General features: G+C 38.2%; 2 protein-coding genes and 1 pseudogene across 3 annotated transcripts; 2 read left to right on the forward strand and 1 right to left on the reverse strand.

Annotated features, from left to right (window-relative positions):
- The first annotated feature begins 17,248 nt into the window (after positions 1–17,248).
- Positions 17,249–17,365, forward strand: LOC129410754 (5S ribosomal RNA; annotated as a pseudogene).
- An 8,483-nt stretch (positions 17,366–25,848) lies between these two features.
- Positions 25,849–75,740, forward strand: aga (aspartylglucosaminidase). 2 transcript variants are annotated; one of them, XM_020917650.2, is made up of 9 exons: positions 25,849–26,140; positions 38,722–38,875; positions 46,564–46,676; positions 48,885–48,997; positions 64,921–65,029; positions 67,169–67,244; positions 69,920–70,027; positions 73,901–74,034; positions 75,547–75,740. In XM_020917650.2, the coding sequence occupies exons 1-9, from the start codon at positions 26,008–26,010 to the stop codon at positions 75,645–75,647; spliced, it is 1,041 nt and encodes a 346-aa protein (XP_020773309.2). In that variant the 5' UTR covers positions 25,849–26,007; the 3' UTR covers positions 75,648–75,740. The 2 variants fall into 2 exon arrangements, with proteins under 2 accessions (XP_020773309.2, XP_055015136.1); XM_055159161.1 differs by lacking the exon at positions 38,722–38,875.
- On the reverse strand, positions 75,624–121,455 carry neil3 (nei-like DNA glycosylase 3). Its single transcript, XM_055159160.1, has 10 exons — positions 121,251–121,455; positions 120,322–120,428; positions 119,117–119,257; positions 112,305–112,518; positions 105,950–106,024; positions 101,609–101,775; positions 91,810–91,973; positions 84,034–84,415; positions 81,787–81,973; positions 75,624–77,070 (listed from the first exon to the last, which is right to left on the reverse strand). Exons 1-10 carry the CDS (start codon positions 121,353–121,355, stop codon positions 76,906–76,908), a joined length of 1,707 nt encoding a protein of 568 aa, XP_055015135.1. The 5' UTR covers positions 121,356–121,455; the 3' UTR covers positions 75,624–76,905.
- Positions 121,456–121,896: the final 441 nt, after the last annotated feature.

The raw sequence follows: 121,896 nt of genomic DNA on the forward strand, positions 1-121,896 counted from the left end.
AAGAAAACTGGGACATTTTCTAATTTTTCTCAGAACAGAGTCTGCCAGAAGTTGTAATCACATCTTTTCAAATGTCTTCCTAGTAGAGCCTATTAACTTTACACTGAAAAACTCTCACCCCTCTCTCTGTAACTGCTGCGGTGAGCTTCATCATTTTGGCCTAAACATGTTCATATTAAGCTCCATCCACACTAGTATGTATTTGAGTTGTTTTTGTTGCAGATGCAGTGTTTGTCCACACTAATCTGATGGAAAACGGCTCCAGAGATGGAATGATCTGGTGCCACCGGCTCCCACAAATTCATCTGGATGTCTGAAAATGCTGAAGTAATTCGCCGCCAAAACGCGAAGAGGCTAGAATATATGTCCATTCATATATACGGTCTATGCGTACGACCTGCAGACATATAATCTCTGAAAAGTTTAATATGAACCATCTCCAACGCGATAGAAGCACAGAACAGACTCACCATCAGCAGAACACCCCTCTGTCACAGAAAGAACACTCATATTCCACTGAGTCGTGTCCTTTAGTCCGACAGAAGCTGAACCGCATTAGCGCACAATAGCGAACTGTTTATTTTGAGGCTCAGTTTATATAAATTAGCTATGTCGTTTTAAGTTTTATGTCTGTAAAACGTAAACAAATATGCGCAAAGCTGTGTGTATAGGGAAGGCTTGCGGACACAGAAACGACGTGTCTGGAATCAAATTGTTTTTGATACGGTGATTCGTTTCAGTGTAAACGTAACCTTAGTCCACTTCTTTATCATCTGTGGCATCAACAGTACCTTAAAAGTTCCATAGATGCCCTTTAACGCTAACTGTAAGTAGCAACAACAGATTTGCAATGGAAATAACATCTCAACAAGCTGCTAACCGTCTGTTTTGCTAAGCTCCTCTGACATGTGGTGCTGGGCTCGTAGTTTCCAGTGAAGCTTGTCAGGACTCTTGACAAATTGCTTCATAACTGTGCAGTCAAAAGCAGCTGTTGTCATGGCACCAGAGAACACCTTTCGCTCCATTCAACGCCAAACCATGCCCACGGCGCTCCTGCGGAATTATCATCACATCTTCTGTCATTCACCACTCCGGATATCAAAACTCAATGAAGACCTTTGTCAACTTTGCAAGATTTATGCTCAGGAATTTTGGAGAGTTTGAGGGTGTTTTTTACGGGAGTAGAACGAAGAACTGACAGCACTAAATGGGTAAATGTGTGTGCCTCAGTAGGATTTTTGGTTGAGTTGTCAGAAGAAGTTAAACCTATTACGCAAAATTGACTTTTCAGAGCTTTTAAGCATATTATAGTTGTGTTCCCTTCTCATTTACACTCAGAGTTGTATTTGGAGTGTATGTTTGAGCAATTTTTAAAGATTGGCCATGCTGGCACACGGCATATGCCCACTGCTCTGTACTTCCCTCTGCAATTTTAATTTCTTAATTGATGATACACGTTGGGTTGTGTAGTTATTTTGGTACAAATGAAGAAATTAAATTCTGCTACTAGCTAGTGTGATCTGTAGTTTTATAACACAGACATCAGTGGATTTTTTTCTTTTATTAAGTTGTGTAATTAATTATATAGCAGGTTCAAGTACAATATGTGTTTTTTAAGCATGAGCATTTAAGCCTAAGATTTTCTATAGTGCAACAACCTGCCCGACAGAGTTACATGCCCACATATTTAACAGAAAGAAGTAGACCCAAAATCATATTAGGTCAGGCACAGTCTCATTTAGCATGCATATTCTAAAATGATTCATACAGGACTTTCTACATTACATTTTTGACATGGAAATGAGCAGTTTGGTCGAAAACTGAGGTTTGAGCTTGGGACTTTCAGGCGTGAGGCAAAAGTAGATCTGCACTCAGAGAGACATGAATTAAGCAAATTTGAGAACGTTTGTGGTTAGTCTTTATATGCACTTTTAAACATGGGTATTATGCAAAATCTATTTATTTGGGCTCCCTACCATGTTATAACCACTGTTGGGCAAGTTACTTTAAAACTGTAATGCGTTATTTATTACTTATTACTGTCATTTCAAAGTAATTCGTTACATTACAATATTACTGCATTTAAAATGTAAGGCATTACATTACAATTGCATTACTTTAAGTTACTCTCACCAAAATAACTGCGAAAAAGCTGAACTTTTGAGCCGTATATGGACTGAACCAGGACTAAACAAGGTCTAAACCAGGACTAAACCAGAGCTGAACCAGGACTAAACCAGGACTATAACAGGACTAACCTCAGACTGATTCCAGGACTGAAGAGGAGGACTAAACCAGAACTGAACTAGGACTAAAACAGGACTCACTGTCAGGATGGGCTCGAAGGTGACCGCAGGAGAAAGGACCGGCTTTGCTCCGCACCTCACGGAGGTAAGAGCGGCTGTCGCCCGATCGCGCTTTATGGACCCTGCTGCGGGGGCTCACAGTCCTGATTTCAGCAACTATTTGCGGGTACAAGACCCGGTGCAAAACTCTGCTACAGCGTGTAACTTCTACCTTCCTTCAGCGTGTCCAGAAGTCCAACTTTTTGTGCGATGGTTTGCATCGTCCTCTGTCTTTTGGGTGTGAGCGCAGGAGCGAGACCGCGAAAAGTGAATCGCGTTAGAGCGAGGGACGACTGTAAGCCAGGTCTAAACCAGAAGTGACTCAGGTCTAAACCAGGTCTAAACAGCGTAGAGTTCTGGGTTGGTCCTTTTGCCCGCGGTTAACTGAAGGTCTATCCGGCCGCGTCTCCGGCGTTTCACCGCTGCTGATTTCACGGTGATTTTAGCGAATTTCAATGAAGAAAAACCCACCACTTCAATCCAGGTTAAAAAAGCATTGTAACGCGCGTTACTCACATTTGTACTGAGTAAAATATTACAATTTTTCCCCCTGTAATGCCTTACATTACTGCGTTACAGCAAAAATCAACGCATTACTGTAATACATTACTTTTATAATACATTACTCCCAACAATCGATAACATGCCTGAAGAGGTTTCACTGTAGATGGCATCCATGCATGTTTCAGTAATTTAAAGATATTTCCCGGGCTCTTTTCGAACCCTTCTTATGGTTAACTGTAAGATTCCATCCAATGTTCCGCTCACAAGCCAAGACATGACAATTCTCCATAAATATACAAAAGCCATCCATCCATCCATTTTCTTCCGCTTATCCAGGGCCATGTCGAGGGGGCAGCAGTCTAAGCAGGGACTTCCAGACTTCCCTCACCCCAGACACTTCCTCCAGCTCCTCCGGGGGTACCTCAGGGTGTTCCCAGGAGAGATGAGAGACATAGTCCCTCCAGCGTGTTCTGGGTTTTCCCGGGGCCTACTTCTAGTGGGACATGCCCATGAAGGAGCCAGAGGAGGTGGCTCCTAGTCCCGGGCATGTCTCGACACGGAGGAGCAACGGCTCTACTCCAAGCTCCTCCCATGTGGTCGAGCTCCTCACCCTATCTCTAAGGGAGCGCCCAGCCAATATACAAAAGCATGATACAAAACTGTACACAGTAACTTAACAAATTTGATGATGTGCAGTAGTTTCATTAGTGGTTTGTGATAGCGCTCACTTAGTACAGGGAGGGAGAAGAGACTCAAAAACTTAAAAAACTTATGAAACCTGTTAATACTGTAATACTGTTTTTGGCGAATATAGGACCAGGGATTCTCAAACATTTTTAGTTCAAAGGCCTCTTATTGCAGTTACTATCTACAGCGATGGTACATTAGGCTCGTTCATTGGATCTGAATCTTTTGGATCTGTTTCTTACACAGTTTATTTCTATGACAGAAGCCAATGTGAGAACTCATTTGATCTACAAACTAATCACAGAGAGAAATTACCAAGGCTCAGATTTGTTTAAAATGGTTTGAAATGAGAGTGTTTACCCTTTGCAATTATGAAAATCTAAATAAAATGTTGCACTACAACAATAATCATTTCCAAACTAACTGTTATTATGATGCCAAATATGTTTTTTTGTGCACAAAGCTCTCACTCGTGTAGTAGACTGTTGGTGATTCTTCTTTTGGCTAAGCTTTATCAGTCTAAACACGCATATACCTTTGAAAGAAAAAGCTGTTTAAAAAAAAAGATGCTATTCTAAGCACTCACGTTAAGAAACCGTTCCAACGACCCAAATCAGACACGAACATAAAATCAATAATTATCTACGAGCTTACATTTCCAACAACATCTCCCTCTTTTTCCGCAATTTAAGATGACCCTGCATGTACACCTGTTTTGATTTCTGATCTGTGACTGTAAACACACACAAGGAATCCGATCTCATTATTGAATTATCTCATTATCTAATTTTGTACCCACTGTTACCCCAGGATTGGTAAATGCGCTTAGAAACACCTACAACGCAAACCTTTTTACAAAAACTTAAGAATTATGTTAATAATAGGCATGAGAAACTGACTTGTTTATCTTCAAAGCTCGGTTGAAGAATGCAAATGTAACCTCTCATGAAAAACAGATCTCCGTCAAGTCTTTTCTGTTAAAAACTATTTGTTCTTTTGACCTTTTTTCAACATTTTTACATTTTTTGTTTTGATGTTGTTTTAGACAAACAAAGAAGTTTTCAGGTTCAGGTTTATGATATGTTGACAAGCCTGATTTTTAGTGAAAAGTAAAAAAAAAAAATAATGTAAAATTAAAATAATAGAATAGAAAAATGATAATAATGTATTGTTTTATTGGTATAATAGAAAATACATTTGTAAAGAGGGTGTACCTAAAGAAAAATGTCTCTAGCTCAAGTACATAAGTAAGAGCAGCTCTTTTTGTTTTGTGTGCTGTCTGAATGTAATGTGTATAAGCATTTTTTTTTTAAAAATTGTCTACAGACCAGGAAGTGCATTGTTAGCATGCCAGTTGATGTTGCAAAACTCCAATCTGCCTTCTGAAAATGATTGCGTTGGGGAAGTAACTTTGGACCACCGCATAGACTGGTTTTGTTTAAGTACAACATCTTTAAAGGTCCATTGTGTAACTTTTCTGGTGGAGGGTCCGTCAAATGCTTTTCTCCATGGATGTTATTTGTCTGGAATGTTTCAGTGTATCGCATTAAAAATGTCCATCATCATGGAGACCAAACCAGGCCAAGTTACAGGTCAGATCTGTGGAGAGATGACCCAGATTACAGTCAGAATGCCTGATTTTAGGTATTATGGTGCAATAACAACACCTGTAATTGAATACATATCAGGTAGACATGTTTAATGCCATGATGTGGAACATTCAAAGCAGAGCAATGACCTATCCAAAGAAACAAGACGAACAGTGACAGACCTCCCAACCAAAAAGTTACACAGAGCGCCTTTAAAGGTCCTATAGTACACAAAATTGACTCTTTAAGCCATGTCAGAATGTTGTTTCCTCATTAAAAACATGGCTGGAGTTGTGTTTTGTTTCATTCACACTTTAATAATAGTTTATCTACATCTCCCAAGCTCAAAATGCTCTGTTCCACCTTGTGATGTCATGAAGCAGTAGTTTTCACACTAACAGATCCTTTTATCTTTTGTGTAGTTGAGATTGGAAATTCTAGGCTGGAAATTAACCATATGATTCTAGTGAAGGGGTATGGAGTTTAAAAACACAGTGGATATCACAAGGTGGAAGTGAGTAATATTTATCTGAGAGAAGAACTCAGTCTAAATATGCTGGATTTATGTGTTAAACATGAGTGAAGAAACAAAACCCAACTCCTGCTATGTTTTTGATGAGGCAACGACAGCTTTTATGATCATATGCGCACTAAACAATACAGAACTTTTTCAAGTATGCACACTGCAGTCAGTTTGCACTTCGAACCAACGTCTTTGAGGTAAGTTTCAATACAAGGTCAGCACAGAGCAAAGTACTTTTTCAAAAGAGCTTAAATTGTATGAATAATTCTATGGAGCGAAGGTCGATACTTTGACTGTTGCTCTCATACTAAGACCTGGTTTGATCAAAGATTGATTTTTATAATGGCTCATGGTCACTTGAAAATGTATACTTTGCTAATGTAAAATGTATTAAGAATGATGACAGTGACAAGTCAGATCTGTGGAGAGGTGACACTGTAAGAATGCATGCTTCTTTTTCTTCAATAAAAACACTTGTAATTGATTAAATACAAGATGGATAAGTTTAATTTAATGGGAAAATTCCAGACAAAACAATAACATCTCCAATGGGAAAAACAGTAGGGATGTAACGATATCCCAAATCTCTCAGCACGATATTTTCTTGATATACACCTCACGGTACGATATTTATTGTGAATTTTTGTAGAGGCAAACAAAGTTGTGAATATGCTACTTTTTTCTCTTAAAATGCCTTGACAAGACTTATTTAAAAAAAAACAACAACTAAGATTTAAAAGTGCTCAGAATAGTTATTTCTTCATGTAGTTTGCAATGAAATGGAGCAAAGGATTATGGTCTACGTAGTTCCCGCTGTTCTTTGCTGCTATTGTTGCACCATAACAATGAATTTAAGCAAAGAAACTTGTAATTCGATATATTATGATGGTCCACGATATTATTAAGAGACTTTTGACGATACGATATCACAATATTTCGGTTATTGTTACATCTCTAAAAAGCAGGTGACTGATCCTCATTTTTTAATTAGTGATGGAAGTTTTGGCTCTTTTATGGGATCCGAATCTTTTGGATGTGTTCGAGTCAGAGGACCTTTCAAAACACTGGCTCTTTTACTGTTTATTCATGACAGAAGCCAGTGTAGAACTCATTTTAACAACAAGCTACTGACAAAGAGAAATGATCAAGGCTGAGACGTGCTTATAATAGTTGAAACTCAGAGTGGGAGTGTGTTTACCCATTAATTATGCATAATCTAAATAAAAGGTTGCCCTACAATAATAATAATAAAAAAACTGTCATTACAATGTCAAAAGTTTATTGTGCACACAGCTCTCACTCATGTTGCCTGTTTTGCTCCTGATTCTTCTGTTAATCACTGTAAAAATGCATCAAAACTGGAAAGAAAAAGTGTTTAGTTTAATTACTTAGAAAAAACGAGATCCGGTTCCAGCTGTACATGTTAAACAGTTCAAAAGAGCTGACTCGTTCACAAACATCACATTCACCAATTTGTCTCAAAAAAATAAGGTTAAATAAAAAACAGTGACCAATATGAAAGGAAAATGTTACTGATGAAATGTCCAATATTACACAGAATTGTTATAATGTTGTTACCTCATCAAAAACATATCTGGAGTTGTGTTTTGTTTCGTTCACACATGTTTAAGTAACCCTTTATTGTTAGTCTATCTACATCTCCAAAGCTCAAAATGCTTTGTTCCACCTTGTGATGTCGAGAAGCAGTCATTTTTACATCTCCTTTTACCTTTAGTTCAGTAGAAATGGTCAATTCCAGGGCTGAAATTATCTAAATTATTCTAGTGAAGGTGAATGGAGTTTAAAAACCCAGTGGAGCACTTTCTGTATTACCTGTAGCACTGTTTCCCAAAGACTTGAAGACTGCGTCGCAAGAGATTTTTTTGGGGTCGCCTTGTCATGATTTGCATGTACGTCTGCAATATACATACATCTCCTCACTTTTTCTCCGTGCACTGAATCTCTGCGCATCCTCCGCTTCTCACTTTTTCAGCAGCACTGCCTTGCCTGATCAATTTTCTATAGGAAACACTGATTTTGATACAGTTTTTCCTTTTTTAAAACTTGTGTACCACATTTTTTGGACCATAAGACGCATTTAAATTCCCTTAATTTTCTGAAAAATTGACAGTGCGCCTTATAATCCGGTGCACCTTGTATTAATTCAGGTTGTGTTTACTGACCTCGAACTGACTTCCACATACTGTATATTCCACTGAGTCGTGTTCTTTAGTCTAACAGAAGCTGACCGCATCAGCGCAAAAGGAACGAGCATTTTTAAAATTAATTAATACATTTTTTATTTTTACCGCTTATAGTTTATGTAAATGAGCCATGTGGTTTTAAGTTTCATTTCTGTAAAACGTAAACAAATGTGCGCAAAGCTGCATTAAACACATTCTTACTCAATGTATATTTGAGTCATCCTCGGAGGAAATAAAAAAGTCTCAAGTGTTATCCCATTGTTTCGCTTAATATGCCTTATAGTCCGAAAAATATAGTAATATTAATTGATCAGAGAGACACGATCTCTCAGTCAACAATTAAATAACGTCATTAATGTTCAATAATGGTCACACATTTATTTTGTGATTTACGAATACTGTCTTGGGTCGCGAAAATTTGTGACTTTTAAAATATGGGTCCCTCCCCAGAAAAAAAGTTTGGGGAACACTGTTAATGCTCTCAGCCTAACTATGCAGGGTTTGTTTTAAACATGTGTGAATGAGGAAACAGCATTATAACATAGATCAGAAAATAGTGTAATATGGGCCCTTTAAAATGACCGCACATGTGGTTTTGTGCTTTAAGTTTCATGCTCTTCAAAAATGATTTCATTGTTGTTCATTGAATACCAGTACTACAAGTGAATCATTTCTACAAAAGCACACCTAAGAATAACGAAACAAAAGTAGGACTGAAACTGAGCATTTGTCTGACGGCCAAAGTTCCAGGAAGATTTTTAATTTGGACGTACTTTTCCAATTATTTGATAACCATCCCTTGTCATGAAGCCCTCTGACAATTCAACTGATCCTTAAGGAATCCAGCTGGAGTTTATCTTATTTTGGAATTCATCCTTACAGATTTGTAGCTCCTGGACAGATCTTTGGGCCAAATTCCGTCTGCTCCAAATTTTCCTTGGCACTGGGAGGGTTCAAGAGTAATTTTGAGATAACTTGCCATATTAATAAAAGACACGGTGACATAAGACCTGCGAAGCAATTATTTACTCATTAAATGGGTTAGCAGGTTGGCCTAAAGCTGCTCAGGCTAATTAATACGAGGAGGTGCGCTGTAACCCGGGGGGACCCAGGGCTCTTTTAACACAAAAACACTGGTGCAAAGTCAACCTCTACAGGCCCTTGACCCCGAATGCAGCCACACAGCGCAGAGGAAAACACAGAGCTGGGTCAACGGAACAAAAATAACTGGAGTGTTTAGCGTTGGACTTTGTTCTTCTCTGGCCTCCGCTGGTTCTTGAGGGCAAATGTGTCCTCTGCGTTTGACCCACGCTTTAATGCCACTGGGGCAGTCTGTCAGGTGAAGTGGGTGAGCTTAGTGTAGATCTTACAGACACACAGATAATGCTCCCTACAACTGTACAACAACTCATCTTTATATATCAAATAAAACTCCCTACAAGTGTACAACAACTCACCCTTATGTAGCAGATAATACTCCCTACAACTGTACAACAGCTCGCCCTTATGTAACAGATAATACTCCCTACAACTGTACAACAACTCACCCCTATGTAACAGATAATACTCCCTACAAAATACAAAAACATTTATTTTATTTTTACTGCAATACTAATATTTTTTTGTCCTCCTACTGTTTGACTGTATGTCTGTAAGAAAAATAATTTCCTCTTAGGGATGAATAAAAGTTTGATTTGAAAATAATAAATATGTATCTACATTGTTCCTGTCAACGTTGGGGAGCAGTGGCTCTAGTCCGGTGACAGTTTCTAAATTTCTTCCTTTACCAGTTACTTGCAATAATATTCTTTCTGCTTTGTAAAACTTTAATAGCTAATCCAATTTATCTTGAGATTACCTTGAGAAGACCAAAACATGTCTGTGCTTCAAACCAAAATGTCTCTGAGCAACCCCCTGGAGTCCTAAAAACACTAAAAACAAGACAATGAACCTCAGACAATGAGAGCAGTTCACCTCACTTAGCCTTCCTCAGATACTTGTGCACCCCATGGGAAGCTCTCAGGAACCGAAGAAGAGACTGAAAATAAAATGACAATGCTTTAAAAGTGTTTCGGCTTCCCTGCATCTTAAAGAGGGTTACTACACTTCGATGTGGCATTCACTGCTACCACAACATATTTGGATTACCATGTTTGATATTTTTGTTATTGAAAACGCTATATTATCCAAATATATTTCACTTTGTTTTTAGGTTCTTTTTTCAGACCAAGAGTTTGCTTTCATACCAGACACTTTCGACTGCTCACTAGTGGTCTTCCTCAGAGTGATCACGTGATGTTGCTGTGATGTGTCAGGTCAGCTGATTTATACAGGTTTTGGCGCTGTCTTCCTACCGGTGGCGGCAGGACGTCAGCGCCATCTGCAGTCCGACTTCCTCAGGACAGTATCCCAGGTGTGTGAGAGTGAAAAAGCCAACACGTCCCGGTTTATCATCCCGTGGGCACGTTTCTGTATTTCGATTGCCTTTTTAATCCAGCGATGATGTTTGTTTTCCTCTGTCCCAGTTTCACTTTTTGAGTTTGAGCACTTTTACGGTGCTCAGAAATGGACGATTTGAGTTGTTCCTGTTCTGCTTTGTGTTTTGTTGCTCGTGTTTCGTCAAGCTATGTTCCTTTTGTCGTATACTGAACTCACTCCCTGTTTCCCTGATGTATGTTTTATTCCAGGACATGCAGGGTATTTCGTATATGACATTACATTTATGCTCTGGTTCAGTTTTATCTTTTGAGTGGACGAGAATTGCCAATGTTTTCTGTAAGGTTTCACTGGTGTGTTAATATCGTGTTTTCTCATTGCCCGATGCACTTTTTCTCTTATGCCCCTGATGTACGGAAATGTCACCATGCCTGTGCTTTTTTCCATAAAATTTTTGTTTTTCTGGTTCTGTTTTTCTTTCTCTCTGACCTGTTGTTTTCTTTTGTCGATTTTGTGTATTGATGTTGCTTCTGAGCCTTGTGAATGTGTCTATCTTCTTCCTGTTTGTCATGTTCTTCTGTTATAATGTTGGTTCTGTCAAATAATGTTCTTACAACTGAGAGTTTGTGGACTGTGGGAGGTTCTGATGTCTGTAAGAGATACTGGTCAGTGTGAGTTGTTTTTTTTTTTTGTGTGTATTTTTATTTTAATACTGCCATCTTCCCTGTGTGTTGATATTTCACTTTGCTTTTGTCGTTCTCCCCTTCCTTTCCTCCCACTCGCCCTTCAGAGTGCTGTCACAGTGCAATCAGCCTGCGTCCTGTTAATGAAACTACTGCACATCGCGTCAGGTTTGTGAAGTTGTAGACGATTGTGTTGTGCTCTTGTATATTTCTGGAAATGTTATGGAAAGTTACACAGGCTTGTGGTTAGAAAATCATGAATACAAGAGGCGTGGGATCATATTATTAACTCTAAGGAGGGTTCAAATCGTGCCTAGGACATAAAACCACTTGAAGCATGCTTTTGATAAGGGAACAATGTTATAACATACCGTAAATTCCGGACTATAAACCGCAACTTTTTTCCTCACACTTTGAACCCTGCGGCTAATATATGGACGGATTCTTTGTTTGGCACATTGTCCATTCGTAAATACGGTCTATGGTTTGGCAACACAGCGGATACGCACATCCTGAGTGCAGAAAACAGCAGCTATCTGTGCAGTTAACTCATGGATCTAGGGTTCACATGAAGTTGTTACACTAACTAGCGATATTGTCAGCGCACTCAAATAGTTTATTGCTGTGTGATAAAAGTAAGTTATGATGCTAAATGAACATTACTGAGGGGAATACGTCTTACCTGTATGTGTAAATGATGAGAAGAAACGTCTCAAGCTTCAGTAACCAGACATCCACTCAGACCTGATTGATAGAACTAGCCCCGTCCCCGAGTGAGTCTGAAATCTGCTGAAATCCTCCAAGACACTGACATGATACAGACAGGACAGCGGCTCTTGCAGGAGACATGCGCAGTAGAGCCCGGGGAGAGACGGGGGTGATGCGCCGAGGAAGATGCTTGTTTGATGGTGTTTTGAACATTTTGCGCTTCATACACACACCCTCCTCATGGAAAACACACAAAGAAATACAGATGATGCAGCGTTTAAGTTAAAGGCAATTGATCTGGCTGTTGAAGAAGGAAATCGAGCCTCTGCACTTGAGCTCGGCATCAGTGAGTCGATGGTGAGATTTTGGCGATGGCAGCGTGATGAACTGACTTAATGCAGAAAGACGACAAAAGCTTTCAGAGGCGATAAAATAAACGGTCCAAACTTGAAAACATTCTTGAAAGACGTGGACACCTGCAGCTTATATTCAGATGCGGCCTATATATGTACAATTTTAAAATTGTGTTAACATTTAGTTGATGAAGCTTATATTCAAGTGCGCTCAACAGTTCGGAATTTACGGTAAAGATCTCCAAAAGTTCATTTGGCATATACCCCTCTTTAAAGAAAAGCACTATGTAACTTGTAGTACCACTTGTCTTCTTGGAGATGTTATGGCTTTGCTTGTACCTTTTAAATTATTATGCATTTATTAAATTATTTAATTACTTAGAAAGCAAACAAACAAACAAAAACATTGTCTAAGTAACTGCAGTTTTTGTGACTTGCTAATTAATAAAAATCTGGGACGGTCTTTGTGACGACAGACCTCTACTCTAACAATGCTGAAATCCAGTTCATTTTATTGTGATTAATCATGTTTTTATTTGTATTTTGATTTTAAGGGCGCAGCACCTGATTTTTACCATCTTAAAAATGTGAAAATCAGAATTAGTAATTTTAAATGGTTTGCAGTGGTAAATTCCTCGCTTACCTTATGCATTCCTCGCATCCTAATTATCTACCGTGCTGAGTATATAAGCGCTTCTCTCAACTTTCACAAAGCAGATCAGAGATTTGCTATCACAGTAAAGCTAATAACAACTTGCATGCTAACACACACATCCTGAATATCGGACAATAATTAAAATACTTTATCATTAGATGCAGACAGAACACAGCTGACTTATTTTGACCTAGAGAGTTTCTTATACAATATACAGTGTCTATATTGGGGGCAAGACAAATTTTGCTCAAATAAATAGGGAAAAAAATCAGGTACAGGACCTTCAGTGTCTTATTCTGTAAATATTAAATTACTTACTTTGTCTATAGATTGTGTTCTACAAATAAACTTGCTTTGCCTTACTAAACTAAATTTTATTTGATTTCAGTTATGGATGCACCAATCCATCTTTTTCAGTTCTGATACATTTAAGTATCTGCACAAACCCTGATATCAGCCAATACCGGTATAGAGACCAAAAACTTTATTTAAAAACAAAAATAACGTATGACAAAAAGTGCTATGTAGCTTATTTATCTCTCATGTAACTACAGAACAACTTTGTATAAAAAAGCTCACACATTATGAGACTACGTCAAAGGAGAAAAATCAGTTTGTCGACATTTCCTTATATCTGTCTGCAGCTCCTCCCTGCAGACAGATATAAGGAAGTGTCCACCAGCATTCTGACCAGAACTGAAGAAGCAGCTTGGATGAGCTGCGAAACATATTTGACCAAACAAACTTTAGTCCAGTCAACAAACTGATTTTTCTCCTTTGCCATGGATTCTACCTGGACAACTGAGGAATTTTTCACATATTATGAGACTATCTACATCAGGGGTCTCCAACCTTTTTTCTCCCCGGTGAGCTACCTTTACAAAACAAAAATGCCAGAGAGCCACCAGTTTTAATGGTCGCAAGAAATTGAGGTGATGTAAGAAAGAGCCTTAAATGGGGTGCCGTTAGAAGCATGTAAAATATAAACCATTATCTCTTTATTAGTATAAATTACAAAATTACACATTTACAATAGTAACAGTCATTTAAGTGATCAAATTGTTTTCATTAGCGCAATATGTAAAATTCAGAAATCCCTTGGCGAGCTACTTGGAAGGGGGTGGAGAGCTATTGGGAGATCCGGAGCTACAGGTTGGAGACTCCTGATCTACATCTATGACCAGTAAATAGTCTTATTACATCAGTTTATAGGACCAACCAGGATATTGGCAGAACAGAGCAAAGCAGTTACCTGATCCAGCACATTTTCATGGATCAGCACCGATATTCTATACCAGTATCGTATTGGTGCTTCATTCAGCAGCTCTAATAAAGAATTGCAAAGTCCAGACTAATACCAATACACCCTGTCCCCTTTTTAGCACATATCTTTTGGAGGAGTTGTACGTGTGACCGAGGCAGATACCGGGGGGGGACTTGATGGTATTTTTAGACTTTTTAGCCGTGCCGTGTGTCTCTTCTGGGATTGGCTGTTCGATTACAGTGTCAATCAGCACAGATGAGGGACCTGTCATCTACAGGACCCCACTCACTCTGAGCTGGATTCAAAGGAGGAAGTCTGGCGGATTTCTGCATCGATGTGTTGCTATTAGCTTTCATTCTGTGGCATGGTAAGATAAAGTTAAATTAAATGCATGCAAACAACTGTATTTAAGTTTATAGACAAGTGTAGTGGCTAACTAACTTGTGCAATCATTAAACATATAGCTTCTAGCAGATAAAGAGACATTTTAATTTCTTTGTGGATCAGTAAAGTTTTGCTGCAGCAACATTTCCACTGCACTTCTCAAATCACTCAGTGCAGTATAACAGGAGGAGGTGTGCTGTCCTCACCGAGACGTTGGCAGTTCCAGCTTAACAGCGAGCTAAACTAATTCAATGATGAGACAGTTGTTGTACTTTTCAGATTTAATGCTCGTCTCATGAATGCAGAGTGAAACTACGAGAAAATACAATCAGCGATCTCTTCATAATTTCACATTCCAGTAAAACAGTTACAACAAATTGCCCATAAAAGTTGGCTTATTTGAACATGAAAATAAATACATACATTTATCACAGATCCATTTATCATTAGCAGATTATCTGAAGATGCCTGATACAAAGAAAATAACAGTTGACATTTTTTTAACTTACAATTTTCTTGTATGTAAACATACAGGCATTGCTTCTGCAGGCGTTGCACTAAGTTTGATTTTTTGCGATATGACTGCATGTTGTTGCCTCTTGTTGCCACCTTACATTCTCAGGTCTCTCTCAGATCTCGTATTTTCAAACTGCCGATTTTTAACAAACTGGTGTGGAATACCAAATTAAAAGCACGGATTTCAAAATAAAACTATGCATTAAATTAGAGTCTCCTTAGCTAGCCTTTTACATTTTCATGGATACAGGAAAAATAGTTAATTTCAAACAATCCAACTGTTCCTTGTGTTCATTCCCTCGAAGTATTTCTTCTGGAAGGTCTTTTGCCACATTTGCTATCATATATGGTGTAAAAGACATGTGGTGTAAAAGACATGTGAGACCATGTCCATAGATAGCTCCTCAGTTAGTTCCTTAGGTAGCCTAAAAAAAAAGCTCATTTTATACAGTCCAACAGTCCCTCACTTGTGCCTTTGAACTCCACATGCTGCACTTAGTTGCTTAAAACCCCATGATATGCTGTTAAAAACTGAGCTCAAAAAAAAAAAGACCCAAAAAGTTTCAAAATCTGCTCAGTGTGAAAGCTGTAACCATAAAATCAGCCAACCACTCTGTTGCCATGGGTCACGATGACTTTCGAAGCAATGGGTGATCGCTGTACAGTGCTCATGCACTAATTTACACATGTGGAGCTTGACTTCTCAGGAGTAGCTGGAGGATTTTTGCCAATTGTAGATTTAAAGGGTAAACTGGAAGAAACCTACAGACAGATTATTTGTTTATCAAGACAGCGGATCACCTGAAATCCTACAAGACAATGACAAGATACAAGACAGGACAGTGGCTCTTTCTGCAGGAGACATGAGCAGTAGAGCTCAAAGTGACATATTTGCTCTAGTCTGTATCAAACTCCCTATAGAAAGCGTTCAGTCCCCATGGAGTCTTCTTGCTACTATAGTATAGTATAGTATAGTATCAGCTTTTAATCGCTGGGCAACAATGAACACATTTTGCTCTGTCACGTGTTTCTCTCGCGTTTTGGAATGACAAATTAAAAAACCTTGAACCTTGAGTACTATCTACTCAGCCACCATGCTGCCTTCTTTTTCCAGGGGATAACTTGTCTCCATTGGGGGCATTAATATCCTGTATTTGATCCATCAACCAACAACTGATTTAGTGCTGCTTTGCCTGTAATGTCCCACAGTATGATATACACTTTCATTTATTAAAGTTCATGCCTCTAAATTGTAATGGCATCTTCTTGTCTCCATGGATATTAAGTTTTATGCCATTTTGCAGAACATTACAAAATAAAGTACATCTCTGCAGAGAATAGCAGGTCTTAGACTCCTCCACCTTAAACCTTACATAATGCCCTTTAAACAGGGAAACGATAAAAACAAACAATTGCTTGTAATTACTCTCTTTCTGTTTTCCTCTCTCTCTTCCTCCCCCCTCTCTCTCCCCCTTTCTTTCCCAACTCAATTCCCAGCTCATGTGGAGTTTATTGATGCGCTGGGGGCCTATTTGTTCAAACTCATTTCAAGTGATTGGAGGAAAAACAACACTTTTAAGTAAAATAAAATACAGCCGACGCATCCTTTGTCTGTTTAACAAGATTACCCTCAGGTCAAAAGTTCAGGTGGACTCAGCTGTCTCCGGACTAAATGTTCTCCATATAACTTTGTGCACCCGCTGACTTGGAATTACAACATACAGGTTCACTATAAGGAGGTTTATTTAAATGGGACTACTGAGCAAAATCTGACTTTTAAGAGTTTAATTATTATTTTGACTTGTGATTGAGCCACTCAGTTCTAATAAGAGTGATTCCAGCAAGTCTGAGTAATCAAGAAATTGCTCAGAAACATTTTTTTTGGTTTGTCTTTTGTTTTTGTTCATTTTAGTTCAAGGTCAAATACATTTTTGTCTACATTATTTAAACATTTTAAATAATCCCCATTGTACTGTAAAATGTTATTGCAGGAAAAAAATGTGTAAAGCCCCTTTAGACATGTGTCCAATGGAGGGTCCACCACCGTGTAGATATTACTGCTTTTTCGGGAATGTTCCCCAATGTTTCTATCTCCATATAAACAAGTGAAGCCACCAGACCAAGTTACAGGCCAGATCTGTGGAGAGGCAAACCCTTTATAGACTAACACTGTGGAACATTCCAGACAAAGTTAAAGTTCCAGTTAGAATTATTCTGGCCTTTCTGAATCCTGACAGGATGGTTTCAGTTGTCTTTATGAAAATCTTAATCTATAAGTTGCACCAAAGTGTAAGTCGCAGGACCAGCCAAGCCATGAAAAAAAGTGACTTATGGTCCAAAAAAGTCCGTATTTGAGTAAAATGTGTCTTGTCCCAGTTTATATTATATAAGCAGCTCTTGAGCGGCCATACCGGCTTGTCAAAGCCTGATCCCATCAGATCTCAGAAGTTAAGCAAGGCCGGGCCTGGTTAGTACTTGGATGGGAGACACTGGGAAAATCAGGTGCCACAGTGGGTGTCAGTCACAAAAACTGCTGTTGTGTCCTTAAGCAAGACACTTCACCCTCACCTTTCACCCTTTCATGCCTAGCATGAAAGTGGAGTGTGCGTGAGGGTTGGTGGTGGTCGGAGGGGCCGATGGCGCAGATTGGCAGCCTCGCTTCTGTCAGTCTGTCCCAGGGCAGCTGTGGCTACAGTAGTAGCTTACCACCACTGGGTATGGAGTGAATGAATAATGTTCTGTAAAGCATCTTTGAGTATCCACAAAAGCGCTATATAAAACTGATGCATTATTCATTATTATTGAGGTCAAAATAAGGTGGCTGCACATTGTATCTAATTAGAAAGTGTTTTTGATGATCAGGAAGTGTGTGGTTAGCATGATAGTTGCCGTTAGCTTTACTGTGATGACAAAACTCCACTCCGGCCTCAGAGTTGTGAAAAGCGCTTTTAAACTCATTGTGGTGAATAATTAGGATGCTCTTAGAATGTATGAGGTACATGAAGAATAACGTTGGTCTCTGTTTGCAGAATGTTCTCCACTGTGTTTGTTTTTAAACTCCACACACCTTCATTAGAATCATTTGGATAATTTCAGCCCTGAATTACCAACATCTGCTCAACAAAAGGTAAAAGGTTGACGCCAACTTGAAAACTACCACTGCATGACATCACAATGTGGAACAGAGCCGTTTGAACCTTGAGGATATAGACAGGATTAAGTAATTCAGGATTACTCAAACATGTGTTAATAAAACAAAACAACTCCAGGTTTGTTTTTGATGAGGTTACAACATTATAACATGGCTGAAAGCTCACAACAGTCAATTTTGCAAGACTTTAAAACAAACTAATTATGTTTTTTTTCCACTTTGTAAAGATACATAATAATCAGGTACAGCTGCTTTAAGCACATTTTTCGGCTACTCGTCTTTCTGTAACAATATGCAAATGTGTGTAACAGCTGTATGATTTTCCTGGTCACATTCGGAGTCTGAGGCTAAGGCAGTGCGAGCCACAGTGACCTGGCAGATTTATGGAGGAGAGCAGAGCTAATATTTCCCTGAGGAGTTGGAGGGTGAAGGATTTGGTGCAGGCGAGGTGCAGCTAGTTCCCATGTGAGCCCAGTGCATACAGGGGTTTAAACTAACATCAGAAATATGCACAATAGCATATATCTAAAGTTATACAGAATTTGCAACATGGATGGGAGGAGTAAGCAAATCAATAATTGGTGAGGTTCAGTATGTTTTAGAAACTACAGATCAAATGTTTTTCTATGTCATTTTGCATGGCCACCAGGATTGCTTATTATTGCAGCTGAATTTAAAGTCCATATTATACTATTTTTTGTTCTATGTTAGCAGTGACAGCCTGCTCGGGTTCTGGAAGTAAGTTTCAGTCATTCATGTTTTCCATAGACTTTTCAAAAATTCTAATATCAGGAGTTCAAAGGCATCGCGCTGAGACTTGGTGGTTTATAAAGTTTCAGAAACAGATTTTGAATAAAATTATAGGTCTTGTGGTCATTAGTTATCATGTAGCAGATTATTCTCGAGCAAATTTTCAAACTTTTAATATAACTTGATGAATTTTGATATAACTTGATGAACTGGAAATTTAGTTATGGAACTGTAGGGTGGGCGATCAGTGTTGAGCAGAGGTGGGACCAAGTCGTTGTTTTGCAAGTCTCAAGTAAGTCTCAAGCATTTGACCTCAAGTCCGAGTCAAGTCCCAAGTCAAAGACAGAAAAGTCCAGGTCGAGTCTCGAGTCACTGGCCCATAAGTGCACGTCAAGTCCAAGTTTTCTGCTTTGAGCTTCAAGTCATTTCAAGTCTTTAACCCAAAGTACCAAATATAGCTTAGATTTTTGCAATTTATGACTTTTAAACTAACTTGTACGTAAAATCATAGTATATTTATATGTGAGTATTTATATAAGAGTTGTAGAAATGTAAATTTTTCCTTTTTAATGTCTTGACAAGATTTTTAGTGTGAATCATTACAGTCAGAATAGAAAGAATTCAGATTTAAAAGTGCTTCAAGTCTTCTCAAGTCACAGGCCTCAAGTTCGAGTCAAGTCCCAAGTCATTGACACCGGGGCACGCTATGCTTTGACTTCAGTAGCATCGGAGAAACATGGGCAGGTTTTGTTGTGTATTTGGTTGTTCTAGACGCTCTGAACAGGAGAAAATGAATCATTTCTTCACTATTCCTTTGGAAATTACTCATCAGGAGCTCAAACAAGGGAATTATCGAAAAAAGACACGGATTATGGCTAGCAAAAATAAACTGCGAAGAAATTTCCTATGGTACCATCAAGACACCTGAAGTTTCATCAAGGTATTTGCTATTTAAATGGTTTCATAGCTTATTTAATGAAAGAAGCACATTTACTGAAGTAAAATTTCATTAATTTATCCAGGAAAACCCTCACTAGTTTACGATTCAACGAACCCACATTGGTCTCCTATGATCAACATGGCGCACGAGTCGAAGAGTCTGTGAGCCGAACCTGGAAAGAATCGGCCATGAAAAGATCCTCGCAGAGGAACAGTGAAGAAACGAATCGTTTTATCCCTTTCAGAGCGTCTAGAACAACCAAATACACAACAAAACCTGCCCGTGTTTCTTCGATGCTCCCGAAGTCAAGGGCATAGCGTGCCCGGTGTCATGGCGGCGTAGGTACCGTTGCTATAGGGGTCACGTGACGGTGCAAAGCCTCTATAGTCAAATTTGTGTAATATAGGACCTTTAAAGCACATAGCCTATTTTAGAGTTTTTCAGGGTTTTTTCAGTGGTGAAAAGAAATTAATTTAAATGTAAATTTCTTAGATACTGGTTTTGTGAAAAGATATTTGCGATTTCTTTTTAAGTTGAACCAGCAGATATAGTGAAAAGGAAACAAGGACTAAGCAATTAAAGGTACAGTATGCAACTTTATGGAGGTGGCACATCACCTGTACGATTCCATGGAAATGTTGGAGAATGTTACTTCAAAAAATTCTCGATGGAGATAGATGATTTTTAGGCCATACTATGGAATAGGAGAAGGCCCAAACAAGAGTCAAGTGTTGTGAAGAGGCAACCCAACTTTTTAAATGCAATAAAAACAAACAAAAGGAAACAAATATGCTTTATTTTAGTTTTGTGTTTTGGCTCAGAAGTGATGTGGGTTTAAAAGTGTGTTTGAAAATTGTATTCTACAGTCTTATGTTCTAATAATAATAATATATTTGTTTTAATCATTCAACTAACCAAAAAGTATTTGTCATAAACTACCAAAAGTGTAATATAGTAGATCTGTACATGCTTAACATTTGATTTGAAGTTGGGTTCACGTAGCCGTTTCTTATGATTCTTAGAAATGTGTAAGTAGAACAGTACAGTATCGTCCAAAGTCCCTCTCAGTTTGACAATACTTTTGGACAGCTGGTGTTTTTGCTGACTCAGCAGGTCTCACCTTAAAGTGTACTTCTCTTTGAACCCAGATGAGGAGCTGCTCTGAGGCCTGGTGCAGAGACAGTCACATGGTCCAGACAGAACACAGCCATCTGTTTACAGAGAGTGAAGACGGCCCAATGGACTTGGCTGGACACCACTGAAGGATTAGACGAAGAAGATCTATTCTGGGTGGGTAAATTAAGAAATAAAGAAATAAAGGTAATGTGTGGAACTTCTTCAAATGATTTTCAAAGTTTTTTTTTTTTTTTTTTTTCCAAAACTAGAACTAAAAACTAGAAAAACTGTCTTTCCAAAGCCACACATAGAGCTCTATTTTCTGAGTTTGTAAATGATAACATAACATGACTCATATGGCTCCCAGGAAATTATAGTCCGGGTTTATAATGAAAGAAATGAAAGTTGTATAAATAAAATGTACTGGATTGTGTAACAATATTTATGCTAATAATTCAAACTCATGACATGAATAATGGAGCATATGAGCGTTGAAAATCATTTCTTAAGGTAATAACTGCACACAAGTACATATCTTATATAAAGAACATCTTTTGCAGACTGGAGGTGTATTCATGTGATATTTTCTATGGTTTGCACTTTAGATTTTGTGTTGTGTGAATGTATATAAGTTAGTTAAACCTGATGTACCCAGCTTTTTCTATTAACTGAGTAAATTCTGTGTTTTTCAGCAGAAAGTATCGTAAAAGCAGAACTTTGTGACAGAATTAGACCTCTGTACACTGTCTTCATCTTATAGAAAACACTGTATTCACTGTAAACTTGAGCCATGTGAGTCACTACAGTATATGACACTTTTCTGTCTGGAAAAGCTGTTCTAAAACTGTGCAAGTGTCTAAAACCCATGTGAATACTGGTGATATACTGGTACCAAGAGTTTTGTGAGAGGTAGGGTTTAGTTAGATGTATACTCACTTTCATTTCATTTCATTTCATTTCACATCTGTTAATTCATCAATAAGCAACTAAACTTATTATTAATCTGTTTATTTTGAGGTCTTCTAAGGTTTCAAATGGAGTGATTTTAGACAGAGTGTGTTGACTTTAGTTCACCAGAAACAACTGAATGGATCATTTTTTCCTAGTTGTTTTTATTTGTATATTTTGTATATTTAGCTCAAACTACAAATCATATGTCAAATGTCAAAATAAACCCAGCAGCTTTTTCAGCAGGTCTCAATAATCAAGAAATATTTTTAGTTTTTAGTCCAGTTAAACTTGCTCTCAAATGTAGTAGCAAAAGAAAAAATATATATATATCCACTTACAAATGTATCTAATTAACATATAGATACCTTAAATTTATACTTAAGTTTAGTACGTCACTACTTTTACTTTGTTAAGTTACACCACTGATGCTAAATGCAATGTCCATTTAGAATTTTAGGGATTTTGTGTACTTTTGTGGACTAGTTTCTGGACTTATTACTCAAAGTTGGAACCTGGAAGCATCAACCCAACTTTTTATTTCATGTTTTTCCAAACAGAAATCAACCAAAATAACTATCATAGACAATTTCAGTATAAAGTGCAAGGTCTAAAAGGATATTGTATGAGAAAAAGTTGTGATAAGTTACACACAATCTATATTTTACACCAGGAGGGCAGCACGGTTCAATAAGGTCATATGCTGTGGGCAATATATACCCACCACTGTACCATATTAATATTTATAGCAGTATTCACATGATTTCACAAACAGGGAACAATATTTTCCAGAGGTGAAAAATGCACTTGCACCCGTTGGCTACAGCTTGTTTTTAAGATTGGTCCACACATACGTCATTTAAAGTGCACTGTGTAATGTTCAAATTCACATTAAAAAAAGTTTATTGTCATTTCTTGGTAGGGAACATATAAAAATTTTTAATTGTGGCTGTGTTCACTATGCGCTGCAGAGCTCTCCTGTCGTGGTCAGCGCAGCTTCCGCCCCACACAGTGATGCAGCTGGAAAGGATGCTCCAAATGGTTCCTCTGTACAATGCGGTCATCATGGGTGGTGAGGCACTTGTTTGAGATTCACAACTCCGCACAGCTCGTTCCAAATGACCCCTGAAAGGTCCTACAATAAATCTGTTTTGGTTCTTTCCACGTTTTGTTTCATCCCAGTTAAGACCTTATTTTATTCAGTTTGTTGTAGATAAATAAATAGATCTTAAATTGGAATCTATAGTGTCGCTTGAAAAGTTTTAAAAAAGTGTGGTGACTGAGACATGTGTACGTTTTTCTTGAGAGATGCAAATGGTTTTATAATGTCATTTTACTGTGTTGGCTGCTACCTTGACCAGGTGTCTCCTGAAAAACAGATTGTCAGTCTCTCAATCTCAATGGGAGCTGCTTAAATAAAGGTAAAATAAAAAAACAAACAAACAGATAGATAAAAGCCTGATTCATCTCGCAGCATTAGGATTCGTCTCCTCAATAGTAGGCGGGTATTTTTTTTTATTTAACCAATTGCTGCTATTTGGTTGATAAAATTCACCAAACATTCTCTTTGTTCTGGCTTTAAATCCTTGATCTTTGGAATCGTTGCCAACACAGAATGTATGGCTCTTTGCTGATTGGCTGGTGCCCGAACTCACACTTCCGGGGTTCTTGTAAACCGTCTAGTGTATTCTGATTCCTGACCTAGTCGCTGGACAGGAATGAAATTGAGTGGAGGACAAGATGTGCTAGCCTGGCTACTTTACTCATCTCATAAAGAGGGAAAATCCAGGAGTCCATTAGCATACTGGGAATAACATTACATGGCCAGTCACATAAAAAACATAAACAAACAATAATAGTAGTAATAGTACTAGTAGGATCTGTGACACAGCTGGGATAAAAGTGGATTCTCTACATTTGACCCATCCTTTAATGCCTCTGGAGCAACCTGTCAGGAGCAGTAATAAGGACTATAGCTTAGCTGGAAGATGTTATACTGTGCACCAAGACATGGAGAGAAACATGCAAACTCCACACAGAAAGACTCGAGAAACAAAACTCTAACCTCCGTGCTGTGAAGAGAGAGTCCTAGCTACGCAGCCGCTGAAAAGAACCAAGCAGAGAATGACTGACATAATGACTGATCAAGTTCAAACTGCCACCGTTGTATTTATCTAGTTATATTTGATCACCACTCAGGTAGAAACAGCACTGTCCCTCCTCCACCTCATTCCTCCCTGTCTGATATCTCTGTCAAAACCGCACCAGCTCCTCCCATTGTTTAAGGAAAAAGCAATGAATAAAATATAAGGCAAAATTGTATTTTTCATATGAATAATGTAAAAGAGGCCGTGCTGAGGGAGTCCACGTCTCAAGGTTAGACTGTAGTAACACTGTCAGTGTGTCTGCACTGGTACAGGACACGACAATTCTGCTCAGAATTGTCAGGATACTTTCCATCACTGCTTGCCCCTCCATAGGCCTCAGCTGTCAGTGAAATTGGTACCATATTAGTATGTAGATTAAATATTAATATGCAGACTAAAAATATTGTTCTATGAATATATAAATACAATAATACAAATAAATACAATTATTTTAAAATATAATTATATATTTTACAAAATAAAAAATTAACAAAAATGGTTAAAGGCTTTTTTACTTTTTAGGCTCTTCTAAATAAATTAAGTGAGCAAGTGAATGACTTTCTTAAAATATTTTTTTAAATTATATTTTTAAATTTAAATCACCTTAATAATACCTGACTGTTGCACCAAGATGTGACCAAACAAGCAGGATTAGCTTAATCGTTCGGGGAGTATTGTAAATGTGTTGCAGAGACAAAACATGCTTTATTAGATCAGCACTGTTATTATATGCTATTTATTCCCACTGGGCCTCATTCATGAAAAAAAAACAAAAAAAACATAATTGTACTAAAGGCCTTGTCACCAGTGAACACTATGAACATTTGTGGCATTCACAAAACTTTTTCTTAACTAAAAATGTTCTTCTAGAAGAGCAAATCCAACTGTTTTAGAATATTATTACTCTGATAATGCAACTAAAAATTCTAAATCCTCTGTGACTGTTAGTTATAGTTTTCTTAATTTATTTCCTATAAATATATTACTATGCGATCCAATAACATTTATGAGTCATTTTATATAACATTGTTTCCCAAAGACTGGGTTGCAACCCTCAGGTGGGTCACAAGAGATTTTTTTTGGGGTTGCCTTACCACGGTCTGCATTTAGGTCTGCAGAATACACTTCTGACACTGATATGTGTGTTGCGCTCTCTTCCTGCACCCTGGACTGGAACACTCTACAAAAACACAGACAGGCCCACCTATCTCAATAGAAATGTTGAAATATTAAAACATGTTTTGTATAATTTCTAATATTTTTGTAATTGTTTTATTGACTATTTTGTTCCAGTATTGCTGGTTCAGTTGAATGTTGAAGGCAAGGCAAGTTTATTTGTATAGCACAATTCGTACACAAAGTAATTCAAAGTGCTTTACAGAATAAGAAATACATTAAAATCATAATAAAAACAAATCAAAACATAAATAATCGTGAAGATTAAAATAAAAAAAGAGAGACATAAATTGGAGAGAAGAGTGCGGAATGAAAAACCTTTCAGTTATATGCACAGTTAAACAGAAATGTTTTGAGCCTGGATTTAAACAGCATCACAGAAGAGTCTGTCTCACATGTTCAGGAAGACTGTTCCAGGTTTTAGCTGCATGAACCTGAAACGCTGACTCCCCTTGTTTAGTCCTGACTTTTAAAATATAAATCCCCAGAAAAAAAAAAAAAAAAAAAAAAAAAAAACTTTGAGAAACACTGTTATAGAGTGTTTCTCTTGGGTCTAACAGACTTTATAAAGGCTGCAGTGAGCTTCAGTCTGTCTCAACCCCAGTGCTCTACATATGGGCCACTGTCACAGCCCTGCGCCTGGACTCAACATTATCCCAATACTTGTATTTATATTTTGGCAAATTTATTCTTGGAAGAAAAAAAAAAAAAAAAAAACACACTGTGTCTTTAATTGAGGCCCCGCCCACTCATCTGCTCCCACGTGACATAACAAGGAAGTCCCCCAAGCAGCGTTTCAATCACATTTGTCAAATTATTGCATTTTTCCGCAGAGACAGCGCTTGTTAAAGACTCAAGGTTCGTGCGGTGAACTGTAAGGACGTTTTTCACGCTAATGCAGTGTGATCACGTGTAATTTCCCGGAATCATGACAGGAGAAGTCAGTTCAGCTGTGGTGTTTCTACTCTTTGCCGTAAACTTTTTAATTTCCCCTGCGCTCGGACAGGTATCTCTGCCGCTCATTATCAACACATGGCCGTTCAAGATCGCCACGGAAGAAGGTAAGAAGTATTCATTTTATTTAATACAAAAACTGCAGAAATATCTTTAAGTCAAGATTCTGTCATGTGAGAAGGAAGGAATTCCAATCTGAAACTGGTTTGTTCACCTAAAAGCAGTGTTGGGAAGGTGACTTTTAAAATGTATTCCCCTACAGATTACATACCCCAAAATGTAGTTTGTAACGTAATCCATTTAGTTACTTTAGGTGAGTAACGTAATCTGAATACTTTGGATTACTTGATTTGCTGTAGAGAAGCAAAGACGAGGATATTGTAACATAAGATGTTTTGTCTGCTAAAAAAAAATAAAAAGCCCAGACTTTACTGAACAGTATTAAAAATATTATTGATAGAAGAGGAGACACGGTCCACGCAGCATGGTTTAGTCCTATTTAATCCTGGTTTAGTCTGGGTTTGGTCCCCGTTTAGTCCTGGTTTAGACCTAATTTTAGTCTTGTTTAGTCTTGGTTTAGACCTAGTTTAGACCTGGTTCAGACCTGGTTTTAGACCTGGTTTAGACTTGGTTTTAGACCTGGTTTAGACCTGGTTTAAACCTGGTTTTAGTCCTGGTTTTAGTCCTGGTTTTAGTCCTGGTTTTAGTCCTGGTTTAGTCCTGGTTTAGTCCCGGTTTAGACATGATTTAGACCTGATTGGTTTGGTCCTCATTTAGTTCTGGTTTAGACCTGATTTAGACCTGGTTTTAGTTCTGGTTTAGTCTTGGTTTGGAACTGTTTTTAGTCCTGGTTTAGTCCTGGTTTAGTCCTGGTTTAGTGTCAGGAAATGAGTGGAATTACCGAAAAAAAAAAAAAAAAAAAAGCCCAAAATGTGAAAACAGGAAAATACCGCCATGTTATCCATTTATTTCAACAAAGTAACTGTAATCCAATTACCACTCATTAAAACAGTAACTCTAACTGAATACAGTTACTCATAATTTATACTCTGATTACGTAACTCCGGTACATGCCTAAAAGTACTAAATCTGTCACACGCATACATGCCTTCCATAGACACCATAAACGGTAGATCTCGCTTTGACTACCGCTGTCTATCGGAACGAATGCGTCAACGAAACCGCCATCTTGGTACAGGATAACACTGCTTTAAATTAATCAACATCAGTCTCTTTCTCTCTCTTTCAAGGCCAGGATTAGCCCAGGATTAGTCCAAGATTAGTCCTGGTTCAGTCTAGCAGTGTGCAAAAATATCAAAATATCGATATATCGTATTGTTTAATGTGATGATACAGTATCGATATCGTGGGCTGCTGTATCGATATATATTGCCTGGTGTATTTTTAAGTATATTTTACTAAATTAATTTGTGTAAGAGTTACAGTTGCGTTGACATTTTCACTGTCTTGACTAAAATAGATGTTTTTTTTCCATCTTCACTTTGCACAAACTGTCAGGTGGGCTGCAGGGTCTTAAAAGTGTCTTAAATTTCATGTTCCTAAATTAAGGCCTTAAAAAGTCTTAAATTATGTTGTCCAAGTCTTATTTTTTTCACAAAGGTCTGAAATTTCATTAGCCTATTTTTTTGTTTACTCAACCGGGCTGCAGTGCAAAACAAACCCAACAAACAAACAAAAAAACAATGTGAACTCATGTAACATGAATGAACATCTAATTTGGAGTATGTACAAACATTTCTTTGGTTTTTCTGGCTCTTCTGACGTTGGATGGATCATGGGGAAGTGTAAGTTTAATCCACAGAGGCTCTTAGATTCTAGATATAGTACCGGTAGTTGGATGATCATTATTAGAATTGGATTTGGTGTTTTTCGTCCACATAATGGGTGCAGTGTCAGTCTTAATTTACATTTAAGTGGTCTTAAAAAGGTCTTAAAAAATCTTAAATTTGAGGTAGTCACACCTGGGCATACGCTGTTAGTGGATTTTTAGTATCACAACTGTGATTCAGCCTTTGTTTTTCACTGAACTTTATCAAGTCAATGTAAAATATACCGTATCGAATTGAAAGCTCACTATATTGAGAAACATATCGTATCGTGGCCTATGTATCAAGGTATTCAACTTTTTAATGATGCCCTAGTTAAGTCCTGGTTCAGTCCTGGGTTCAGTCAGTCTTGGTTCAAAACACAATACTTAGTATCATAGGCTTCCAAAATAATCTTACCTTTGAAATGTTTTGGCTTTTGCAAAAGTCCGGCTTGCTCGCTGATACTGTGAAAAACTTAATCGTAGACAATGGAAATGCTGTACCAAGATGGCGGCAGTATTAACGCATGCCAAGAGGTTAATAGAGGTTAATAGGTGAGATCTACCATTTATGTCTATGAACACTCACGGCTCACTGACCGCTGAATGGACCCTGATCTGTTTTGATGAAATCTGATGCCCTGTCTCTCATGAGCGTCCCTTTCTTCTTTTACTTCATTTTTATATCAACACAAATGCTTAAAATCAGGCAGAAAAGGTCCACAGACACATGAATAGTCTATGTGATCCTGATGAGCTAAAACAAATTTTCATCACTGATCCGGTCAAAGCGTGTAAACTTTTTTAGTAGCTCTCTGTTCTTTACTCTGGTGGTGTGGGGTCCGTCCGTGGTGTGTGGAGAAACAGAAGAATTCACAAAGTTCTCTGTAGTTTTATTCAGTGCAACATTTCAAATGAACACGAGATCTGTCCTGTCAGTGGGACTCTGCGTGATCTGAGACCGCCTGGCTGTTCTCGGGCTCGCGGAGTGTCCAAGATGATTTGAGCCTTTTCCTCCTCTCCTCGGCTGCAGCTGCTCTCACTGACGGGAATTTCGGCATCTTAAACGCACCTACAGTATTACCTGTTGTTATTTGCCTTTGGGTCTTATATCAGTGTAATCTCTCAGTGGTCCAGCCAGGTTTCATAGTGGTCCATGGGTGTGTACTAGTTTATGTGCTCTTATACTTGTTCTAATCCAGCTCAAGATCATTCTAAACCTGTTCAGGAAAGATTCATTTCTGTCTTGTGACTAGGCCTGTAATGATAACAGATTTTGCTGGACGAGTAATCGACCAAGAAATTATTGCGATAAACGATAATATTGACATTTTGAGACCATTTTCAACTAATATAATAATGACCATGGAATAAAAATGTAAATACACCCTTTCAAAAATCAATCAACTTTCTAAAGAATATTTAACACAGAAACTGAAAGTCAACCAAAAACAAGAGACCTAAATAAAACAGACTTGTTAACATAAGAACAGCCTCATGTGTCTGGCTCACAGCAACGACTTGTTAAAAAAATGCACTTGAATAAACCATTGCTGAAACAAACACGACCAAAACAATAAATAAAATGGATTATTAAGTCTCTGTAAGAAAATTACCCTTAAAAGTGATTTTAGTCATTGACTTAGACTGGAATATTGTGTCTCCTCTCTATGTGGCTGCTGCTGTGAGCCTCGTCAATTTGGTCTTGAAGTGTTCGTATTAACCTGTTCTACATGATCCTATTTCGCTATGAGGGAGCCACTGTCCTGTCTGGTGTCGTGTCAGTGTCTTGTGGGATTTCAGCAGATTTTGGGCTCTCCTGGGGGCGGGGCTAGTTGTTTCAGTCGGGTATGGGCGTATGAGCCATTTCTTCTCGTTGTTTGCGCGCTCGCTGCATTTGACGCATGTGGCCGTTGAGACGTGTCCCACTCACTCGTGTTGATTTGGTATCGTGGCTTGTTTTGTCACATGGCGGTGAACTGTTTTGGTGCTCTGATTTTGGTGCTAGTTTGTGTTGCTGCTTCATGTTCACCCACACAGACAACGGCGCTTTCTGCACTCAGGCTGCGCGCGCATCCGCTGTGTTGATGAACAAATAATCCGTCTATTGTCTACATTGACACGTTCGTTCAAGCGTCATTACGCCAAGGAAACGAGGAGTCAGTAGAGAGCGATAGAAGCCTTTTGACATTCAGTCTCTTTGGTAGAGAACGAGACAGATGAGGAAAACAAACAAGCATGCAAATAGAAATGATCACGACCAGAAAAGTTATCGGGCTTGTTAAAAGTTATCGTACGATTAATTTAAATTTATTGATTATTGTTACAGGCCTATTTGTGACTGTGACATTTTTATTCTTGATACCTCATCTGATTTTCAATACTTTTTACAACCCTAATTTGATCAACATAAGACATAGACAGACATTGGTAATAAACTAATCACATCTTCTTTGTGATTAGTTTGTGAACTTTGTTTCAAAATAGCCTGCACTAAAATCTGTCTTTTATGACTTCCATGTTGTCAAGTGTTGTCAACAGCCACCTAACATTTTTATTTGCAAATTTACAAAAACAATCAAGAAATGTAAGCTTGAACAAATGCACTTTAAAGCACTTTTTCAATAATTACTTTCAAGTCATTAAAAGTTCAGGCTTTTTAAATCGAATCAATACAATTAGGTCTATATTCTTCCTTTTCCTGTCACATTTTCAGCTTATAAAAACTGTAAACTACCCAGAAATTGATACAGTGTGTTGCTAACTACTTAAAATCTCACCGTGTGTTGAATAGCCTGTGCTTCCTGAGCTGCACATCAATAACTTATTCTTTTTCACACTAAATGATACAAATAACAAGTCTTCTTCCGGTGACATCTGATGGTCAGTGACAATAGGAGCTGATGCCTTCATTTTTCCCCATTCTTATAAAAATAATATTTGATGATGCCATTGTGAGACCAAATCAACTGACAGACACTGTGGTTCTATAGTTTTTAAAATCCACTTTATCTTGGATAGATATACTACACTTACTATACATGTTTTATAACTTAAAAATGTATAACTTAATCCCTATGACAATGGTCTTAGTTTTTCATCATTCTGAAACATATGGATAGTCAAAATAATGATTAAAGGTGCACTATGTAACTTTTCTAGTGGTATTTATTTCCATACTTACAAGAAAGTAACCATCAGGGAAAGTCACAGGTCAGATCTATGGAGATGTCGGCCTGCTTGTATGAATGCATGTTTTTTGTGGTACGTTTGCGCAATAAAAACACGCATAACTGTATAGACCCTTAAACATCTAAACTGCAGAATGGAGACGACTGAAGGCAAAAGTGAATTGGGACATAATGTGATTTCATTGGAAAAACTGGGATTCATTTCAGAATATCACAAAATTTGAAAAATAATGGGAAATTTGGCAAATGGAAACCACTCAGATACATGTTAGTGATATTGGAGCCCTGTTTAAAAACATTTACAATAGTGTTTTATGTTATTTGTTAGCATAAGAAGAGGTTATTAAAAGAAAAATCCAAGTTTTGATATTTGACTGGACAAAGGAGAAAAGTTTGTCACTTCATTTCCAGATATATTACACATTTCATCTTAGATTATACTTTTTGTGACACTCAAATACAACTTTCAGGTTAGAAATTTATATTTTAAATTTCTTCTTAACAGAGAAGCTAATAAACTAAAATGTGTACATTGGAAATTCAAAATAGTTTATTTTTTCTTACAGTATATACCCACCAGGCTGCCAGGAAGCGAGGAAGCTGCGCCTCCCCGAGAAAAGAACTCCCCAACGAACATTTTTACAGATTTAGACCCCCCGACCCCCTGAAAAAGACTTGCACTCCGTGCCTTTTTCACTATTTACCATTTGCACTAGACCCACATAAGAAACTGCTTTGTGCTCTGCACTTTACCATCTGCTGCTTTTATTACTGCTGCTAATACTTGATCTGACTTGAACTGCACTGCACTGTACTGTACACTAGTGTTTTTAGCTTATCGTATTTTCCGGACTATAAGTCGCTCTGGAGTATAAGTCGCACCAGCCAAAAAATGTGCAATGAGGAGGAAAAAAACATAGGTAAGTCGCACTTTTTGGGGAAAGGTATGTTGTAAAATCAGAGACCAGGAACCAACATTTCATCTTGAAAAGCAAGTTACAGTAAAAACAACAGAACAGAGAACATCCTGAATAGGCTTTAATATGTTAACGTAACATATTAACAGTTGTTCAGATAATTATAGCATAAATAATATAACATAAGTTTACCAAACTCACAGTCTCACTCTAAATCACTAAATCCATTGAATTCTTCATCCTCTGTGTCACTTCTGCGTGACCTCTGGAGATAAACCATAGATCCATGATGTAAACACCGCGCCGCTTCCTCTTCCGTGTAGCTGTCGTCAGACTCAGCATCAGTTACAGTTAGAATTATTCCGGCCTTTCTGAATCCTGACAGGATGGTTTCGATTGTGATTGAAGTGAAGGCTTTGTCGATTCATCCAGTGACTTCCAGGACAGTTGCATGGTGCACCCGCCTGGTTGCCGTGAAGCTGTGTTCTCCATCCCTGCTTTCTGCCAGTCCCTTGCAAGTTTCATGCTCACTCCAAACTTTCTTTTTCCACTGCTTGATTACCATTTTCGACTGAATATTTCACTATTTGCAGTGAGACAGCGGCTATTTCTACAGGAGGCATGCGCAGTAGAGTGTGAAGTGACAGCGGTACAGGAGTAATAGTTGTACTGGATACTGACACACAAGCCTAAAGCCCCCTATCACGGCTGTCAGTCTGAAAATTTTAATCTATAAATTGGAGGACCACCCAAACCATGAAAAAAAGTGCAACTTATAGTCCGAAAAATACGGTAATTTATTTATTTACACATGGGATAGAGGGAAACTTAAGTTTGATTCCTTGTATATGTCTAGTACGTGTGAAGAAATTGAGCTAACTGTGAACTATGAACTTTGATAAAGTTGTAAAACCATCAGCATTTAGATCTTATCATCAGTTAATCATTGGAAATATTTTATGTCACTTTGGCTCCAGTTGCCTCATTTTGAACAACAGGATTTTAAACAATCTATTATAAATGGAAGATAGCTGAAACATTCATCTCCATGTGGCAGACCCTCCACCAGAAAAGTTCACAATTATCAAAATAGTTGATTATCCTGATTATAAGATAAATGTATTTTAGAAGGGTGAAAAGTTCTTATTGTTGCCATAGCAATTGCTCATTCAAATCAAAATAGTCTATCATTTGAATGGTCAAAAGTCCTCAAAATGGCATCCAGAAAAGAAAAAAAGGTTTTGCTATAAAAACCTCTGTATGAATAGGCCCTTTTAAACGTAAATAAATAATATTCTTGACAAGTAAATCAAACAGCAAATAGACGGTGAAAGTAAGTGGTCTGGATAAAGCAGTTTGCGGTGGTTAACGAACATGCTGTAGTGGTCTGAGACTGCACTCGCGCGCCACTATCGGGAGGGCTTTGCTAGCAGTTGGCGTCTTGATCCGTCTGCTGCTTTGAGGGATCAGTGACCAAATGTTAGGCAGCTCCCTGTTTGTTTAGTATCCCTCCGAACGGTCATCTTATGTAACCGCAATATTAATTCTGCCCATATTACAATAATCCTGGGATTTGAAGTGCCGGGAGGATGGAGGCAAAAGTTTTGGGACAATAGAAATACAAGGGCTTGAATTGTTAATGATTTGCGCCCGGGGCTGAATCGGGAGACAGATTTCAATTCACAGCCAAGAGACTCAGAATCTAACATGCCACGTAAAAAATTAGCCAAGTAGAGCTGCACAGTTTAATGATTTTGATTCAGATTTTTCATTTATTTAATGTTTTCAGTTCATGATTTACTCACTTTACCTGCATTCTAAGCATACTAATTATTCACCGCTATGAGTTTTCACAACTTTCAGAGACCAGAGTGGAGTTTTCCAGTGCTAAAGCTAAAACAACAACAACTACCAGGCTACCGCACACTTCCTGATGCTCTGACAATATCATTTTGATCTTAAGAGCTGCTTATATAATGTATCTGGACTGGGGTAAGACATGTACAAATACAAATACATAGAAGAAAATCAGAAAATGTAACTATTACTTACTAAACGAAAACAAGAACTGCAGTGTTTAGGTTTTAACTCTGATTATACATAGTGATTAAATGTTAATCACATGTTAATTACAAATCAAGTCACAGGTCAGATCTATGGAGATGTCACCCTGCTTCACTGTATATAAATGCATGTTTTCTGCGGGACATCTGAGCAATAAAACACACGCAACTGTATAGACCATTTAAAACATTGTAAACAAACACATTTAAATTCCAGAATGGAGGCAACTGGAGGCAAAAGTGAATTGGGACATAATGTGATTTCAATGAGAAAACTGGGATTCATTTCAGAATATCACAAAATTTTAAAAAATAGGAAATTTGGCAAATGGAAACCACTCAGATACATGTTAGTGATATCAGAGCCATGTTTAAAAACATTTACAATAGCTTTTTATGTTATTTGTTAGCAAAAGAAAAGATTATTAAAGGAATTTTAATATTTTACTGGACAAATCTTTACACAAAAGTTGAGTCCACTGTTTGTTTGTCCACTGTTTTTAAATTATACTTTTTTGTGACAGTCAAATACAACTTTAATAATAATAATAATAATAATGCATCAGTTTTATATAGCACTTTTTTGGACACTTGAAGATGCTTTACAGAGCATTATTCATTCACTCCAGACCAGGTGATGGCAAGCTACTATTGTAGCCACAGTTGCCCTGGGGCAGACTGACAGAAGTGAGGCTGCCAATCTGCACCATTGGCCCCTCCAACCACCACCATCACTCACACACACACCACTTTCATAGTAGGCAATGAGGGTGAAGTGCCTTGCCTAAGGACACAACAACAGTTTTTTTTTTTTTTTTTTTTACGACTGGTGCCCCCTGAGGCACCTTATTTTCCCAGTGGTCTCCCATCCAAGTACCAACCAAGCCCGGCCCTGCTGAGCTTCTGAGATCTGACAGGATCAGGCTTTGACAAACCGGTATGGCCACGTTTAAGGTTAGAAATGTAGATTTTAAAATTCCTTCTCAGCAGAGAAGTTGATTAACTAAATATGTACATTGGAAATTCAAAATTGTTTATTTTTTGTTATAATATACAGTATATACTCACCAGGCTGTCAGGAAGTTAGAAATCTGCACCTCCCCAAGAACAGATCTCCTCAAACAACACTTGGACTCAGAGCCCCCCTGACACCCCAAAAAACACTGTCAAATACATAGAAAAAAAATCTGAAAATGTAACTATTAATTACTAAACGAAGACAAGAATGGCAGTCTTTAGGTTTTAACTGAGAAAGAAATGCTGTAGAGGACGTTATATTACCTAAATAATGCTGCCTCCCGTTGGGGTTGTCAAAAAATCAATACCCAGACACTAATTGATACTAAAAGAGTCTGGATCTAGATACTCATTTTTATTATTGATTGATTATGAAAAAAAATCACCTAAAGTTGGATCTATTACTTATTCCATTCAACATATTTTTTATAAAGATTGTAATTTGTGTCGTGCAATGAATCAAATGTATAGATTTGTGTTCAAAAAGATAGATTTGTGTCCAGAATAATGGCAGTTCTGGGCACAAAGCCACTGTTCCAATCTCCAGTGGTTTAAGAAAACAAGTATCAGAAAATATTACAAGGTACAGTTTGACAGTACACAAGTAATCATCTGAAATAATCGTGTTTTCAATTACACGTCTAATCGTGATATTGTTGCCATAGACAAGCAGCCCTAGTATTGTGATATTGAAATTTGTGTCGATCCTTTTGCTTAGTATCAAAATCAACTTTGACACTGACCATTCGTATTCTCTAACACAATTTTCACACAATCTCCATTTTTATACACTTTATACCTGTTTCATTTTCTTTTTATTTGTCAAAATGTGCTTTAGCTGTTCAAAGGCTCGGTACTTCTCGACTTCTTCCCACGTCTTTGAGTATAATTTGGCTTGACCTAGTGTAGTGGGCCAAACAGAAAGGCAAAGATGAAGTGTAAAAAGAAGTTTAAATTTAATAAAGTCAAAAAAAGAGGTAATTTAACAAAGGCTCAAATAAGGTAAATCATTAACGAACTACCAACAAAGGAGGACTAAGGCTACGTTTATATGATGATGATTTGAACAGAAGGTGCAAAAGTGCGCGTCTTCACTTTTTATTCCAAGATTAGACGAGCGTTTTTGGGAGGAAATCTGCGTGCATACAGAGACGCAAAAGTGTGTAGAATTTGATTGGGTATGCATGCCATCTGACATGTTTGTTTCTGTGTACTTTATGTATGTGACGTGAGCAGATCTGACCAGAGTTTTGCGTCTTGGGCAGTGTGGACGTAGAGACGCTACAGCGGAGCATATTCAACTTGTCCACTCTGGAGGGCGGTTTCAGAGTTTTGCGTTTTTAAGCCCCAAAACGCCATCTCCGTCTAAACGAAAGGCACTTCTGATCAAATATTTTGTAGTTTTTACCCGCAAGTGTTCTTGTGTAAACGGGCCCTAACTAAAACTGCACACAAGAGGGGAGAATTACACTAGATAATTAACTAAAACTACTAACTTAATCAAAGTAACAAGAAGACAAATAAGTGTAATACAGAAAATAATAAGTGATAAAGTGACCTTAAACAAACTAGACAAACTAACTTGGTAAAACTAACTAAATAGTGCTCCCCCCTTTTTGTTTGTCGTAGATGGTCTCTGCCAAGGGTCCTCCATATGGCCACTCAAACAAAAAGAACAAGTGTAAGTAAATAATTTAGACTTATATTAACTAAAACGTGTGCACTCAAATTAGAATACAAGTCTAAATAAAGGAATTAAATTAAACTATGTGCACTGTAATCAGAGGTGGGGACTTGCAAGTCGTGACTTGACATGAGTCACTATTTTTAGGGCTTGAGACTTGACTTGGTAAAACGGACTAAGACTTGTGACTCAGCTTGGAATTGAAGGTCAGTGACTTGGAATTTGACTCGGACTTGAGGCCTGTGACTTGAGAAGACTTGAGAAGCAATTTTAAATCAGACTTCTTTCTATTCTGACTATAATGATTCACACTAAGATCTTGTCAAGACATTTTAAAAAGAAAAAGAAAGATTTGCATTTCCACAACTCTTATATACTCTATAAATACTCATATATAAATATACTGAGACTTTATAAGTACGATTTTGTTTAAAATTCATATAAACTGCAATAATCTAAGATATATTTGGTAATTTGGTTTAAAGACTTGAAATTACTTGAAGCTCAAAACAGACGACTTGGACTTGACTTGGACTTATGGGCCAGTGACTCAAGACTCGACTTGGACTTGCCTGTATTTCACTTGGGACTTGACTCGGACTTGAGGTCAAAGACTTGAGACTTGGTTGACTTGGTTCCACTTCTGGCAGCTTTTGTAAATAAAATTAAATGAAATAATACTAACACTGTGGAGTGGTGGCAGAGGGATCCACCACACCCAGCACAGATATATTGTATAAGCAGCACCGGAAGTCAAAATAAGTTTGCGTGCATGCAGGAAGTGCGTGTTAGCATGCTAGCTGTTGTTCGCATTACCGTCACGGCAAAACTCTGCTCTCGTATCTTAGAGTTGTGAAAAGCGCTCATAAACTCGTCACTGTAAAAGATTAGGATGCTCTGAATACAAAACGAAAGTCAGTAATAACTTTGGACCACTGCAAACCGTTTAAAATGAACTACTTCTGTTTTTCAAGTTTTTTAATGTGAATTCCACCAGATGAGCTCAGACCACAGCTGTTGTCTTTTATTGTGGTTTGTGTTTTTTGGATGACTTATGATGAATGTGATACCTTGTCAAAAGAAAGAAAAATCTGTCAGCTGCTCAGAGAGACAATAAAGCTTATCTAAGACAGTGAAAATCAGGTACAGCATCTTAAAACTGCTTTGTGTAACTTTTCTGGTGGAGAGTGCATCATCTGCTTGTTTCTATTTAGATATCATTGCTCTGAATGTATCCAGTCCAATCCAATCCACTTTATTTATATAGCACAGTTCACAAACAAACCAAAGTGCTGCACAAATACATAATAATAACAACAATAATAATAATATAATGATAAAATAAACAGATTTAATCATACAGTCCTAAAACAATAAAACCAGTCAAATAAAATAAAAGCAAAACAATAACATACATTAAAAATAAATAAAAATAAATAAAAGACACAGAGGACCACTCAACTCACGCAGTGCTAATAGCCAGAGAATAAAAGTACGTTTTAAGACGAGACTTGAAACGTTCCACTGTGGGGGCTGTTTGGATGTGGAGAGTTTGTGAAAGTTTGGATCCGGTCACAGAGAAGGCCCTGTCCCCCCAGTTTAACATCTCGTTTTTGGCACCACGAGCTGGAGCTGGCCCTCGGACCTCAAAGCGCATGCGGGGGTGTAAATCTGGATGAGGTCCGAGACGTACTGTGGGGCAACTCTATTCAAAGCTTTAAAAACAAACAATAAAATCTTAAAATCAATTCTAAAATGTACTACTATAGGACAGATCTACCTTACTTTTATTTGACAAAAATACCAAGAAAAAATGGCGACTAGAAGAAAAAACATTCTGCATTCTGACTGAGCAGGGCTGCCTGACAAAACAGTAACATTTCCACAGAGAAAAACATCTGACGGACCCTCCACCGGAAAAGTTACACAATGCACCTTCAAGCTCGACAGTAAAATGACACATACTTGATCTTGTTTTGTCCTGGCAGCGTGGAGGAGTCTGCAGTCCGGAGGGTCTGTGCTGGATGCGGTGGAGAAGGGCTGCACTCGGTGTGAGGCAGCCCAGTGCGACGGCAGTGTGGGCTATGGGGGCAGTCCGGATGAGCGGGGAGAGACCACCCTGGACGCCATGATTATGAACGGGTATGTAATGAGGGCATGAACATATATGAAAATTTAAAGAGGGGGTATTTTACTACTCCCTTTCACAGTGCTATCACAACACAGTGTGCATGCCACTAAAAAAATACAGCACATTGCATCAAGTTACGTGAAGTTGCTGTGTACAGTTTTTATAATGTTTTCGTATACAGTATTTATGGAGAATTGTCACGTGGGAGCATGTATGGTGTAGGTTTGTGGGCTGAGCACTGGACAGAATCTTCGAACAGGACCCAGGAGAGAGTGCAAAGTTACTGAAACATGAATGGATGACATCTAAAACCAGACCTGTTTTTGATGAAGGAATGTTATAAGTAGCCAGGCTGGCACCACCTAGTTTCTCCGCTCAATTTAATTTCACACTAGATGGTTCGCAAAACCCCCGGAAGTGCAAGTTTGGGCACCAGCCAATCAGCGAAGAGCCATATATTCTGTGTTGTCAACGATTCCCGAGATCGAGGGTTTAAAGCCGGAATAAAGAGAATGTTTGGTGAATTTCATCAAGGAGAAAGACGTTATTGTCCTTCTTCCTTCCGGATTTGGGAAAAGCTTAATATACCAGTTAGCCCCGTTAGCGGTGCATTACATACGTCACGACCAAATAGCAGTGATTGGTTAAAGGTCAGACGGATTCCACAAAGTGAAACGACGTGAAACCGGCTGATGAATCAGGCTACGTTATAACATGGTAGAAAGCAAAAACCTGATTAAAAAAAAAAATTCTGATAAGGTTTTGTCACCAGCTCACATTTTAAACGCACATAGGAGAATAAAGATTTGATAGAAGATTGAAATACCACTAAACAAACCAAGAATTTCAGAACATTTATAGAAGTCTAAACCACAATACAAGCAGTTCGTTTGTTGTCTGCAGAGAAAAAGATATTACTTTAAATAATTGTTTTTTGTTTTATGATTTGCTAATTGCATTCGATAAAATGGTAATTTAGCTTCCACAATAGATCTTGCAGCCCTACTGTGCAAATGATAATGGATTCAATTTGGGAGCTCAGAATATCTTTTCAAATTTTTTTTTTCCCAAATTTTTTTTCAAAATGGTCTTGAAAGCTGAATTTTCCCAAACAAAATGTATTTACAGCATGTATTAATAAGACTATTATCAATATTTTTAAAACAAATGATACTGCTTTGAGCTCTTTCACTAACTTCAGACCATTTTTGCGAATTCGTTTACCTATGGATTTTTTTTACAGTGAATATTTTATTCCATGGAGATGTTACTTTTTGCATTCAGTGTTTCACAATAGGGTATTCAAAATATGTGTCTTGTATTTATTCAACTACCGTATTTTTCTGACTATAGGTCGCTCCAGAGTATAAGTCACACTTTTGGGGGGAAATTTATTTTATAAAATCAGAGACCAGGAACTGAGATTTCATCAAAGGCAAGTTATAGTAATAACAATAGAACAGAAAACAACAAGCTGAATAGGCGTCTGGTATGTTAACATAACATATTAAGAGTTATACAGAAAGATATAGCATAAACAACATGACATAACAAATTCTCGATTTCACTCTAAATCACTAAATCCATTGAATTCTTCATCCTCGGTGTCACTTCTGAGCAACTTCCATAGAACTATAATAAATTATTATAGATGCATAGCAATTCCATGACGTCCGGAGGTAAACGGAGCGCTGCTTCCTCTTCTACATAGCTGTCGTCAGACACGGCATCAGTTCCAGTTAGAATTATTCCGGCCTTTCTAAATCCCAACAGGATGGTTTCGGTTGTCACTGAAGTCCAGGCTTGGTCAGTTCGTCTAGTGTCTTCCAGGGAAGTTGCATGGTGCACCCGCCTGATTACCGTGAAGCTTTGTTCTCCATACCCTCTTTCTGCCAGTCCCTCACAAGTTTCTCGCTCACTCCAAACTTTCTTTCTGCTGCTTGATTACTGTTGTCTGCTGCATATTTCACTACTTGTAGCAGGACAACAGCTTTTTTCTGCAGGAGACATGCACAGTAAAAGACGGACTGATGGTGATACAGGAGTAATAAGAGTAACAGATACTGACACACAAGCCTAGAGCGCCCTCCCGTGACTGTCAGTGTGAACATTTTAATAAGTCGCAGGACCACCCAAACCATAAAAAAAAAAGTGTGACTTAAAGTCCGAAAATTACGGTACATACAACCTCAAAAACCAACCTTGAAAAACATGAATTCTTGCCATGTACAGGCCATTGTGAGAGCCATTTTGACCATTTTCATTACCCAGTTTATTTCCAGGTTGTGGAATAATCAAGGCGGTAATATCTCCATGGACGCATCCAGGTGGCAGACCTTCACCAGAAAAGTTACGCATTACACCTTTAAATACAATAAAAGTCATATTATATGGTATTGCTTAGAGATTTGAAAGGGAATACGGTTTCACTCAATTGCACTAGTGACTCCTTCAAGGTGAAAACCATCTTGACAACCAAAAATATGCAATGTTTCTTTTCACAATAACAGCCACACTATAATAAGACACAGTGACACGATGACATTCCTATATGGCTCTAGACCGTGTGAAAACTGTAGCAAAAACGATGATTAGTGAACAATATTATCGAATGACTTGGCAGACCCGCTCCCTTCTCAGTCTAATTAAGGCACCTACGCACACATTCTATAAGTCATGTATTTTTTACGCTGCTCTATACGACATCTTCTTTGAGTTTCCTAATTAGGCGTCACAGCGAAGAGACAGGCAGCGCGGAGAGGAGGAGGAACAGCTTTGGCTCCCCGTATTATGTGTTTAGTGTCTTTTAGTTGCATCATTTAACAGATAGACTTTTGCGCCATTGCAGTGATGAAATCCCAGGGTGCATTTCTGTAACACGCTGGTCACTTCAGTTGACGAGTTTTAGAAAAGTGGGGTGTTTGGGTTTGGTTTGTCATTACGGTGGCTTCAAGTGTACTTAATGCAAAGTTTATTAAGCGTTATTGCATTCTCTATTTGTAAAGGAATATATGTGAATGAAATAAGAGTACTAGCGGTTTTAGTTCAGAGAGAAAAAGCAGCAGAGATTAAAAATGTGCGAATTCTAACATTGTAACTGATACTTGAAAAGAACACCTTTTTATAAAGCTCAAAAAATGTGGTTTTGCATGATAACGCCTCCACTTGAAAGAGGAGGTATTATGCAAAATCAACTTTGGAGCTTTCTACCATGACGTTTGTTCCCTCTTCAAAAACATGCCTGAAGAGGTATGTTTGAGTAATCTTTCGATCTCTCCCCGGGCCCTGTTCAAGTTTCTTTACTGTTAGCACACAGACTGTATACATAAATGGGCATAGCTAACGCATTAGTCGCTGCATTCAAAATAGGAAGTTCACATGCGGCGTTGTTCGACTCCTTCTGGCCCTGGCTCCCATGGACTTACATTAGCATATGGTCATGATGTTTTATTAATTTTTTTTTGCTATTTTGTCAGTTAAAAAGAAAACTATTCATAATATAGCTTCATTTGAGTGGAGCCGAGCGCTGTAGATGACGTCACACTCGCTTAGTCCACTTTTTTATACATATATATGGGTTAGCAGAATGCTCCTATCCATAAATCAACCCTGTCTCACCCATGTTCCCACACAGCAAGAATCCATAAATATAAAAAAGTGTGATACAAAACCTTACACTACAACTTCACAAACCCAGTGTGATGTGCTGTAGCTTCATTAGTGGGATGCATACTGATTGTGTTGTGCTCTGAAGGGGGAATGACTTAAAAAAAGATAGAGAGGCCTCAAAAAAATAAAAAAAAATAAAAATAAATACATTATTTTAGTATGTTGTTTTGGCAGATATATTTGCATAGTTTGATATAGGACATGGAACTTTTCTGGACATTCTGATCTGTAGGTGTGGAGCTTAAGTAGTAAAAGTAATGCTGAAACAGACCTCTTCACATGTAGCCTAGAAGAAACGATAAAATCCGGGCTGACATGTTTGTAGTTTGACATTGCGCGAGAGACGAGGGAATGAAAAGAGAGAGACAGATGTGATGAAGGAGCGAACAGACAGAACCCACTGAAAACCAGATCATCCTCATCCTCCAAAAATGAAGAAATATAAACCAAAAAAACTAAAAAAAATTCTAATCAACCAAAGATTTTGCGACCTCCGTGCAGTACCTCCGCTAACAGGAAATCAGCCATATTGTATCAAAAATGTGTTACCATTTTGACTGCATGTTTCGTTCAAACATGCTCAGATTCAGCATGTCACCTCCAGACACATACTGTAGGCTCACTAAAGATATCCTTTTCTGTTTTAACTATAGTTCTGTACCATATAGTTCTGTACTGTAGTAACTATAGTTCTATGATTCATGTTAATTCAAAAATGACTGAAAATTGACACAGACATTATTTAGGCCACTCCACTCAAGTTAGGTACACTTCACTGTGGAAACAAGGTGAAAAGCAGATAGTGGCCTGGATGCCATTAATTATTACTTCTACTACTATGTACAGTTTAGAAGGACTAATACAACATATATATTTTTTGCTATGTTTTATTGTTCATATGCAGAACAGTGAGGGGGGTGAGAGAGGGTCTAGATCACAGGTGTCAAACATAAGGCCCGGGGGCCAGATCTGGCCCTCCAAGACCTTTAATCTGGCCCTCGGCTGATTTTCTACTAAAACATTTTAATTATATTTTCTATTAAAATATTGGTAATTTTCTGCGCCCCTTAGCATAGCAGCGTCTCCAGAGCCTCTGTGCATGGCCCCTCCCACCAGAGCAGCACAAATGAAGACTTGTCTCTTTCCAAATGCTCTTGAAGGACGATCGTTTTGACTGTTGACCGTGACACCCTCATCAGCAAAATGTCAAAAATGAGAAAAGTGGAGCCGAGTGCAGAATTTTCCATGAAAAACTGACTTATTCCTATTTGCATACAAGTTAATGTTAAAACATTGTGTTGAAATAGCATTTTTCTTAAAGTTTCAGGTTGTTCATAATATTATAATATTTTGTAAAAGAAAGAGTTCATAAATTTAAAAAAAAGATTTCTGCAATAGATTTGTTTCTCTGCACAAATATTTGAACTTAATTGCTATTTTTGGGGCCATATATGTTATGAGTTTTCTGATCCGGCCCCTTTGGGATCAAAGTAGGTTGGATATGGCCCCCGGACCAAAATGAGTTTGACACCGCTGGTCTAGATGCACAGTTTGTTTTAGTTTCTGGAGCATCTGGACCTTCTGCTCAGCCCCCTCTTGATTCAGTACCAGAGTAGACAGGTCTGTTTTAAGTTTGGCCATTTCACGCTCCAGGTGAGAGTTCTGCTCCCTCAGAGCTATATTCTCTGAAGATTTTTCCTGCAGTTGGGTGTTCAGATCAGCAGAGTCCTTCTGGAGTCTCTGCTTTTCTGTCTCCCACTCTTCAGATTTTCTGCAGTAATCTTCACGGTCCCTCTCTCTAACTTCCTTGAGGGCCTCCAACTCTTTGAGCAGATTCTCCTCTCCTGCCCTGGCCTCAGCAGCTTTAAAGGCTGTTTGGAGTTGAGACATGACTACGGCCATGCCCTTCTCCTCTTCCTCCTTAGACCTTTGTTGGTGTTGAGGTCCAAGCTGCTCTCTTTCCAACTCCTCCAGAGTTAGAAAGGAGTGGACCACCTGTTCCGATGGTCCAGAGGCCTACTGTGGGTTGGTGGGTGTTCTCACCAACTCCTCCATCAGGTTGAACTCCTGGCTGTAAAGGAGTTTGTTGTCTTCACTAGAATAATCACACCAGTCTTTGGACATGTTTGTCTGAGGTGGGTCTCTGTGTCTCGGTCGAAGAGTTGAACTGGGGTTATATAGGGGCGTGTGCCACAACCCACACAAGTTTCAGTAGATAATGTATAATGATCTTAATGATGTCAGAACGAAATAGAAGTACCTGAGAAATTATTTGGTCTTTTTAAGTACCATCAGATCTAAACCAGGTCTAAACCAGGTCTAAACCAGGACTAAACCAGGACCAAACCAGGACCATTCTAGGTCACAATTAGGGCTAAACCTTGTCTATAATTGAACTACACACTGTAGTAGTTCTACCGGACTAACACAAACTAAGAATTAAACTGACTTCAGAAAATATTTGCACTACAGATGATACTAATCCGCCTACCACAGTTTGAGAAACAATGACTTACATTATATTGTATTATAGAAACAAAGCAAGAACCTTGAAGACTCCAGGGATGATGAACACGTGGTCTCTGGTCATTGGGAGTTGAATCTCGTAGTGTTTAGTCCACTTTTCTATACAGTCTGTGGTCACTAAAGATATGATTTACTTCTTACATGGTGGGTGTTAGCCTTGCATACATTTGAGCTCGAATCCACTGGCGGATTGGACCAAAGACAATTTGATTCATCAGCCTGTCTCGTCCAATCGGCTTGAAGTATTCGCTTGAACGTTCCACCTCTCCCCGATGGCTTTCAGCGAGAGCGATCGCAGATTGATAAAGTGTAAAACTCCACTTGGAGAGCCACACTCAATCTGGCCTCTGTCATGTTATGTCAGTGTTCTCTCCCTTAGTTCCTCACACGTACAGGAGCATCGCAACAGCTTTAGCGGGACTGTGAGGTCAGAGGTCATCCTGTCAACTACAATACCAAATGTCTGTCCTTTCATTTGTACCTGGAATAATGCAAAGAAGGTTTTAGAGGTTGTCATCTGGACCATTTTCAATTTGATGTTACGGGTTTGACTCTAGGATTTATAATACACTGAGTTACATCAGTCCTGCCCCCTAGAGTCGTGTTTAAATGTAAAATGGCTGCTGGATGGGAGCCAGAACATCTTGATTGCAAAAACATTGTCCAGATGATTACCTCTGAGACCTTCTCTACATTGGACCACTCCAGGATGAATAGCTGATTACACCGATTTGTATCTGGGATAGATACTTAACACACGTAAAGTCTGTCTGGGTTTACTAATGTGTCAAATGGTCAAAAATGCAATATATGTGTAATTTATCATTGTAAACCAAATATGCCACTGTCTCATCCTGAGTAAAGTGTAGGGCAGTAGTACTTACAGTTTTGTCAATTAATTGGTTGATGATGACCAAACTTTGTATTAGTCAACTCATTTTTTTTTCTATTTTGAAGGATTTATTAGGAACAACAGCAGAAAATGGAAGTTGTGAGCATGTAAAGATTAAACTAAATTCATAAATTCAATCTGTGTTTATATAAATACATTGTTTCCTAGTACTTTTTGCATAAATTGTTGTTTTTGCATGAACTCCCATGCAGGTGTAGGCTTGTGAATACAGTTTGTTTCAGATACAAAGAGATATTTAATAGTTTTGAGAGGTTTTGGCACGCCCCCTTTTTGCAAAGTAATTAATTGGTGGGCAATTTCTTTGGTGTACCAAGAATTTCTTTTGTCAGCTACATACCTAAAAGTTTCTCTGGGCTGGTCAGAATGTAAAACATGTATAATTAATCATTGTAAACAAAATGCGCCATCCTATAACTCTGAGCAAAGTGAGTTTTGACCCTGTGCATTTCTGTCTGGGCTGCGTCATTCTGAGGTCACTGATGCCTGCACCATAATGTATGCTGTTAAGTATTGCTGTGTGAGTTCACAGGGCTGTATTGCCTGAGTGAGTCAGCCTCTGCATGCTAAACAGTCTGTATATTGCGTCTGTAGGGACACTATGGAGGTGGGCGCTGTGGCCAATCTGAGGAGAATCAAGAATGCGATCGGAGTGGCCCGAGCTGTGATGGAGCGCACCACCCACACTCTGCTGGTGGGGGAGTCAGGTACATGCACACAACACTAAGACAAAAGACATATGATGATTCATTGTTTCACTTATTGTAATATAAAATGCAAAGGAATTTTCACAGAACAATTTAGTTCGAGGAATTTGATGATTCATGATGAAATTTGAATAACAAATTCAAGTGAGAGTTAATGAACTGGTGCATTGTTCAGTTCAGTATGAAGTAGAGAGATGATATGGAGTGTCTGTCCAAAAAGACATCATCTAAACCAGTGGTTCCCAACCTCTTTTGTCTTGTGTTCCCCCAAAGTGTTGTCTCACACTCTTGCTCCCCCCAAACAATGTTTATACACTAAACATTGTTTAGTGTATAAAATATATTACTAAAACATTTTAGATAAAAATACTATTAATTTTCATCTTTCTGTAACCATTTCAAGTACTACCAGCCGTCCCTGTAAAACTGGTTGGGAAACACTGATCTAAAATAATCATTATAGTATGTAACTTTTTAACAAAAAAACAAACAAAAAACAAAACTAAAATTATAGCATGTTTTCTTATTTTGGTTGTGTTTATTGCACTGAAAAACCTATAAAAACATGTGTCCTTACTCTGAGCATATCCACAAACCTGACACGCATTTGTTTCCATGGAAATGTTGCTCCTTGGGCTATAATTTTCCACAGTATGGCATAAAACCTCTATCTCCATGGAGAATGTTCTGAAGTATGGTTTTAACTTTCTATTTCCATGGAATCAGGCAAGTGAGGTACCACATCCAGAAAGTTACATACTGTATCTTTAATCATGGGTCAGTAGAACAAAAAACACACTGTGGATATGTTTTATGAAGCTGGGATACCTGATTTTAAACTGTGAAAGGAGGAGATACGTAGTATTTCTACAATCACCAGTGACCCGAGCTTATTCGTGTCTCTCACCAACATCACTAGTGTTCAAATGTAGGGTTTGTTGGGGCGTGTGCACAGCTTTAGAACTCCTGTTTCAGATGGAAAAGCACATCACAGCCAACATGCTCTCGTCCCAAAATGTCACATTGCAACAAATATCAGGCTTACACAAGCGTATACTTACACAAACACTGCATCAAATTCAAGACTAAACCTGGAAATAAACCAGGACTAAACCAGGACTAACCAGACCAAATTAAGTCTACATTAGGACTAAACTGATGGGAAGCCAGGACCAAACATGGACAAGTGTGAACACAGTGATATTGCCAATTATTTCATGATACAATACATACCTTGATACAGGGTCCAATGTAGGGATGCATTGTATATCCCAATACTCTGACCACTGTACAAAGCCTATCCTAATATATGGAGATCCCATAAAAAAGGTGTTAAAAGTGGACAAAATCAATGTTTTAACTATGTAGAAGAACAATGCACAATGCCCTTGGTATCAGAATAAAATTGTCCTTTGAATAAGTCACCTTCCCAGCTCAGCAGCCTTAATGCAGTAGTGAGAAGTGTATAACTCTGCAAGTCATGATGAATTTATGCTGTTTAAAAATATCACAATACACAACCAGATACTAATAGATACTAAAGCTAGTATCGAAACTAGATAGTGATTTGAACAAGTATTGATACTAAGTACGATAAGCAGTACTTTTTTTTATATTACCATTATCATAAGGTCTTATATCTGTAATTTAATGATGAAAATCACATTCTATTGTTTAAATAAAGAGTGTTTTTAATTAGCATTGTGCTATCGGAGTTGGGTATTGAGTATCAAGTTTGTTCCTTAGTATTGAAATCTAGTTACACATATTGCCATGATAGTACAGTCCTACAGAGGACAGTGTGGTTTGTCTTAAAGTGCTGCTCTTTCCACATTTTGCATGGAGGAAAAACTATAAATGTAATCTCTTATAGGAAAATCGTTAGCTTTACCGTGCCTCTATAACCTACACTATCACAGTTCAAATGTTCAAAAAGGTTATATTGCATAGCATTTTCTCCTTAATGCCATATAAAAGAAGTTTTGTTACTGAAAAAAATACAACTCTGAGCAACCCGCATGTCAGTGAAAAAGGCCAAGGACTCCTTCAGTGAATTTTCTTTACCAGACTCCACAGATATTATATAGTAAGGCTTTCACCGCGCCGCCAATGTAAACTCTGCTTTTCCACCAGCAATAAACATGTCCAAGGTCAGAGTGGTCCGCGCTGAGTGACTTGACCTGAAATTGTTGTTCTTGTCTCTTCTAGCGTCTGTGTTTGCTGAAAATATGGGCTTTCTCGCAGAAGACCTGACCACCAACAAATCTCTGAATATCTTCACCGAGTGGCTGAAGGGCAACTGCCAGCCTAATTATCGAAAGGTGTGTGTTTTCGGCTCCCCCTGAAAGATTGATACAGGCGCGGGAGCTTGACAGGCAGAAGTGAGTACTGCAGAGAGGGGAGTTTGGCGTAGCACTGCACACAGATGGACTTCTGAGAGATACTGCGGATTTTAGGTCGATATTTAGTAGTGTAAATAAAAGAAAGATTTCATTTAACTAAATTTGTTTCAGGCTATACAAAATGATTTGAAATGGTGATTTGCATAATAATAATAAGTCAACAAAGGTGCAAAACTTTGGAGTAAGGTTGTCAAAAGTAAAAAAATAAATAAATAAAAAATAAAAAAATAGTATTGAAGTATCGAAAATCGGATACTAATCGAAAGTAAAACTGGTATGGAAACTAGATACTCATTTGAGCAAGTATCAATACTGAAAAAAAAAAAACACAAACTAGAACCACAAACTAAAACTGGACCTTTCTTGAACACTTTTATCATAAGATTTATCAAAACCAGAAAATCACATAACATTATTTAGTACTAAATTACAATAATATTTACAAAAGAGCTTTTAAAACTATCATCTGGGTGTCAAAATTTGGATTGAGTATTGAGTCTGCTCTTTAGTATCGAAATCTGAGCTGAAAGTTTAGAATTGTGACAACACTACTTTGGAGACCAGCAGGTGGCGTGTTACAGGTCAGAACTGTGGAGAGGTGACCCAGATCACAGCTGGTTTCAGGGTTTCCAAGGTCATGGAAATCCTGGAAAAGTCATTGAAAATGTAATTTCCAGGCCTGGAAAAGTCATGGAATTTTAGTATTTCTTTCATGTAACTACAGCATTCTGTTAAATTATCATTAGGCTATTATGATTATTTCCAAACGTATGCGCCTTTTGTTTGAAAGAGACGACAATAAATGCACTGACAGTATTTTGAATGTTTAAAAAACTATAATACCAAACCATAAGGTGAGTGAAAAGGGTTAACATTTCATATTTAGGCCTAAAAGTCTGATCAATTCTACACATGAAGGTGCCGTAAAGTCATGGAAAATTCACTTTAGGCCATAAAAAATTCATGGAAAAGTTTAGAGATTTTGTCACCGACAAAGAGAGAGAACCCTGTGGTTTATAAGATATTTGTTTTAGCAATACCTATAACACCTATAAATTAATAAAAAAAAAACAAAACTGTGGTAACAAACAGGTGACAGACCCTTCACCAGAAAAGTTATGTAATTGCACCTTTAAAACACAATATTTTACTCATTAAAGGTTGTGTAAGGGATTTTCTAAGGAAAGAGAAATACAGCGATCCACAAGTAGAAACTCCTCCTCCGGTCTCCTCCTTACGCTAGAAATCATGCTCGTTTACAGCCGGTGCACGTTAAGAATTGCTGAACAAGCTCCTGTTGAAGTTACCCGTCCAGAAGTAATTTAGCGACCAACGCGTCAGAATTTAGACTCTTTAGATTCAGTCTTTGTCTGCTTCAGAGCATGCCATCGCTAGAATTAATCTCGCCTTTGTTTTGCTTCACTCCGTTTCCCCTTTTCTTCTTCTTACGACTCAAAAACGGACTTTCTTTTGTGGCGAACTGGTAGTGGATTCTTGTCTGCCATCCCAACAAACTTAGTACTAACTGCAAGGAAGCTGCGGTTCGCAAAAGCCTCTAAGAACAGCAGCTTTGGTTGAGAAAACAGCATCTAAACCACGTAATCCCAGCGCACCGGCAAGTCAGAAACACTAGAAACGTAGGGAGTTTGATTGACAACCTAACAGCCAATAGATAACAAGGCTATATTTAGCTGGCCCCACCATGTCCACAGGTTTGATGGATCATAATTACAAGGCTGCTGCATGACTGTATAAAAAAGTGGAACCTTGACATCACCTGCTGCATTCGGCTCCAGTCAAATGAAGCTCATCGAGGCTTGCGGTTTAACAAATTAGGAATATTAATCAATATACAGACAAAATAGTGAAATAAAAACACTAGGATCACGTAGAGCAGGTTGATACAACCATTTTAAGATCAAAATGAGGAGCCTGATAGCAGCAGTTACAGAGAGAGAGAGAGAGGGGTCACAATTTTTTTCAATGTAAAGTCAATTGGAAACAGAATCGATGGAACTGAAAGCGCCCTCGTACTCACTTCCTGCTTGGAACACTGCGGCTAGTGGGTTAGGGTAGATACAGTCTATGGCCACCAAGCAAATGCACAGTTTGGATAATTACTTAATTGTCAACGTCCCCAGAGACAATCTAAATTACACACAGCCATTATTGGTTATTAGTAGAAATAGAGGTGGATTCTGCAGCTAATGTGGCCTTACAGAATAGCATTAGTTGAACATTTTGTAGAGTGGAGACCATTGACACAATATAATAAAGCAAAAATGATCAAATGGTATTGACATTTGGATAATATATTTTCAGCCAATCTGAAATGCGCTAAAACCAGCCTTGAAAATGTGAAAGGGCTGTACAAAACTCAACAAAAGTGCAGAAATATCACCTATGCACTTGTTTTTCAAAGGGCCTGTATTATGCTATTTTATGATCTATGTTATGTTTCCTCATCAAAAACACAGACCTGGAGCTGTGTTTTGTTTCTGTCACACACACAAATCCTGCATATTTAGGTTATGTTCTTCATTTAGATCAGGGGTCTTCCACGTTTTTCAGGCCAGGGACGCCAAACTAAAGGAAAGTGACGCTCTACTATATATATGGCATACGATTGTGTTTTATATTAAATTGGGCCTAGTGTCATGTATAAACAGCTCCTCTGTTATTGTACATTCAGTACTGGGGTATTCTGTTAGCCTGATTCATCAGCCGGTTTCACTTCATCGAAACCGTCTTACCTTGCAGCATTAGGATTTGTTCACTCACCGGTAGGGGGGTACTTTTTTTATTTAACCAATCGCTGCTATTTGGTCGTGACGTATGTAATGAGCCGCTAACGGGGCCAACTGGTATATTAAGCTTTTCCCAAATCCCGTAGGAAGAAGGGCAATAACGTCTTTCCCCGTGATAAAATTCACCAAACATTATTTTTGTTACAGCTTTAAATCCTTGATCTCGGGAATTGTTGCCAACACAGAATGTACCCGATCTCGCACCCGAACATCCGGGGTTTTTGTAGACGGTCTGGTGTATTCCAATTCCTGACCTAGTTGCTGGAGAGAAATAAAATTGAGCAGAGCCAATAGGTGGTGCCAGCCTGCCAAGTATTCCATCAAAGTCATTTAACAAATCCATCTCCAGTTTAAGCCTCAACTTGTTCCATGACAGTGACTCTGAGAAAGCCAGATCAATGAAGCAATGACATCACGGAAAATGGGCTCAAAGCGTGACTTTTTTAATGGTCTGATTACACGAGAGAGGAGCCACAGCGCACACCCGCAGAGTTTGATTTGGGACACAGAACTTTTCCGGTCATTCTGATCTGAGGAGCGAGAGGAAAGACATGACTCCCCCCTCCTCTTCCAGTCACTCCATGGACAGAGAGGAGGCGGGCTGCGTAATGCGGAGCCTGGTTAAAATGCCTGGGGAATGAAGTTGCCTGACTCCTTCATGATGCAAAATAGTATGTGCGGAGGTTAAGTTCCACTGTGCGCAAAAGTGAAGCTGTACCGGACCTTTTCACATGTAGCCTAGAAGAAACGATAAAATCCATGCCAACGTGTTTGCAGTTTGACAGGGAGCGAGAGACCAGGGAATGAAGAGAGAGAGGTGAACAGATGTGATGAAGGAGCAACCAGCCAGAACCTACTGAAAATCAGTTCATCCTCACCCGTGAGCCGCTTTGGGGTCACGACCTATTGACGACCTCTGTTTTAGATCATTTTGGCCCTAGAATCCAATCTTTACTAAACTAAAGGTAAAAGGCGCTGTTAACATGGAAACTACTGCTTCATAACATTACAAGATCGAAAAGAGCATATTGAAGTTTGGAGGTGTAGACTGATAATAAAGAGTTACTCAAATATGTGTGTATGAAACAAAACACAACTCCAGGTATGCTCTTAGCACCTGGAGCCTAAAGTAACAACATTTTGACAGGGCTTAAGGCTCACAAGAATCAGTTTTTTTGTAATATAAGACCTCATAAGTGTATTTTTTTGTAGCTTTTTGAAATGTTTTACTCAATAATCTTCTGTATTGCGTGTAGACAACAATGTATTACCTCTAATGTCAAATGAACTGTTTCTTTATAATGCTTTCAAGTTTCACTCACCGTTTTAGCTCCCACCTCTCCCCTCTAAACACCTCCATCTTACCTCTTCCTGTTTATCTGCCAAAAGTCCACATGGGCCGTCCTATTGATCATATTTACCATATTAGTTCTTAACAAGGACAGCCCCTAATAGTTATTGAGCTCAACTTCGACTGCTCTGTGTCAGTCAAGGACATCGCTCACTCCGCGTTCCAGTTTCCAAACTTTACAATCTCAACTCTGTAATAAATCATTCTATTTAGCGCTAATAGAAGTTGTACCTTGAACTGTTAGTCCTGACAGATGATTCATGACAAGAGCCGGTGCGGAGAAAATGCAGTATTGTTTTAATATTTATGTTCATTCAATACTGTCAAGGGTTTCACAAATCGATGAGAAGGTAAAAGAGGCGATGACAATAGTGACAAAAGCTGCCAAGGTTTCTGCAGCGCTCAATGGCTGATAGCGTTTCAGAGTGGATTTAGATGCTCAAAAATGTGTTTGAAGATTTGAAAAAGTTGTTGCTCAATAAAAGGATCACTGAATACTGTAAAGTCAAAAATATTTCAAATAAAACCTTGGTCAGGAAGGTTAGGTTTTGTGTTGGTGTTGGAAAATATGTTATTTTAAGAAAATACACGGACTAAACACAAGATATCTTTTGATTGGAACTTGTCATTGTGAGATAGGGTGAAAGAGCACCGTAGTGTGGTGTGGGGAATTTCAAATAGCGCAAGAATCGGCACAGAAAAAATGTAATTTGACTCCACAAAATAATTGGTGGTAGAATCAGAAGGCGAGAACCAAACTAGGAATGACTGAACAATTTTGAAAAGTTTTCTTTTCAGAAATCAACTTGTCCAAGTATATTAAAGAAGACATGTTGTGTTTGTTGTTGTGTTGTCATATAGTTATAATCTATGACACCCATGGAACATTATGTTATAATTTAAGATAAGATAAAGATAGAGTTATTGTCCCACCAGGGGAAATTTGTCTTTGGCACGAAGATGCCCACAGACATCAAATACAGTCCAGATAACAGAATAAAAACAGAAATGAATATAGTGCAGTCCACTTACTTCTGCGTAAAAAACAGTTGTGCCCAATGGGAACTGATGTTGCCAACAAAGATTCGTGTAGCTGCACCTCGTGTATAGCTGCAGATCACGCTAGCGAGCTGCAGATTTTTTTCATTTGTACCAAAATGACTACGCGACACTTCCGAATCCTGCGTATATCACACATTAAAAAAATACAATTGGAGAAGAAAGTAGCTACAGAGCAGTGGTACAAAGCAAGTTGACAAAAATAAACACAAACTAACTAAAGTAACTATTTGTCAACCCCTAGTGGTCCCCAGACCCCTGATTGGGAAGCACTGGTCAAAACTGGTTATCAGGTTTTTATGGATAGGATATTATGTTTCTATTACATATCATATAGTTGATCGGTTGATATATTGGTTGAACTGACAGTACATAACAAAATCCTATTTTTGTCAGAGGAGGGACACTTTTGGTAGCCAGGCTGGTGCCACCTAGTGCCTCTGCTCAGTTTAATTTCTCTCCAGCAACTAGGTCAGGCGGTTTGCAAGAACCCCGGAAGTGCAAGTCTGGGCACCAGCCAAGGAGCAAAGAGCCATACATTCTGTGTTGGCAGCGATTCCTGAAATCAAGGATTTAAAGCCAGAACAAAGAGAATGTTTGGTGAATTTTATCAAGGAAAAGATGTTATTGCCCTTTTTCCTATGGGATTTGGGAAAAGCTTAATATACCAGTTAGCCCAGTTAGTGGCGCATTACATACGTCACAACCAAACAGCAGCGATTGGTTAAATAAAAAAAGTACCCACCTACCGTTAAGCGAACAAATCCTAATGCTGCGAGGTCAGATGGTTTCTATGAAGTGAAACCGACTGATGAATCAGGTTATACTTTTGGCTCTTCCTCTCTCAAATTCTCCTGACACAGATCTGCTGACCCTACCTTTCCAGTCCTTCTGTTAAACTGCACTGAGACCTTTGACTGAGACAGAAAGCGACTATAAATGTTGCTGCAGCAAAACCTGAATTTCCCTCGTGATCAATAAATTATCTCTTCTTTGACTGAGATTAATCTTGTTAGTCTAGAACTTTTGTAAAAAACAAAACGAAAATAACTTTGTCATAACAACATGGACAAAAGAATTCAATTTGTAGAGGAAAAAAGCCAAGTCTACCAAAAAATCTTGAGTACCTCTGCCTCTATTTTTGTCTTTCTCTCTTTATCAAGCCTACTGATCCAGTGAGCACCTGCTTTTGTGCGTTTTTGTATCTTTGACTGCATCTGATCCAGTGCAGAGCTGTCCACTAACACTATCATAAAAATGAAACGTCTGCAAAACTACCACCGCTATTTGTTGCTCGATTTACCTTTTGTCAGGACATGTGTGAAGACTCCCTCAGTCGTCCAGGTAGAATCCATGAGGAGAAAAAATTCAGTTTGTCTTCAACATCTTCAAACGTCTTCAACCAAACTAACTTTTGTCCAGTCGACAAACTGAATTTTTTCTCCTTATGTCAGGACAACACATTAATATAAAGCGACTGTAGTGTAAAAATACCGGTATACCTGGTTAATTTTGAAGGGTTTGCCGTGGTCCTATGTTACTCCTCACACATCTTATGCACTCCAGGCATCCTAATTAATCTCCGTAATGAGTTTATAAGCACTTTTCACCACTTCAAGAGGCCAGAGCAGAGTAAACAACTAGCATCCTAACCACACACACTTCTGAAAAATTGTTGTAATTATTGACAGTGCACAGCAGTCATATTTTGACCTCAAGAGCTGCTTATACAATATATCTGTACTGAGGCGAGACAAAAATATAATAATCGTATAAAAAATGTAATATCCCACTTATTTTTCCACCTGTGTGCGCTGTTGAAACTCTCAAACTGAGCTCCTCATTCTCTGACCCAGCCTCACCTGTGTGTGCACCGGCTGGACACCGAATCACAACAACTACAGAAGCACTCTGCGGGTGAGCCAGTAACAGCACTGGTCTGGCCTCGGGTCCTCACTGCTTTTACACTTTATATGTAAACAACTCAAAGCATGAAATGATTTGTTAGTTACCTAAAACAGCACCTAAAACATTATATACCCTTTAATACCTTTTTAATAATGATTGCAAAAGTCAACTGTTACAACCCAGTGCTAGGGACAAAGGAAAGTAACACAAACCAGATATGATGTAAAGTAAACGGGTTTTATAAAGTGATGTAGGTAAGTAAAATGACAACATAAAACGTTTTACATGTGAAAAATCTGAATTCCCCAAAGTTAACTAAACCACTCCTAAACTAAGGTAGCTAAGAGCAACAACAAAAACAACTGCCCAAGAGCCAAGCCAGTAAAATAAACACACTTTACAATATCAAAGAGACACAACTAACGAACGTCTACAGTTGTGAGGGCGAACTGAAACTGCCATCCAGCCGCCAGGAGGGACAAGCGCACAGCACTTTTATTGGTCGAGGTGATTGTTGTGGAAGGATGTGGAAGGAAGGGATTGGAGGAACGGGACGTCAATCCTCCAACCACAGCACAAGGGGTGTCGGAGCCAGCCCACAGCATCGGAACCACGGCCCATCAGTCAGACAGCAGGCACCACACAGGACATGCAAACACGGAAGATATACGCGGCAATACAAACGGGGAGCGCCAGGCGATGCGGAGCCGGAGACAGGCCGCGAGCCGTAACACAACAAATGTAGGCTGTTGACTTTTTAGATCTTTTTACCATGTTATAATATTGTTCCCTTATCAGAAAGATGCATAGAGATTTTAGATGTCGTTCACACATGTTTCAGTAATTTAGCGATCTCTCCCAGGCCCTATTTGAACCCTCATTACATTTAGCTGTAAGATTCTGTGCAGTGCTCAGCCGACAAGTCTATGCAACTCACACAGTAATTCTCCATAAGTATACAAAAACATGATACAAAACAATACACTACTTCACACACGTGATGCGATGTGCTGTTGTTTTGTTAGTGGGATGCTTGCTAATCTGAAGTGGAGTGACTTAGCATGGAGAGCAAAGGGAGGGGCCACTTACAGACTCAAAAATTAAAGTGAAACTTACGTTGATTTTGGCTAATATAGAATTTTCAAAACAATACAACGTAACATCAGTATGTGATGTGGTGGCATGTTAATACTCCATAGAAGTAAAATATCCCCTCTACAAAAACTTGAAAAAGAGAAATTGCAAGATTATTTAAACACACATAGATGACCTATAAAACTTCTTCAGGCATGTTTTTGGCCAGGGAACAACATTATAACATGGTAAAAAGCTCCAAAAAAGCTTGCATAATACCCTCTCTTTAATGCCATACCATGGAACATTACAGGCAAGCAATAACTTCCCCACATAGACAAACATGTGGTGCCAGACCCCAGAAAAGTTACATAATGCTTTTTTACGGTATACCAAATAATACCGTATTTTTCAGACTATAAATTGCTCCAGAGTATAAGACACAACAGCCAAAAAAAGTGTAATGAAGAAGAAAAAAATATATATAAGTCACTCCTTTTGGGGGAAATTATTTCTTCAGATAACTAACTATAGCATAAACAACATAAGTTTACCAAACTCTCCATCTCACTCCAAATCACTAAATCCATTGAATTCTTCATCCCTGGTGTCACTTCTGCGCAACTCCGCTAGTTCCAGAGGTAAAAGGAGCACCGTTTCCTCTTCTGCGTAGCTTTCGTCAGACTCGGCATCAGTTCCAGGTAGAATTATCCTGACAGGATGGTTTCGGTTGTCACTGAAGTCCAGGCATCCAGTGACTTCCAGGAAAGATGCATGTTGCACCCTCCTGGTTGTCACAAGTTTCTCGTTCACTCTAAACTTTCTTTCTGCTGCTCGATTACTGTTTTTGGCTGTATATTTCGCTACTTGCAGCTTGTAATCAGCAAAATATGATTTTCTTTTTGGGGGCATTTGTGTTCAGTCTTCACAGTCGTCTTAATAAGTTTGTTTAAAATGTAAAATTTTCTGTGGTACAGAAGTAATGGTGCGATCAACTGACATGATACAGACCAGACAGTGGCTGTTTTTGCTGGAGACATGCACAGTAAATCATGAAGTGACAGTGGTACAGGAGTAATAGGAGCAGCAGATACTGGCACATAAGCCTAGAGCACCGTCTTGCAGCTGTCAGTGTGAACATTTTAATATATAAGTCGCACTGGAGTATAAGTCACAGAATCTCCCAAACCATGAAAAAAAAGTGTGACTTATAGTCCGAAAAATACAGTATATCAATTTCTTCCTACCCAGAACTGAAACTCAAATTTTACAGCAAGCTAGGCGGCCGCTCTTACACTTAGCATTATAGACAACGTCACCATTAAAACCTGACAGATTTCCCCTGCTGTTCCTTTTCTTTTCCACATCAATAGCCCGGCTCCACACGCCGCTTTCACACCTCACGCCTCCCTCAGTCAGTCTGTCTTTCATCGGAGCACCAGGCAGGTACCCCCCATCATGTGCTACTGACATTACTCACCGCACTCACAACCACCAGGTACAGGCCAATGTCTATATCACAATAAGAAGCACGTCTGACAGCAAAAGGATATAAGGCGGAAGGTAAGGAGCCAATGTTTTATTCATACGACCTCCGCTTGTGGATACACGGAGAGTTCAAACTGTACAAGGATTCCAGCCGTTGTCTGTTAGGTTACAAAGCTGTCATATCTGAGGGCATGGCAGGTGGAGTGGATATACTGTAGATAGAATAGATTTTTCTCAAATGTTAAAGGAACTACATGTTAGGGGTGTGTAAAAATATTGAAATATCAACATATGGTATCGTTTAATGTGCTGATACAGTATCAATATCGTGGCCTGCTGTATTGATATATAGTATTTTTTGGTATATTTTACTAAATTATTTTGTTACAACACTACAGTTTTGTTGCTTGTTTAGTGGAAGGAAACTTGACTATGCAACACTTTTGACATATCCACTGTTTTGATTATTAAAATGGCTGAATTTTGCACTAAATTGGTTTAACAAAGACTTTTACTATCACAGCCACAATTTAGCCTTTATTTTTTTATTGAATTGTATCGAAACAATTTGAAATATATTGTATCAAATCAAAAGCTCACTGTATCGAGGTATGTATTGTATCAGCAACGTCTTAATGATAGCCAGCCTTAATCACTAAATTTGGTGATACAGTATCAATATCGTGGGCTGCTGTGTCGATTTATTGCTAAGAGTATATTTTACTAAATTATTTTGTATCAGCGCTACAGTTTTATCGCTTGTTTACTGGAAGGAAACTTGTTTATGTAACACATTTGACATATTCACTGTTTTGATGTTTAAAATGGCTATGTTTCATAGGAATTTTGCAAACAAGATGTTGGTATCACAGCCATGATTTAGCCCTTATTACCTCCGCCAAGGAGGTTATGTTTTTGCCGGCATTTGTCTGTTTGTTTGTTTGTTTGTTTGTTTGTCTGTTAGCAACATAACTCAAAAAGTTATGGACCGATTTTGATGAAATTTTCAGGATTTGTTGGAAATGTGAAAAGGAAGAACTGATTTCATTTTGGGGGTGATCCGGAAGAAATCCTGGATTCTGGATCACTTTGAAATTTTAGTTAACATTGTGGTAAATGGGGCCAAAAATTTTGTTTCTCAATATCTCGGTTAATTATTGACCAAACCCCATGAAATTTGACTCAGGGATGGAAAATGGGATCCTCTTTCATATTCCAAATTGAAAGATACGAGACAAATATTTATGGAAAACACAATTAATATGAGGGGGACTGTAGTCCTTGGCGGAGGTCTGCGCTCTCTGAGTGCTTTTCTAGTTTTTTATTGAATTGTATCGAATTGTTTTTAAATATTTTGCATCGAATCAAAAGTGCACTGTATCGAGATATGTATCGTATCGTGGTCCATGTATCGAGGTATGTATCGTATCAGCAACTTCTTTATGATACCCTAACCCTTAATCATGATACTAAATTTGGTGATACAGTATTGATATTGTGGGCTGCTGTGTTGATATATCACCAAGAGTTTTTTTTTTTTAAAATTCTTTTAGCAATTTTTTGTGACTGTACGACATTTTTGTTGCTTGGAAAACGGTTTTGATTATTTAAATTTATGCATTTCATATTAACGTTGCACAAGTACTGGTTTAACAAATTAATATTGTTGCTTAAATGCATTCGGTTCTTTAAAGGTGCACTGAGTAACTTTTTAGTTGGGGGTCCGCCACCTTCTTTTTTCTATGGATACGTCATTGCTCTGCCTGGAATGTTCCACGGTATGACATTACACAGATCTGCCTTATATTTATTCAATTACAGGTGTATTTATTGCTCAAAAATACCTAGAAAAACAGGCGCTCTGACCTTGAGAGGGGTTGCATCTCCACACATCTGACTTGTAACTTGGTCTGGTTTGGTCTCCTGAAGACAGAAGGGTTTAATGCCATACTGTGAAACATTCCAGACAAAGCAATAGCATCTCCGTGGAAAAAAAGCACAAAACACCTTTAAAAAACAGCAGTATATATCAATTATCACGTGTATCACAATACCGTGATAATACTGTATCGTGAGACATGTATCGTGTATTGTATCAAATCATGAGGTGACCCTGAGATTCTGAGCCGTTCTGTATATCACCTGCAAATTACTGTTTTTAAAAAAAGTACTACAATTAAAACTGAACATGGGTTGCCATTACCTAAACTTGCATATAGAAGAGTTTTCCTCAGAGGCTGCACTAATACATGATGGCTGCAGGTGCTGAGGTTTAGGTAGTGACCATTCCGATCAGAGAGAGTCATTTTTGGTTCAAACCAACTGGATTTCAGCATCAGAACTGGCAGCCCATTTGAATTGAGTTACAAGAAAGGTTAAAGAGGTTAAATAAGGAAAGCAAAAGGCCAAGTTAGAATACAAAGCAGTGGATCAAAGCCTGAGACTGCATTAAAGGACACTTGTACAATTTGTACGAACATACTGGTGCTATATTTGCATGCAGAAAAACATAATAGAGAGCATAGAGGACCGCTTTGAAACTGTATTATTGCTGTCTTTTAATAGATTCTTTTTCAGATCAAGGTTTAGTTAAGGCCTAAACTAAACCTTGGTCTGAAAAACTAATATATTAAATGAAATTATCAGAAGACTAAATTAATCACTGGACTGTATTATTGCTGTATGTCCCTGGCAGCAGAGAGCAGTGGCTACAATTTAAAGTGGAACTAAACCAGGGGTGTCCAAACTTTTTTCATCAAGAACCACATGTCAGAACACAGAAGAAGCAGAAGGCTGATCGAGGGCCATAGACAGTAAATAATTGAAATATGTGCATTTTTAACATGTTAGAATGAGTCAGCAGACCTCTATTCAAGCTTGCCATCTCAAAGGTACACACTAAATATTAGGTATTGGCTTTATCAAGGTAGATTTTCACATAACTTGCAGTAAAAAGTACTTAAGGTAATTTAGACCAATTCACCTGGAAGCCTGAGGGCCAAGAATAATTGATATGAATGCCACATTCGGCCACAGTTTGGACATGCCTGAACTAAACACTAAATTATCTTTTCTTTGCTACTAAACTCTGTATAAGATTTTTAACTAACTGCATTGTGTGCTGCTCCTTTTCTGGCTATTTTTGTACAAACTGCTCGCCAGGCTGGCGCCACCTAGTGCCTTCGCTCCAATTCATTTCTCTCCAGCGACTAAGGCAGGAATCGGAATACACTAGGCGGTTTGCAAGAACCCCAGAAGTTGTAGACCGCGCACCGACCAATCAGCGAAGAGCTGTGAGGTCATGACGTCAAACTCAAGCGCCTGTCTGGGTCCCTTTTGTGGTAAAGCACAACAGTAAACAAAGCTGTCGAGGTGGACGTAGATGAAGCCATACATTTGTGTTGGCAACGATTCCTGAGATCGAGGATTTAAAGCCAGAACAAAGAGAATGTTTGGTGAATTTTATCAAGGGGAAAGACGTTATTGCCCTTCTTCCTACGGGATTTGACACATTACATACGTCATGACCATATAGCAGCAATTGGTTAAATTTCCACGATGTGAAACCGGCTGATGAATCAGGCAAGCAAACTGCAGCTTTCTCGTCAAAAACAGTCAAAACCTGAGTATATGCTGCTGCCACTGGTCACATAGCACTGTCAGGTACTATGTAACATCACGCAGGACTGCCCTGATTATAGCCATATGCTTCTGTTTACAAACACCTGTCTGCAGAGGTGGAGTTTGAAGTGTGGATACCTGACCAATTACTCTCTTTGTTATGTTTTCAGACCTCACTCCTTCTCCTCTTCCACTCTTTTCTTTTGTCCTTCAGATACTGCCCTGTTTAGTAGCTCTATTTGCAATGGGGTTGTAGGCAAAGCAGTGTTTAGTGCCACTTTAAAAACTTTTCGCACAAACTTTTTTCCTCCAGTAACCACTGTTTTGTACTTAGGGAATAGTCCCGATCTAGAACATATAATTATAGTTGCGAACAGATGCCAAAATTGTGCATTACCATAACAAAGCTGTGTGTGTGCTGTTGTGAAATCCTGAATCATATTATCATTAATGTGGCCTGCATTGGACAGTTTTAGTCTATAGACATACAAAGATTCCCTTCAACTAAAGTGTACTTATTTTACTGAGCAATTAGCATAGCTTCTTGTTTCTTTTCCTTAGCAGTGATTTATTTCTATCCTATACATACCCTAATTAGCATGCTCCCTGTTGACTCGAGTTGGACTTCCAGAGGGCAGAACAAATAAATACAGATTAAACTCTTTGGAATGCAATGCAACTCACAATTGGCAACTAAAACCAGAGGCGTACAGGCGGAATTAATCATTTCTCTTTTAAACGATTTTGGTCAATGCTTTTGTATCTAATGAGTTTGTTTGGACAGGTCAAGAGGGCAGATATTGCTAAATGCCTCAGAGGGAGGAGTTTTAGTTCAGTGCTGTAGAAGAGATATTGTACATTTATTACCCGATATGTTTTCTTTGCATGTTCAAAACCGTAATTAAACTGAACATTAGACATTTTAGTTAATATTTCGTTCCACATACTTTCTAAGGACTGGGGCTGGGTATCATTAAGAAGTTGCCGATGCAATACATACCTCGATACAGTGCACTTTTGGTTTGATACGATATATTTCAGATAGATTAGATCCGGTTCAATAAAAAATAATGTCTAAATCATGGCTGTGACAGTAAAAGTCTTTGTTAAACCAGGTTTTGTGTAAAGTGAATATGAAACACGCCCATTTTAATCATGAAAACGGTGAATGTGTCAAATGTGTAGCATAAACAAGTTTCCTTCCTCTAAACAAGCAACATAACTGTAGCGCTGTAACAAAAAAATTTTTTGTAAAATATACCAAAAAATACTCTTGGCGATATATCGGTACAGCAGCCCAGGATATCGATACTGTATCATCACATTAAATGATATGATATTTAGATATTTTTGTACACCCCTACTAAGGACTTATGCACTGTCTGTATACTCCACAAAAAGTACTAATACCTATTACAAATATATGATTTTTGAATATATTGTCTAATATAGTGGTTCCCAAGCTTTTTTTCCCAGCCACCTGTAATTTATCCGTGGATACATTGGTGACCCCTATATTATTTTCCTACCTGAAACTGCGGTATAATATCATACTCTCACATACTTTTTCTGGTTTAATAAACTGAAATTCCTATAAATACTTCATAGAAGCAATTAAGATGTCATGTCTTCATTAAAATTCTCATAGTTTGGACCTCTTTGGAATCTTTGGAGGGCCAAATTTGGGTCTGATAGAAAAGATTTGGTGTAACTGAAAAGAATATTCAAAAGCCTGCAAATAAAGATGATAAAAAATAAATTCAATTGTAATCTTGCAATAGGTTTGTAAACAAAAAAGCTCTAGTTCTTCAGTTGTTTTTTTTTTATATCACTCGCCTGATTCATCAGACAGTTTCACTTCGTAGAATCCGTCTGACCTTGCAGTGTTAGAATTTGTTTGCTTGATGGCAGGTACTTTTTAAAATTTAACCAATCGCTGCTATTTGGTCGTGACGTGTGTAATGCACCACTAATGGGGCTAACTGGTATATTAAGCTTTTCCCAAATCCTGTAGGAAGAAGGACAATAACGTCTTTCCCCTTGATAAAATTCACCATTCTCTGAATTTCGGCTTTGAATCCTCAATCTCGGGAATCGTTGCCAACACAGAATGTATGGCTCTTCGCTGACTGGCTGGTGTCCAAACTCGCACTTCGGGGGTTTTTGCCAACCGTCTAGTGTATTCCGATTCCTGATCTAGTCGCTGGAGAGAAATGAAATTGAGCATAGGCACTAGGTGGCGCCAGTCTGGCTACAAAAACACAGCAGCTGACTCAACAAAATTAAGCCAGCCGAAAGTTAGAAAATGTGGTTTGTTTTGTTTGTCTAGTCAGTATTTTTGGTGTTTCTGGTGGACTGTCATCTGAACGTTGTCATTGGTAGAACCCAAAGAATATCACCCATTCCTTGTGTTATGTACTGTATATAAAATAATGTCATGTTTAGACTGTACATAGCTCTTGATATTCAGCAGTCTTATCTAGCTACACGCTTTATGTCTCTTTAGTAACTGTAATGTCATTTTTCCACTATAGAACGTGTTTCCTGATCCTTCCAAGCACTGTGGACCGTACCAGCCCCGGGCCTCTGTGACAGATAAGCAGCTGAGAGGACATGCTAATGTGCACTCCCATGACACCATTGGTAAGGCTTATCGGAGCGCGAGCTAGTACTCCACGTGACCACTGCTTTCTCCATCTGAAGCTACAACAGTGCACAGGCTTTACACTGAACAGCCTCAGACCACAGACTCAAGATATAAATGGACATAAGTAACCTGCTGGCTGCCTCGTTCCAAATGGGAAGGGAGCGTGGGTGTGATTCCGCCTCCTTTGACTTTATAGAGCTTTTTCAAAACGGTCAGAAGTGCCGCGATGTAGGGTAAACGTCACTTCCGGTTAATGCTTCTCTATGGTAAAATATCTGTGGACCAAAGACCAAAACTTAAAGACGAACAGAGACTAGCATTAGTGAACTACTCCTGAGCAAAACCACCATTATTGTCATGAATAAAGTCTTGAGTTTTCATCTTTCTTACCTTGATAGTTGTGGATAAATTCTTCATGGACAGAATATGTCCTTTGTCGATCTTGTTGGTGGAAGATATGGTGATGGGGCAGATTTATGAAGCTGGTGGAAAATACGTGAGACATTTCCACAGTGGCACTTCCTGCTGTTGTAAAAAAGGTCTATTGAAAAACCGTCACACCTCTCTCTCTTAAGAGAAAAGTTACATAGTGCACCTTTTAAAAAATGTACAAATACAGTCCAAATCATGATGCCTTTCTTTGTACTGAGGGCATATCCTATCACAGAGAGCCCTTTAGTTTTCAGTACAGCCTGGTTTTAGTCTTTTATCAGCTAAACGTATTATTATGATGAATTGGAAGGAATGTAAACACAAGTGCTTTGATGTAGACAATTGGTGCAAAGACTTTTTGGATTGGACTGTAGCAAAACCCCATTTGGACAATAAAATGTAATGTTTAATATACTGTAATCTGAAAAGGAAAATGTCAAAATAACTCATGTGTGTAAAATCCTTCAGTTGTCCAGGTAGAGTCCATGGCAAAGGAGAAATTCAATTTGTCAACTGGACAAAAGTTTATTTGGTCAAAGAAACATTTCGCACACACACACTTGACTGGAGTGTGGTCGCATGTATGTATGTAACACATGTATGTATACCGTCCTACTAAGGCAGACTGTCATTTTGTTTGTATTTGAGACCTCCTTTATATTGTGAATAAATATCATGAAAAATATTGAGCGCATAATTGACCTTTGACCCTTATTTGGCAGTTCCTGTACTCTGCCTTTTTATCATGAGCCAAAAATAAGGAGTCGTGCAAAGGTCAAAGGTCAATTTTGAGCTCAGTATTTTTCGCATACAAACATTTCTTCATTATAGCAACTAGGTGTCAAATTTTGGGAGCCCTGCCCATTATACTTCTGGCTGGACAAAACAGAAACTTTGAAGTAATTTTTCTCAGTTTCACACTCTGGCCAGTTTAAGATCTTTTGTCTTTGTAGGACAGTACATGTAGATGCTTGGATAATGTGTGTAAGAGTGTGTTTGGGGTTGCCCACCAAAAAAACAAAAAACTAAATTTGAGGGAACAATGGAGCAGAAAAGCAGCTTTGAATTTTGTAAATATGATGTGGCACAATGTAAAAACACTCATGGAAACATTGTATTGAAAAACTTTTTTTTACTCAAGACCAGACATGTCAGACTCAGGCCGGGAGCCAAATTTGTCCCGTGATATAATTATATTTGGCCCACAAGATCATATCAAATATGTACTATAGCTGGTCTGGCGACTACAGATAGGCTATAGAGACATTATTTATTTAGAATTTTGTTATTATTTTATATTATGCTTGTTCTGGATTCAATGTTTAAGCAAAACTTTTATTAAACATTTATTTTAATTTTCTCCTGCTCAAGATGTTAAAAAAAACAAACAAACAACAACAACAAAAAATAAATAAATAAATAAAAATACAAACAAACTGGATTTAGTCGTAGTATCTGGCAACCCAAAGTGAGTATCTCATTCTGCTTTCTGACTGGATGATAATTGGTAAAGAAATATGTATAAATAATCCTACATATACTTTAACATGTTATTTATTTCAGTTTAGTTCATTTTTATCATTGGTTTACACAGATTTTTACCATATACTTAGGTAATTTTTCTGCCATACTGAATGCAGAGAAGATAGCAGCACTTGTATTATTTGGCCTCCTCTCACATGAAACTTTTATTTTGGCCGCAGGGATGATAGCTGTGGATCAAGACGGCCATGTTGCTGCTGGCACCTCCACCAATGGGTTGACACACAAAGTACCCGGGTCTGTACACCATCCTGAAATCTCTACCAGACATGTGAAATGCACCATGTGTGTGGACTAGTGTTTTGTGAAGTGATTTTATGAGCGACCTGTCCACACAGCTTAAAGTGCGTTTGACAGGTGTTTTTGTAATTATTACTTCAATTGCTGGGATAAGACTTGTGGTTAATATTTATTCAAATTTTACTTCAGTCAAGTTGCAGTTTGCGAAAAAAAAAAAAAGTTGAAAATTACAAGATGTTCAGGTTGTCAAAACTAATGAACCTGAGCTGGAGGATTTTACACAATTTTCTGACAGTTTAAGCATTCATTTAACTAAGTAAAGCTTGTTGGCCCTTGTTTACATTTTGGTCACTAGATAACACTTATGAAATTAAGGGAAATTATAAACTTCACTAAAACTGTCAACTATGGAAAACTAGGAAAGTGTTTTAGCCAAATATTATAACCATCATTTATCAGTTTTAGCTTCAGCACTAAAATATTATTGACTTAAATTGTGCTTCCACGTTGGCGCACTATTAAAACATTATAACCAAATACAGGCTTTTTTTTTTTTTTTTGCTGTGGGTCAACAGTAGCAATGTTGCCAAGAGCTTTCCTTCAGCATTCAAGATCTCCAGGTTTCTGATGTTCTCTTAAGACAAATATTTATTTTGTAGTGTGCTGATCATTTTTCCACTGATGTCTTGATTATCACTATTGTCAGAGCTGTCAAAACCATCTCAGTCTAACCTGGCTGACCTCCTCTGTCTAAATATACCTGTACTTGTTAGTGCAGCGGGTTAAAATGGCAAACTACACTCGTGGTTTTGTTATATTTTTAATAAGTCAGGAAAGGTCAGAGTCATTTTTATTTGTATTTTATCTATGGGTTTCAGAGTGATATAAAACCAGCTCTGTAGCCATAGAAGTGAACATATCAAAATAAAATATTATATGTTTGTCTTCTTGTTATGAAACTTTGCTTTCTTCTATTAAGACAAATTTGTAAAAAGCTAAATAATAACAATGATACATCTTTATTTACAATATATAATCTTTATTTATACATTTATAAAGCATAAAGTGCCGTACAAGCAGCAAAGAACAATCAAAACAGCATCCAGAAAGCATACAAAATCAGACAATGAAGCGAATCAGTTCAGTTAATTTTAATAAATAAGTTAATAAAATTGAATTAAAATAAATAAGGAATAAAATCTAGGTTAAACCAGTCAAAGGAAAGCCTACTGATAAAAATGAGTTTTACAAAGTGATTTAAAAGATGATACTGATGGTGTGAGCCTTATCTCCTCAGGCAGGTCGTTCCAAAACTGAGGCGCCCGGACCGAAAAGGCGCGATCAGCCTTCATCCGGAGCCTGGACTCTGGAACAGCGAACAAGGACCTGCCTGAAGATCTAAGGCTGTGGGAGGCTTGTACTGGGTTAAAAGTTCTGAAACGTAACTCTGTGCAAGACCTAAACGAGCTTTAAAAGTGATCAGTAAAATCAATTCTAAAACACACAGGCAGCCAGTGAAGGGAAGTAAAACAGTGATAATGTGTAGATGCCTGTTAAAATCAGTGAGGAGCCGAGCTGCTGCGTTCTGAACCAGATATCTTATTTACCTGATATGTTAGGTAAATAAGCTATTTACACCAAGTTTATACAAATTGTTATATCTTTTGAATCGGCAAAAGTGCTCAAAAATTATCACCCATTCATCAATTTTCTGTTTATAGGCTCCATTTTGAGCACTTAGACATATTTTGTGCTTCTGAACTCTTATTTGTCATGTCAAGTTTTCAACCCTCCATGAAACCATGAAAACCGAGTTACCAGTAAATGCAATGTAATTTGTGCAATATTCAGGGTTCCCACTCTTTTTCGCTGACAAAATTTCAAAACTTTTCCATTACTTTTTCATGACCTAAAGTGAATTTTCCATTACTTTACAGCACCTACGTGTGTAGAATTGATCAGACTTTTAGGGCTAAATATGAAATGTTAACCCTTTCCACTCACCTTCTGGTTTGGTATTATAGTTTTTTAACCTTCAAAATACTGTCAGCGCATTTATTGTCATCTCTTTTAAACAAAAGGCGATTATGTTTGGAAATAATCATAATAGCCTAATGAGAAAATTCTATGACTTTTCCGATATTTTCATTGAATTGACAAAATTCCATGACTTTTCCAGGCCTTGAAAATGGCATTTTCAATTTCCATGACTTTCCCAGGATTTCCATGACCGTGAGAACCCTCAATATTAAAGACTGAGTATATCTTGGAATATCTCTTGGGTCCTAATTGAACAGCGGTACGATCCTGTCCAATGCTGGGCCGTGAGCCTATTTCACCCTGTTCCCATACAGACATTTCCATAAATATACAAAAGCCTGATACAGACTTAACATTCCTAATGCAGTAGTAATGAGGCAATCTGAAGGGGGAGTGACTTAGCACAGAGCAGGAGGGAAGTCTTGAGTGTTAAAAACAATACTGAAACCTATTAAAGCATGTTAATACATTGTTTTCAGCAAATATTCAAAAAAGTAAAAGGTAACATGGTGGTCAAAATGTTATATGTTGACAATTAATACCCCATAGAATTGTTAATAACCCCTCACAAATACTACAAATAACTAACTTTGACTCATACTCAAAATACCTTGCATGTTTTCCACTTGCAGGCGCGTGGGAGACTCTCCTATCGCGGGGGCGGGGGCTTACGCAGACAGCCAGGTCGGAGCAGCTGCCGCCACTGGAGACGGAGACGTGATGATGCGCTTTCTTCCCAGGTACAAACACCCTGTAATCCCCACACCACTCCACGCTGACACGCATGACATTCGCTTGTTCAAAATACCTGTCAAGCCTACTTTTTAATCATACCTACCCAGACAAAACAATACCACTAAACGCAGTTAAAACGCAGGCGAACAGTCAGACAGTACTGATGTGAGGAGCGGGGGCGTGACTGCGATGCCCCAAAACTGTCATGTCAAGCGGGCTGCATTTGACTTAAGATGAATTTTGCATCTGCGCCAAGAGAATAGATTCTTAGAAGTGTTCCGTACTGTATGCATTTGGAGTTGTGTTGTTATTTATATTGGTCGGCACAGGAAAACCTCAGGAGAGAGCGTTGGAGCTATGGGGATACGAGTGGGTTTCGGAAAAAGGGGACAAATGTGGACAGAACGTTGTGTGGAGTTCTGCTTGGGCCTCTGCTCCGGAACAGTAAACATGTGGGATTCCAGAGAGAGACGGATGAAGTGTGTGTGTGTGTGTTGTTGTTTTTTCTTTCTTTCTTTTTTTTTTTTAGGACTATGCAGTGAAGAATAGTTGTTTTTTTGGCAATTTTCAAACTAAGCGAGCGTGCTGTTGAATCCTGAATCTCCTCAAGATGACAATGCAGATAATGTGACCCCATTAATAACCAAAAGGAGTGATTAAGCAGACCCAAGTAACTTTAGCGATAGAGCTCCCCCTGCAGCTCCACTGTGAGAATACACTGCCATACAATGTTTTTTTTTTTTTTTTTTAAATAAGGCAGTCTAATCACATAAAAAAACATAATGTGATGGGTATTATGCTTCTATAGAGTATTAACTGCTAATGAAACTACAGCACACAGCATCAGGTTTGTGAAGTTGTAGTGTAATGGTTTAGTTGGTGTCATGTTTGACCATTGGACTTACCACACTAACCATAAGGAGGGATTGAAAAGGTCCTGGGAGAGATCACGAAATTACTCAAACGAGTATGGATGATATCTAAAACCTCTTCAGGCATTCTTTTGATGTTGTAACATGGTAGAAAGCTCCAAAAAGTATATTTTGCATAATGAAATAAGATCGAGGGATTGCCAGGAGAATTTGAGTCAATTTTTCTTTTTTTTTTTTCAAAGTTCGTTCTCTGCCCAGAGACAGCAGGGGAGACACTTCAAATACCCTGATTAGAGGGACTTATATAGACGTTTAATAAGGTAAATATGTTGCTGTATTTTTCGGACTATAAGTCGTGGCGCACTTTTTGGGGGAAATTTATTTTATAAAATCAGAGACCAGGAACCAACATTTCACCTTGAAAGGCAAGTTATAATAATAACAATAGAAAAGAGAACAACAGGCTGTTAATGTCACATATGAACAGTTCTTCAGAAAACTATAGCATAAACAACAGAACAAAACAAGTTTACTCTCCATCAACTCTCCATCTCACTCCAAATCACTAAATCCATTTAATTCTTCATCCTCGGTGTCACTTCTGAGCAACCCCACGACCTCCGGAGGTAAACAGAGCGCCGCTTCCTCTTCTACGTAGCTGTCGTCAGACTCGGCATCAGTTCCAGTTAGAATTATTCTGACGTTTCTGAATCCCGACAGGATGGTTTCGTTTGTCTTTATGTTTGTTTAAATTTTCAGTGGTACAGAAGTAATGGTGTGATCGACTGACATGATACAGACAGGACAGAGGCTCTTTCTGCAGGAGACATGCACAGTAGAGCCAAGTGACAGTGGTACAGGAGTAATAGGAGCAGCGGATACTGACACACAAGCCTAGAGCCTCTCATGGCTGTCAGTGTGAAAATTTTAAGATACAAGTCGCACCAGAGTATAAGTCACAGGACCACCCAAAACATGAAAAACAGTGCGACTTATAGTTTGAAAAATACAGTACTTAGTTCTACTTTAATGGGCATTGCCTTTTTAATACATGAAATTTACAAGTACATGAAGAGGTCAGTTTGTTTGCTTGGGTGCACAGGCCCCCCTCAAAGCTTGAAACGGCCCTGATCCAGAATTACATGTGGCATATGCAGAGATGAGTTTTACTTTATCAGTTCGTGATCACTGAACAATGACCTTATGTTCAAATCATATGTAAAAATTGGCGTCCCTTTTTCAACTACTGGCTTATGGAAAAACAACTATATGTTAAAAGGATACTAGTGGGAAAGCCAGCGCCCCAAACCTAACACATTTCAGAGTTGTGGAGCCAAGCAGACCAGATGTTCAGATGTTTTTTCCAACTTGTAAAAATGTTTTCCCACTATGTTTGTTTACCAAAGTCATTTCACACCCATCTAGACTAATGGCGTAGCTTGGCACTTAGAAGTCTTTTACACTTGATCACCCCTGTACCCCACCAGACCCAACAGGACCTCTGCAACATTTAAACCGCATATGTCAGGTTAGACTTATCATTTTATTAAAACATAGTCAACATATTTATATTTCAGATTTTACTAAAACTCTTGCCTAGTTTTTATTTATAATTTTACTTCCTGGTTGGACACAGGAGGCAGATATGACACGCGTAGTGGTAATTTCATAACTATTACTTGGCAATAATGTTAACAAGGGCCAAAATGTGTCTAAATTGGACAGTAATTCTGATTAGACTCATTAAACGCTCAATGGTGACAGTGCAGTTGTTCTCTTGACAGTGCAACTTTGGTCTGATCCATGGATGATTATAGAGATTTAATAATTCTGGGAGTTCTGTTTAGGGTAGGTCAAATGCTTTTCTCCATGGAGATGTTATTGCTTTGAATGTTTCACAGTTTGGTATTAAACCTTTCCATCTTTATGGAGACCAAACCAGACCAAATTACAGGTCAGGTCTGTGGAGCAAGCTCACAGTCAGAGTGACATGTTTTTCTAGGTATTTTTGAGTCTGTAATTTAGTACTGTATTTTTCAGACTATAAGTCGCACTTCTTTTCATGGTTTGGTTGGTCCTGCAACTTATACTCAGGCGTGACTTGTATATTAAAATATATAATTTCACATATTAGTTATTTTCACACTGTGCACTTGTGTGCCAGTGTGTTGGGTGCTACTCCTATTATTCCTGTACCACTGTCACTTTGTGCGGTACTGCACATGTCTGCTGCAGAAAGAGCCGCTGTCCTACTGCAAATAGTGAAATATTCAGCCAAAAAATATAATCAAGCAGCAAAAAGAAAGTTTGGAGTGAGCAAGAAACTTGTGAGGGACTGGCAGAAAGCCGAGGATACTCTAACTGCAATGAACAAAACAAAAAAAGCTAATCACGGGCTAAAAGCTAGATTTAGCTAGAGTTGTCAGAGTTCCTCAGAAGTGACTCAGAGGATGAAGAATTCAAAGGATTTAGTGATTTGGAGAGAGATGGAGAGTTTAGTAAACTTGTTATTTATGCTATAGTTATCTGAATAACTGTTCATATGTTACGTTAACATACCAGACGCCAATTCAGCCTGTTGTTCTCTGTTCTATTGTTATTAGTATAACTTGCCTTTCAAGATAAAATGTCAGTTCCTGGTCTCTGATTTAATAAAATAAATTTCCCCCCAAAAATGCGACTACACTATACACTACGTTTTTTATTCTTCATTATGCATTTTTTGGCTGGTGCCAAACTCCGGAGCAACCTGTAGTCCGAAAAATATGGTACATGTAAGGTAGAGCTGTTTAATGTCACACTGTGGAACATTCCAGGCAGAGCAATGGCATATCCATAGAAACCAGCAGGTGACCCAAACCAAAAAGTTACATTGTGCACCTTTACCCACCACAGTTGAGCCTGTTTAGCCGTTTCTACATGCAGTTATTCACCATTAACATCTTGGTTTACTGGCCCTATCTGCGCTCAAATGTTTTCCTGTGCATCCCTTTGCCGTGCCAACAGTTACTTGGCGGTGGAGCAGATGAGATCCGGGGCCGATCCCTCCGCAGCCTGCAAGACGGCCATTTCCCGAATCAAGAGGCATTACGCGGACTTCTTCGGTGCCATCATCTGTGCCAACACAACGGGGCATTATGGTGAGTGTTTGGGCAGCGGACACACAGCCAAATGGAGAGAGAGGAAGAGGAGGAAGGGAGAGCGAGACCGCAGGGGGGAGCGGGGGCACACCTGACACACAGCCACATGTCAGGGTGATGGGCACGGATGCACATTACAAGGTTGGCCTTTAGACAGAGCGCTGGGAAAGAGAGGTTATTACCAAAACGTCAAAAACTGGAAAATGAGGTTTTTGCTAAATGGAATTCCAAGTTGATATTACCAGGATTTTTTGCATCACTAAAACATATGCTTTAATACGTTTTGTTGAAATGCTAATTTATAATTGCTATTACACATTTTTACTAAACTGATAACAATATAAACATAGACAAACTGTAGTCTTCCAAACATATTTTTATGCATTACCTTTCGCATGCCAAATATCCTGATCATTCTCCACGAGGGGTGTGCAAAAATATAAAAATATCAATATATATCGTATCGCTTAATGTGATGATACAGTATCAATATCGAGGACTGTATCGATATATCACCAAGAGTATTTGTGGTATATTTTACTAAATTATTTTGGTATAGCGCTACAGTTTTGTGGTTTGTTTAGTGGAAGGAAACATTGACATTTTCACTGTTTTGTTGAGTAAAATTGTGTGTTTTAAGACTTACGACTTTTAGTGTCACAACCATGGTTTATTTTTTATTTATTGAACCGTATCGAATCGAAAGTGCACTGTATCGAGATAAGTATCGTATCGTGGCCCATGTATCGAGGTATGTATCGTATTGGCGGCAACTAAATGATACCCAGCCCTGTTCTCCACGATGAGCTTATAAGCACCTTTTACAGCTTTCAGAGGCCAGAGCAGAGTTTGCCGTTAGGGTAATGCCAACGACTAGCATGCTAACAGTGCACTTCCTGGTTAGGGAACAGCAAAAACACTTTAAATTAGAAGAGACTACTCTGTGCTGTCTCTCTCTTTCTCTCTCTTAAATTTTATGATGATTATTTATGTTTTGATTAGTTTTTATTGTGGTTCTAATATATTTGTTATTCTGTAAAACACTTAGAATTACTTTGTGTACGAATTGTGCAATACAAAAAACTTGCCTTGCCTTATTTTAAGTCTAATAGCTGCTTTAACATAATGTAACTTTACACCTTTAACATAATGTAACTTTGTGGAAAGTGCAAAGCAAGCTTGGGTTAAGATTCTTTTTTGATAAATGTTCATTCATGGTATTTTATTTTTTACATGCAAAAATTTAAGAGGAAAAAAGCTAGAAGGTTAGTTGATTTGCAAAATGGCTGTCATAAAAAATAAATAAATAAATAAATATATATAATATATATATATGTAAAAATTCACAATTAAGCTACTTTTAAACACTAAAAAGATGAATTATACGTTTTGTGAACCTGTTGTATGGACCTCATGGGCAGAAAGTTCCTAGTTGCAACTTTTCTTCTGTGACCCAGCAAAGAAAAAAGGTTTTATTCTAATAATTTTCTGTTCTTCATTTCTTTTCCTTAGGGGCAGCTTGTAACAAAGTGGATGGATTCTCCCAGTTCTTTTACACAATCTCAAATTCAAAGACTGATGCACCACTCCTTTTGTCTGTTGACTGCTTTTGAAAAATGCACTTTAAAAACCAAGAATAAATGACCAATCTCTTATATCTTTTATATAATTTTAATCTGTAAATAATAAAGTTAATATTTTCGATGGCTCGCTTCATTCTTTATTGAACATAGCATAATTTATATAGCTCTGAGCACATGTATACAAGCGACATAAAAACATTAAAAGTTACAGAAATTATTTGGTGTTCACAGGCACAAAGTTACAAAAGTTAGATAAAAATACAATACATTTGTTGCATATTTAAAGAGGCGGTATTACTTGCTAATTCATAATATATTTAGATCACCATGTTACCTTTTATTGTTTTGAAAATGCTATATTTGCTTATAACAAAGTATTCATATATTTAATAAGCTTCAGTTTTGTTTTTGAAGCTCTTCTTCATGAAATTACTGCACATCACATCAGGTTTGTGAAGTTGTAGTATATTGTTTTGTATGAGTCCAGCACCAGGTCATGTAGCCGCGGGGACCTGACGGGTATGGGCAAATAGTTGCTGAAACGGGCGCGATTTAATGTTCTGGAATTTTACGGGCAGGTCTGGACTAAATTAAGACAAAACTAGGACTAAACCAGGACTAAACCAAGTCGAAAGCAGGACTAATCTTGGACTTGAGAGCGAAACCCGTGGAGCAGGGTATCCGCAAAGCCCAATGGGGCGACGGCTCCGCTTACCTCCATGGAGTGCAGACCTCTGTGCCGGTCCTTTCGCCTGTGGTCACCCGACAGTCTACGCGGGCACACCTCTGGGCCCCTCCTGACAGTGAGTTCTGGTTCAGTCCTGGTTTAGTCGTCCTGGTTTAGTCCTCCTGGTTTAGTCCTAGGTTAGGATAGTCCTAGGTTAGTCCTGGTTTAGTCCTGGTTCAGTCTGTGGCCTGTGCAAGTGCAAAAGTCCGGCATAATGCGTGTGAAGTGATGACAGTAAAGTCGCCTCTGTGAATTCATATTCTTACTGAAGAAAGCGTAACCGTTTCATTTCATTTTATGATTGTAATTCTTGAAGTCATAACTTTTCAATTCGTATTCTGATGGATGCTTTATTACATTATAACTTGGTATAAAGTTCCAAAAACTCCACAAAATGTAAAGAAGGGGTATAGTTGAGTTACAGATATGATTTGAGGCACAAAAGTTACACATTTTCAAAGTTTGACAAAACTATACATTTGTTGCGTCTATAGATTTAGCGAAAACACACACAGCAGCAGTTTTTTTTTTTCTTTACGCGTGCCCTACAGTACAAGCCCGCTAACAGCCTGGTGCGTTCGCTGCCCACTGGAAAAAGTCACATTGTTTACCCTTTATCAAACTGCAGGTATAGAAGTTCCTGCCGTTGTTGGGGCCTAGTTTGAGAACTGTCCTCATTAGGCAGCGTTTCCCATGGTGACAAAAGGGGAAGTGCGAGTCGGCCCACTGCAACACAGGAGAGGGAGAGAAAGAACGCGCCATTATTAACTCGGATTTAAACTTATCTGAGGGATTTAAATCTGATGCAGACCGCAAACTGTTCAGGCGGCGAGGAACTAAATAATTATAATGTGGAGCGCTGGCAGGTCAAAGCTATTACTGTGGAAGAGAGTTGTTCAATGTTTTGTGTTGACATGAAGTTCACAATTAATTTAATGCCGCCAAGTTTTATAAATATAACTAGTGTTACTAAGTACTACTTGCTAAAGATACTAAATACTAAAATACTATAAATACAAATATTTCAAAATTCAATACTAAGAAATTCATTCAACACCGATTACGATGGCTAGGGATGCACCGATATGATACTTATTTATTTTATTGGGACAGGGCATGTTAATGGACAGAAGTTTATTTGGTCGAATACGTTTCACAGCTCATCCAAGCTGCTTCTTCAGTTCTGAATTTCTCCTTTTGTCTTGTTGATTCATCAGCCGGTCTCCGCGAAGTGAAACTGCGCAGCATTAGATTTTGTTCACTTTGTTACTTTTTTTATTTAACCAATCGCTGCTATTTGGTTGTGACGTATGTAATGTGCCGCTGTTGGGGATAACTGGTATATTAAGCTTTTCCCAAATCCCGTAGGAAGAAGGACAATAACGTCTTTCCCATTCATAAAATTCACCAGCAAACCAGCAAAAAGTCTGTTTTATGACACTGGAGCTGTTCTAATGACAACAAAACAGATAAGCACTATGGTATTGAAGTGGTTGTATTACGCTATTTTTTATCTGTTATAATGTTGTTTCTTCATCAAAAACACACCTGGAGTTGTGTTTTATTTCATCCACTGTGTTTTAAAACTTCACATACCTTCATTTGAATCATTTGGATAATGATCTGAAATTGCCAAACTCTACTAGATTTAAGGTAACAGGCTGATGGTAATTTTACTTAAAAAGTACCACCATGGGACATCACAAGGTGGAACAGAGCATTTTGAGCTTTGGTGATGTAGACTGTAAGGGATTTCTCACAAAACACAACTCCAGGTATGTTTTTGATGAATGTAAACAACATTATAACAAGGCTTAAAGCTCATAAGAGTCATTTTGCGTAATATAGGACCTTTAACATCATGGAACAATATTCAGCATCATAGACCTTTAACCTCATGGAGCAATATTTGCTGTGAGACTCGATCATTGTACTGCAGAAATGTTACTTCTTTGTTAAAATGCCCCCGTCATGACATTAGTGCAACCATTACAGCAATATTTCAAAGGATTAATAGTGGAGAATGAGGTAAAATACAGTAATTTCTTCAGAGTGACAGCCTTGAAGCAGCACAAAAGGTATTGGTCATCTAGTTCCTTTTACCTTTTTATAATTCTGTTGCATTTTAACCCTGGGCAAAATGATAATAGTGTGATTCTTTTGACAATGGAAAAAACATCACTGACATATCTGTGCTAAGTTTCGCATACATTCCCATATTTTATTCTATTAAGGCAATAGATGGGGTGTTAACTTAAGCATCATAAAACTACAATCAACAAACTCTGTTATAACCCAGATTATTCAATTTTGTAATTATATTTTACAAAGTGAGAAGAAAAATTTGTGAATTTAACTACAACTTCATGTGAAATCATGAACCTTAAACTTAGACTGGCACATATTTTATCGTTAATGATACACTGTGATATACATGGAGATGTAACATTTGGAATACTAATATAAATGCACAGGCACTGCAGCTAATTTTCCTCTCCTTTATAAGCGGAGGGAGACAGCTACTGTGGCTCATAATTGCTTTTGCTTATGTCTAGAACAGGGGTCGGCAACCCGCGGCTCCGGAGCCGCATGCGGCTCTTTAGCACTCCCCTAGTGGCTCCCTGGAGCTTTTTCAAAAATGAGTGAAAATGGAAAAGGAATGATTTTTTTGGTTGTTGTTTTAATCTGGTTTCTTTAGGGGTAAAACCCTCGTTCATCTCTGGTCATGGATCTGATCCATCAGCTGTGTGCAAATGCAAACACATGAAAAGTGTTTCAGCTGAAGCGGGGGTGGTGTCCGGTGTCTCCACCTGAGAAGAGCTTTCCCCGAAAAAAAAAAAAACAACAACAAAAAAACACGTGCGCAGACGGACGCTCAGAACAACATATAACGAACCAAACGGGATTCACGCTTCTGTCCGGATGCTGCACCCCCTCGGAACCAGCAGCGGTCGAGCGCGAAGGACCAGAGCAGCCCGGACCTGTGGTCCACAGCGCATTCTCGCTTTTCCCGCACGGAACCAGCGCACAGATGACTGCACTGAAGCACTCGGACCCAGTTCTTTGCACGCTGGTCTTACTCGTCCCCATCTGGAACCAGGACATGGAGGATGGAGCTACATGCTGCTGTTTTATGAGTGCTCCTATGCACGATCAGAAGAAATGCGACTGCTGCTCTGAATACTTCCATCATCGTCGTCAAAGCAACAGGTAAACGTCAGTCGCACTTTCGGCGCGTCAGCTCCTAAAACTCCGTTTATCTCAGTTTACACGCAAATGTGAAACCGGAGTTTTCCAAAATCTCCACTCTAGCCAGAGTTTTTAGAAAGATTCGTTTTCAGAGGCGAATTCACCGTTTGCGTGTAAACGGTGTGTACAAACGAAGGGAAATGTCTCAGTTTTTAAAAATATCTGTGTACGTGTAAACGAGGCCTAAATGACAAAGGAATAAATACTAACCACCTGATTTCAGTGGCTACAGACGGCACACCAAGTATGAGAGGGTTGCAAAAGGGGTTTGTGTAATCATGAATGCTCATTTTGTATTTGTAACCTACTTAGTCATTTTAATAGTCGGCTTATATAGCTAATATACTGACAGCCTGTGTTGCCTTCATATTAGGCTTATATAAGGCTTTTAATTTTTTGCAGCTCCAGGCAGGTATGTTTTTTGTTTTTTTTGGGCCAATATGGCTCTTTGAACATTTTGGGTTGCCGACCCCTGGTCTAGAATGACTTAAAGGCACTGTACCCCATTTTCAGCATCTTAAAAACGTGAAAAACTGAACTAGTGCATTTTAACACATTTGCAGTGGTCCAAAGTTATTCCTCACTTATTTATGTATTTATTTGATTGGGACAGAGCATGTCAATGAACAAACATGACACAACATGAATGTAAACACACCAGATTGTAGCCTAAGGCTAATTTCCATCCATTGTCCCACTTACCTTATGCATTCTGAGCGTGTGTTTCAGAGGACATCACAACATTCTAATCAATCAATAATGTTTATTACAGATGGGAACAGCTGGAATTAGCATTGTTAAAATGGTGATAAACATTATAATACATTGAGTTCTTGGGTCCGTCAAACATAGAAATGGTCAGTTTCAACATTTGTGAACCTGATCATTTGTAAAATCAGAAAACCAATTATTCACTGCACTGAGGCTACATTTATACGATGACGGTCTGAACAGAGGACGCAGACGTCGCGTCTTCACTTTTTATTCATTTAGCGTTTTCGAGAGGAAATCTGTGTGCATACGGTGACACAAAAGTGTGTGCAATTTGATTGTGTATGCTTGTACTTAAAGCAACAAAGGCATCTTTGGACATACGGAAGATTTCACCCCACGCATTTTCATCACCTACTTCTTCCACAATAGTTGTCCCACCATCGACTGGTTCTCCCAGGTCTCATCCATATCCGTCTGTGTCGCCTGCAACGAACTGGTGCATCCAGAATTTGACAGAGGTGATTGCAGATCATTCTCTTCTCACTAATAGTATCTCTGCCTATTCTGTACATTTGTTGAGTTGCCTCCTGTAAGTTTATTAGAGCTGCCAGAGCAGCTTGAAGGTCTGACGAATGGAAATGATCTGACATGTTTGTTTCTGTGTACTGTATGTATGTGACGTAAACATGTACGCAACGTGAGCAGATCTGACCAGAGTTCTGCGTCTTGAGGAGTGTAGACAGAAACTCTACAACGAAGCATATTCAACTTTTCCACTCTGGAGGTTGGTTTCAGATTTTTGCGTTTTTAAGCCCCAAAAACACTGTCACGTCTAAACAAAGGCACTTCTGATAAAATATTTTGTCGTTTTTACCTGTAAGCAGGCCCTGACCTTACAGGTGCTTTTCTGCCATCATGGTAAAACTAACAAAAACTAGCATGCTAATGTGCACTCCCTGATTATTGGGCAATAAAAACGCTTTATAATTAGTTGCAAACAGAACACAGCTGATCTGTTTTGAACTTAAGAGCTGCTTGTACAATGTATTAGCTGTACTGTGGCAAGACAAATTTTGTTCAGAAGAGTGGGGGAAAAAATAGGACCTTTAAACACTGATTGCGGAGGCTCTGCAGAGGCTAAAACTCTAATTATGAAAGAGGTAAGATTTCAGGAGCGGAAGCACAATTTATAGCTAAAACTTAAATAGCTTGAAAGTAAACCCAAGCAGCCAAATATTGCCAATTTTATTGTTATCGGAAATGTTCTCTTTGATATTTTTAGGTCATATTGTCCTGCCCTAGCCACAACAGTAAACACAACTATGGGATATCTGCAGAAAAATTCCATATCACAACACCCTGACAAATGTGAACTTACCAAGCCACTACTTCAAACAGCCCCTGCCCTTTACATCTGCTAACCTTCGTTTGTTTACACTCCCACTCCTAATGCCACGATGATAAACCTGGTCAGTTCACCTCAAAGAAGTTGCATTTGGTCTCCGGGGGCAGTGAGCAGGTGTAGAAGACGCGTCCCTTGTTCTCCCCGTGTTTGTGAACCACTCGCAGGGCAGCTGGTCGTCTGTGGGCGGAGCAACACGGCGCGCTGGGACACGGAGGCGCGGAGGAGCTGGGGCTGGCTGCTGCTGCTGTCGCCGTGGGAACGCTGACAGAAAGAGAAAAATGTCCTATTAGAGGGAAATCAAGTGACAAGACAAACCGTTCCTCACGGCCATGACAGGTCTGAGGACAGAGGGAGTAGTTTGGTGGAGTATTTTAAAAAACGCTGTTGTGATGATGGGCTGTTTAGAGATGTCACAATGTGAAATTTGAACAGTTACTGAGAGAAACACTAGAATTTAACAATTAGGATAGGATTTGTAGCATTAACAAAAAAATAACTTTTAGAGGTTACCACAGTGAATTAACTACCTCCATCTTACTCTGCACTATTCCCTGATACAACTGACTTCATTTTTTTTTCTTTTCACAAAACTACTGACAGTTCTTTGCTTTAATTACTTAATGTTCATTTATATTTCTACAGATATGGCTATTTTTCTGGAAATTAGAGAAAAATGTAAGAGTAAATAGTGTGATGAAATTCGATAACAGTCTCGACAGAGTTTGATTTTGATGCCTAAATGTTAATTTTAAAACACAAAATAACAACACAAAACTAGAAAAGCACTCAGAGAGCGCAGACCTCCGCCAAGGACGACCCCCATTTTTTATATAAATTGCGATAAAATCAGTCTTCTGGATCAGATCCGGATCAGCCTTTGGAATATGAAAGAGGATCCCATTGTCCATCCCTGAGTCAAATTTCATGGGGTTTGGTCAATAATTAACCGAGATATTGAGAAACAACCTTTTTTGGCCTCATTTACCACAATGTTAACTAAAATTTCAAAGTGATCCAGAATCCAGGATTTCTTCCGGATCACCCCCAAAATGAAATCAGTTCTTCCTTTTCACATTTCCAACAAATCCTGAAAATTTCATCAAAATCGGTCCATAACTTTTTGAGTTATGTTGCTAACAGACAAACAAACAAACAAACAAACAAACAGAGAAACGCCGGCAAAAACATAACCTCCTTGGCGTTTTTATATTAAAATTATCATCTTTATTATTACTATTACTGATCTGTATAAATAAACTAAACTTTACAACATATAAACCATAACCACTGTAGAGCCACATCAGCTCGTTTGAGATTATAATGTGTTTAATGCAGCTTTGTGAACATTTGTTTACGTTTTACAGAAACGAACCTTAAAAAAGCATGGCTTATTTTCATAAACTATAACATTCAGTTTATTGATTAAAAATTAACGTGATTGACAAAATTCTTAAAGCCAATTATCAATCAGTCGACTAATCATGCCCATCCCTAATATTTACACACATTTAAAATAGTGATCTTGGCAAGTATCAGTTAACAACAACAGGAAAGGCAAATATGATCCCTCGTCCCTAGTCCCTTCAGCAGTGAGGTTACTGTGGTACCTCCTGCAGGTTGGCCAAGCTGCCTTGGGCACACACCACATCTCCAGCCCAGTGAGAGAAGTGTTTTGCCCAAGGACTGATCACAGTATGTACTGATCGGAGCAGGGATCAAAGCGCCAACTTCTGGTTTATGAGCAAATACTTCCTAACCAGTGCATCCCCAAGTGAATCCTGGTTTTTGTTTCGACTGCAAAAAACACATCCTTAATAAAAATAAATAAATTATAGTGTATGTGTGCAATGTGTGACAAACTAAACTGTCTGTAGTCAGAGCCCGTGTTTCCCCAGTTACCAAAGCGCTCTCCCTGTTATCCTATCCCACCAAACACACTTTTTATCCCAAATTAACTAACCCCTCTGAGAGTAAGTTGCCATGCCTAAGGGTCTTCCTGCTTTATGGCACTTTCAGATCGGAAAACTTTCCAAAAATCCTCCCATTTACCTCTGGGAACACGGTTTCTGGCAAGACGAATATATTTTTGTCCACGATACGATCCACGCTATACCCCCACAACACAACACCTCAACTACATATAACGATGCGTGGATCCACATATGGGTCACGATAACATATGTACTCAGCTATCCATCATTCTAAACTTAACAATCCCGCGATGAGATTTCCAACATTTTTCCCGCTTGCCACTTATCTCCCTGAAGTTTCACACACAAAAAAATCTTATTATAAACTTATTCATGTGTAGTGGCTCTCACCGTGAGTTGGGGGTCCCGTTATCAATTCTCATTTTCTTGGATGGGTGACTGTTTTCCCCAGCGGAGTACCCGTGCTTGTCCCAGCCACCAGAGGCATAATTGGGGCTGCTGGTCCCTTGGCAGATGTTGTGTTTGTGTGAACCTTCCGCGGTAGAATTCAGATGAGAGCCGCGCGGGGAGTTTAGCGGCTTTAGCTGGTGGTGGTTGCTGCTGTTGTTGTTCTTGTTGGGGGTGAAGTCGGAGAAGATCAGGGTGGAGGTGCCGAACGCGGACCTCCAGTTGAGCTTGAGGTCCTGGTCGGGCTTCTTGAAGGCGGTGCAGGGGTATTTGATCAGGTCGCTGGGGTAGGGGGAGGAGTCAGGGTTGGTGGGTTCTGTGTGGACTGTGAAGTAAAAAAAAAAAAAAAAAAAAAAGGTTAAATACTTTTTGTTTGTTTGTTGTAGACTATAGAATATAATGTAGGGCTGCTCGATTATGGAAAAAATCATTATCACGATTATTTTGGTCAATTTTGAAATTATTAAAATGATTAATTTTTTTGTCACATGACTGTAGTGGACCAAACAGAAAGGCAAAGACAAGGTTTAAAAAAAAAAAAAAAAGTTTAAATTTAATAAAGCAAAAAAAAAAAAAAAAGATGTAACAAAAAGATTTAACAAAAGGCACAAATTAGGTAAATTATTAAGAAAAAAAGCTGGGCCCAACTGGAGTAACTTAAAACAAAATGAACAGAACAAAACTAGAGGTATTTAAGTACCTAAGAACCAACTAACACTGAACACAAGAGGGGTCAATTACACTAAATAATTAACTGAAACTACTAACTTAAAGTAACAAAAAGGCAAATAAGTATAATACAGAAAATAATAAGTGATAATAAAGTGTCCTTAAAGCAACTAGACAAACAAACTCAGTAAAACGAACTAAATAGTGCTCTCCTCTTTGGATGGGTCCTCCGTCCAGCACTCAAAAACCCCCCAAAAAGAACAAGTGTAAGTAAATAATTCAGACTTATTTTAACTAAAATGTGTGCACCCAAATTAGAATATAATAAATAAGGAATTAAATGTTGTGTGATGTAATTAACTTAATGTACATAAAATGAGCTTAAATTAAATAATACTGACACTGGCACCATAACGATGCATTTATTCATGTATTTCTCTCTCTCTCAATCCCCCCCCCCCCCCAAAAAAAAAAAAACACTTACGCAAAACTTGAAAATAAATATACACTACGAACATGTACCTTAAAGCAGCTTTGTGATGTATAAAACATAAAATGAATAAAATATATTTAGAACATAAGGCATAGAAGGACATAAATGTATCCAGAATAAACTATATATCCAGCTGTTCTCTTCAATCTTTGTATTTAAAAACTAAAATAAATACACTTATTTATGTAAAAAATATCCCAAAATAAACTTTGTTAAGCCGTTTCAACTCGATTATATGACTTTGAAGATCAGTTGACACACAAATCGAAATTGCGATCAAAATTCAATTAATTGCACAGCCTTAATATGATGTCAGTGTTTTTCCTATTTATTATTATTAACAGTAGTGAACAGACCATTGAAAGTCCAATAATATTTTGAAAAATGGCAATACAACATTTCTGCACTCTGTATCTATGAGCCTAGAAATTTATTTTATTTATTGTTTAATAGTCACAAGTGAAAACTGAGAAGTAGGAGGAGATAAGGGGCAGTAAAAAAAAAGAAAAAAAAAAAAAAAAAAGACTGAGACTCAAGCATTGAAGGAAGGATAAAGATTACTCACTGCATCAATCAATCAAAACACAAAGTATGACTAAGATAATGATGAGGGAACACAGTTATAACATGGATAAAATCTAATAAAAGTTAAAAACACGCACACATACACACTGAAAAACAGACTAGCTGAACACAAACAGGCTATAAGGACCTGTAAGCCCCTGTATTCTGTAAAAGCCTAAAAATCTGTGGAATTGAACATATTAAAGAAACAATAAGAGGAGGAGATAGACTCAAAAAACTATTACAGAGAGAGTCCTTCTGGATCTACACACTCAAGGCTACCTAGTCTCCAGGACTCAATGGAGAGCTACATTTCTCCTTCTTCCTTTAAAACTACAAGCTTTAAATGTACAATCTGTTCCTATTTTTGACATCTTTGTCTCCATGAAACTGTTTAAGACTAACCCTCTAATATATTATACAAATTATACATATTGTTTCTGTAGCACTTTTGTATTTTTTACACTACTGTATTTTTCGGACTATAAGTCACACTTTTTAAACTTTTTTTGGGTGGTCCTGTGACTTATATATTAAAATTTTCACACTGTCAGCCACGAGAGGGCGCTCTAGGCTCGTGTGTCAGTATCTAGTACTACTATTATTCCTGTACCACTGTTACTTCGCTCTACTGCGCATGTCTCCTGCAGAAAGAGCCGCTGTCTCGCTACAACTAGTGATTCAGCTGAAAACGATAATTGAGCAGCGGAAAGAAAATTTGGAGCGAGAAACTTGTGAGGGACTGGCAGAAAGCGGGGATGGAGAACACAGCTTCAAGGTAACTGGGCGGGTGCGTCATGCAACTTTCCTGGAAGTCACTGGATGATTCGACAAAGCCTGAACTTCAGTGACAACGAAACCATCCTGACGGAACTCAGAAAAGCCAGAATAATTCTAACTGGAACTGATGCAGAGTCTGACAACAGCTACACAAGCAGCGCTCCTGTTTACCTCATGGATCTATGATTTATCTCTGGTTGGAGGTCGCGCAGTAACACCGAGGATGAAGAATTCAATGAATTTTGTGATTTGGAGTGAGATGGAGGGTTTGGTAAACTTATGTTCTGTTGTTTATGCTATAATTATCTGAATAACTGTTCACATCTTACGTTAACATATTAACACCTATTCAGCCTGTTCTCTGTTCTATTGTTATTACTATAACTTGCCTTTCATGATGAAATGTCAGTTCTTGGTCTCTGATTTTATAAAATCCATTTCTGCAAAAAAAATGCGACTTATAGTCCGACGTGACTTATGTTTTTTTTTTCTTTTTCATTACGCATTTTTTGGCTGGTGCGACTTATACTCCGGACCAACTTGTAGTCTGAAAAATATGGTATATATATTTTAATAGTACCAGTAAAAGCTGAAAATGTGTGTGTCTTTGCAAGGAAGTTTTTTGTTTTTGTTATTAATATATTTATGATTTATTCTCTTTATTACGTTTTTGTTTCATTTTAAATTTTAACACAAAGGAAAATTCAGGTGCGTCAGCGGTGAGGCCACGGCAATTTTCCTTATAACAAACACCATATCAGTGCAGGTTTTAATGTTGAATTTTAATAGCAAAGACTGTGGAAGCAATTGTCTGCTTTTAACACCTGGCAGACACAATTTTTAACCCATTTCAAAACAACAAGAGGAAAAAAAACAGAGTAGCTTTAAATTACAAACCGAGCATAAAATTTAACAAGTGAGCAGTGGCCGTGTACAATCTGCTGCGCTGATGAAAGCCTTGTGCAGAATCCAGGGAAATGTGTGCCCATATAAAAAGTTAATTATTCCTCTAATGACAGCGCTGAATGCACAACATGAGTCATTAGTGGACTGGGGATAAACAGGACTCTTCCCTCCATCAGCAGCCAAATGAAAATGTCCTTCTGCAGAGAGCTCCCTGTATGCTGCACTGTACGCACACAGACACAGGCTTACAATAATGACACTGTAATGATGAAACTGCAGGATCAAACGTATGCTAATAGTGTGAGGGGAAGTGCTTTGTTTGTTAAAGGCGAGCTATGAACTTAAAACGCAACTGATAATCATTTCCTAATTAATAAATCAAATGTATCTGGAGGTTATAGTCGGCCATATGTTGTACTGCTCTTATTGTCATTTATTGTACATAGATTTGTGGCCTTACAATCCGTATCATTCGTTCAATCGTTTTTGAAAATAAAACCAAAAATAAGGAAAAATAAATAAATAAATAAAATCTTCATTATCTGTCTCCAAATCCAAAATGAAAAAAAATTATAATAATTTGTTTTTTTCATTTTTCTATTTTGTGTTTAAATGAATAATGGACAAAATGGATAACGTCCGTTTCTCGTTTAGGGCCAGACCGGGACTCAGACCAGGACTGAGACCGGGACCAGACCGGGACCAGACCGGGACCAGACCGGGACAAGACCGGGACTGAGACCAGGACTGAGAACAGGACCAGACCGGGACTGAGACTGAGACCAGGACCAGACCGGGACTGAGACCAGGACTGAGACCGGGACCAGACCAGGACTGAGACCGGGACCAGACCGGGACCAGACCAGGACCAGACCGGGACCAGACCGGGACCAGACCGGGACCAGACCGGGACTGAGACCAGGACTGAGAACAGGACCAGACCGGGACTGAGACTGAGACCAGGACCAGACCGGGACTCAGACCAGGACTCAGACCAGGACTGAGACCGGGACCAGACCGGGACCAGACCGGGACCAGACCGGGACCAGACCGGGACCAGACCAGGACCAGACCGGGACTGAGACCAGGACTGAGAACAGGACCAGACCGGGACTGAGACAGAGACCGGGACCAGACCGGGACTGAGACTGAGACCAGGACCCAACTGGGACTCAGACCAGGACTGAGACCGGGAAAAGACCGGGACCAGACCGGGACCAGACGGGGACCAGACCGGGACTCAGACCGGGACCAGACCAGGACTGGGACCAGAACCAAACCGGGACTGAGACCGGGACCAAACCAGGATCAGACCATAACCATACCAGGATGAAGACCAGGACTGAGACCAGTTTAGTCCTGGTTTAGACTTGGTTTAGTCCTGGTTCAGTCCTGTTTAGTCCTGGTTTAGACCTGATTTAGTCCTGGTTTAGTCATGGTTCAGTCCTAGTTTAGTCATGGTTTAGACCTGGTTTAGTCCTGGTCTAGTCCTGGTTCAGTCCTGGTTTAGTTCTGGTTTAGTCCTGGTTTAGACCTGGTTTAGACCTGGTTCAGTCCTGGTTCAGTCCTGGTTTAGTCCTGGTTTAGTCCTGGTTCATTCATCTTTCTTTTAAAAGGTACAACATGTTAACTTGGACAGTAACATGGATTTTTTTGTTGTCTCTCCATTTTGAGAGGCTCCGACCAATCACGTCGCAGCACTGAGGTTTGTGAATGGTCACATTTGGTAATATTTCTATTCCACCTTCAAGGCACTCAAAGCGCTTTACAACAAGGAACCACTCACCCATTCACACACACATTCACACACCAGTGTACGCAGACACTGTGGGCAAGGACGGTTAAGTGTCTTGCCCAAGGACACAACGGCAGCATTCATCTGTGGGAGCTGGAATCACACTAGCCAACCTGTGGGTCAGTGGATCTGACCGCTCAACCTGCGATGTTTATGTCAAGAGTTGGATTCGAACCGCCAACCTTCAGATCAGTGGGCGAATGCTCCACCAACTGAGCTACTGCCGTGAAGTGAGCAAACCTAACTGAACATGATGACGCCGACAGACGTACTATTTTGGTAAAAATATGCCCTATTTTCTTTGTGAAAACCGGGCAGAAGGTACCGGTAAACCCTTCATGCATACAACTGTTTGATTTAATATTTTTTGGGAATGTTATTAATCTTGCATACCTTTTTTTTTTGTGCTGCTGAATTTTCCTCAGGACAAATACAAGTTCTTTTATTTGATTTTCTCATCTTGGTGAAATGCAAGGTTCAGTCAACCTAAAATGACAATCCAGAAAATTGCAACTATAAAAAGCTGCAGGTATGCGCGAGGACTTAATGGAAGGTTGAAAAATAAAATTCCAGATGCCAGTAGCGGTAATTATTTTCTTTAGGCCAAATGCTTTTCCTGAGCAACCAACCCCCTTTACTACTGTAACGAGACAAAGCAAGTGACTGTGCGAGTCAGGGGTTATTACTTTCTGAAAATGAGTATGAGGAGCCACAAGTGTGTTGGCGAACCAATAACGTCCATGTATCTAACTGTAGAGCGTCTCTCAGAACAGGAAAATAAAGAGTTCATTTGAGAAAAAACGCCTGCATTTCTTTAGTTGTTTGATCGATTCACTGGTTGACTGTGCCATAGATGAACAAAATTTGTAGTAGTCGATTTTGATTATAACGAATTATTTGCACAAAAGCAGAAATGAGGAGATAGGAAATGGATTATCTAAAGATTTGGGAGTGAATCCTGTTTAATCTGCTTTTGCCATATAAGTACACTTTTTCTTGTACTTTTCTGTATAAAAATGTATTTTTGTTGTAGCATTTTGAGTGTGGTTACATGGTCCAATCATAGAGATATTATATTGTTTAAGAGCTTTTGCCACACCCTTTTTAGTCGACTCACCAATCGACACAGCTTGTCTTTAATCAACCAAAAATTCTCTGGTCGATTACCACTTAAAAAAGTAATTGGAGGCTTGCAGTTTACTCTTTGTTTAGCCAAAAGCCAAATGTTTTTACTGCAATTAAAATATTTTATTAAATCTGTAAAGATAGGTAACAAAAAGAAAAATACTTTTTGCAATTTTTTAAAATGGTGATATCGGTTTTTGGAATTGAACAATGTCAAATACAGCAAATCTGTAAAATCGGTACGATCACTGAAACTATATCCTGTGATTCGAAACACTGAATACCTATATTAAAATGTATTTTGTAACATACACTGATACATGACCCAATCAGAGCCCTGTATTCTGAATACATAGAATAATTTTACTAGCCAACTGGAGCCACCTAGTGCCACCGCTCAATTTAATTTCTCTCCAGTGACTAGGTCAGGAATCAGAATACACTAGACGGTTTGCAAGAACCCCCGGAAGTTGTAGACCGCGCACCAGCCAATCTGTGAAGCCATGTGAAGAGCTGTGAAGCCATGACGTCAAACTCAAGCGCCTGTCTGGGTCCCTTTTGTGGTACAACACAACAGTAAACAAAGCGGTCGAGATGGATGTAGACGAAGACAGACATTCTGTGTTGGCAACGATTCCCCAGAGCTGGAATAAAGAGAATGTCTGGTGAATTTTATCTAGGGACGTTATTGCCCTTCTTCCTACAGGATTTTGCGCATTACATACGTCACGACCAAATAGCAGTGACTGGTTAAATAAAAAAAGTACCCGCCTACCGTCAAACGGTTTCCACAAAATGAAACCGGCTCATGAATCAGGCTATACTTTTACATCCAGTTGCATGTAAATTATACAGTAAAGAAGCAACATTGTATTAAAAACAGCTTTATATTTGTTTCACAGCATTTCCCATCACGGATCATGGAAAAATCACACATGCACTCACCAAGAGCAGAGTTGTCCTTTTTTCTCACTGATTATGTGCAGTTTGAAGCCTAAATTGCATAATCAAATACCATAATGTATTCCTTTGATTATAGAAAAGTAATTGTATTCTGGAGACCACCAAAAAAGAAAATTAGCCTTCAGAATACATATTCTTGGTGCATGTATTCAGTTACTTCAAACACACACAACATATATGTAAAAAAAAAACTAATATCTCACCATTTTCTTGCAACAATGGCAAAGTGCTCTGTGGTTACTCCACTTTTCAATCTTGTGCTCACTGAAACGAGGAAGATTCCAGACTAACTTCTTTGTACAGACTATGAAAAGCGTCTTGGCTGACCAGTTCTTTCTTAACTTAATGAAGTTATGCACTGATGAATAACAATTAGGAGCTTAAGAGGCAGGTAGTCCTTCTCTTATTGAATAGCCTCGCTCACCCTTGGGTCTGGCCGTGAGGCAGGCGTCACAGGCTGCGCACGCTGGAGGGTTGATGAGGGTGCACACTTCACAGGTCCAGTCCTCCTCCTCCTTCTTCCCCACACTCTCCTCCGGCTGGTCCCTGTACACCCAGCCAATCAGACTGTTCCTCACCGGCAACGTACTGACGAGCACAAAAGAGAAGCAACATCGTTTTAGAAGATAATACTGCAGTTAAGGCTGAAAGATTTGAGAAGTGCAATTTTTCTGACAAAGATTGAGATTAGATTTGTGATTTATATTACACAAAATGGATTCTTGTGAGATTTAAGCCATGTTATAATGTTATTTCTTTCTCAAAAACGTACCTGGAGTTGTGTTTTGTTTCATTCACACATGTTTGAGTAACCCTTTATTATTAGTTTGTTTACATCTCCAATGCTCAAAATGCTCATTTACATCTATTTGATGTTATGTAGTGATCATTTTCAATTTGACAGCAACCTTTTACCTTTCATTCAGAAGAGATCGGGAAGTCTAGGGTTGAAATCATCCAAATGAATCTAGTGTATGGTGTAAACTGTACAGACTTTAAAAACACAGTTGAGCATTTCATATATCTCAATTACAGGTATGCTGTGATGAGTAAGGATGTGCAAAAACATTGATATATTGTATTGTTTAATGTAATGATACAATACTGATATTGTGGAGTGCTGTAACGGTATATTGCCAAGAGTATTTTTTGGTATATTTTACTAAATTATTTTGTTACAGCGCTACAGTTTTGATGCTTGTTCAAAGGAAGGAAACTCATTTATGCAACACATTTGACATTTTCACTGTTTTGAGGATTAAAATGTGCCTGTTTCGTATTCACTTTGCACAGAAGTGGTTTAACAAAAACTTTCAGTATCACAGCCAAGATTTAATCTTTATTTTTTATTGAACCGTATCGAATCGATTTGAAATATAATGTATCGAATCAAAAGTGCACTGTATCAAGGTATGTATCGTATCGGTAAAGTCTGAATGACACCCAGCCCTAGTGATGAGGAAAAAACATTATTACATAGATCAGAAAATAGCTTAATAGGACACAGTTCAAAGTTCAAATTGTAAACACATCCAGAAGAATTGACAAAAAGACTGAAACATGAACTGGCAAAATAATACAAGACTCACATTTCAGAACATTTTTAGCCATTTTTATGCAAAATGAGACAAGATATTTTTGTTGTTTGTGGAGGAAATAATGGTACGGCAAAAACGGCTTTGTGATTTGCTAATTGCGTCCATTCAAACTCTGATTTCGATTGCATTATATATTATTCTTGCACATTATATATTAGTAATTTTAAATGCACGGTTTTGTATTATGTTTGTTTCAGTGTACTTAGAAAACCAATCATGGGCCAAAACCTTGTTAATGCTCAGTTTTCATTTTATACTAGGATTAGACTGCACCATTTGCATTCAAAACGAAATCACCATTTGAATAGTAGCATTTATCAAAGGCAGAAACTGTTTAGGTAATAGAAAGTCCTCTGCAAACAAAACAATGCACTTTTTATTGTACTGAATAAAAGATACAAATATGAATTGTTATTTTCACTTGCCAAGTCTGTGGTTGAGACCAGTGGTTAGCAAAGTGGGGGTCATGAGACAGATAAGGTCACATTTATATAATTATTTATTATACTGTTTTTAATATCTCCCTATCAATCCCATTTTGGTGAATCAAGGTAAACTCCATCACAGCAAAGCTTATGGATAGCTGCAGTTCATGACAGAGTAGAGCATCAAGGATTAAGAAACAGGGAGAACAAAGTAATAGAGAGCTATGGGCAGGGTTCCCACTCTTTTTCACTGACAAATTTTCCATGACTTTTTCATGACCTAAAGTGAGTTTTTCATTACTTTAACGCACCCTTCATGAGTAAAACTGATCAGACTTTTGGGACTCATCTTATGGTTTGGTATTATAGTTTTTTTAACATTCCAAATACTGTCAGTGCATTTATTGTCGTCTCTTTTAAACAAAAGGTGCATACGTTCAGAAATAATCATAATAGCATAATGATAACTTAACAGAACGCTGTAGTTGCATGAAAGAGATACTAAAATTCCATGACTTTTCCAAAACTTTCATTGAATTTACAAAATTCCATAACTTTTTCAGGTCTGGAAAATGACATTTTCAATTTCCATAACTTTTCCAGAATTTCCATGACCGTGTGAACACTGAATGGGTGTGTGTGTGTGAGTAGGGGAAAATGGGATTATTTGGAGCTATGACGTCTCGAATGCAGTAGAACAAAGATTACTCAAATATACATCAATCATTCTACTGTAAATACAACTTGGAGTGAGTCAATTGATCAACTTTTTTGCTAGATAACTGTATCGTTTTAACAGTATTGTCTACTGTTTCCTAGCCTTATTTTTTGCAATTTAAGTGCAAATTAGCTACATTTACAGTTTGAGCTAAATAATGTCAACTTTCAAGTACTATGTGACATCACGTAGGACAGCCAGGTGGTTCTGGTTACAAACATCTGACAGCAGGAGCAGAGTCTGAAGTGTTGATACACTAGACTTTTCTTTATACTTCCCAAAACCGCCCTAAGCCAGGCTGGTGCCACTTAGTGCCTTCGCTCAGTTTCATTTGTCTCCCGCAACTAGGTCAGGAATCAGAATACACTAGACGGTTCGCAAAAACCCTGGAAGCCAATCAGTGAAGAGCCATATATTTTGTGTTCTTAACGATTCCCAAGGTCGAGGATTTAAAGCCGGGATAAAGAGAATGTTTGGTGAATTTCATCAAGGGGAAAGACGTTATCGCCCTTTTTCGTATGGGATTTCGGAAAAGTTTAATATACTAGTTAGCCCCGTTAGCTACGCATTAAATACATCACGACCAAATAGCAGCGATTGGTTAAATTAAAAAAATACCCGCCTACCGTCGAGCGAATGAATCCTAACACTGCAAGGTCAGACAGTTTCCATGAAGGGAAACCGGCTGATGAGTCAGGCTAACCCGCCCCTCCTTATCCCCTCATGCTTGTCTTTAGTTCTCCAGGTACTGCCCAGTTTAGCAGCTCTGTTTAAAATGTGGTTGTGAGCAGAGTTTAGGTGTCCTACTTTAAAAATGGATTGTGCAAAATATATCTCCTTGAAGTTTTGATTTTAGATTTCCATATTTCAGTATTCCTTCTTCTCATACATCCTTGTTGTGTACACCTCTCCTCTACACAAACCACACGTCGACTAAAGCTGAGGCTGGAGTCAGTATGGCGGCAGTGTCTCCTTGCGTCCCTCTGAGCATACACTGTACTCTGTGTTTAACAAAAGAGTGGATTGTGTGTGCCAACAGTCGCGGGGGCAGACTGCTCCATCAGCTGCGGAACGTGCTGTCAGGGCATTAGCGGCTAACCCCACCAAAGCCTCGCTCAAACACAGTCCAGGAGGTGTGGAGGCTGCACCCTGCCTGGAGAACACCACCATCTCTGCGCATTCATTTTCCCTCATAACACCTCCCACTCCGGCCCGCTCCATCTGCCCACAGACACGGCCTCTCCGCTGCAAGTTCATGATGGAAGTTAAAGGGATTAGGACGTTTCTGTATCGGGGAAAAATATGGAAAAGGGGTTTGATGTGCTCTTTAAGATGTACCTGTGTGAAGATGAGTCAGACTGGTGGAGGACAGAGGCTGTGTCCATGGCTGCTGGTGGTTTGTGAGTCAGCGCATTTCATTTTAAAAACAGTTTTGAATGAAATGTGAAATTAATTTTGAATCTAGACTTTTGGTGTTATGAAATAAAAATTATAAGGTTATGTTTAATGTTCCAATTAGAGTAAATAAAACAGTGCCTTTGTAATTAAACATCGGACGTTATGTCATCGTTATTGTTAGAGATGAGTATAAGTATCCCATTTATGATTGGGTTTTTTGAGTAACCTGGTTATGTGAGTGTCCATGTAGACGTAGTATTTTGATTTCAGTACCCTGGATTTAGGAGTGTAACGATATCCAAGTCTCATGATACGATATCGTCACAGTATGAACCTATTGTGGGAAAGCTCACGATATGATGAGGAGGCTCACAATTACGGATGTAACAATATCCAAATCTCTCAATACGATATTTTCACAATATACATCTCACAGTACGATATTTACTGCAATATTTTGTGGAAGCTAAACAGCTAAAACTGTTAATATGCTACTTTTTCCTCTAAAAATGCCTTGACAAGACTTTATCCAAAGAACTAAGACTTGTGTTTAGAACTGTTATTTCTTCTTGTAGTCCACACTGAAATGGAGCAAAGGATCATGGTCTTTTTAGTTATTGCTACACCATTAACTCTTAATTTAAGCAAAAAGTCTTGTAATTTGATTCGATATTATTGTGATAATTTTAACTACATGATATCACGATATTTCGGTTATTGTTATATCCCTGTCAGTATCCCGGTTATGAGCAACCAGGGTGCTCTTGCTGGGTTTTTTCTCTGAGTATTCAGGATATTGTGGCATGTAGACGCAGTATCCTGATTTCTCCAAAATGTTGCTGTACTGAGCATGTGCAAACTCAAGTACCAGATACTGTAGGAGCAGACTCAAACTCCTAATAGGACTTTTTAAGTCTTAATATTTCATCCTTATAAACAAAATAAAGCAGTCTACTGTTTAATACAGCCACCTTTAACACCAGGCTCCCCTTTGTGAATGTTTGTGTTACAGTTTGTTTTGCTCGTGAACTAAACTGATTGCGTAAGACTCTCTATTTTGTTGTACTTTTCAACTGTTAAAGTGCCTTGTGACAGAGCTCCACAGTCTCATGTTCTTACTTGAATGTGTGTCTTCTTTTTTTGTTTTTAGAAACCCGTTAAAAAGCCTTAGGTTAGGTACACGTTTAGCTCCTTGCCATATCTGTACCATACTGACCCTAGGGACCACTCTAAACATCTAGGATACTCTGATTCCTCATGAACCACAGGGACATGAGTATCCTGGTTTCTCTGGGTGCATATCCAGAACACTGTCATAACCAGGATAAGGCTCATAACCAGGATGCTTGTGTGCATGTAAACGCAGTCTGCTATTGGAGGATCCGCTCCGATATCGGTCAAATAGGGGTGTGCAAAAATACTGGAATATCAGTATATCATGATGCTAAATTTGGTGATACAGTATCATTATCATGGTCTTCTGTATCGATATACTGCCAAGAGTAATTGTCCAGTGAGGTTTATTTGGTCTGCCTCCACCGGTAGGAAGACAGCGACAAAACCTGTATAAATAAGCTGACCGGACACGTCACAGGAACATCACATGACCACTTGCAACTGTCAGGTATGAAAACAAACCCGTGGTCTGAAAAAAGAACCTAATGACAGACTGCCAAGTGTATTTTGTGGTATCTACTGATTTTATAGTTCAGATAAAATAAATCTAATTAAAGGAAATTTGTAAACTTTGCTCTGACTTAACATTGGTCCTTGCTATGGATTTAATTTCAAAAAGTGAATTCAGTAAAATTAAGTATCCACAGCAAGCAACAGCAAGACAAATATCGAATATGAGTATCGGCTTTAAAAACCCACAGTCATTTTTCCCACTAACAGTAATTCCACTAGGCAACTAGAAATACTATTGTGATTATTACAAGCTGCTCAGTGGTTCTTCTGGCTTTGGTTTCTGAGTACTTTCTGACTAAGACTTTGCGCTTCAGTGAATATCTAGTGGAGATAATTATATCATATTCACATCATATCATTATTTCACTCCATGAAAAATGATTTTACACAAACCACTCATTCATGCAGTCATTTTGAAGAATCCAAAAGTACTGACACTAGGGATGGGCAATACAACAAAAAATAATCACTTTTTTCTATGTTATTTTTCTTTCACTGTAGACATGGGATTGGCTGATGACCTCTCCATGAAAAAGACCTGATCATTAGCCATTAGAAAAGACAGAATCTCGATCTTGATTAAAATGTGATTAATTGCACAGCCTTAGCTGACACAACGGTTATTAAATCCTTGGCTAATTTTAAAAAGCTTTCAGATGTATTATTTATTCTGTAATATTTAACATTAAGGTTAGTTCCTTCCTCTCAACGCTTTTACAATATAATACATTATGCAAATTACAACTGAATAATTCAATATTATTTAATTGGTGCTATAAAGTATACTGAAGTCTTTTCTTTGTACATCTCATTAAGACGAGATTAATTTCAGTTTTTCTTCAGTAATTATATACTAGATAGACTACATACATTAAGGCTTCATAAGTATTTCAAAGAACCAACCAAAATGTGTTACTAAGTATTAAAATGAAGACAAAACAGTGAGGCAATCCATTTTCAATAACTCACTCTGTCTAGGATTAATACAAGCTGAGAAATAGATTAGGATATTATTCTTTTTTTGCTTCATAAATGAACTGAACAATAGTTACCTAAATTACATGATGGTAATAAGTGGGCATTTTTCAGTCACTGGCATTAGGTTCTCTGGTGCCACTGTGCGTGTGATATTCCAAGTAATTTTCAAAGTACTCAATCATGTTTGCAAACCACAAATAACCCAAGACTAAAAATCATGAGACCACCAGGACTAAATAAATCTCCAATAAAACTTGTAACTAAATCCAGATCATATCAAGGATTTGGGAAACAACAATTATGAAGCAATTAGATTTTGAATTTATGTTTTAATAATAGAATACTGTTCTGTGTTCACTTACAAACTAGTATATTTCAGAACTTGTTTGTATAGATCTAAGCTATAGATAGGGTTAACAGTTTTTTATGCAGAATAGGTCAGGATATTTAGTTTTTTATTGTTTGTGGAGGAAATATTCAATTTTTAAAATAGAAAGGTTGATCTAAAGTTGCAGTAAAGATCACGAATAACAAAATGTATTTATCTGGGGTATAAAGTATTTGTTCAGTGTAAACATACAGTCACATAATAATGCTGTTCAATATCCATTTTGACTCATGAGTCTGTTTAAAAATACAAGATGCACTGTGCACAAACTAGGAATGGCACATGGGCACTTAGAGTATGGAACAGGGCTGAATATCGGTATCGAGATCAACAATATCACTGATACCGATACGAAAACCGATATATCACTAGGGATGTAACAATAACCAAAATATCGTGATATCATGTCTAGGGGTGTGCTAAAATATCGATACACCGATACGTATCGATATTTTTCAAATCGATACAGTATCGATTCTTCGTTTTCTAGTATCGCTATTCCCCTTAGGATGTTAGGGGGGCAGTATAGTCGCGCTTCCACGTCCTTTACTGGAGAAGAGAAGTGCGCAAGAGAAGCGAAAATAGAAAAATGGTAGGAAAGATTTTTAAACCGCCTTTTACTCTAAAAGCAGACGTATGGGCGCATTATGGTTTTAAAGCCCAAGAAAATGGTCAGGGGGTGGACAAGACCAGCGCCATATGTATGCTTTGCCAAACTGCTATCAAATATTTAGGTAATACGACCAACCTCCGAGTTCACATGCAGATAAGCTAGCCTTACCGCCCCCCAAAGAAAAGCATGGACCCAAAACAACCCACTTGGAGAGCCAGATAAGTAAACCATCCTCCAACTATCCGCGTGCACTTAAGATCACAGACATTATCGTGCATTATATCTGCCCGTACAGTGTTGTGGAGAATCCAGGCTTTCGTCTCATAGTAAACACATTAAACACAACGTTGTATGATTCTCACACGTAAACATTTGACGGAGGTGGCGGTGCCGCGAATGTACCAGAGGGTGAAAGACGCAGTTAAAACCAGTCTAAGTGCAGCTCCGAGAGTGGCCCTCACCTGTGATGGGTGGATGTCCCGCGCCACGGAATCGTACGTAACCATTACAAGCCATTTTGTCAACGAACACTGGGAGCTAATTTCACATGTTTTACAAACTAGAGCCATGCATGAAAGTTACACAGGGTCCAACACTGCGGAGCTACTCAGCGCAGCTCTTGAGGAATGGGACATCGCTAGCAAAGACCCGACTATCGTGACAGACAACGCCGCTAATATGAGCCAGGTTCAACGTAAATGTAACCTGGCGTCACAGTGCGCTTTGAAACTACCTGTAGTCGCACGTCTATTGGGTCGCGTGAGACGCATTTCAAACTTTTTCATGCGCAGCGCCACAGCCAGCCACGTACTCCACCACAAGCAAAAGCTGCTGCGGTTACCGGAGCACACATTGATAGTAGACGTTGTGACCAGGTGGAACAGTGCGCACGACGTGCTCCAACGATTTCTTGAGCAGCAACAAGCGAATCTGCTGCTCTTTCGTCAAGTGAGGTGAGAAAGACAGAGAAAGAAGCGCGCACCCTCAGTGAGTCAGACTAACAGCTGCAGAGAATATCCTTTAGATCAGTTAAACTACACGTGCCATTTTTCAAATTATTGTTAAGCTCATAAAAGCTATGAATGATGATGACCAATGCAAATGTAGGTTGCAGGTTTTTGAAGTTGTATGTATTGTTCTAGTTAGAAACATGCATTAAACAAAAATCACTTTATTTTCTTTAATCTTCAATAAATGGAAGGTGAATGCACCATTAATGTTAATTTTTTTTGTAAAAATTGTGTTGATCATTAAGTAAGAGGCTGAAAGCCATTATTTTTTCTGAATCGTATCGAATCGTTTTGCAATATATCGTATCGAATCGTATCGAAAGTGCACTGTATCGAGATACGTATCGTATCGGGGCCTGCGTATCGAGGTACGTATCGTATCGGCAACTTCTTGGTGATACCCAGCCCTAATCATGTCGTCAAAGTTCTCACAATAATATCATGGACCATCACAATATATCGAATTACAAGTCCCTTTGCTTAAATTAAAGAGTTATGGTGCAGCAAAAGCTAAACCAAACAGAGGGAACTACATAGACCAGGGGTGGGCAAACTACGGCCCAGGGGCCATATGCGGCCCTCCTATTTTTTTAATCCAGCCTGCCAAACTTGAATAATAATAATAATCATCTTCAGTCATTTCAATAAATAGTAAATACTGTTGGATTTGAAAGATATTTTGTTGTAATGCTTTGTAATGATTTAACAATAACAGGGGATATGTTTTCTACATTTTATTTTCTATATTATATTATCCCATGTTATTTTTTTTTTCTTTTATGCGCTGGATTACCAAAAAACTACACCCATTTGCTCCTGGTCCGGCCCTTCTGTCAAATTTTAGAACCCCTTGTGGCCCACAAGTCAAAAAGTTTGCCCACCCCTGACATAGACCATGATCCTTTGCTCCATGTTAGTGTAGACTACAAGAAGAAATAACAGTTCTAAGCACTTTTAAGTCTTAGTTCTTTGGATTAAGTCTTGTCAAGGCATTTTAAGAGGAAAAAGTCACATATTAACAGTTTTGTTACTCTTCACAAAATATCGCAATAAATATCGTATCGTGAGATGTATATCGTGAAAATATCATACCGTGAGATTTGGATATTGTTACATCCCTAATCATGAGCCTCCCCACCATATCGTGAGCTTTCCCATGATATTGTAATAAATATCGTAAGGTTCATACCGTGACGATATCGTATAATTGTATTCAACCAAAATCTGGACTTGAACAACAGACATCAGAAAAAAGTGGTACTCAGCCCAGAGTTTGAAACCCCCCGGTAACTTCAGAACTCATCCTGCACCCCAATGTTTTTTATTCTTTTATTTATTAGCTGTATTTTTGGATGTGCCACAGAAGCCTGCAGCGGTAGCGTTGGTTCAGCCTGGATGTGTCTAACCTGACATCCAGTCCGCTGGGATCTCCTCTCTGACAGCGCTCGCAGAAGTACGTCATGCGGCCGTGGTCTCCCAGGCGACACGCGGTGATCACATGACTGCACTGGCCACACTCAGGCCGCTTGTAGACTTTGTAATGTCTGTGCAGGGGCGAGCCGGACTTACGACACTGATGGGGAGAGAGAGAAGCTGTCATATGCATTGGTACATTATACAACACATGCATTATACATGGGGGGAGGGGGATTTGTTTGACTTTTGAAATGTTTTAGCCTGACTTGAGGTGGTCCTTTCACTTTTTACATGAATTTTACATGAAAAGAAAAGATCATTCTTATGTTTTATAGAGATGGGATAATCTCATGAGACAAGATCTTGCAAGACAAAATTGCCAAAATGGGTTAAGGCACGCACTGGTGAGTTACATTTCTTGTTATGGCTGTAGTCACTTGGTCGTAGTTGTTGATTAATCGGTCAGTGGCATAATAAGGATTTCTATGGGACAACAGCAAAGAGGAAATAAGTGAGTTAGCTGACAATTTGGTATTTTTTGGTATTTATTTAAGTAAAAAGGCAGATCATACTGTCTATTCACAAATTTAATCTGTACTTATATAAATACATTGTTTCCTAGCACTTTTTCTGCATTAAAGTCTGTGCAGTAAGTCTTGTGAGCGCAGTTAGTACATTGTAGGGGTGTATCGATATCCAAGTCTCACGATACAATATCGTCACGGTATGAACCTCACAGTATGATATTTATTGCGATATTTTGTGGAGACTAACAAAACTGTTAATATGCCACTTTTTCCTCTTAAAACGCCTTGACAAGACTTAATCCAAAGAACTAAGATTTAAAAGTGCTTAGAACTGTCATTTCTTCATCTAGTCTACACTGAAATGGAGCAAAGGATCATGGTCTATGTAGTTCCCTTTGTCTTTTTTTTTTAGCTATTGCTGCAGCATAACTCTTAATTTAAGCAAAGAGACTTGTAATTCGATATATTGTGATGGTCCACAATATTATTGTGAGAACTTTGATGATACGATATCATGATATCATGATATTTAGAACGATCTGGTGCCACTCGCTCCCACAAATTCATTTGAGTATGGATCTTATCCGCTGATGTAGGTTGCGAAGTAAGTCACCGTCAAAATGCTAAGAAGCTAGAATATATGTCCATTCATATATATGGTTTATGCATATGACCTGCAGATGTATAAATAATCTCTGAAAAGTTTAACATGAACCATCTTCAACGCGACAGAAGGACAGAACAGACTCACCATCAGCAGAACACCCCTGTCTCACAGAAAGAACACTCATATTCCAGTGAGTTGTGTCCTTTAGTCTGACGGAAGCTGAACCGCATCAGCAATAGCGAGCGAGTTTTTTGAGTGCTTAGCCATGCCGTTTTAAGTTATGCTTCTGTAAAACGTGAACAAATATGCTCAAAGCTGTGTGTACTGTAATGTCTGTAAAGAGCTTCAGACAGAGCAGTGCCTACAGTTAGGGTCACACTCCCAGGAAATCTTGATGACAGCAGCACCTACATCTACATCACCTTAAAGTTACATATTGTACCTTTAAATAAGCTTAATGGGTGAAAAAAGGACAACGTAAGGGCAAATACATGATTAGAATATTCAATATATCCATGGGTTTCACAGATTTTGACCAAAATTAGGACCAGTGCCATGGCAACGTCAATTCAAAAGGCCACATGCATAACAGGAAATAGTCTTGTGACTCAAAGCCATGAATTGAATGACAAATATTTCTTCAGTTCTATTTTAAAATATAAAAGGCTCCTTGAAGGAAAAAAAAAACTAGAAATACCGTTTCAGAAGTGCTTTTCCGTTTATGATACATCTACAAATTACTTATGACTGCTTTTTTTGACTACTTTTATGTTCATTACTCATAAGTTGCAGTAATTGACCTTATTAGCGGCTCTATGCTCAAAGTGCACCTCCATTTAACTTTCTGCCATCAGTTCTTCTTTTAAATTAAAGTAAGCCAAAGCTATGATTATGTTTGTAACACAATTTTCATTTCTTTTACAAGGTTGTTTTTTAAATTTAATATATTATGCAAAATTGACTCTTGTGAGCTTTAAGGTGAGTTATAATGCTGTTAACAGAACAGAAACATATCTGGAGATCTACTTTAACTACTACTATTAGTACTACAACAACAACTACTACTACAGCAACTATTACTACAGAAACTACAACAAATACTACAACAACTATGACTACAACTAGTACTACATCTACAGCAACTACTACTACAACAGCTATAACAAATACTACAGCAACTACAACAATTACTATAACAACAACAACTACAGCAACTACTACAGCAACTGCAACAACTATTACAGCAACTATTGCAACAACACCTACAGCAACTACTACAGCAACTACAACAGTAACTACAACAATTACTACAGGAACTACAACAACAACTACGACAACTACTACCACAGCAACTACTACAACTACTACTGCAGAAACTATGACTACAGCAACTACAACAACTACTATGGCAACTACTACAACAACAACTACGACAACTACTACCACAGCAACTACTACAACTACTACTGCAGAAACTACGACTACAGCAACTGCTACAACGACTACAGCAACTGCTACAACGACTACAGCAACTGCTACAACTACTATGGCAACTACTACAACTACTACCACAGCAACTACTACAACTACTACTGCAGAAACTATGACTACAGCAACTGCTACAACGACTACAGCAACTGCTACAACGACTATGGCAACTACTACAACTACTACCACAGCAACTACTACAACTACTACTGCAGAAACTACGACTACAGCAACTGCTACAACGACTACAGCAACTGCTACAACGACTACAGCAACTGCTACAACTACTATGGCAACTACTACAACTACTACCACAGCAACTACTACAACTACTACTGCAGAAACTATGACTACAGCAACTACTACAACTACTACAGCAACTACAACAATTACAGCAACAACTACAGGAACTGCTCCTCCTCCTCCTCAATGTCAACAAGGGCCAAAACGTCTAAATTACAGATTCACTCGTATCATGTCCAACTGTAGTTTGTTGTCATATTCTCTGAAGCGTTATAAAAAGAAAACATATTATCTTAACAGGCCTACAGAGGGCACTGTTGTGTTGATTAGATGCAGGAAATTAGCTGTGAGAGACTGGTAAAAGAGCTGCACACAAAATTGGTCAGTGCTTTGTGGTTAGGCAAGGGTTTGTGGGAAATAAAGCCACAAAGATAATAGAGGATTACTCAAACAGGTTTAATATGCCTGGTAGAAATCTCAAAAATTGGTTTCATATATCCCCTTTACAAGGAATCTTGATCATGAAAATAAGTGTATAAACAACTTTATATACAGTATAAGATTTCTATAGGTTAGCGATTATAATCGTAAGAGAGTTTGTGACATTTCGAATCCCGCTTTCAACATAAAACATCATTGGTTGAGCTGTCAGATCCACTGACCCACAGGTTGGAGGTGTAATTCCAGCCTCCACAGATGACTGCCGTCGTTGTGTCCTTGGACAAGACACTTAATCCACCTCGCCCCCAGTGTCTGTGTACATTGGTGTATGAATGTGTGTGTGTGGGTGAGTGGTTGTAAAGTGCTTTGAGTGCCTTGACGGTGGAAAAGGACTAAATAAAAATGTGACCATTTACCATTCACTACAAAACAGATGGAACTAATATTCAAACTCAATTTCGATACTCTGGATCAGGCTTGATACTCGTAACTGATTTTTTATACCACAGTGGTAGTTAAAAACACTGTAATTTTGTGGTCTTATTTATTTTAAAGAGGGAGTATTACACTTCCATGGGATATTAAATGTTACTGCAGTTCTTTGAAGCTCCCAAATATTTATTTTAATGACACCGCAATGTGATGTTTTGGGTCAAGCCCTTCTCCTTATTAATTGTTAACACATAACATATTTAGATCACCATGTTACCTTTTGTTGGTTTGAAAATGCTATATTTGTCCAAACGAACAAATTAAAAAGTTAAATTAATTTCAGTTCAGGTTCTGTTTTGTTTTTGATGAGGAAACAATGTTATAACATGGTAGAAAGTGTGCTCTATAAAAAAGTGTATTTGATTTTATAGTCGTTCTAAACATTTTGTTTTGTATCAATTTCAGTTCAAATGAGAATCAGGTTTTAATACTAGAAGAGTCAATTATTATCTGGATCTGGATATTGAATCTTTGAAAGCAATCGATATAGCAATAAAGAAAGAAAAAAAAAAAAGTAAAAAGATAGTACACACCTTATAGAACAGCAGAGTGAAGTCCCGTGTCATCTTGACCAAATGGTGGATCTGTTTGTCCGTCAGCTGCTGCACCTTTGAAAACACACCTGTTACATCTCCACAGTAAATAATAGCCATATTTGTAAAGCTTTCATTTCACAATTCAAATCTAGATGAAAAGTGCTTCATGGGCTGCAAATCAATAGTACACAAACAGAGACAATACAAGAATGGGACGTGAGTGAAAAAGTGCCTTCATACACCTTAGACTTAGACAGACTGTATCGATCCACAAGGGGAATTATTTGGACACAGTAGCTCACACATCACAATATAATGTAAAGATAAGAATAAAAAACATAAATAGAAATAAAATATTCTAAATAATTACCTAAGGGTGAGTTGTAGTACAGTTGTAGGGGGTGTTATAGTATGAATATGGTCCTGTATCCGTTTGAGTGGAGAATGAGCTCCTCTGTCCCTCTATAGTCTGGTGCAGTGGGTGAATTGGTGTACAGTTGTAGGGAGTATTATCTGTCCCTCTATAGTCTGGTACAGTGGGTGAGCAGGAGTGTCCATGATGGAGAGCAGTTTGTCCAGTGTCCTCCTGTCCCTCAAAGCGACAAATGTCTCCAGTTCACAGCCAATCGCATGACCAGCTTCACTGATCAGTTTGTCCCTCCAGTGCTGCCGTAGGCTTTGTTGTAGTCTATAACAGCAGCATGGCCGGGGTCAGCCTCTCAAAATCAGGATCAAAATGTCTGAACATCTAGTCTGAACATCTAGTCTGAACAAAGAAAGATTAAGTCTGTTTATCTTTTCCAGTAGGAGGTTTGCCATCTGTTTGTCTCCATGGAGATGCTTAAAATGATTCACGGTTCAATACCGTGAATCAGAAAGGGTTTTACACTTCTGTGATATTAATAGCTGACACATAACATATTTAGATCTGCACGTTACCTTTTATTGTTTTGAAAATGCAATTTCCCCCCCAAAACATATTAACATGTTTAATAAGCTTCATTTTCATTTTTGGCGCTCTGAGTCTCCCCCTCCATCACTCCCTCTTCAGAGTAATATCAATAAGCACGCATTCTGCTAATGAAACTACTGCAGAATGTACCAGATTTGTGAAGTGGTAGTGGTATATTGTTTTGTATCATTGCTTTTGTCTATTTAAGGAAAACTCCCTTGCAAGACCATGGGTGACATAGGTTATGAGGGTTCAAATTCAAGAAATTAATCTTTCCTGAATAGCCTGAGAATGATCTTGAGCTGTATCAGAACAAGTATAAGAACTAGGGCGGGGTATCATTAAGAAGTTGCCAATACAATACGTACCTCGATACATAGGCCACTATACGATACATATCTCGATACAGTGCACTTTTGATTCAATACGATATATATCAAATCGATTTGATACGGTTCAATAAAAAATAAAGTCCTAAATCATGGCTGTGATACTAAAAGTCTTTGTTAAACCACTTCTTGTGCAAAGTTCATATGAAACACGCCCATTTTAATCATCAAAACAGTGAAAATGTCAAGTTTCCTTTCACTGAACAAGCACCAAAACTGTAGCTCTGTAACAAAATAGTTTAGTAAAATATACAAAATACTGCTGTACTGATATAACAATATATCAATACAGCAGTCCCGGATATTGATACTGTATCATCACATTAAATAATACGATCAATATTTTTATATTTTTGCACACCCTTAATAAGAGCACATAGACTAGGATACACTCATGGAATCTCTGGATGACTGAGGAATTACACAGATATAAGACCACATGGTAATACAAAAGGAAAGTTACTACGATTTAATGTTGAAAATGTCATTCTATTGTCTAAATAAAGAGTGCTTTTATTACCATCATGATATAGGAGTTGGTATTGAGTATCAAGTATATTCCTCAGTAGGGGTGTGCAAAAATATCGAAATATGGTTTTGTTTAAGGTGATGATACAGTAAATTATTTTGTTACAGTGCTACAGTTTTGTTGCTTGTTCAGTGAAAGGAAACTCATTTATGCAACATATTTGACATATTCACTGCTTTCATGATTAAAATGTTTGTATTTCATATGAACTTTGCACATGGTTTGACAAAGACTTTTAGAATCACAGTCATGATTTAGCTTTTATTTTTTATTGATCGTATCGAACCGATTTGAAATATATCGCATTGAATTGAAAGGGCACTGTATCGAGATATGTATCGTATCTGCAATTTCTTAATGATACCCAGCCCTATTCCTTAGCATCTAAATCAAGTCTGAAACTTTAGTAACAACACTCACAGCACCGTACTTGTATCTTTGAATACACCCGAGTCAATGGCATGCGTGGACATTTGCTTTTGCAGAAATGATCTTTGTTCTCTAGTCTATAACAGCAGCAAGGTCCCATCTCCCCTCTCAAAGTCAGGATAAACATGTCCGCACAGCCCCGGCAGCTCTTTGGGACACCTAAGGGCGCAGTAATGGAGAGCCAGTACAGATGCAGCGCTCCCTCATGTAAAGGCCCACCGTCCTGATGGATGTTTGTGAGCGGGAGTGTGTGAGCCAGACCAAACCAGGGGAGATTTGCACATCCTCTGAGAAGGCTGATGAATAAAACATGTATTCAAACTGACGGAGCCGCGAGGCCGGGGCGAAACACTGTGGTCTGTTTAATAAGTAAATAAAGACTATAAAGGAGTAAAATGTTGAAATAAAAAGTCAGAATTCTGGTGTGTACAGACTAAAGAGTGGAGACACTGTAAGGTTGAGTAATATTGATTTGATTAGATTCCTCAATAGCAACATTCAGATCATTTGAGATAAAAACACACACAAAAAAATATTCCAGTGTCATCTAAACATCTTGTTAAAGATCAATACCTACACTTGTCACAATGTGAGATTTTGAAATGTGATGTATAGGTGAAGAAAATATAGATGATGAAAAATATATATATTGAAACTAATATTTCGCACTGGCACAATAACCCTAAAGATAGATTATACCCCAAAAAAACTATTCAAAAAACATGAGCTGCAATAAATAAAGAGCTGAATGAAACACTTTAGAAGTTAGTTTGTATTTTTGAGTCATAAAAGTAATTTACTCAAGCCGCTACAGCTCATTATCGTAGTACAGAAAATTACCAAAAAGTGCCTCACAACTACACTATTAGAAAATGCACCTAAAATAAATACTGACCCCAACAAAAGTATTGTTCCATCTAACATATGCTGAATGGTAATGTCAGTTCTTCCTATATCCTAACTTTGGATATTTCAAAACATCATATCTGACACTGAAGGAGAAGCTGCAAATACAATATACGTAAGTACATGAATACATTTGCCTCGGATGCAGAATACACACTTCTTCAACACTTCACAAAGATGCAAGTCCGGCCACAGTCTGGTTCAGATGGGTGTGATTGACAGGTGGATTAGCCATGCATGGTCTGTCCACATCAAAACAAATACAGCTGCTTACGAGGAAAAAAGAAAAGGAAAAATATCACAGGGGACTGAAAAACATTGTAGATTTCTGCAGAATTGATGAGCAAAGCACTAAACTCGAGCTGAGTAAAATTAGAGTATGTTCAAAAATGACAGGTGACCATTGAGCTCCTTTGTTTCACATGCGTCTCTGAAATAAACAAATCTGATTGTACAGTCGTGTCTGGTTCTGGCTCGAGGTGTAACAGATAGCAATGTGAATGTCTGTCAATAATTACTATATAGACTTATTGATCAATGAAAACTAGGAAAACTAGAGCAGTATACTTTGGAGCTTGTGTGTACATTTTCTTTGTAAAAGTGCGGAGAATTTGCGTGTTTTTGTTGTAATGCAATAAGATTTGAGCTGTAAAAGGTTTAATAGATTTTTAGGGTTAAATACTGACCCATAATAGTTAATTCTGTGATTTAATTGATGCAGCTCAGGACTTTTTACTGGGTTTACTGGGTTCATGTTGCATTACATGTGTTAGAGCACATGTGGCAAGGCCAAGGCCCCCAAGCAATTTTATGTGGCCCACAAGGGGTTAAAAGGTATAATTTATTATGTTGTGACTCTGTGACGCTACTACACCTCCCACAATGCACCACAGTTGTTTCCCGTGGAGTGACTGCATCTCGCCACTAGAGAGGCCAAGAAAAGAAAAACTGATGCAGAAGGACAGCTGTTTCATGAATGTTACTGAAGGAGTAATGTGAATGTTTTAACTTAAACCTTTAAATCAAATCCAATCCACTTTATTTCTATAGCACATTTCATAAACAAGTGCTGCACAGTACAGATAAAACATATCCAATAGAAATATAAAGCTCTACTTAACTCTACTAGTCCTCATAAGACAATACAACTAGTAAAATCAAATAAGAGCAAGAATACCAGTAAATCATAAAAAGGTCAAAAACATAAAAATAAACAAAATGAATAAATATGAAATGAAAAATAAAATACAGGCTTTTACAGTTTTGTAACATACCGATATTACAGATACAGTTGCGGTCTTAACTTTACAACTGGCCCTTTGATGACAAACATGATCTAAATGTGGCCCTTGGTGAAACTGAGTCTGACACCCCTGTGTTAGAGGCATAAATATAGTTTCAATATCATTATTTATCTTGCAGTATAGCTCTGTAGCAATACACTGTGCTGCAAAATGTGTAATTGTGACAAGCCTAGTGGTGACCAGACTATCCCTCTGAATTAAAAATACTGTATAAAATGGATTTGCCTGGTAATTACAAGATTATTTTTTATCAAATTAAAGTCATTCAAACTTTTTTTTTTAATATGAATTTTAAATAATTAGAAGTTTGAAAATTGCTGGTAGAAAACAGAGAGTGTCAGATTTCTTGTACACAACTTGCATTACAAATATTATTTTAATTTGGGCATTAGTCACAAAGTTGACAAATTGTCCCATTTTTCAAAGTCAGAAATAATTACATGAGTTAATCTTCCTAACAGCAGTCTTCCCCCTCTATACTATATGCCTTTTATTGTGGAGTTTGATAAATACTAGAAATATAGCTTTGGCTGTTTAAATTTTCATTGCACATTTTGGGTTGTGCTGTTTTGATATGCAATATTAATTAAAGGAAACACACTGTTGACTCATGGATTTCTGTGCCTTGCATATTTATCGAAATGAAAGAAAAACACTTAAATTTTATTAGACCAAAGCAACACAATGCCTGCAAATGTAGCTGTTCTTACCCCATCTCACCTCCTCATTGCAATTCACCACTTAATAATACAAGCAAGGCCCAGAGCTCAAAGAGAGGTCTCACAATATATTCACTTTGTGTTCCTCCACTGAACACTGTGAAAAGTAAAAATATGTAAAATTCACAATATAAATTTTGTTTTTTAGTTTTGACTTTTAAGATTCAGCTAGTTTTTTGCTCTATAAAAGTAGTTCTAAAACTTCCCTACAAGTTCTAGTGCTTTTAAAATTTTCCACATTTTGTCCTCTTACAACTTATTTCTTGTTACAAATTCCTTATTGCGTCATTCTGGTTTGAACCTGTTTAGACCTGGAATAGTTCTCTTCTAGTCTTGGGATAGATCTGGTGCTCGTTGGAGGGCCAAATTCTACCTTCTAGACATTCAAAAAGCTTTACATTAAGGAAACCCTCACCCATTCACACCCGTTCATAGACCACACTGGGAGCAACGGGGGTTAAGTGTCTTGCCCAAGGACACTTAAACAGTATTCATCTGTGGGGAGTGGGATTCAAACTGCCCACCTTCGGGTCAATGGATGAACACTCAACAAACTGAGCTACTCTCGCCCAGAAGTGGCACAATTTTCATTCATTTTGATAATTTTCATTAAAAATATCTAATGAAAGAACATTCCTCTAGCATGTAAATGTTTTCTGAAATCATGGTAATTTTATAAAAACATATATAATAAAAACATTATAAAAAAAAAAAGCAAACATAACGAAAAAAAAGTTTAGATAAAAGTTAGGCAGAACTGAAACAACTTTTTCTCTTCTAAAATTGTCACAAATATATTGTGACATGAATAACAATTAACCTTGACATCTTTGCGGTAAACAGTATATTTACCTTCATGCAGGGCTGTGCAATTCAGGTTGTTAATTCAGTTATTTCTCTATTCAATTACCAACAATATTTAATAATTATAATCTGAATGATATGGGCACTTATTCTGCCTCTCAAATCCTGGAGCAAAAGCACTCGTCTATTCTACTACTAATCTAATACTTCTAATCTACTAATCTACTTCTAATCTAGTCTTTTAAGTGTCACTAAATGTTACTACTATAGATGATTGTTTGAGATAATTGTGATAAAGATTTTTGCCATTGCAGCCCTACCTTGACAGCTGGATGGAGGCCAGAGTCAAACAGAGCTTCGTTCTTGATGATGTTTCCCACTCCAGGCATGATGCTCTGGTCCAGGAGCACATCACAGAGCATACGCCCGCCCTGGGCCCTCACCGCCTCCTCTGAACTTGACAGGCTGAACTTAGGAGAGCACACATCCAGGTGAGAGGAGGAGCGCACCCTCTGCTCACAGTCCTCTGTCCACCTGCAGCACAGGGTCAAGGAGCAGGGTTACATTTAAGGCTTACTCAAAACCACAATACATGAGTGCATTTTCGTGTGTGGGCGTGTGTCATACTGGCTTTGGGAACTGTTTGTAAGTTTAATTTAAAACTAGTATTTCAAATATATCACTTATTTTACCATATGTGTGGCATTTTTTGTCCTAACAACATGAAAATTGGCACTGCACACACCCGTCCCATTAGGATGACAAACTCCAAATTTGAGATCGGTCGGATGAGCAGTTCGGGAGTTATGCGAGGAACAGACAAACAAACACACAAATAGAAATTCCTTGAATTGATAGATCAATTTTATACATTTTACCTATCTGTGTCCTCAGATATGAGATAATCAAGTTACTGATAACAGTTGTAAAGTTAATTTAGTCTTAGTTTTTTTTTTAAATGGACCAAACTGTTATAATTTTCTGTTTGGGTTCTCAAAACAATTATCCAATCAGAAAGGAGAATGAGCCTCACATGAGTCCAACTAGTTTAAACCTAAAGTGCCTCTCTCTGATCTGAATGGTCACTACCTAAACCCCAGGACCTCCAGCCAGTCATTAAACATAGTTAGGACAGCTTCTGCAGCTCAGTAAGTGAATAGGCTCTAATCACGCTTACGTCACAAACCAGGAAGATGTTTGGAAAATGAATGTGATCAGCGGTCAAATGAACACAGCATACATATGTGCTTTTTTGAATAATCTTGAATTTGGTGCCCTCATCTCTTCTAATCACATGTACCCAGTGCGCTCGGAGTTGTGCATCACTGGGGAAAAACTGAGGTATGGTTAGAATTGTTGATTAGCCGAACATAATGGAACGCTAGAACGACATGTAGATGAAGAAAACTGGATCATTTTCTCTTTTTTCCTAGATTTTGTCAAACTCAGTACTGTGAACAGAGCCCGCCGGAAGCTGTTATCGCATGTTTCCAAACGTCTTCCTAGTTTGTGATGTAAGCGTGAATAGAGCCTATTCTGGAGATTCTGAGCTTTCACATGGGTCATGGAGAAAAACTTGTATGTATGTTATGTATCTGCAGGTTTACGCACTAACAACACAGTTTCAGTTGTGATTGTAATAGCTTTTTTAAAAACATAAGAGCACAGGCCACATACAGTTCCTTTAAAGGTGCATTACGGTACAGGGTCAACTGCCTCCCTCCTCTATTTTCCACAGTGTTGCATTAAACAAGCAAGTTGTGCCAAGAGGCCAAGCTACAGGTCAGAATTCAATGCAAGGTACAGACATTTAATTATAATTAGTTTAATACTGTGGAACATTCCAGGTCAAGCAATAACTTATCTCCATGGAGACAAGCAGGTGTGGATCCCACCAGCTTCCCGGAAATTTAACAACCAGAAATCACAGTAATGAGTTTGGCAAATGCTGTGTCTGGAGTGACTTACAATATTTTAAGATGCGGGCAGTGCGGTGAGATGGATCACATACTCAGATTTAAGGAGACCCGTTATTGGGTTAATGTAATTGTTGGTGATAAATTCATAAACAATATTAATATTTAACATGTAATTCTCATACGCAGACATGTTGATAAGTTGTTTGGAAAAATCGATTAATTTTCTAGCAGCCCTATCAACTCTTGTAATGGTCCAGCTGCTTAGGGCGTGACATCCAGGACAGTTGCCAGGTAATTACATGAGTACCATCTGTGGTAATGGATGGAATCTGATTTAAAGTAAAGCGTGAAAAGTATATAGGCTGTTAATGGAGATCCAGTCAATCTAAAAACCGTCACAAAGGTCATACAGTTTAGATAAACATTACTTTTCACAAAATAATCAACATTTATTTTCATTTGCAGAGTTCTACTATCAGGATTCCCACTCTTTTTCACTGACAAAATTTTAAAACATTTCCATGACTTTTTGTGACCTAAAGTGAATTTTCCATGACTTTACAGCACCTACATGTGTAGAATTGATCATATTTTAGGGCCAAATATGAAATGTTAACCCTTTCTATTCACCTTATGGTTTGTATTATAGTTTCTACGTCTCTCTGGCAGCAGGAGACTATGGACCAGTGGACTCACTTGGTCACTGCATCCAACAGATCAGTGTGTGGATGCAAAACAACTTTCTCCAGCTAAACTCTGACAAGACTGAAGTCATAGTGTTTGGTCCACAGAAACAAAGGGACAGTGTCAGCAGTCACCTCCAGTCTCTCGCTCTAAAACCTTCAAATCAGGCAAGAAATCTAGGGGTAATAATGGACTCAGACTTGAACTTTAACAGTCACATAAAATCAATAACATCTGCAGCCTTTTACCATTCAAAAAACATAGCAAAAAATCAAAGGTTTACTGTCTAAAGCAGACTTGGAGAAACTTATCCATGCATTTGTCTCCAGTAGGTTAGACTACTGTAATGGTCTGCTCACTGGTCTCTCCAAACGAGCTGTGAGACGCTGCAGAACATCCAGAACGCTGCAGCTCGGGTCCTTACTCGAACTAGGAAGTACGAGCACATAAGTCCTGTGCTCAGGTCTCTGCACTGGCTTCCTGTGCCTCAGAGAATAGACTTTAAAGCAGCTCTGCTTGTGTACAAGTCTCTCCATGGCCGAGCACCAAAGTACATCTGTGACATGTTAGTGTCATATGAACCATCTCGCACTCTGAGGAGCTCAGGGACCGGCCTCCTGCTGGTGCCCAGAGTCAGGACTAAACAAGGGGAGTCAGCGTTTCAGGTTCATGCAGCTAAAACCTGGAACAGTCTTCCTGAACATGTGAGACAGACTCTTCTGTGATGCTGTTTAAATCCAGGCTCAAAACATTTCTGTTTAACTGTGCATATAACTGAAAGGTTTTTCATTCCGCACTCTTCTCTCCAATTTATGTCTCTCTTTTTTAATTTTAATCTTCATGATTATTTATGTTTTGATTTGTTTTTATTATGATTTTAATGTATTTCTTATTCTGTAAAGCACTTTGAATTACTTTGTGTACGAATTGTGCTATACAAATAAACTTGCCTTGCCTTGCCTTGCCTTGCCTTGCCTTTTGAACCTTCAGAATACTGTCAGTGCATTTATTGTCGTCTCTTTTAAACAAAAGGCGCATACATTTAGAAATAATAGCCTAATGATAATTTAACAGAAAGCTGTAGTTGCGTGAAAGAGATACTAAAATTCCATGACTTTTCCAGGCCTGGAAAATGAGATTTTAATTATTCATGGAAAAACCCCTGTACTATACAACCTGAATAGCCGCAAGAATGCTGCAATTCATAAAGTTAGTGAGCCCAACTTAAAGATGTACTGCATAACTTTTCTTATAGAGATCTGTTACCTGCTTGACATGTCACTTTTTTGCCTGGAAAGTTCCAAAGTATGGCATTCGAAATCATCTACCACATTTTTCGGACTATAAATTGGATCAGACTTTAAGTCACACTTTTTGGGGGAGAGCAGGAATTGACATTTCACACTGAAAGGCAGGTTACTGTAATAACAATAGAAAAGAGAACAACAGGCTGTTAACGTCACATATGAAGTTCTTCAGAAAACTATAGCATAAACAACAGAACAGAACAAGTTTAACAAACTCTCCATCTCACTCCAAATCACTAAATCCAATGAATTCTTCCTCAGTGTCACTTCTGAGTAACTCCATGACCTCCGGAGGTAAACGGAGCGCCGATTCCTCTTCTGCGCAGCTGTCGTCAGACTCAGCATCAGTTCCAGTTACAATTATTCTGGCCTTTCTGAATCGAGACAGGATGGTTTCGGTTGTCTTTGTTTGTTTAAATTTTAAAATTTTCAGTGGTACAGAAATAATGGTTCGATCGACTAACATGATACAGACAGGACAGAGGCTCTTTCTGCAGGAGACATGCACAGTAGAGCCAAATGACAGTGGTACAGGAGTAATAGGAGCAGCAGATACTGACACACAAGCTTAGAGCCTCTCACGGCTGTCAGTGTGAACACTTCAATATATAAGTCGCAGGATCACCCAAACCATGAAACAAAGTGTGACTTATAGTCCAGAAAATACAATACTTGCAAACATTTATTTCAGTGACAGATGTTTTGATACCTAAAAATATCTTGAAAATATGCATTTTGACATTAAACAGGCTTGCTTCTACACTGATCTAACTGGTAACTCAGCATAGTAGCTAGGATCACTTGCTCACCGTGGAGATAGATACGTTTAATGCCCTGCTGTGGAACATCCCAGGCAAAGACAAGCAGGCAGTAGACCCTCCACCAGAAAAACTGCAAGCACCTTTAACAAAAATATTCTGGTTCAACATTTGTGGATTTTTGTTTGTGCTTTTTATCTTATATTTTGACAACATCAAATTCTGTGATTGCATACAATTCTGAAACGGGCCATTATGTATTCCCTACAGAACAATTCCTACATATTTTAACACATGAAACCCAACCAACTAGTCCAAACTGACCAAAGTTGATGAAAATATATTGCTGCTGCTTCTGTGAGCTAGCACTAAGGTCAACATGGGGCCTGTATCCACCATCTGTTTCCTTTATATTATGTAGCTGAAGTCACTGACAAGATGGAGGAGATGGAGGAGCAAAGGAGAAGTGTGGCAGAGGAAATATTTGTCTAGTCGCCTTAAAGAAAGAAGACATTTGATATAATATCACCTTATGAGTAAAGCTGGGGATCACAGGGTCCCTCGCAATACGATATGATACACCATACTAGAGATTTGTTTTTTTCATGGTCGATGCAAGTAGTGTTTAGAATCTGTTTAGAATTCAGAGGAACCGATGGCCGATGATCTCAGCTGATATACTTTTGGACCAATATGTAGAGCCGATTTAGGTCATTTTCCCCATATTATCAAATAAAAAATTAGCACAAACTCATGCACAACCTTCTTTTACTACAAACTGTGTAGTGTCCAGTTATTTTTGCAGTACCCTCTTTGGACTAAAGTGTTCAAATGATGCATATTTAGGCTGCGGATTGGGACAAACAAAATACCATATTATTTGTGGCTGATAGCCGGTATGCTAAAAAGGGCAAATATCAGCGCTATGATCAGACGATATGAAGATGACACATGCAATAATCAATATATTAAATGATATTTAGTGATAAATCACTATCTTAATAACAATATTTGTTAAAACACTACCTGCACATGTCAAATGTATTGCTTAAACAAATTTCCTTCCTCTAAACAAGCAAAAAAAAATTGTGGTGCTGACACAAAATAATTTGGTAAAATATATTTTTTTAACTTTGCGATGTATCAATACAGCAGCCAGAGATATCAATACTATATCACCAAATATAATATTACGATATATCAGTATTTTAATATTTTTGCACACCCCTACTTATGGGCTTCCAGGCTCATGTTAAAATCCCTCTCTTCATAGGCTTAATCAAAGTTGTATTTTCAGTCATTCATGCCTATATAAGTCATTCTCTTTCAAGTTGTCCTGCTTTCAGCTATGGCCTTGTACTTCTTAAAGTCCATGTGACCACACTTTGGGTTCAAAGTAGGGCAGGGCAATATGATATATCGATTGATTGCAACTTTCATTTTGATTTATTAAGTATTTTCAAAAACAATATTAAAATGGTTGTTTGTACTGATTTCATGAATATGTGTATATTCTAAACACAAAGATTAGACAAATTTCTTCCTCTAAAGTCTGAACTCTGCTCTACCCATGCTTTTACTGAGAGGATTGGCTGTAGACCTCTGGATTCAAAAACCCCAACCATAACACTGACTTTTAGACAAGATCTCTCAATCTTTCAATTAACTGTCCAGCTTTTTTTTTTACAAATAAAAACACAGATAAAAATTCACTGTTTGCTACAGTGAAATGTTACTAGCAATAGACAGGGCCTGCAGCAGTTTGGTGCTGTGCAGAGGGCGATGCAGGGTTAAGGGGCAGGTGAGACTCAATTTAGCATTAATCAATAAACCCGTTTCTATTATTAAGTTATATTAGACCAATAATGTGAATTACAACGAATAAAAAGATCTATGTGGGGGTTAGATTATCACAAAATATTGGAAAAACATAATGTCTTCTTTAAGTGTACAGTGTAATTTTACTGGTCAAGCATCTGTCCATGGAGATGTTGTTTCCTAGACTGGAATGTTCCATGTATGGCATTAAACACATCTATCGAGTATCTATTTTTGTTTAGCTTTTTCTCATTTCATTGTTTTTATTGCTCAGAAATACCTTGAAAAACTTAAGTTCATACAATGAGCAGGGTTACCTCTCCACAGACCTGAACTGTATAGTATCTTGGCCTGGTGGCGCCATCTGCTTGTCTCCTTAGATAAGATCAATAATGCCACATTCCTGTCGAAGAAATAACCTGCAAGTAGCATACCCAATACCAGAAAAGTTACGCAATACACCTTTAACAATACAGCAAGATCTCACTATCAGTAATCAGAGGAAAGTGACGGCAGTGAAAATACTACTTCTTCACACCCGCACAGAGATGTAGGACAGTGAAAGAGATACACTGCTCAAGGTGAACTGTCGCTTCCCCCCTCATGTGTCAGCTCCGGGCGAGTGCGAGGCGGTTGTCCCGGTTACCTGATTTCCACAGTGCTGTCAAAAAAGCACACGGTGTCATTAGTCAGGTGGATCTCCAAAGCTGGTCTCTGGCTCTGACCGCTCCTCTCCTTCAGCGCTGTGGGGTTGATGCGCAAGGAGCCACTCATGCCAAAGTGGACTCTAAGAAGGAGAAAATAAAAACAAGTTTTAAAAAAGCATGTTATAATACGCTGGAATGGTGTTATAATTGTCCTGACTTTAGGAAATAATTTTGGACACTGTTGTATTACATTTTTTATAATAAAGGAGAGCAATATGTCAAAACATTACATTATTATTATTACATGTATGTTTTAATGCAGTAAAACAAGCCAACTGAAAAAAGTAATGTAAATATTAAATAAGTACATTACACAAAGCAAACATGGTGACACTAGGAATAGGTCGATATGATTTTTTTTTGAGCTGATACTGATATCCGATATTTGCCCTGCTGCTGTGACTGATAACCAATATTTGCTGATACGATACGTTACTCCTAAAGCCCATAGTAAGGCCCACAAATGTATTTTAAGTTGAACTAAAGATCACAAATTAACTATTCACTTTTACAAAAAATATTACAAAACGTACTTATCTGGGATATAAAATAATGTGTTAAATGTTTGTATATTTCCATTTTGACTGATTAGTCTGTTCAAAAAGGACACACATAAAGTATCAGTATTGAATATCAGCATCTGGTATCGATATTGGCCAATACAGATATAGGAGAATCTATGTTGATATCGGCCGATACTGATTATGGAACCGATATATTGCCCATCCCTAGGGGGCACATCCACTAAACCTGGATATTAATGCCAGGATATTAAAGGCGCACTGTGTAACTTTTCATACATGCTTGACTCCACAGGATAGAGAGATGTTATTGCTTTTCCTTGAATGTTCCACAGTATGAAAGCTTAATGCATTGTCCTGCATTATAGCTGATTATTTGAATCTAGACACATGGAGACAGTCATGTTGCAATGGCTCCACCAGAAAAGTTACAAAGAGCATTTTTAATCACTGCAAATTATATAGGTTTATTATTTTTATTTTTGTGCAATTACTTAGAATTCATGCTGAACTGTTTTTGCCACAAATTACGCCTATTCAAAGCATTCTACCTTTTATGTCAACCACATAAAAGGCAGAACAGCACATTACATCTGTAGAATAATAACATAATGACTCTGTACCGTAAAGCTTTTAAACCAAAGTACATGAAGAGCTCCTTCCCCAGAGTCTCTACTCCACTGTACTGAGCTCCATGGAGACAGCAGAACGGACTCTCTCCGGGTTTGGTCTGCAGGTACAAAAAAATATATATATTTATTAGCACATTTAATTAGTTACATAAAATTCCTACGATCAGCAGCAATGCAAAAGTGAATTCATGAAATTATTTTATGACAGAAACATGCTCAACAGCCAACAATGCAAAAATAATAGAGATCTTGTTGAAATCACAATTTGAATGGATGCAGTAAACAAATCACTAAGGCTGCAGTTTTTAACGTACCATAATTTTCTCTACAAAGAAACAAAATATCATGTCTTCTTTCCATTTCTGTTTCTTTTTCTGTTTAGGTCTGTACAAACATGGTGTAATACATGAGATTATTTTATTAGTTTGTCAGTTCATAAACAGAAATGTATTATTTGAAACATAAATTGCAAATCTAGTCACAGCCGCAGTCACAAGGCTTGTCTGAAAAATCGCAATTAGCCGAGATATTTTTCCCAGTAGCTCATTATTTTTGCCACGTTAATAGTATAATCATATTCATAGTTTATCACATTTATACTCTTTTATTTGAACAAGAGCAAAAACGAAGAAATCAGAAGTAAAGTAGTGTTTTCTATTCCTTGACATAGATCAGATGTAGGCTTATCTTAATTAAAAATATGGCATACTGCATTATATTGGAAGTGAATACAATGCATAAAAGGGCTATGGGTTAGTAGTGCTCATTGTGATAATTTTACAGCATTTGAGTTATCTATGCATTCCACAATCCACTCCAGGTGATGCAGAAAAAAAAAATCCTGTTTGATACGAGTACATGAACTGTATTTTAGGTTGCATGATCATTCGTGCTAAATGGGCGTATGCACTATTACTTACTGTTGAATTTGTCAGGTTTCCTCTGATTTCCTTTACCGTCTGTCCTTTCCGTACTCTGGCGCGGATTTTCTCTCCATTCAAAGTGCAGCCCGGACCTTCCACCATGTTTATTGCCGGTTTTATTCACGAGATCACCGTGAAATCACACTTTAATGAGAGAAAACCGGAGCGCGTGAAGCCGTGTTATGAAATCTCCGGACCGCGCCACAACATTTGAGTTGACACATGCGCAGTCAGACATGTGTACGGAAGTAGACGTTCAAAATAGAAACGTGACAAAAATGTACCGACAGTGATTTATTTTTAACAGAGAAACCTGATTTATTTATATTTTTTATTTTCATTAACTCATTTATATTTTTAATTTGATTTTTTTTTTTTAAATCCTCACTACTGTAAAGAAGTAATTAAATCATTCTATGTCTAATGCTTTGCTAGTTTTGTACTACCTAAAAACAGTTCATAAACGATTTTTAAAATTTATTTATTTTTTTATTTTTTCCAGAGTGAAATAATTTGATGGTAAAACAACATAAGCCTACAGATACAGAATAAACTGTGTCTTTTGCCTATAAGGAAGATGACATAGTTATTATTTTCAAGATAAACCAATTAATATGATTGTGTCTTGAGAAATCTAATCTAT

Source organism: Boleophthalmus pectinirostris, unplaced genomic scaffold (genome assembly GCF_026225935.1).
Source record: "Boleophthalmus pectinirostris isolate CB_2022bp ecotype Guang Dong unplaced genomic scaffold, ASM2622593v1 HiC_scaffold_23, whole genome shotgun sequence".
Lineage (NCBI taxonomy): Eukaryota > Metazoa > Chordata > Actinopteri > Gobiiformes > Gobiidae > Boleophthalmus > Boleophthalmus pectinirostris.

Bases quoted from the DNA above. Each gene is read 5' to 3' on its own strand.
- aga (XM_020917650.2), top strand. From the start codon at position 26,008: ATGACAGGAGAAGTCAGTTCAGCTGTGGTGTTTCTACTCTTTGCCGTA. The intron at 38,876-46,563 runs GTATGTAATGAG...TTGCGTCTGTAG, and splicing joins GACGCCATGATTATGAACGG to GGACACTATGGAGGTGGGCG. The intron at 46,677-48,884 runs GTACATGCACAC...TGTCTCTTCTAG, and splicing joins TCTGCTGGTGGGGGAGTCAG to CGTCTGTGTTTGCTGAAAAT.
- neil3 (XM_055159160.1), bottom strand. From the start codon at position 121,355: ATGGTGGAAGGTCCGGGCTGCACTTTGAATGGAGAGAAAATCCGCGCC. The intron at 119,258-120,321 runs GTACAGAGTCAT...TCTCCTTCTTAG, and splicing joins TTTGGTTTAAAAGCTTTACG to AGTCCACTTTGGCATGAGTG. The intron at 81,974-84,033 runs GTGAGAGCCACT...TCTTTCTGTCAG, and splicing joins AACGGGACCCCCAACTCACG to CGTTCCCACGGCGACAGCAG.